Raw genomic sequence first — 140085 nt, 5'->3', positions numbered from 1 at the left:
TTTACATAAAGAAATTTGAATATTTCCCCCCCCTGCAGGGCAGAACTTTATCAGTTCTTGGTTTAAACCTTTTCCCCAACCGGGCTTCTTTCCCATCAGGGAAGTAAGCACCAACCAGGCTTCTTTCCCATCAGGAGTCTGCGGGTTCATTTCTTTTGAATGAGGTGCACCCATTTTCTAAGACTGACAAACTCTGAAAAGGGGAACCTAGAAAAACTCCTTAACTGGAAACATGGGTAAGCTCGAAAAGGGGTTGGACCTGGGCAAACTCCGAAGGGTCTGAAACAAGGGGAAACCTGGACAAACTCCGAAGGGAAAAGGACCTGGGGAAACCTGGGGAAACTCTGAAAAAGGGGGTCTGGGGAAACCTAGACAAACTCCGAAGGGTCTGAAAGGGAGAAATCTGGACAAACTCCGAAAGGGGAACCCTCCCTCTTTTAGTTTGTGTTCATCCCAACCCAATACCCGTGTTTCCTACTTATACTCACTTCCTCATGCACTGTCCTCGCAATCCTGGGATCTCTTGACTGGTTGTTTAAGGCTGGCCTGATCGAGCTTTGCTTCCTCCAGTTAACCCCGCTGGACCTCTAGTTATTTCCAGACCCTGGGATCACTGGAGGACTGGTTATTCCTCCTGCCAAACTGCCTGGTGCATGCTGGATCACCAGTCCTTCCTCGCTCCCAGAATCCGGGTAACCAAATGTGCCTTTGTGCGTTGCCATCTGTTGCAAACGAAAATCTGCCCTTTTCCCTTATGGGGTATCCAAGAGCCCATATAGAGTCCTCACGTAGGTTCCCTAGTGGTAGGAGAAAATAACAGAGGCCAACCAGAAATTCCTATCACAAGCACAAGATATGAACTTTCCTGTTATTTGTATGTATGTCTGTATGTATTATACATACATATTACATTCACAAGAGCCAAATAGGTATGATGACACTATGTTGGGATTGTAATATTTCCAAAAGTGAAAAGCCAGACACAAAAGTTGCTGAGCTTTTTTTGGCAAAGATTTTGACAAACTGCTTCCAGCTATGTCTGGGAAATTCTGGACGTATTTCCTACTATGTGGAGATTAGAACATACCTCCCATGAGTAGAAATGAGTACTTTTTCAAGGTATTTGATTGGTTATTAAAAGCCACCAAGATTAGAATGTTATGCACATACTTACATAGGTAAAATTCCTGTTGTGTTTAGTGGGACATTTCTGAGTATGCATATAATCGAGCTAAAGCACAGGAAAACTACAATCAATTTATATAGGTCAGAAATTTAATTACAGAAAGGTAGCCGTGTTGGTCTGCCATAGTCAAAACAAAAATTTTTTTTCCTTCCAGTAGCACCTTAAAGACCAACTAAGTTAGTTCTTGGTATGAGCTTTCGTGTGCATGCACACTTCTTCAGATACACTTGAAACAGAAGTTGCCAGATCCCTCTATAGAGTGAGAAGGTGGGGAGGGGTATTACTCAGAAGGGTGGTGGGAATGGGTGATTGGCAGATAGCTGTGATGAGCCTGTTGACGACTCTTAACGACTGCAATAGGTCTTACAGGAAAAAGCAAGGGGTGAGAAGGTGAAAAATGGCTTTGTCATGTATAATGAGATAAGAATCCAATGTCTTTGTTCAGACCAGGTCTCTCCATGGTTTTAAGTTTGGTAATGAGTTGCAATTCAGCAGCTTCTCTTTCCAGTCTATTTCTGAAATTCCTTTGTAGTAAAACAGCTACTTTGAGATCTTGTATAGAATGTCCTGGGAGATTGAAGTGTTCTCCTACTGGTTTCTCTGTCTTGTGATTCTTGATGTCCGATTTATGTCCGTTTATTCTTTGGCGTAAGGTTTGGCCTGTTTGTCCAATATAGAGAGCTGAAGGACACTGTTGGCATTTGATGGCATATACAATGTTAGACGATGAGCAATTAAATAGTCCCGAGATGGTATGTGTGATGTTGTTGGGGCCAGTAATGGTGTTGTCCGGGTGTATGTGGCAGCAAAGTTGGCATCTGGGTTTATTGCAGGCTCTGGTGCCAGTGTCCGTGTTACGTCTGGTTGTAGTATTATTGTGGGTTAGGAGTTGTTTAAGATTGGGTGGCTGTCTGTAGGCAATGAAAGGTCTTCCTCCCAGAGCTTGAGAAAGAGAACTATCATTGTCCAGGAGAGGTTGTAGATCTCTGATGATGCATTGTACTGTTTTAACTTGGGAGCTGTATGTGATGACTAGAGGTGTTCTGTTATTTTCTTTTTTGGGTCTGTCTTGCAGCAAGTTCTCTCTGGGTATCTGTCTGGCTCTGTTGATCTGTTGTCTAACTTCATCTGCTGGGTATTTTAGTTCTAAAAAGGTTTGCTGTAGATCTCTTAGGTGAGAGTCTCTGTCTGTAGAATTGGAACAGATACGGCTGTAACATAGTGCCTGGCTATATACAGTGGACTGTTTGGTATGTTTGGGATGGTAGCTAGAGGCATGTAGATATGTTTGTCGGTCAGTTGGTTTACGGTATAAGGTGGTGTCTATGCGCCCATCCTGTATTTTTATAGTAGTGTCCAAAAAATGTATTTCTTGCATAGATTGATTCATTGTTAGGTTGATTGTGGGGTGAAAATCATTGAATTTCTGGTGGAGGGTGTCTAGGGTCTGTTGACCATGTGTCCAGATGATAAAAATATCGTCAATGTATCGCAGGTACAAGAGAGGTTTGAGTGGGTAGGAGTTTAGGAAACGTTGTTCTAAATCTGCCATGAAGATGTTGGCATACTGTGGGGCCATGCGGGTGCCCATTGCTGTGCCGCTGATCTGAAGGAACAGGTCATCACCGAATTTGAAGTTGTTGTGGGTAAGGACAAATTGGCAGAGTTTGGTGGCAAAGTCCGCTGTGGTTTTATCTGAAATGGTGTTCCATTTAAATTTAATTGTAATCATGGCTTCAGGGGACCCCCAATAATCAAAGATTATTATTATTATTATTTAGTATGCAGTTGGACAGAAAATGTGGTTGGGGGAATAATGCAATTGGAAAGCTGATTATGTGCAGTCTGAAAAATGGAAGGGGGGTTACACATTAGGCAAATGTGTTTATTAAGATCTTAAATAACAGACAATTAAAGGAACAGCATGTACATAGATTATATAAGTGTAAAATGTTCTCAGTTTTCAGATTTAAAACCAACTGCCCAGGTCATATTAAAACACCACCTTTTTGGCCAGATCCTCATCTTCTTCACCTTCAAGCAGGTTGATATCATAGTTTGTTTTAGAGGCAACTGCTGAACTGATCGGACCAGTTTTTTTGTTAAGCTAATGGTCTTAGCTCGGGCTATAAGCAGCCCCCATGTGGATGGCCAAAGACCTGTTGGGTCTTCCTTCTATCCCACCTGGCTGAATGGCAAGTCATACTTGAAGTAGAAGAACACTAGCCAGGGCTTAGCCTTCTGTCCAAGTCTTGGGCTGGAAGCTGGGAAGAGACACAGAGGCTTGCCTTGCGCTGTGTGCTGAATCCAATGCTTATAGCTATGTGAAGGAAGAAGTTAGTGAGAGGAAGCAGGAAGGGGTGCAGCCCCTAGTCATAGATCAAAATAAAGAGATCAACGTAAGCAACTGAAAAATCATGTCTGTGGGGCAAAAAATCCTTTCCAGAAAGCAAACCAAACTTGTCTGAACCATAAAGCAGTTTAATGTAGCCTTTGTTAGTATGGACTGACCACTGTGCAATCAGTGTGATTACTAGCACAGCCGATGAGCATTCCTCTGTCAGTCTGCAAGGGCAACAGCAAATTCCTGTGTCTATAGAACTTCCCCAGCTTTGCTGTGTTTTTCTCTCCAGGGTTGCAATGGCAAAACCCCTCTGGGGATGTGCTGCAGAACACACTAAATGCTATTTGTAGCTCACATTTTGTGGCTTTTTGCCATTATTTAAGCAGCAACAGCAGTAGTTTGATGGCATCAGGAGCTCATGGGGGTTACAGGGAGGAAACCAGAGGCTTGATGGGAGACGGGGGCTAACAGCTAAGTATATGTATGCCATCTTGGGTTTAATGACAAAAGGAAGGAAGGATAGAATTGTAAGAAAAAAACAATCGGCAAGCAGTCACACCTCCAATGAAATTAAGCTTGTAGATGATTCCTCCCCTCTCATTATCTCCTCACAAACAAATGAACCAGGGTAGGCTGTGAGATGACTAGCTCAAGGGCTGTGTACACACCACACATTGAAAGCTCATTCCTGCCCCCTGAGAATCCTGGGAAGTATAATTACTTCTCACAGAACTGCAATTCCCAGCACTCTTAGCAAACTACAGATCCCCAGATTATTTGGGGGGTACTTTTTAATGTATGGCGTATACACAGCCAAGGTAACCCGGTGAGTTTCATGGCAGCGTGGGGATTTGAGCCCAAATATCCCCTTTTCCGATCCAGCACTCTAAAGCACTATAAAGTGCCTGCTGCTGATCACATCCCTATAAGCATTTTGAAATTCATGGCACTTAAAAATATTTTCATTGAACCAAAAAATTACATTGAAATGTATGTTTCAGTGAACAAAAATGTCTATAATGTTTTAAACTTGCATGAAGGAGAATTTACATATAGCCAGCTCTTATTTAGAGGCTGATCCAAGCCTTGTTAAAAACTGGAGGATGTGTCCCTTTGTGCTAGTTACAGGTAGGTAGCTGTGTTGGTTTGCCGTAGTCAACACAAAATTTAATCCCCCCCCTCCAGTAGCCCTTTAGAGACAAACTAAGTTTGTTATTGGTATGAGCTTTCATGTGCATAAACATTTCTTCAGACCCTTATATATAGTGAGAGGGTGGGGAGGGGTATTACTCAGAAGGGTGGTGGGAATGGGTGATTAGCTGATAGGTATGGTAAACCTCCCCTTCATGGATCACTGCCTTGCCGTGGCGAAGGGGCTTGAAGAACTCAAAGAAGCTATGAACTATGCCGAGAAGGGCCACCCAAGATTAACAGGTCATAGTGGAGAGTTTTGACCAAACGTGATCCACCTGGAGGAGGAACCGGCAAGCCACTCCAGTATCCCTGCCAAGAAAACTCCATGGACAAAGACAACAGGCATATAAAAGTTATGACGCTGGAAGATGAGCCCCTCAGGTCGGAAGGTGTCCAACATGCTACTGGGGAAGAGCGGAGGACAAGTACAAGTAGATCCAGAGCTGATGAAGCGACTGGGCTAAAGCCGAAAGGACGTTCAGTTGCGGATATGCCTGGAAGCGAAAGGAAAGTCCAATGCTGTAAAGAAAAATATTGCATAGGAACCTGGAATGTAAGAACCATGAACCTGGGTAAGTTGGATGTGGTCAAAAATGAGATGGCAAGAATAAATATTGACATCCTGGGCATCAGTGAACTAAAATGGACGAGAATGGGCGAATTCAGTTCGGATGACCATCATATCTACTACTGTGGGCAAGAAACCCACAAAAGAAATGGAGTGGCCCTCATAGTCAACAAAAGAGTGGCGAAAGCAGTACTGGGATGCAATCTCAAAAATGATAGAATGATCTCGATACGAATCCAAGGCAGACCTTTTAACATAACAGTAATCCAAGTTTATGCACCAACTACTGGTGCTGAAGAAACTGAAATTGACCAATTCTATGAGGACTTACAAGACCTTATAGAAGTGACACCAAAGAAGGATGTTCTTCTCATTATAGGGGATTGGAATGCTAAAGTAGGGAATCAAGAGATAAAAGGAACAACTGGCAAGTTTGGCCTTGAAGAGCAAAATGAAGCAGGGCAAAGGCTAATAGAGTTCTGTCAAGAGAACAACCTGGTCATCACAAACACGCTTTTCCAACAACACAAGAGACGACTCTACACGTGGACATCACCAGATGGGCAGCATCGAAATCAGATTGATTATATTCTCTGCAGCCAAAGATGGAGAAGCTCAATACAGTCAGCAAAAACAAGACCTGGAGCTGACTGTGGCTGAGATCATCAGCTTCTTATAGCAAAATTCAAGCTTAAACTGAAGAAAGTAGGAAAAACCACGGGGCCGGTAAGATACAATCTAAATCAAATGCCTTCTGAATACACAGTGGAAGTGAGGAACAGGTTTAAGGATTTAGATTTGCTAGACAGAGTGCCTGAAGAACTATGGATGGAGGCTCGCAACATTATACAGGAGGCAGCAACGAAAACCATCCCAATGAAAAGGAAATGCAAGAAAGCAAAGTGGCTGTCCAATGAGGCCTTACAAATAGCGGGGGAGAGAAGGCAAGCAAAATGCGAGGGAGATAATGAAAGATACAGGAAATTGAATGCAGATTTCCAAAAAATAGCAAGGAGAGACAAGAAGGCCTACTTAAACGAGCAATGCAAAGAAATAGAGGAAAACAACAGAATGGGAAGAACCAGAGATCTGTTCAAGAAAATTGGAGATATGAAAGGAACATTTTGTTCAAAGATTGCCATAATAAAGGGCAAAAGTGGTAAGGACCTAACAGAAGCAGAAGACATCAAGAAGAGGTGGCAAGAATACACAGAGGAATTATACCAGAAAGATATGGATGTCTCGTACACCCCAGGTAGTGGGGTTGCTGAGCTTGAGCCAGACATCCTGGAGAGTGAAGTCAAATGGGCCTTAGAAAGCACTGCAAATAACAAGGCCAGTGGAAGTGATGGTATTCCAGCTGAACTATTTAAAATTTTAAAAGATGATGCTGTTAAGGTGCTACACTCAATATGCCAGCAAGTTTGGAAAACTCAGCAGTGGCCAGAGGATTGGAGAAGATCAGTCTACATCCCAATCCCAAAGAAGGGCAGTGCTAAAGAATGCTCCAACTACCACACAATTGCACTCATTTCACATGCTAGCAAGGTTATGCTTAAAATTCTACAAGGAAGGCTCAAGCAGTATGTGGACCGAGAACTCCCAGAAGTGCAAGCTGGATTTAGAAGAGGCAGAGGAACCAGAGACCAAATTGCAAACATGCGCTGGATTATGGAGAAAGCTAGAGAGTTCCAGAAAGACATCTACTTCTGCTTCATTGACTATGCAAAAGCCTTTGACTGTGTCGACCACAGCAAACTATGGCAAGTTCTTAAAGAAATGGGAGTGCCTGACCACCTCATCTGTCTCCTGAGAAATCTCTATGTGGGACAAGAAGCTACAGTTAGAACTGGATATGGAACAACTGATTGGTTCAAAATTGGGAAAGGAGTACGACAAGGCTGTATATTGTCTCCCTGGTTATTTAAGTTATATGCAGAATTCATCATGCGAAAGGCTGGGCTGGATGAATCCCTAGCTGGAATTAAGATTGCTGGAAGAAATATCAACAACCTCAGATATGCAGATGACACAACCTTGATGGCAGAAAGTGAGGAGGAATTAAAGAACCTTTTATTGAGGGTGAAAGAGGAGAGCGCAAATTATGGTCTGAAGCTCAACATCAAAAAAACGAAGATCATGGCCACTGGTCCCATCACCTCCTGGCAAATAGAAGGAGAAGAAATGGAGGCAGTGAGAGATTTTACTTTCTTGGGCTCCATGATCACTGCAGATGGTGACAGCAGCCACGAAATTAAGAGACGCCTGCTTCTTGGGAGGAAAGCAATGACCAACCTAGACAGCATCTTAAAAAGTAGAGACATCACCTTGCCAACAAAGGTCCGTATAGTAAAAGCTATGGTTTTTCCAGTAGTGATGTATGGAAGTGAGAGCTGGACCATAAAGAAGGCTGATCGCCGAAGAATTGATGCTTTTGAATTATGGTGCTGGAGGAGACTCTTGAGAGTCCCATGGACTGCAAGAAGATCAAACCTCTCCATTCTGAAGGAAATCAGCCCTGAGTGCTCACTGGAAGGACAGATCGTGAAGCTGAGGCTCCAATACTTTGGCCACCTCATGAGAAGAAAAGACTCTCTGGAAAAGACCTTGATGTTGGGAAAGATGGAGGGCACAAGGAGAAGGGGACAACAGAAGACGAGATGGTTGGATAGTGTCTTCAAAGCTACAAACATGAGTCTGACCAAACTGCGGGAGGCAGTGGAGGACAGAAGTGCCTGGTGTGCTCTGGTCCATGGGGTCACGAAGAGTCGGACACGACTAAACAACAACAACAATGGTAAACCTGTTCACAACTGTTAATGACTGCAATTGGTCTTACAGGAAAAAGCAATGGGTGAGATGGCTAAAAATAGCTTTATCTTGTATAATGAGATAAGAATCCAATGTCTCTATTCAGACCAGGTCTCTCCATGGTTTTAAGTTTGATAATAAGTTGCAATTCAGCAACTTCTCTTTCCAGTCTATTTCTGAAATTGTTTGAAGAAGTTAAAACAGTTCAACGCATCATCAGAGATCTACAACCTCTCCTAGACAATGACAGTTCTCTTTCTCAAGCTCTGGGAGGAAGACCTTTCATTGCCTACAGACAGCCACCCAATCTTAAAGAACTCCTCACCCACAGTAGGAGAACACTTCAATCTCCCTGGACATTCTATACAAGATCTCAAAGTAGCTGTCCTATTACAAAGCAATTTCAGAAATAGATACATGATAAAGCTATTTTTAGCCATCTCACCCCTTGCTTTTTCCTGTAAGACCAATTGCAGTCGTTAACCCTCTCACTATATATAAGGGTCTGGTGACTTCTGTTTCAGTGTATCTGAAGAAGTGTGCATGCACGTGAAAGCTCATACCAATAACAAACTTAGTTGGTCTCTAAGGTGCTACTGGAAGGAATTTTAAAATTATTATTTTGTTCCCTTTGTGCTAGTTTCAGGAAGAGATTTTTAAAAGCTGCCTTTAATATGCACTTGAGCTTTTCCTTTAGGAAAATCAGACAGAAAAAGAACCTGCTTTTCCTGCTGCTGCAATGGTAGGTCGGCACTCCTCACTCTCATATGACAAAGGACATTGTGCAGCTGCCTCATCTCCACAGCATAATGATTTAAAATAAAAACAACCTCCTTTTACCTTCAGTTCACCCCTTTCCCCCATTGTTACCCAACAGGAACAACTGGGAAACTTATGTTGTCACTCAGTGCAACCCTATTATTAACAGAGTTTGCACATGAAAGGGGGAAAAAATACATCCCTTATCTCCTTTGTCAGATGTTCCCCTGACCAGTGTTCTGGGCAAAACCCATACACTGCTGTTCTTTCTAATGGATATGTTCGCATGAAACAGTAAAAATTAATTTCACTAAGAACTGTAATTTCATTGTGAAATACAGTCACTTGAAACTAGTATCTTATTGAATAATAAAACATGTAGAATCAGACTCAGAACACAGTGGGAGGGGGAAGGATTGCCATAAAACGCCCCACCCTCGTATAATAAACTATCTGTAATCATTTTTCTTTGAGTGTGAGGGGGGATGGAGAATAACAGCTTAATTACCTACTTGGAATGTGCAGTACCTTAACTACCGATTTCCAAAGTTCCAATGAAAATGTGCTGAGAAACACAGGGAAGCACTTTCATAATAAAAAATGGTGACTAAATATGCATTTACATCTTGATTTTAGATTTCATGCTTTAGAATGTGGACACTTTTGACCACAGTGGGAAACGTTACTGTTTGAGATGAGAAATGCTTTTCTTTCTTTCTTTTTTAAAAAGTAACCTTTTGTCTGGCTACTGTGGTAAGTGGAACCATTTCTTTGTAGCAAGAGGCTGTTTTCAGTGTTATCTGTAGTAGGACTTAAATAAGATACCTCTCAAGAACTTTCATGATTCTTTCTATATATGGAAGTGAATAGCTTCAGTACAAAAAATAAGGTCAAAGTGCTTTTCTGAATGTGAGCCCAAACCCAGGATAAAATATGTAGGAAATTTTGTAAACAGCTCAAATCAGTTTCCTTTGCTGCTAGGTGGGGAAGCATAGGTCTTCCTGTTACACAATGTTTGTGTCAACAGCAGGAAAATGTGAGTTTATTTGACAGCAGACAGCAATGAAGCAGCCAAAAAACGGAAGCTCTCTATTACCGTCAGTGGAGCTACAATTTCTGCCCAATTGCAATGTAGAAAGATTACTGGAGCCATAATGAGACTGAGTGACTCTCAGAACCAAGTATTTAAAAAGGGAGATAAGAATATCATCCTAGAAACTGAGTGCTGAATATTTTTCATCTTCTAATGTAGGGCCACCCCCACCACCCTATCCTGGTCTTTGAAGTTTGAACTGCAAAAATTAGCAGGAGGTTTTAATGCCATTGAGCTAAAAATGATCACACACTAAAAGGCTGAGGAGATAAGGAATCTATGGCCCTCCAGCTGTTGTGGGACTCCAAATCCCATCAGCCCCAGCCAGCATGGCCAGTTACCAGGGATGATGGGAGTTGTTATTCAGCAACATCTGGAGAGTTCCAGGTCCCCTATCCCTGGTTTAAAGTGAGGTCCTTCATCCAATATAAATGGTGAGAAGCAGACAAGTTGCAGAGACTGCTGAGAAATCTAGTCCTGATATTTTCAAGCTCCTGGGAGCAGCCCCAGGCGGAGGTCATAAATCAAGGATAGTTAAAGGACAAACAATTGTCAAGTAAGGAAGATGATGAAAGCAAAACTTGTGATTTAAGAGATTTGTTTATAGACAAAGGTATAGTAAACTACCGAACTGGGCACTATAGACAAGGAGATAGAAGACAAATCAGCCAGACACTGTGCCATTCTTGTATAATAATAATAATAATAATAATAATAATAATAATAATAATAATAATAATAGCTTTTTTTTAAGAACAGCAACAACATTTAAGTTACAGGTAGTTAGCCATGTTGGTCTGCCTTAGTCAAAACAAAACAAAAATCCTTCCAGTAGCACCTTAGAGACCAACTAAGTTAGTTATTAGTATGAGCTTTTCGTGTGCATGCACACTTCTTCAGTTACACTGAAAGTGGTGTATCTGAAGAAGTGTGCATGCACACGAAAGCTCATACCAAGAACTACCGTATTTTTCGCTCTATAAGACGCACCAGACCACAAGACGCACCTAGTTTTTGGAGGAGGAAAACAAGAAAAAAAATATTCTGAATCTCAGAAGGCAGAACAGCAAGAGGGATCGCTGCGCAGTGAAAGCAGCGATCCCTCTTGCTGTTCTGGCTTCTGTGATAGCTGCGCAGCCTGCATTCGCTCCATAAGACGCACACACATTTCCCCTTACTTTTTAGGAGGGAAAAAAGTGAGTCTTATAGAGCAAAATATACGGTAACTTAGTTGGTCTTTAAGGTGCTACTGGAAGGAAAAAAAAATTTTGTTTTGACTATGGCAGACCAACACGGCTACCTTTCTGTAACTGAAAGAGAAGTCACCAGACCCTTATATATAGTGAGAGGGTGGGGAGGGGTATTACTCAAAAGGGTGGTGGGAATGGGTGATTAGCTGATAGGTGTGGTAAACCTGTTGACGACTGTTAACGACTGCAATTGGTCTTACAGGAAAAAGCAAGGGGTGAGATGGCTAAAAATAGCTGTCTCATGGATTCTTATCTCATTATACAAGATAAAGCTATTTTTAGCCATCTCACCCCTTGCTTTTTCCTGTAAGACCAATTGCAGTCGTTAACAGTCGTCAACAGGTTTACCACACCTATCAAGGGGTGAGATGGGTGAGATGGCAAGGGGTGAGATGGCTAAAAATAGCTGTCTCATGGATTCTTATCTCATTATACATGAGAAAGCTATTTTTAGCCATCTCACCCCTTGCTTTTTCCTCTAAGACCAACTGCAGTCATTAACAGTCATTAACAGGTTTACCCACCACCCTTTTGAGTAATACTCCTCCCCACCCTCTCACTATATATAAGGGTCTGGTGACTTCTGTTTCAGTGTATCTGAATAAATGTTTATGAACACGAAAGCTCATACCAATAACTAACTTAGTTGGTCTCTAAGGTGCTACTGGAAGGTTTTTAAAAAAAATTTAAAAAATCAAAATATTTAAATCAGTCCAGCCCTTGTTTGTAGACTTAGCAGAATTGGAATAGCTCCTGAACTCTCTCTTGTCCTTTTAACAGCAGCTTGCTTGTATAATTCACCAGGTGAAACATTTCATGGCACATATATAACACCATCAGGGACTAATAATAGCAGGGTAAGAAGTAGGGACAGGCAGAAATTCAAGAGGTGCAGCTTTCCCTTCCACTGATGGGAAAAGTTGTATTGCCTGTCCTATAAGAGTACAGGAACCATGCTTGGCTGGGGTTAGGTAGTTAGGACAGGAGTGTCCAAACTGCTTTTGCTCAACTTACACCAAGCCCAAAGGAGACAGTTGATGGCCTTGTCAGAAAGAGCACACAACAGCAATTGAGGGTAGAAGTGTCGTTTGCTCTGTCGCATAGTGAAGGACTGAGCTGCCAGTGATAAGATTCAAATATAGAATCTGTGCTAAGAGCTCAGTGCAGACAACTTGACAGGAGAGGTTGATCTTGCTCCTGAGTTCCGAGTTGCCCAATTGAAAATGAGGGCTACAGCACTCAGAAACACTATGTAATATTTTCAGTCTTCCTGTAAGCCTTGCTTCTGGAAAACCATGTTCATTATATAATGCTGATTAAAGTGGCAGAGCCCAAACAGGTAGGGAATGGAGCTGCGTGCCAAGAAAATTCTCAACAGCATGCCTGAGCCAGCGCTTCTCGTGAATAGTGCTTATGTGGAAGGATATGAATGACCTTGTAAATTACCAGTCTTGGTAGCTATACTTGTGCTCCTCAAAGAAATGTGACATGTTCTTTTGCATTCAAAGAGCAGAGGATGAGGTGTCAATAGTCTAAGCCAGGGGTCAGCAACCTAAGGCCCATGGGCCGGAAGTAGCCCGCGGAGGTCATTTAACCGGCCCACGAGCCGCCCCCAAACTGAGCTGCCTGTGGCGCTGGAAATCAAGTCTGTGCAGACACAGACACCAAAAATCATGGGTGCACATGCACAGATGCTGAAAATCACGGGCGCAGGCGCTTATGCACATGCAAGATCTGGCCCACAGAGGGATCTCAGCAGGACCAATCCGGCCCAGGCAAGATAAACCTTGCTGACCCCTGACCTAAGCCATGGGTAGGCAAACTAAGGCCCGGGGGCCGGATCCGACCCAATCACCTAAATCTGGCCCGTGGACAGTCCGGGAATCAACGTGTTTTTACATGAGTAGAATGTGTCCTTTTATTTAAAATGCATCTCTGGGTTATTTGTGGGGCATAGGAATTTGTTCATTTTTTTCTTCAGAATATAGTCCAGCCCCCCACAAGGTCTGAGGGATAATGGACTGGCCCCCTGCTGAAAAAGTTTGCTGACCTCTGGCTAGGAAGCCTCAACCTGGAAATTTGCATACTCAGGCTGGCACGAAGTGGTTCATTGTTTGTATAAGGATTTGAGAAATAATTCCATGTTGATTGGCCCATACCTGGGGGAAGATTGCTGTTAGGGTTTTTAAGAAATAAAAGAAACAAGTAGGCATGCAAGTTAAAACAAACCAAAGGATTTTAAAAGCCGCAGTCATAACACAGATGCAAATTCTCGCCTTGCTGATGCAGCAAAGAAAGATAAAAGGGAACTCAAAGCTAGAGACTGTATCTTCTATGGAGGTCTCACTTTGCAGTATTTTGTGTTCCTGGCATCCCCACAGAAGGATTTCATAGGTTGAGTCTTTCTTGATCCAATTTTAGACAACTGGATAGCTCAGTCAATAGAGTATGAGACTCATAATCCCAGGGTTGTGAGTTTGAGCCCTGCGTTTGGTGAAAGATTCCGGCATTGCAATGGGTTGGAGTGGATGCCCCTCGTGGCCCCTTCCAACCAATTCTATGATGCTATGATTCTATATGCCATCTCCTTGGCTTCCAAGAGCATTGCAAGGACTATAGCTCAATGGTAGAGCATTTGCTTTGGATCCAGAAGATTCCAGGTTCAATCCCTGGCTTCTCCAGGCAGGGCTGGAAATATCTCTTCTGAAACTATGGAGAGCTGCTGCCAGTCAGTGCATGCAATGCTGAGCTATATGAACTAGTGGTTTGTGTAGGTATAAATAGCTTCCTATGTTGTTGTTGTTGTTTACCCATCCTTCATGGTAAGGTCCCAGGCCAGGTTCCTATTTCTTGACACACTTGAAACATCTTCACAACTCAGGTTGCTTCCTAGTAAAAGTGTTTGAAGATATCAGATGTGTATTCACATGATGGGGACGCGGGTGGCACTGTGGGTTAAACCACAGAGCCTAGGACTTGCTGATCAGAAGGTTGACGGTTCGAATCCCCGCGACGGGGTGAGCTCGTTGCTCGGCCCCTGCTCCTGCCAACCTAGCAGTTCAAAAGCACGTCAAAGTGCAAGTAGATAAATAGGTACCGCTCCAGCGGGAAGGTAAATGGCGTTTCTGTGCGCTGCTCTGGTTCACCAGAAGCAGCTTAGTCATGCTGGCCACATGACCCGGAAGCTGTACACCGGCTCCCTCGGCCAATAAAGCGAGATGAACGCTGCAATCCCAGAGTCGGCCACGACTGGACCTAATGGTCAGGGGTCCCTTTACCTTTATTCACATGATGCTTCAGTTCATGGCTGTCATTTATCACTTTGTTTTACAAACTCCTGCCTAATGGTTGTCACAACAGCTATGTGAGGTAAGACACTATTAATCCCATTGTACAGATGTGGGAACTAAGACTGGCAGCAACTTGCTCAACCCTCCCACATGGAATTAGATGCTAGAACATGTATATTGAATTCTTAACAATTTATTGTAATTCCCTCGCCCACAACCCAGATTGCTATTTGCCCCTGTCATCCACTGCTTCCAGTTCCGGATGATACATTTTAAGAAAGACGTTGACAAAGTGTGCGAACCAAAATGGTGAAGGGTCTGGAAACCAAGTTTAATTTCAATGGGTAGACTCAATGAAATTAATGAAGCTAAATAACTTGTGTGCATTGATTTCAATGGGTTTGTTGTTGTTTTTAAATGTATTTTTATTAAAGATTTTCTTGATTTACAAAGGCATGTGCAATGTCTCTCTCGTATTTTTTTCCACGTAGCACTTTTTAAAAAACAACAACACACAAATCAGTTTCATTTGTGAGACATTAGGAAGAATAGGGGTCAATGGGTTTGTTCTGAGTAGAACTAACATTGGCTACAACTCCAGGTCCTCTGAGTAATGGTTGAAAGAGCTGGACAAGTTTAGCCTAGACAGAAGAGAATATTAAGGCATGAGAATTTTATTTAAATATCGGAAGGTCTGTCATTCAGAAGGTGAAGCAGACTCAGTGGGTAAGAATTTAGTGGAAGCACGTTTCAGATAAACAGAGGAGTAGCAGGAGCAGGTAGAACAGACAGCTTCCAGGAGATGAAAGGCTCCTACAGATTTAAGCAGAGACTGGGAGTGGTGACCATCTGTTGTGAATGCTGAAGTGGCAAGTTTTCTTCACTGAGCAGAAGGTTGGACTAGATGATATCCAAAGTCCCTTCCAGTTATTCTATGGCTCTGTGTGAAATTGCTCTGGCCATGTCTTCTAGCTGGAAAGAGGTGAGTGACTCATACAGAGGCACACAGAGGGTGTGGGTTCCTCTAAAGAGGGGTTAATCTCTATTTCTACATTGGGAGCTGCTGAGCGATCTAAATAAATGCCTGGTTTAGAGTTGCGAACATAAATAGCTGCACCCAGCAGAGCTGAATGAATAGAAACATTTTCATGAATGCAATAACTCATAAAGAGACACAGTGGGCAGCCTCCCATGATTTAGCTGTACAGGAGCCCTCAATTGTTTCAAGAATCAATTTCTCATAGCATAGTAGCAGTTTTATCATGCCAGTTTGGGAATTAATTCCCGGCTGCAATAGTCATGTTCTGGTTACGTGTTGTTATTAGGCAAAGTTTTTGTTGGTGGTGAGAAACGCTCTGATTTGATTTGATTTTTCCTGGAAGGGGATGTTATCACAGTGCATCAATCCTATGCTCTGATATAGTGCTAAACCTCAGCTATTTGTTTTTAAAAGTGAGATCCAGAGTCACAGATGACTGCAGAAGAAGAGATGCGTTTCATTTGAAAATGATTGAGAATACAAATGAGTTCTGTCTACTCAAAGTCACCCAAGGCAACAGAGAGATTAAAAAACCCTAATAAAACTGATTACAGCATGAAGCAATTAAAATATAATATAATATAATCATAGAGGAGGAAGATCCAAACATGAAAAACTCTTGAATAATATTTATCAGTTGTCCAATAACAATAGATCTCTGAGCAATGTCCACAAATAATAAAAAAGCAAAGAACAAAATTACGAGCAGCAAAAAAACAGTAAGCACACCTTGCTGCTATTGTATTACTACTAGAATAATGCCAGGGTGACAGTACAGGGAAGTAAAGGTTAGTTTAAAAAACAGCCACACTGCTAAGAAGTTATTTGCATCACCTTTTCACAGATCAGAAAAGTGCTGGGTGCTCAGGCACATGCAAGTATGCTCGCACGCACATGTACATGATAAAAAAAAATTGTATCTGCTCAAGGCCGTTAATGAGGTTGAGTCTTCTTAAAGCAGTTAATGTTCTGGTGGGCAAAACTTGTGTCGCCTGAGGTTGGTTTTAGCAAGGGAGGAAGGATGTTGGTGGACCAAGGGGTCAACATCTAACTTCCAATATGTACAATCATCTGCTGTCAAGTCCCATTACTGCAGAAAAGGAACACATGCTCTTTACTTCAGCAGCTGGCAACTTTGGAACCAAGTGCCATTACTCTGGGGTTGGTTTGGCCAGGCACTACCAGTTTTTCACTTTGCTGCCAAAGTTTGGATATTTAATGAATACAGTTAAGGATATGCATAGGTTCTTAACTGTGGATCTGTTTAATTAAACAACTGGCAGATTTTTGAGATGGGCACACCAGAACTGCTATTTAATGTTAAATTCAGAGACATCACATTACTTATATAATCTGTGCCGCCCATTATTTTGTGAAAACCACTCTCTTTTGATGTCAGGGTTGGAGTCAGACATAGGCCAGCAACAAATCACCCAAGGCCAGTGAAGTTAACTCTTTATTCAAGGAAACATTCCACGGCTCTAGCCTCGTGGTCTCAGCAACTCTGTCTAGGTCTTGCCTGATGAAGCAGTTGAAAGGACTGCAAGGACTGAAGTTCCCTGCTTTCATAGTGCCCACTAGGGCTCCTTCTCTCCAGGGTGTTTCGCATGCAGTTTCAGGCTCTGCTGGTTTCATTTCTTGGCATGTTCTAGGAGACCAGGAGGGGAGGGGAGCTAGTTGCAGCAGGGGAGAGAGACTGAGACTCCTTGGCTTCTACAGCATCCTTCCTGTCTCCACCCTCTCCAGCCCTGGTCTCTGCCTTGGAGTCTGAACTGTGCTCTGCCGCAGCCTCTTCCTGGTCACGAAACCCTGTCACCTTTTCAGCTTCCAACACCACCTCCTCCCAATCTGCTCCTTCTCCCTCTGACCACTCATCATTGTCCCACCCCAGTCCCCTGGCTCTGTGCCTTCTCCCCCTGGGGTTTCTTCAGCTGGTGGCTCCTACCACTATGGCATTTGAGCAGCCTTCACCAACCTTGTGCCCTCCAGATGTTTCTTCTACAACTCACAACAGTCTCAGCCATACCAGAGAACGTCAGGTTGGTGAAGTCTGCGACCACACGTTTCTCAATAAACTTAGCTGTAGGCATACCTGTCTTCTCTAGCTTTTGGTGGCCAGTTTAGATTTTCAGCATTTCGTTTCTTTTTGCATTGCTGTATAGATTGCTGTTTTCATCTGATTGTAAACTCTCTTTGGAATCACTGCCTCTGAATGCCTGCTGCTGGGAACCACAAGTGGGGAAAGGGTGCTATTGTGCTGAGGTCCTAGGGTTATTAAACACCAGCCACCAAGCTGACATTTCCAATGAGTGTCCTACAGCCATAGTCAATTTAGTACAGTGGTACCTCGGGTTACATACGCTTCAGGTTAAAGACGCTTCAGACTTAACCCGAGGTACCACTGTACTCATCTGTAAAATTGGCATTTAGCTTACATTGAATATCATCAGACTCCTTGTTTGGAGAGACCCTTTTGGAAATCTTCAGAATGTGCCTAGGATTTTTGGATATGTAATTTGGTGTGATCTACAAACTTGTCCAGTTTATTGTTCAGCGCTGGCCCTGGTTAATATAGGAATTAGGTAAATAACTTCAGTTGCCACGCAGAACCTTTAGGGACTCTATTCCCCTGCACTGTGAAAACTGTCACTTTAAAAAACAGGAAACCAAAGGCAGGAATAAACAAATTTTCAGTCCGTAAATCGAAGATCTTTAGAAAATCCTATCTGTCCTTATGTTTGTTAACACATTTAAATAATTTTAAGACTTGTGTTATACTGCATACCTTCCAACCCTCTGGAAATAAGGCTTTTTGTGTGTGTGATAAATTAATAGTCCAGCAGTTGTGTTCTTTAAGAAAACGGGTTTATGCCATTACTTTTTAATTTGTCTAATATTTCTTCACATCTATTTGACATTTCTCCAGCTTCACTGCCTGGCAACTCTGGTTCAGAGGTATTTTCCCAGCATCTTCTCCAGCAAAAACTAGGCAAATAATTTGTTTTGTTTCCCTGCATTATTTCAGGATTCCCGTTTTCATTTTTCTAATGTATTTTCTACTGCATATGCAGCGTTCTGTGTCTGCTGCTTCTGGGTGAAAAAGAATCAAACTGATCTCAATTAGGTTCTCACCAATTATCTCCCACTCCTGCAAAACACTGTCTCTGATGCTGCTAACCCTCACCTATGACATACTCACCAGAGGTGCATTTACATAACCCACCCCACCTTCAGCTGCATTTTGCATGCTCTCCTATTTGTGGTTTTTGCATTCAGCTTGGAAAGCTTCCTCATTTGCTTTATTACAAAACTGGCTTTAAAACAAGAGTCAAGCTCTTGCAACAGATGCCCTGCTATGCCAAACCTTCAATGAACTGTGAGCAGTAGGGAGCAACCCACTAAAAACTGGTGAGAAACTCAGCAATGGAAAATGCTAGCAATAGGCAGGAAAACTCCTTCATAACCCTCAGGCTTCCCTCTCCCCAAGTGCCACAAGGCGTAATTAAAGAGGGCCCACCTGGGCTGGGATCGGAGGCTTTAATTTCTGAGCTGCCATTGCTTTGAAAGCAATGATTACTTTAATACCACTGCTGATTACATAAGGGATATCATACAGCAGGGTGTGGTGTTCTGGGAAAGAACTACAAGTACTAGGAAAGCAAGCAGCCACAAGCAACGCCAGACATACTACTATCTCCCAGCAACTCTCTTGCTGATCTTTTTCTCGTTCTAAAGCACACTGGTTTTGTGACAGAGAGGATGGTTTATACATACTGTTCTGTCCTGCTGTTGTAGCACACAGGTTTTAGTGTGCCAGATGGCTTCTGACCAGCAGCTATTTTGCAGCCATCGCAGTGACAAAACTCTGAAAAATTGTATTTTCAAGGGCATGGCAAAACACTAGGCATATCACCAGAAGATGGGATAGTTCTGGAAAGCAGGAGATAATGAACCCATCTGACTATCTGCTCCAACAGGCCTCCCCGTAATGGCGAACTCCTGGGAGGTTCTTCCATTTGCTAGTGAACAATCATGGCTGCACTCCATTTGACCAAACTCTGAAACAGAAACATTATAGAGCTGCTACAGAGCTCAGTTCCAGGGCCAAATAATTTCTTAGGCTATCAGTGCAAAGACTGTTGTTCTTCTACAGCATAATAAATTATCCCACGTGGAGACCGCGACAACTGATAACCCTGTCTGCTAGAAGTGAACATGAAAGGCAGCTCATTTATGCCTAAAAGAAGCAGCCACTTTTGTTATCAGCCTGACCCTATACAAGCTGACTTAGAAGTAAGTATCTCTGAGTTCAGTGGGACCAACTCCTAAGAAAGTCTGCAGAGGATTGCAATGCACAAGCCCCCTGAACAATCTGTGGCTTGTTGTAAGTCGTTTAAAATGTACTATAAGTAGTACTGCTATCAGGGGCATGGTAAGCAGGAGCCTTCTAAAGGACACAGTGAGACCAAAGAATAAAGCAAGTTTCATAAAATCGCTATTGGCCCTGTTATGGCAAGGATAACATCAAATGCAGAACCCCACTGTCACAAGGAGGTTAGAAAATATGGGGCTTTTTTTCTTTAAAAAGTAATAAATTGTTACTGATTTGTGAAAGGATTCACACAATGACCTTCAAGGAAACACTTTTGTTGTATGAAAATTCCTAGTAATTGTCTTTGGGAAAATGCAGTTCTTCCCCCCAGTAGGTGCACCATAGCTCTTGCAAATGCCTTCTGGAAAGAAACTCTAGCCTGCTTGCAAAGCCTGTTCACTGGCCATGATAACACATGGTGATAAACAATTTAACGTGTGTGTATGCCTATGTTGTTAAACCATCCTTTTAGAAGTGTTTTAATTTTACTTTTTACTTTCTTTAGAGGCTGAGTGCTCCTCCAAGGAACCACTCAACCATGGGAGTGTTCACCTAGCCCTCAAAAAGGAAGATGACAAGTCCCAGGAATACCCCACCATTTTCTAAATTTTATGAGTCGGATGTGCAACAAAATGATGTGGTACTGAGAGCCCCTGTTCAGTATTCCATACAATCATGTCTTCTTCTGGGGTATTCCATTCCCCTGCCCACCTAGTTTTCAGGATTCCACCCCCCTCCCACCCAAAAAGACACTCAGCATTCTGTTGTGATTTGAGTATGCTCAGTCCTCCAATGAACTGGAGGTGTTTGTAGAGGGGGGGTGTCCTGTTAGGCGCCCCCCCCCCCGAAATATTTTTTTGTACTTCTGTAAATCTTGGAGTTTCCCCAAATATTCTCTTTCGCATCGATTTTGCCTATAATTCTGGTCAGTGGCCTAGTTAGCCACTTGGGGGCCCAGGGCAGGGCACACACGAGATGGGGCAGGGCATGCCAGAATTCCAGTGCCCAGGCCCCGTTCCACTCTGGTGCTCTGCAGACCCACGTTGCATTTTCAAGCAACATGGAACCTGCTGGGAGTCCACCTGCCGCCTTCCCCTTGGCTGTAGAGCCTGCAGGTGCCCGAGCCACCACATCACTCTCAGGAGAGACGCATGGCTCAGGTGTAGTAAGTACTGCCCCCCACCCCCCAGATTCTGGTGGTACTCACCAGCTTTATTTACTATCAGAAGGAATGCTAGGGAAATGCTCTCCCCTCGCTAACACTGGTGTGTATCTTTCCTTTTAAAGCCCTAAATGGCCTCGGTCCAGTATACCTGAAGGAGTGTCTCCACCCCCATCGTTCTGCCCGGACACTGAGATCCAGCACCGAGGGCCTTCTGGCGGTTCCCTCATTGCGAGAAGCAAAGCTACAGGGAACCAGGCAGAGGGCCTTCTCAGTAGTGGCACCCATCCTGTTGAACGCCCTCCCACCAGATGTCAAAGAGAAAAACAACTACCAGACTTTTAGAAGACACCTGAAGGCAGCCCTGTTCAGGGAAGCTTTTAATGTTTAACAGACTATTGTATTTTAATATTCTGTTGGAAGCCACCCAGAGTGGCTGGGGAAACCCAGCCAGATGGGCGGGGTATAAATAATAAATTATTATTATTATTCCTGATATTTGTAAAAACCCATGGTTTGTTGGTAAAACCCAACAGGTTAACCCCCCCCCAACAACCACCATAAAGCATTTATACAATATTCTGCTGTTGCCAATGGATTTGGGCTAAGGTAAAGATAGAGCACATGCTGGCTTTGATCATTATGTTGATAACCCCCAAGAATTAACAAGCAAAGCCTCAAACTTGGATGCAGAAGTTTAACACTGATTTTACCAGTGTCTCTTATGGGCAATAAAACCTTTTATATAAAGTATGAGCACCACTTCCCCCAGCAGTGTTGAGGAGGATACAACTGTCCTATCTTGAAATTTATATACCAACCATACACTACTGGAGTTTTGCACAGTTCTCTTTTTTTTAATTCAGAAGAAAATAAACTTTACTAGAAAACAACAGTGGGTGGAATTCAAAGTAGTGTTAAGGAGATCGCTCCCATCACCACAAGCATTTCTGCTTCTCCCTCTCTGCCCCTGACCCACACACTGTTATGGGGGTTCTCCTCACCTCCCAGAGCCAATTTGGGGAGGGGATGAAGCTGAGAGAAGCCCTTTTGCACTGGCTGCTGCTAGTTCTGCTATTCCAACTGCAGATTGCCTTCCTCATTATTCCATTTTGTGTCTTTTCCTTTTTTCAAGTAGTTATCTACTTGCCAGTCAAACTGTTGGAGAGAAAGTTGCTTTGGGATGTTGAGCGGAGATAAATCATATTCCTGAAGGAGACCTTGGGAAGCCTGTTCATTGACAGGCTGGAATGTTACATCTGCTGGAGAGGCGAACGGGTCACGTGTATCAATCTGAGCAGCATGTGATGTTGAGGGAACATGGTTCTCCAAGGCCAGATTCCCCATACATTCACTGCCTACAGAGGAACAAAGCGTTCTTTCTGCATCCCTTTCAAACCAGGACAATGTATTTGTGTGTTTCAATGTCACAGTTGCCTGGCATTTTTGACACTGATTGACACCACTGCCATTCAGCTGATGTTTGGAAGATGTCGTAGATTCAGACGTTATTGCTCTCTGGCTCTCAACGTTTTCTTGTTTTGCCGTTATGTCTTTTTGGTCCTCCTCAACACAGCCAGATTGAGAGCAAGGCACAGCTTTCTCCATGGGCTCTGGGCAGCTTTGCTGGGAAATCTCTGCATCACAGCCATTTTCACTCTCACTGCTACATATTTCTGGGGGGTCAAAGCAAACCCCTTTGGGTACATGGTGAGAGATACTCAGTTTCAGCTGTTTTGAGGGCCTTTCCCACTTACTGTTTCCTTGCTGCATGAATACTTTCACTGATTCGGGGACTTTGGGCTCCAGTGGTGTGCAGTTTTTAGCTGTCAAATATTGTTGGAAATACATCTGAAATTCTTCTTTCTTTACCACTGGGATTATAGAGCAGGGCTTTAGCCAAGCTACAAATTCCAGCAACTCTTGGAAAGATGAGTGGTCTGAGTATGGAACAACGTGGATGTCAGGGTGCTGGAACTTCAGCGGCCGGCTGGTAGGGAGAACAGCTATGGTCGGATGGCTCTGGTTCCAGCAATTCATATTTGCTTGGCGGATTTCTGAAAAATCCACAGCATGAATCCTACCCATTCCTTCCTCAGAGGTGAACACATCCTCCATCTCCAGCAGTTTCATAAGTTCCAGTTTCTGGGGACTTACCACAATCCAGGTGCCAAATTCCTTGGCCAGTTCCACCAAAAGCGACTCTTTTCCTAAACTATAAGTACCTAGAAGAGGACAAAGAACTGTAAGCATTTCAAAGGCCAGACGGCATGAGGCACAGTGAAGTTTATTCAGCAGCTAATAGTACCTTAATCTCAGGGCTTCTGATACAGCAGCAGCTTAGCTGTTACTCTGGAGTTCAAGGCTGTGTATACACTATATCTTTAAAGCACATTTTGAACACAATATTTTCCTCAAGAATTCTAGGCACTATTGTTTACCTCTCAGAGAATAATCATTCCTAGCAACCCTTCAACTACAGTGCCCAGAATTCTTTGTGGGAATGTATGTGGATGCGAATGGGATCTGTTCCGGAGTGCTGTTCGCATCCTGAGCAGAACGCAACCTGCGTCCGCGTGTGCCGCGATTTGCCGCTTCTGCGCATGACGTCATTTTGAGTGCCTGTGCATGCGGCGAAACCCAGAAGTAACACATTCCGTTACTTCCGGGTTGCCGCGGAGCGCAACCTGAAAATGCTCAACCTGAGGCGACTTTAACCCGAGGTATGACTGTATAGTGTGTACATTTTCCAAGTAATTCTAGCCTGTCCCCAAGTGAGTGCCTGCCCCAGTGGTTAATGATCCTTGCGCTACTAAACTCAGCTATGAATTTATCACCCAGATTTTATGGATTCACATCCTTCAGAGTAATTCATTGTACAGGATCTATTTTCACATATGAATTTGGGGGAAATGTGCTTGTAAACCTCATTTGAAAAAGGTAAGATTTCTTTAATGCCCTAAGATTAAGGATTCCCAAACTGTGGCCCAAGGACCACCAGCAGTCCACAAATCCAGGTAGTCTGTGGTATGTCTGTAAAAATGAAAAATCTTTAATTGGTTCATAAAGACCCTCAGCAAATTTCAAGTGGTCTGTGGGGGAGAAAGTTTGGGAACCGCTGCATGAGGTCCATACTTGTGTTCCTTTCTGAACAGCCATTGAAAATTCCAGTGTGTTAGCCACCCTGTTCTTCTATTTTCTATTCAGTAGTTTTGAAACTGTGCCTTAACCAACATAGGGATGGAGAACCTGTTCCTGGACTCCAGCTCCCATCAGCCCCAGCTAGCATGGCCAAAGATCAGGGATGCGAATTAAAATTAAGCAACACCTGGAAGGCCTTGAGTTCCTCACCCAGTTTAAGAAACGTCTTCAAAACCTATTAGGACTGCTTACCAATCTTAACCTGGTGATGGGGGTGGGCTCTGATCACCTCTTTGATCTGTTCAGTGGCCTTTTGCCGGGATGGTATGACAATATTGGGGTGGCAGTTGGTATTGTCCAGGTAGAGGCTGCTGATAAGCTTTGAGTTCTTCAGAGCTGGTTCCTGTTGCAGGCTGGGAGTGTAGCGGAAATCACCTGGTGAGACACGGATGTTACATACCCGTCAGGGGAAAGCCACTTGAAGGGTTAAAATGGAAATTACGGTTAAAGTTCCAAAGGACTAAGCTAAGGACAAAGCCAGCTTCTTTGGTTACTGTGGAAGACATTGCTGCAGCAGAGTTTATTATTAACTGTTTCTATACAAATTTCAAGTCTAAAATTATTGCTTTGTTCCCCCTTGTGAAACAACCAGAGTGGAAACCCAACCAGATGGGTGGGGTATAAAAAAGAAAATAATAGTAATTATTATTAACCATGTGTGGCTAGTAGGCCTGGGCGATATATCAATATAGAGGAGGAGCAGGCAGAGCCAGAGCAGTAGCTGGCTGACACGTTGTCACTAGAAAGCATTCCAGACCCACCATCTCCCAGAACCCGGTGGTCCTTAAAAGTAGGAGAGCAAAGAGCTCAAAGACAGAGGGCACTTAGCAACACCTGTAGAGGTGGTGATGATGATGAATGAGGAAGTGGGAGAGAAGGGGGTGGTGGAGATTCACTCAGAACAACCCCATTATCCACAAGGCTGGGTTCTATAGCCTCTCTCTGTAAAGTGTGAAATAAAAAAAGGGCTGTAAGAAACTTTCTCCCTCATCTGCCTCTGAGCTGTGACCTGCCGCAAACCACTGTCGTAAATCTATACTGTCTTGCTCTTCCTCTTCCCTGGAAGGGTCAGGATGGGAGGCTGTCTCCACCACTCCTCCTCTTCTGTCCAGCCCCTGACTTCTCAACAGACTAACATGGCTACCGGTCCCAGGATATGGAAGGCACATGAGGCCAGCACCTTGCTGTAACTAAGGTCTGCTTGCTACCTAGCTGGAAACCATGTCTTGGTTCCATGTTCCATGACACAAGACAGGCAAGGGGTGTTTCTGTCTATCTATCTCTCTGTGTGTATTTCATATACAGTCATACCTCTTGTTACGTTCGGTTCAGGTTACATCTTTTCAGGTTGCGTCCTGCGGCGACCCGGAAGTACCAGAAAGTGTTACTTCCGGGTTTCACCACTTGCGCAGACATGCAAAATGACGTCACACGCATGCGCAGAAGTGGCAAATCACGACCCGCGCATGTGCAGACGTGGGTTGTGTTCCTCTCAGGTTGTGAATGGGGCTCTGGAACGGATTCCGTCCGCAACCAGAGGTACCACTGTACATATAAGCAAGTAATTTTAAAAATAACTTCTGGAAATAGGCAAGGTTTTGTGCTGAGAAACAAATTAAGAGATAGCAAAAAGCACAGAGGAAAATGTTAGATGTCTCTCCTCAACATACCTGTGTAAAGGATGACACCAAAGTAACCTTCAAAAAGGAACATGACAGATCCAGGACAGTGGTTGGCATCTATCAGGGTCACAGTCATGGTCTCTCTCTGCATCTCATCTAAGGCCAGGACATGGCTGTCTCCAACTTCCAGAGGGCGGATCCATTTTTCAGCCACCTAAAAAACAGAATGAAGGCATGGCAGAGTCAACTGTAGGCCTCCCCTAAGTTAAAGTGGTGGAAGATCGCACATGTGTGTGTAAAGATCTACCTTCAGTCTAAGATGCAGAATTCGACCAGTTACCGGAGAACAATAAATAGGCCGGTTCCACGTGCTGGAAAGCCCCACTGTATGGTCACTGTGCATGTGAGAAAGAAAGAACAAACGAGCCCTCCCAGCTTTTCTGATATTCCAAAAATCCACCGCAATGGGTGTCCCTGCGATGAGAGTTCCGTTCATCAGTCCAGCTCCTGTTAAAAGAAAGGGGGAAATTCTGAATACCAAAAACAAACAAACAATCACCTCAGGAAAGTCAAGGGTGGATGGGGGCATCAATAAAACTACTAATGGTCTTAGAACTGGATCAACAAGAAATAAAAACTGAGATACATGTTTTAACAGGAATGTAAAAATTCACAAATAGAGAGATAAAAAGAGAGACAGGGGTTGGGATAGTGGTGCTTACAACCTGATCCTTAAATGTATTCAGAAGTCCTACTAAATTTTAGCAGCTGGTAATTACTTAATTTTCTAAATTCAGGGGAGGTTAAAGCATAGTTTTATCACTGGCTCCTTCAAGCAGGCAGGGACTGCCCTCTCTCACAAGTAGGCATTTATCAACTGCCCCAGACAGGTGTGCTCCCTCTGCTAGTTTTTATCAGCCACAAGGGGCAAAAGGGCAAGGGGCCAAGTGGTTGCTCGGAATGAACCAAGCACCTTGTTCACATCCTCAAGCGTTAGCAACTAAAACTCATCCAACGCAACAGGATGCAAATGAGTCACAAACAGCTACCTTTGGTAGCTACCACATCCTTCAGGCCAGACTGTGAGAATGAGAAAGGGTGGGAAGAGGACTGGCAGATAAGATTATAAGAATATGAGCTCCATAGGATAGAACTTTGATACAAACTAGTGTGACGGCCTAACAATTTGGATTGAGAAGCAACAGCAGGTAAGATGAAGAAGCAGGATAGTTGCAAGGGGGACTCTAAAATTACAGGAAGGTACTATACTGGAGTGATTGTACAAAGGACACCTACTACCCTTTGGAACTCCCTGCCTAGTGATACCAGGCAGGCACCTTCACTGTACTCTTTACAGCGCCTGCTAAAAACATTTCTATTTATACAAGCCTACCCAGCTGTTAAGAAAGTTTTAATCTTTTTTTAGTCTCTTCTTGTAACTTTCCCAAAGTTTTAAATTATTGTTAATTTTATTGTTTTATGTTTGTAAACGGCTTTGAGGGTGCATACATTTTAATAAAATTATACACGTTTCACATCCGGTCCCAGAAACGCTTGCCCACTTCGCTCCGGCGCTCTCTCGGTCCTGTCTCCCACCCCCAAAACCAAAAATTGTAGCGAGGAGTAAAGGGAGCTTACTGTGCTACTTTGTAGGCCTTCGGCACAGAGAGCAGGGAAAGGGAACGGGCGTCTCCCTCCCGTTGCTAAAATGCTTTGCAGTCAGCGGGTTGAATCGGAGCGCCGGTACTGGAGGGCTGCTTTCATTTTTGCTTGCAGAGAAGATCGCCAGGCTCCCCGCCGTTCAGATCTCCCTCTGCACCGTCGGATCTTCCCGCCGAAGAAATCAAAACAACTCTCCCGCTCCCAAGGCGCTAAGGTATTCGTTGAAACACAGCGCTTCCTGCAAAACGGAAACAGGATTGCGCTACATGCTAGTGGAGACCGGCTTGCTAGGAAGCAAACGCCCCGTGTCCTACAGTTTGGAGAAGCGCGCCGGAGTAAGTGCGCATTTATTACCGAGCAGCCGTTTGTTCAGCTACTCGGTGCGTCAAAGAAATCTGGCTGGGAATTCCGCTGGCTGGAGGCGAACCCCCTTGGTTACTTTGGGGGACGGGTCCCCTCTGGGAGGGCAAGGAGGGAGCAGCTGCCTGTAAGGAACAATGGAGAAATTGCAGAGTTTTAGTATAGCTGTGGCTTTACTATCCTTGATGGTAACAACAACAAGGGAATATGCTTCTTTCTTGAAGCGTTAGTTTCCACCCGCCTAACGCGCCCAGAGTTTAGGCATCACTGTGCCGTTCCGCTCCCATTTATTTCCTAAAGCCTAGACCAACACAGGTAGGCATTTCACAAGGGAGAAGGCTTGCTTCTTCTTCGCCTTGAGGGCACTTCCGACACAGGAGCCTTTTTCAAAGCGTGAGAAGCCAGGAAGCCAGCGTGGTTTAAAGTGCGAGCGAGCTTTCCTCCGCTCGGCTTCGCGCTCGTTCCCGCCGACGCTTTAACCCGGCGCTCATGGAGGCCGAAACCCGGAAGGAGTCGGGCGAGAACCAGGAAGACGCCGGCCCCTTTTGTTGGTCGGTGCGAGACTGAGCGGCCGAGGGCGGGCGAGAGTCGCGCCAAGGTACGTGGGGAAATCGACCGACGACCCTGGCCGGAGCCGATGTCCCGACACCCGCCCCACCTGGCGGCTGCTTCCTTCCTTCCTTCTCCTCTCCGGCAAAGCCTAGGGACTTGCAAGTTGACTGCTGCGCTGGAACTTCTAGGCTTCCGAGCGCGGGGAAGGGCGCTAGCCCAAGGCGCACTTTACGCAAAAAAGGGTCCCATGGCGAACTCCTGAAATCCCTAGGTAGAGCTGGGACAGACCCTCTCCTGAAAGCCTGGGGCGCCACTGCGAATTATTGGGCGATGGAACTAGTAGCCATGCTTTGGCTGTATGGCATCTGCGGTACTTCTGAGTGCCAGTTGCAGGAGAACATTGTTTTGTTTCTTTATTATTGCATACTGCATTTACACCCCAGCTTTCCTCCAAGGAGCTCAGGGCAGCATACGCATTCTCCATTTTTTATTACATTTATATATCGCCCTCCATCCGAAAATCTTGGAGAGGTTCACAAGATAAAACTGCAGGGTAAAAGCACAAATCAAAAGAACAAAAACAACATTAACTCCCCCCAAAACACATTTAATCTTTGCATCCCTGCGAGGTAGGTTAGTCTGGGAGAGCGTGATTGTCCCAAGGTCACCCAATGAGCTTCCTGGATGAGTAGGGACTTGAACCTGGATCTGCCCAGTCCTGGTTTAGCACTCCCAACTGGCTCACGATTACTCCAACCTGTCTTACTTCTAAGACTGATTCCCAGAATGTGGAAGGATATTTCATGGACTAGAACCTAGGAGGCCGGGGTTAAAAACCACTCTGTGAAGGTCCCTGTGTGACTTTGTCTTGTTGAGAACCTAAGAGACTGCCTTCTACTGAGGCAGACAATTGGTCCATCTTTCTCAGTATCATCTACATACTGAGTGGCAGCAGCTCTCCAGAGTTTCAAACAGAGTTATCTACCAGGAGATGTTGGAGATTGAATCTGGCACCATTTGCATGTGCTCTACCATTAAGCCAGAGCCCTTCCCAATAGTAGGAGAGATCTGTTGTCCTTATCTTCTGCCACCGTGACAAACAGGTTGCTGTACCAAGTTAGGCCTCTTGTTTGATCTGGCAGGGTTCTTTCTCTGTTCTTACTACAGATTTCTCCACAGTCTTTTCTCCCTAGGTGTTTAGGAGCCCATCCGAGATGCCATACTTAGGCTCAGAGGATACAGTGAAGGAGCTGAAGAGAGCACTGTCTAACCCTCATGTGCAAACTGACCGTCTCCGCTACAGGAATGTTATCCAGCGAGTGATCAGGTCTGTGGCCTGGACTGCTACTTGGGCATTGTAGTTGGGGCTCCCAAAATGCTGGGTGCTTTTAGTTGTTCTGATGTGTATGAACTGAGTATCTTGTGACCCTAGTAAGGCTGTTGTTGTTGTTGCCTTATTGGTTAGTAGGCTCATGCTGACATACCATAAAGCCAATTAAAACAACCAAATGCAGACTACTAATTAAACGGAAATGGAAACGAAAGAATTGGTAGTATTAAGCAGTATTTTAAATTATTCAAATAAATAAAAAATGCAGCCCCAGCACAGAAATTAACCTCACCCATTGCTTGGAAATGAAACAGAAACCTGATCAGAGGGTGAAGACCTTGTACAAGGTAGCACAACTGCCCTTTTCTGTTTGTCTTCTAGTTCCCTATTCTTATCACTCTGTCATGGACTAAGATATATTGTCCATGCTCTAAAAAACAAATAAAAATTCTGCACGTATGTGCCTCAAAGTTCATGTGAAATATCACTGAACACAAGGATGATGATTTATTTATTGAATTTATATACTGCACTATACTCAGAGGTCTCAGGGCGGTTCACAGAATAAAATCTAAATATAAAACCACAAAATAAATAATCAAAACAACCCTCCAATAACCCCACATTTTAAAAGGGCATAGGATGTCAATCAAATCAACCAAAGGCCTGGTTAAAAAAGAATGTTTTTGCCTGGCACCTAAAGGTGTGTAATGAAGGCGGCAGGCAAACTTCCCTGGGGAGAGCATTCCACAGACTGGGAGCCACTGCAGAGAAGGCCCGTTCTGGTGTTGCCACTCTCCTGACCTCTCGAGGAGGAGGCACACGAAGAAGGGCCTCAGAAGATTATCTCAGGATCTGGGTAGGTTCATATGGGAAGAGGTGGTCCTTGAGGTATTGCGGTTCTGAACTGTTTAAGGCTTTAGAGGTCAAAACCAGCAGTTAGAATTGGCCCCGGAAACTAAATGGTAGCGAGTGCAGTTGGACCAGGATTGGTGTAATATGCTCAAACTGTCTTGCTCCGGTGAGCAACCTGGCCACTGAATTCTGCACTAGCTGAAGTTTACGAACTTTCAGAGGCAGCCCTACATATAACGCATTGCAGTAATCTAACCTTGAGGTTATACATTATATTTGCATATAATTCTTATTTTGCATAATTCTACTTCTCCTGTTCTTAAAAAGATTGAGATATGCACAGCCCTGAAACTCACCCCAACTACTGGAGATTCTGTTTGGGTCCCTTTCTGGCTTTTAAGATTTCATTATACCCTTTCAAACAGCATATTGCCAATTTCTTCAATTTGAAGAAACTGTCCTTTAATGGGTGCAGCCCTAGGCTGCAATCCTAATCACATTTACCTGGGAGTAAACTGCATTGAATTCAGTAGGATTTATTTTTGAACAGATATGCTTAGGATTGCACTATTAGTTTGGTTTTGTGATGCAGAGATCAAGACATGGATTGCAAATTGATTTATCGCATTAGGCCAAATGCAGGTAAACCTTTTCTCTCCTGGAATTTTATCTGCTAAACTTGCTGCTCTCTTGCGATTAAGAACTGGTTACAGTTTATATATTGTCTGTTGCCATTCTTGTTATATCTTATTGTCTCTTGCCATTCTTGTTATATCGTAGGAGTTTAAAGTAGTCTGATACTTTATGTAAACCACTTAGAAACTCTAACAATTAAGTGGTATACAAATGTTTTAAGTGATATTAAATACATAGATGCTGTACTTAAATACTTTATCTCTTACTTGCAGGCATATGACCCAAGGTGTAGATGTGTCCAGTGTGTTTATGGAGATGGTCAAAGCTAGTGCCACAGTGGATATTGTTCAGAAAAAGCTAGTGTACTTGTATATGTGCACATATGCTCCTCTGAAGCCCGATCTGGCTCTTTTAGCTATCAACACCCTTTGCAAAGACTGCTCAGACCCCAACCCCATGGTTAGGGGCCTCGCCTTGCGAAGCATGTGCAGTTTCAGGTAACATAACTATAAGTGGAGTGGTGGTGCTGCTTGTTTAGGCCTTCGCTACAGGCACTTATGGGGAATAGAACTTGTTTCATTCAGGAGTGGGAAACCTATTTCAACCCAAGGACCACATTTCCTTCTGGGAAACTTTCCTGGGGCCACATGCCCCAGACCAGAAGCAAAACTAGGCCGAGCAATGATTGTTAATTTTACCTCTGTACATAGCTTAGTTTCAACACCCACATCCCACTTTCCTATATCCAGACAAGCAAGAAGTCTTGTCTGTGTTCAAGGGCACATTCCAGCCAGGCAGAAACACTTGAGGATGGTGCAAAGTAGGGCTGCTGAAGGGTGTGGCTGGGGAGAGTCCTTAGGTCCAGATACAGAGGCCTGTGGGCCTGGGCTTCCCCATCCCTGTGGCTTAATGACATGAGCCCCTAAGCATGACCAGTCTTAAGTTTATGAGCATAAATATGGTCCTCTCACTAGTTCTGGGGTGCAGATCCAATGCTTGATGAATGGAAACGAGGTACATTCCCACACTGCGCTTTGTGTCATCACGAGGGAGGGGTTCTGCTGCCACAGTTCACTGCTCTGTTTGCCAGGGATTAGATGCCACTTTAATTACAAGGTTGGGCTGGTCTAGCTAAATCAGCCTTGTAGAATTGTACCGCCAGCTGCATCTTATTAAGCAACAAGGGGCTTCAGGATTATAAATGCTTACTATGCAATAAAGTGTGGAAAGACAAGGAATTAACATGAGAAGTCGTACTTTGGGGTGACTTTCCCCCCCAGCTGACTGAAGCCATTTTAAAGTGGTTTGTGCATAGAACAGAAGTCCATCTCCTTTTTTAAAAATGAAATTGTTTTTATTCACTACACATTTAAATTAAAACATTAGACATAATCATCAACATTTAGGATTTCCCAAATCCTTAAGACTTCCCTCCACCCTTCCATGGTTTCCATTTTCAATCTTTTTCAACTGCATCATATATTTTCCTCTATTTTTCTTAAACTAATCCATTTTTACCTTAGTTTTTAGTACATTACAAGCATTACCCAAATCCTGCCAAAGTTTTTAGCTGTCAGAAGTCCATTTCCTTGTCTTAGCTAACTACTGGAAGCCTGTCGCAAAGCAGCAGTGTCTGTTAATGTAATGAATGGCAGGTTGCGGAGTAACATAAAATACACAAACAAGGATTTAGGAGGAGTTGGAACATGATGACCCTTTAATATTCCTAGGATGCCCAGCATACAGGAGTATATCCAACAGCCAATCCTGAATGGTTTGCGAGACAAAGCCTCCTATGTAAGGAGAGTCGCTGTCCTCGGATGTGCAAAGATGCAGAAACTGCAAGGGGACTGCGAAGTGGGTAAATATGCATGCTTATTTTTCAGTCTATTTAATTTTTCCCAGATTCACACAAGAATAAAAACAGGAGCCTGTCATTTTGGTGCTGTAATGCAGAGACTGCAGCATGGCTGCTGTGGCATAGTTTCACTGAGCTCAAAGCCCTTGGAGGCGAGATACCACTTTAAGAATGTATTTGCCTTGCTGGTTGGAACTCTCCCTATCGCCAGACACTTGGCAGCAGTACTTTGCAAGAAGCTGGCATGTTATTGAGAGGGTTGAGTTATTTTGTTAAATGTGCATGCACATACCACCACCACTGCTTGCAAGAGGCACTCTCCTAGGCAGATGAGTATTGCATTAGAGTTGGGGAAATCTCTAACTTCCATGCTTGTTACAGATGGCGCACTAGTTAATGAGCTATATAGTTTGCTTCGTGACCAGGATCCTATTGTAGTGGTGAATTGTTTGAGGGCGCTAGAGGAGATCCTGGCACACGAAGGAGGAGTTGTCATCAACAAACCCATTGCCCACCATCTTCTCAACAGGTAAGTTCTTCCCCCAAACAGTTTGTGAAGTCCATTGTGCTTTGCTTGTAGATTCACAGAAGTCAAGTGCCCAGCAATAGGTGACGCTGATATGTCACTCAGCTATTGCCCTTCTCTTGCTGTGTGAAGTTGCGGAAATGTTTATGAATTTTGTTGTTGCTGTGCATTTGTGCTAGTGTATGTTGTTGTGTGTGAAGTAAGCCACCTTGTGGATCATTTAAAAAAGGGCATATGTATTTTACATAAGGGAAATGGGTGGTTAAGGGAAATGGATGGTTACCTTGCAAATTCTGATTCTGCTGAATAATACTCGGTTGGCAATCCAGTTTGGGAAATGGTAGGTACAGCACTGAGAACTTGCTTGTTGTGGGTCTTGCTAGGAATGAATGATTGGATATTAGCTGAGGGGGAGAAAGCATTATTTTGAATCTATGTTTGAATCTTGGGGGGATTTTGAGATGCCATTTATAATCTGATGCTGGTAATGTAACGATAAAATAATTTTAGAATTTCTTATGAAGGTTTTCTTCAAGCATGTGAGTCATTACTTTCTTAGGCCCTTCCCCACAGTTTCCTGCACTTAAATGTGTTGTGCAAGTATATGGGTGTGAAACTAACAAGTATCAGTATCGAAGGCTACTAAATCACTCTTACCTTTTTCTTAGTTCATCTCATGAGGGCATATAGGTATGGAATCTTAGTCTTCCGTCCAATTATTTTGCCTTCTGAAAACCCAAAACTTAATATTTTGGATTAATTATGTTATTTCTGTTAAATATTTGTGTGGTATTTGGGGGTTTTTTGTTTTGTTTTGCAAGAGAGTTCTCTGCAGTGGAGAAGGGGTTCTGTGAATGGATTTCTTCTCCCACTCACTCTGCTAGGCAAGACCAATCAGAGTTGAACATGTGGATGACTGAGCAGAAGAGCCAGCCTTGCCCTCAGTGCCTTCCTACTCAGTTCCAGCAGGCAACACTGGGATGGAGATCCCCTGCTTTTTATTAGCAGCAGTTATTTTGGTACCCACCAAACTCTTCAACCTATTTTACCCTCTCTTCTTTTCAGTTCCCTTTAGGGAAGGAAGAGTAGTTGTCACACCTGCTGCAGAAAACCTCTTGTTCTAATTAAAACATAACAAGTAGATAAGTTGAGACTCCTATTTTTGCACGCCTAAATTGTAAAGTAATGTGGAAGCGCAGAATTAGTTTTCCAGCAGGTCTCTCAGACTCTGCCTTATAAGTGGTGGGTAAAGATGCAAATCTAGGAAATAATTGGCCGGCAGATTATGGAAGCCAAGCGAAGGTATTGCAATTAGCAATTCCAATAGCCAGTGTACTGATTTGGGTTTCTTCCCTTGGTAGGATGCCTGACCTAGACCAGTGGGGACAGAGTGAAGTGTTGACTTTCCTCTTGCGCTACAATCCCCGCTCTGAAGAAGAGCTCTTTGACATCCTTAACTTGCTGGATGGCTATCTCAAGAGTAGCAGCTCCAGTGTGGTGATGGCTGCCACGAAACTTTTCTTAGTGCTGGCCAGAGACTTTCCGCACGTGCAGGAAGATGTGCTGGTGAGAGTGAAGGGCCCGCTCCTGTCTGCTTGCACCTCTGAGAGTCGGGAACTCTGTTTCACTGCCTTGTGTCATGTGCGCCAGATCTTAGACAGCCTCCCCGGCCATTTCAGTAGCCACTACAAGAAGTTCTTCTGCTCATATTCAGAACCGCATTATATCAAGTGCCAGAAAATGGAGGTTTTGTGCAAGCTGGTGAACGATGAAAATGTGCCACAGATACTGGAGGAACTAAGAGATTACTGCACTGACGTGTCAGCAGAGCTTGCACAAGGGGCAATCTTTGCCATTGGTAAGTGAGTTAGCAGGATTCCTCCATGCAAATCAATGTTCTCTAAGACTGGGTGACAGAAGGACATATGCTTTATTTGCCAACGCCTTAGAAACTGAGAAAAAGATTAAGACCCTCAGAATAGAAATAAGTGAAACAATCTGTTCCATAGTAGTTTCATGGTTGAAGTCTTGAAGCCATGTAGTCCAAAATAACTTGCTGAGGTTTACCAGTGATTTCAGCATTGCCGCTGAAAAGACAAACATTTATTGCTTCTCTTGATAAAGTTCATCTGAGATTCTTCTGATAATACATGGAATTGAATTCTCAACAGTATACAGGATAACATTACTCATGTTCAATGAGAACTCAACAGCACAGTCCTGTGCATGTCTACTCAGAAGCAAGTCAGTGTTCAGTGGAGCTAGTCTGAGGACTGCAGCTTTATTTAACTTTTTAGTTGTGATCTAAGTAGTTGGGAATTTGGGGGATTAGACACAACATTCAAGTCAAGGCTCATCTTGTTGGAATTTGCCCCATTGCTAACAGCAGCATTTCTCTGGCCTGTAGGGGATGTGTTATTCTTCTGAATTTTTAAAATTCTTGGCAATAACCCAATTTAGTGGTATCAGCTTCCTCTTTCTAAGTATTTATGCCCAGAAGTTCTTTGCTGAGTTTCCTGCATTTCAATTTTATTCAGTCTTCTCCCTTTCTTGCTTTTCTGTTTATGGCCAGGCTACTCTGTCCCTTCTTGGCTGCAATAGAAACCCTGCCCAGGGAGCAACCAAACTTAACAGTGGTGGGCCACCAACATCCACAGTTCTGCCACTCAGGCCTGGAAAAGGGGTGGGGTAGGCAAACAGTTTTCTTTACCAACTGAGCTGGTGCAACGATCAGGCCTGACTTGGGATTGATGATGCCATTGTGTGAGAGAAACAGGGCCAGCTCAGATACAGTGGATTTTGTACCCGCTCATTCTGCCCTGGCCCCAGAGATTAGCAGACCTGGCTAGAGGGACACCTCTGCCAATCAAACCGTCTCGCCCACATGTCCAGCATAAAGGCGATTTGGATTGCAGTGTTAATCTATGAAAAACAGCTTGTTCCCATTTCTTTGAGATGGTCTCTAACAACCTGCTTGTGCCTCTTTTATTGAATTGTTTTTCTTGTTCGTTGCACGCTCTGATCTTGGAGCTGACTCACTTGTGCTTATGTTGTCATATTTCTGTATTAAGACAGGTATTTAGAAATACCAGAACTTCTTGGTGATTCATTAAGTTAAGAAAATGCTTACGACCCCCCCCAAAAGAGTCTTTGCATTTTTTGTCTCCTAGAAATCTAGGTCCAGCCCCTCTAAAGAATATACTTCCAATATATCTACATACAAGCCTTCTTTTTTAGAAACATCTCGTTAGCAAAAAAAAATGAAATGAAAAGTGTTCTCTCCTTGGTAAATTGATATTTGGGATATGTGAAATTATTCTGTATGGTACTACAAAAGAGTTGGAACACATTGGATCACATTCATGATAGTAGTACTTTTTTTTTATTTCCTCCCCCCCCCCTTTATTTGTTTATTAAAGATTTTGTCAATTTAGAAAAGTGATAGTAGTACTGTTGATCCATTCCAGGCAGGGAGATAGAGCTTCATTCAGTGCTAGTCTATACATCACCGGCGGGGGTACTAATGGTACTAGTTTGGGCTACTGAGTCTGAATAGCCGGCTACTTTGTTTGGGCACAGCAGTGTTCCAGGGACACTTCCCATCTTCCTGGCTGACTGCTCAAGCACCAAACTGAAAACAAGGGCAGCTTGGGTTTGAGAAGTAATTTTGACTGAAGAAAGAAAGCTGCTTCTTGCTCCATCTCAACTCTCATAGAGGGAATATGTTGCAGTGGTGCTACTTGGATAAAAGCTTAAGTTGAAGCTGCCTAACCAAAGCTTGGGTTGTTTTGTGGACTTTACAGGCAACATTGCAAGGACCTACACCGAGCAGTGTGTGAAGATCCTAACAGAACTCCTTGAGCTGAAGCAGGAGCATATAACTTCAGGTAACTATCTCCACCCTTCTGATTGAGATTTGGTTTCCGCCTTACCATTCGGTGGTCTACGGAACACAACCGTGCTATCTCCATTGCAGTTTCTATCACTGTACCATTCCTTACTTGTGCCTCTTTCACGTGATCACTCTTTGCTTCCTTTTCTTCAAATTATCACGTGCTTACAGATGCTGGATAGATTAGACTTCAGCTGACATTGGCATTCTTGTAAACTGGAAAACAGTGTTTGCTGTACTGTATCTGGGTTGTGTGAAGAATTGTTTGCTTGAAACAAATACCCCAGACCATGCAGATGAAACATGAAAGTGTTCATAAAGCTAGAGCAGAATGCTATGGCCAGGATAATTTCCATACACCAGTGTTGTAGATTTGTAAAGTTTTTGTTTTTCAAGGAACTTACACGTCAAAGAGATCAACAACTATATGACTTTCCATAGACATCTGAAGGCAGCCCTGTAACGGGAAGTTTTTTAATGTGTTTTTATGTTCTGATGGAAGCTGCTTAGAGTGGCTGGGGCAACCCAGTCAGATGGGTGCGGTACAAGTAATGAATTGTTGTTGTTATCTTAGTGTGTATTAATCTTGCTTGCTATGGTTTTGTGTTTAACTGTTTCCTTCTGGTTTTTAATGTTGTCTGTTTTTTAAGTATTGAAATTGTTACTATTGCGAACTGCCTTGGAGGCCTCTGTTTGGGCCAAAAGCTCATATAAATTGTTCTCATAAATATTTTCCCCCCCACATTGTAGCTGTAGTTCAGGTGTTCCGGGACCTGGTGTGGTTGTGTCCGCAGTGTATAGAGAATGTGTCCCAGGCTTTGGGTGGCTGTGAGGAGACCATCCAGGACAGTGAGGTAAGGGGAGTGTCTTTTTGTGAGTGGCAGGGAATGGTACTGATGGAATGACTCAGTTGAGGGCCTATTAGAGTCTTACATGAGCCACGAGAGTTGTGAAATGCAACTTGGAATCTAGAATTGCCCATGAAAACCCCTTAAGATTATGCTTTCGAGAAATCAAAGTTCTAATTTTCAAAACATTCTGGGATCGTATCAGCCTGCCCTCTGTCTTGCAGGAGGTCTGCACTATCTCTTCCTTCTTAGGTGAACTGTGTATATGTGGTCTATTTGCAAAAAAAACTATGGCGCTTCGACTTGTATTGTAACGTTTCTGCTTTTCCAGTTCGGTCAAGGTAGGGCTCCTGATCGAACCATTCTAGAGTTATGCATTGATATGAAAGCAAAGGGCCAAAAGGGTATCCTTCCATCTTTTGTTCAAGTGAGAAAGCAGGGAAGAAAATATATAGCATTTGGCTAACTCAGAAGCTGTTGGCACAGCTAGGTGTGCAGGAGCAGGCAGGCAAAACAAACGCTTTATTGATTCAGTAGTGTGTAAACTTAAACTGGGTGAAGGGGTAACCATAGGACAGAGTTGCATTTTGCAACGTGGATACACTTCCAGAATCTTCAAATCAAAAGGGCTGCAGTATATGGGATTTGAATTATCAGGTGAGGCAGCCTCTGAACCCACTTCACTCTGTAGAGATCTGCTCAACCCACCACTCTCTGTGATGGTCTGTGAACATTTATGCCACTAGCTCTTGGTGGTATAAGTAAGGGGTTCTAAGTGAGATAGTGTGGCCCTGTCTGTGAAGTATTCTGGTTTTTTCTCAGGGCAAGCAAGCACTGATTTGGCTGCTGGGGGTACATGGAGAGAGAGTCCCCAGTGCCCCCTATATTTTGGAGGATTTTGTAGAGAATGTGAAATCAGAGACCTTCTCGGTTGTGAAGCTGGAACTGCTAACAGCTTTGGTGCGGCTCTTCATAGGACGTCCAGCTGAGTGCCAGGACATGTTGGGTCGATTGCTCTATTACTGCATAGGTAAGTACTAGCCTTCCAAGATGTCACCTGCATTATGAAATAGGCCAATGCATCTCTCGTGAGGATGAGATGTATTGAGAATGGTCTGACAAACTCTGCAGTTCTTTAAAAATTCATAGATTTCAATGTTAGACTGGTATACGTTGAATCATTTCTTTCCTTGCTTCCCTTACTGCCAGTATCATATACCCAGAGGTGGCAAGGGGAATCACACCCTGTATAGAGGCAGAGGCCTATGCAGCCCTTTGGCATGGAATCACTAGGGGCTGTGATGAATAAAAAGTCTGTGTCGTGGTGAACAATAAAAATAAAACAGCGCATCTTTATTTCATCCAGAGGAGGAGAGAGACATGGCAGTTCGGGATCGTGCGCTCTTCTACTATCGTCTTTTGCAAGCTGGCATGGAGGAAGCAAAAGGGATCCTTTGCAGCCCTACATCTGATCACTCTCTGAGGTTCTTGGAAGGGCAGGCTGAAGGCTCTGTGAATGCGTGGGCCTCTGACTTTAACTCACTGGTGCCTATATATGGCAAAGAGCAATGGGCAGCCATGACAGCCAGCCGGGTTACTGGCCTTCCCCATACAGATTCTCCCTCTGAAGATCCCACAACGGTGGGTGAAGGTAATGGATTCACTTGGCCATTTCTCTGGGCTTTACACACTCCGTTTTCCTGAATGAAAACCAGACCCTCTGTTGAAAGATGCTGCTTTAAGCATCTGACACTGCTTGCTTGATGCTTTTCTTTTGCCCTGCTCAGTATGGACTGTGAAGTGTCTTACAGTTCTGATGTTCCTGCTGGATGTAAAGTGATCTGTGTTGCCTAACTCTGGCTTTTGTTTCCTCTTTTTTTTCAGAGCCCCTGATACCGGAAAAGGAAGAGGAGGTTCCTTCTGTCGATACCAGTTCGAGCAGCCTGATTCTCAGACCAAGCATGTGCATGACTGCCGAGCAGTTTGAGAGGACATGGCTAAATCTGGGTTTGGGCTGCCAGCAAGCTGTTCCCTGGCAGGAAACTGTGCAGCCAGACACTGTGCAGGCTGCACTTCAGGTTGTCCATATCCAGACTATTGCTATGAGCAAGGCTGGTTCCCCGCTGTGGAAGGCCTACCTCGTTGCCCAGGATGATACAGGCTGCCTTTTCCTGACAGAGCTGCTACTTGAAGTGGGGGCTGCAGAGATGCAAATGTTGGTGAAGCAGAGTGAAAACAAGCCAGAGGCACTGCAGGCCTTCATCGCAGTCTTGAAGACTGTGTTGGGAACAGTGGCGGGATTGACATCCTGATTCTTTCAGACCACTGATACGGGTCATGAATAGGATGAGACTTAAGTCTGTTTGCGTATGGCATTCTTCAAATTATGCTGCAGCTCTTATGAACTGTTTGTACAGGAGAGGAACGCTTCCTCGCAGGCTGAGCGAGATCCAGATGCTCAGTCCCACTCCCTTATCTTGGAATATTTTGGTGGGAGCTGCTGCTTGGCTTGACACCAGAGAAGAACAAGCAAGAGGGCGGGGAATGCTGCTTGAAGAATGCTGGTTTTATGTTACTTTGGTTCCCGTAGTGGATTTGAGTGATTTTTGTTTTGAGAATCTTTTGTAATCTGCTTTGAGTCCCTTTCAGAGTGGATAGGGCCTACTTTGGATAGTTTAAAGGGGTCAGCACATTCCCAACAATGGGTTTGATGCATCTATCATCTTTAAAGTGCTGAAGGATCCTCTTTTAAGACCTCCTTTTCTCCTCATTCCCCCACCAGTCTCTACTCCCATGAATTCTATTCACGCATTAATGTTGCAGAGCCAGATGTTTCCCCAAAGGATTCAGAATTGATAGAAGGATGAGGAATATTTAATCAGAATGAAACGTGTACAGAAATGGTGCACTATGATAGATGCGTGGTCACAGCCCTATGGTATTGATTGTAGAACCTACCGCAAAGGTTATGCACATTTTTTAGTGGAAAGAATTGGTGGAACCGTTTAAATGGGAAGATTGAGTGGGAAAGAAATGGAAGGGGGAGGGGGAATCTTCAGACCAAATGTGAGGTACACACACTTTTGCACAAAAGTACAGCGGTCTAAATAGGAACTTGTATCTCTGGTACGGATTATCTATTCTAAGATACATATAGCCACTCTTGCAGTTTTACCTGCAAACTTCATGGCTATGGTTTGAGCACAGTTTACACACGTCTATTAAAAAACAAAAGGAAAAGACTAACCCACAAATGACTCTGGATAAAGCATTAAAATCTGATAATACAATAGAACATTACTGACTACATGGTCGGGGGGGTGGGGTGTTAAAACCTGGCCGTAGGTAATGCCAGGAAATACTGAACAACAAAAGTAATAAATGACTGATGAAAAATCTTTTCAGACATGGTGGTAAAATTTATTTGGGATCTTGAAAGCCTCCTCAGACTGTGCAATCATATACGTACCTAGGAGTAAGCCCTGTTGAACTCACTGAGGCTTACAACAGTGTAGACATGTATGGGATTGCATTGTTGTGACACAGAACAAATAGTACTAAACAGAGTTCTGCATTTGTATTTGCACTCCAAACTTAACTCATTATAGATGGAAATTGATATATAAAATGAAACATAAATATATTGTTTAGTGTACAGTGGTACCTCAGGTTACATACGCTTCAGGTTACAGACTCCGCTAACCCAGAAATAGTGCTTCAGGTTAAGAACTTTGCTTCAGGATGAGAACAGAAATCGTGCTCCGGCGGTGCGGCAGCAGCAGGAGGCCCCATTAGCTAAAGTGGTGCTTCAGGTTAAGAACAGTTTCAGGTTAAGTACGGACCTCCGGAACGAATTAAGTACTTAACCCGAGGTACCACTGTACTGTGCTAGTCTTTATCTGCTCCGTATGCACATTTTGTTCCTTCATGTCTAACATACTATTTCGTTTGGAAAAATCTCAGAGTTGAAAAGAGTGATATATTTAGGGATATTATATTATATCTAGGAAATACTTCTTTGTTTTGCAGGAAACAAGTAAAAATACTATAATGAATAGAATGTGAGAAGCTAATACATAGTTAGTTGCCATGCACATAACTATAGTTGCTCTTAGAGGAACTTGACTGAGGTTCTGGAAAAGAGGAAGAGAAAGCCGTACTAGACTTTGCTCCCTCATGACTTCCTTGTGGTGACTTTTACTGTTTAAAGCAGATAGCTATGCTAATACTGATATGGGTGTAGCTGCAGCTGCAACACAAGAACAAACTTCCTCTTGTAATGTAGCCTGGTCTGAGGAGAATCTAGCTTTAATATATTCTGGCCTGCTAGGAGGCTGGGTGCTAGAAACCTTACATGCGCAAACTTGTGCAGCCATAGGAAGAACAACTGGTGGAAAGCCGTGGCAGCGACTTGTGTTTCGAATAGAGAACAGCTAACATGAAGGACTCTATGACTTTTGAGGAACAGGTGGAACAGATTGCAGAAGCATTGCTTGCTGACTTCCCGGGGCAAAAATCAAAAACAGAATTTCGTGTCCTACATTACAATGGTGCAAGTGTGCTTTTTGAAGGTAAGATTATTTGTTCATAGAGAAGTATGAAGGTTTCTAACCACTTCCCCCTCTTCTAGAGCTGTGTAATCAGGAACTGCTGATTAAAATTACATGCAAGCAAAGAGGCTTGGTTTAAAAGTTCAGCACTTCCGTGTTAAGAGCATAAGGAAAGTTCTTAATAAATCCTTATGTTGTAGTGCATTGCAGCTAGAATTGCCCACTGGTTTTAAGACACTTTAGCTGATTAGCCATATGTTCATTGATTAATGCACTAAATACACTTTTATTTCCAAACTGTAATTTCAGTAAAGATCTCTTTCTAAGAGATTGAAACAAGTCTGTGATAACAGACTTCTAGTCAGAAGAAAAGGGCATATTAGATAAACATGTATTTTAGTTCCCCTTTTAGTAAATCGGGGGGGGGGGGGCGGGGGCGGGAATGGTCCAGGCTTGACTACTGTAATTCGCTCTAAGCGGGGCTGCCCTTGAAACTGTCCCACAAACTCCAGCAGGTGCAGAATGCTGCAGCGAGGCTCCTCACGGGGTCCCTGCCGTGGGAGCATATTAACCCAGTGCTTTACCAGTTGCATTGGCTCCCGGTAGAGTATAGGGTCAGGTTCAAGGTGCTGGTCTTGACCTTTAAAGCCCTTTGTGGCTTAGGGCCCTCGTATTTACGGGACCGCCTCTCCTGGTATGCCCCGCAGAGGACCTTAAGGTCCATGAATAACCATAGTTTAGAGGTCCCGGGCCCAAAGGAAGTCAGACTATCCACCACCAGAGCCTAGGCCTTTTCAGTGATGGCTACGACTTGGTGGACTAGGGCCCTTCAGGATTTAACCTCCTTCCATCGGGCCTGTAAAACAGCTATTTTGCCTGGCTTTTAATTTGAATTCAGCCTGATCTTTTATTTCCCTTCTCTTCCATCCCCCTCCCCTTTTATGAAGATTACCCGCTCTGAGACTCCACAGCTAATTCTCCCCTGGCCGCCTTGCTTGCCCAAGTAGGACTATTTCAGCCAGCTAGCCCTGGGGATTATCTAATGCTTATTAGATGGATTTCCCCTAAATTTATTTCTGAACTTTGAATTTTATTGTTATTCATGTTTTTATACTGTATTTTATGCTGCTTTTACAATTAAGTGTTTTAAATTTGTTGCTAGCCTCCTTGAGCCCAGTTTTTGAACCAGGAAGGGCGGGGTATAAATAAATGTTGTTGTTGTTGTTGTTGTTGTTGTTAAGTTCTGTCTGAACCTTTCAGTCCTACTGCTTTAGCTGTTAAAACTTTTAGCTGGTTAATAGTCTGCTAACACTTGCAGGTACAATAAGAGTTTGTTGCTTTGCTGCCACAATGCCTGCTACAAATGAGGCTTGGTTTTGCATTGCTGTAGTAGCAGTTTGATATTAAGTCAATGGTTAACACTGAAGTTTGTTTATAGTATTTATTCCTTGTTCTTCATTACAGATGGATTTTCTGAGCACCTTAAAATATGCCTGTGCCCATATGGGGGGGGGGGCTATTTCACACAGGTAACTGAGATTCAATTTTCCCATGTGTGCAATTATGCAGGGGTGTTCACAGAGAAGTAGTTTTTAAAAAATTGCCTCTGAGTTCTAAACCAATGTTTCGCATCCACACTAGTGGATAGTCTGTGATGGGGTATAGCCGCATGGTATGTACATGTCCTTATCACCTCAGTTATTACCCACCCTGCATTACAATTTTTTTCCAAATTGTATGCATTTACCGATGCATATAGTGTACTTTTCCGTGTATAAGACGAGGTTTTTTTATTTTAAAATTACGTTAAAAATTGGGGGTCATCATATACACAGATAGTGCATCGAGGCGATGTGGGATTGGTTGGTGCTGCGAGCAGAAGATTGTCAACTGCGATTGGGTGTGTTATTGGTGGCTGTGGCAAGGGCTGGTGTTGATTGGCTGTCACTGTGGTAATTCGGCGGGCAATTGGCGGCTATTGCCGGCGAGGGGACAGATGATAGGTCGCTTTCGCAACGCATGCAAGTGGCCGCATAGGTCAAGTGGGTGAGCGATTTTCAGCAATCCCCCATAAAAAAATCTCCACAACTGTGGGCCACCCCCCCCCCCCAGCTGAACAACTCTGGGCAATCTCTCCCCCCCCCCCATTTTCTTAATTTGGAGTCCCCCAAAACGGGGCGTGTTATACACGGGGGGGCTTGTTATACAACAGGAAAAATTCTCAGCAGGTGCACAAGAGCACATGTTAGCAGCGTATTTTACAATGGGCAAAATGAAGGCTTGTGAATTGGGGTGAGGAAAACGCACTCACAAACATTTATAACCTGTCACTGAAAGCAGATTCCTGCCGAAGACTGTTCCTGGATCTGTCACCAGAAAGCTGGCTAAGGAAGTCTGCCTGCTTTTCTGCTTCCTCTGATATTTCCCCACTTCCAGCAGAGGATGGCGCTTTAATTAACCCATGACAGGATGTAACACAAGTGTTTTGCAGGTAATTAAAACCTGTTAGGAGATGGCAGTTTATAACATTCTCCAAGTTGGAAACTGTCCAAGGCTGTTTCTCCTTGAAATTCAGTCAAAACCTATGTGCAAATACAAGATCATTTCATGTATTGCTCTTCTGTGTAATGACTGCAAAGATGACACCAAGTGAGTTGGGCGGTTGTCACGGTTGCTTCTTACTTTATTATGAGCAACCCAAAAAGGAAAGGCGTTGATAGTATAGAAAGTTACAATTGCCATGTCTTTTGCCAGGCCCACCTCCTTCCCTACTTGCCCGTGCTACCAGTGAGACAAGAGATGAAGTCGAGCAATGTCAAAGTCAGATCATACGCTTTCAGGGTAACGTACATATCATTTTTTAGGAACCTTATGCTGAAGTAACATAGTACAAAATAAGCTGATGCTACCAGAAGAGCAATGCTTTACATATTATGCAGCACAAATTCAGTTTTCAGCACATAACTTCCTGCGAAGCAGAGAGTTTTGTCTGAACATGCTCTTTGTCACTCTAAAGCTTAGCACAGTTCTAAATACAGTGGTACCTCAGGTTACATACGCTTCAGGTTACATACGCTTCAGGTTACAGACTCCGCTAACCCAGAAATAGTGTTTCAGGTTAAGAACTTTGCTTCAGGATGAGAACAGAAATCGTGCGGCAGCGGGAGGCCCCATTAGCTAAAGTGGTGCTTCAGGTTAAGAACAGTTTCAGGTTAAGAACGGACCTCCGAAACGAATTAAGTACTTAACCCGAGGTACCACTGTACTAACACTCTGTGCATTTGGACATGGCAGGACAGTCAGCCCAAGCTGGGCACTGGCAACTCACTTATTCAGTTTATATCTCTCCTTTCTTCTGAGAAGCTCAAGGCAGTAAACAGGGCTCCCTCACCCTCCAAATTTTATCCTCAAGGCAATGCTATGAGGTAGGGTTGGGTCGAGAAATGGCAGGTGTCCCAAAGTCAGCTAGTGGAAAATTGAACCTGGGTCTCCCCAGTCCCTGCTTCAGCACCCTGCTCAGTATTCCATACTGGCTCTTGAAATTGCCATGTAAGGCAAGGCCTTTATGCTCACTGGAATGCAGGAGTATTTTAATATAGGGGATGTGGTATCACCCCTCCTGATTGAAATGCACAGGGAGATCCTGAGATGAAGAATGAAGTCAAGGAAGCACCCGAAAGAGGAAATGTTGTGGTAATGGGTGACTTAAACTACCCTCACAGAGACTGGCCACATATATGTTAAGTCACGACAGATACATTAAATTCCTTGATACCTTATTGATCATGGAACCGTCAGGAGGTGTGGTGATGCTGGACCTAATCTTGATTGGTGCCCAGGACCTGGTGCAGGATATAATGGTTGAGCTATTTGGGAGCAGTTCTTATAGTGCTATTAAATTAAAATGCGTAGAAGACATTCGTAGAATTGTAGGGTTGGAAGGGACCACGAGGGTCGTCTTCTGCAACCCCTTACAATGCAGGAATCTTTTGCCCGGTGTGGGGTTTGAACTCATGACCCCAATATTAAGAGTGTCATGTCTACCAGCTTAGCTATGTATGTAGCCATATGTTGTCAATGGCCAGTTGCAAATAAAATCTGACATGGCCGCATCTGATTTCAGAAGAGGAAGCTTCCCCAAATGACAAGATTGCTAAGGCAAAGTCAAGAGGGTCAACTGTGAAATACTTGGGAAATAATGCCTGCCGAAGGAGGGGGGAAAGGATAGTTATGCCACCATGCATGCATAGGGGCCTTCTGGAGCTCACTACACCAAGGATGACGGTCCTTGATGTTATAAGGGCCAGAGCATGCGCATAGCCTTGTGTGGTCTGGTCTACAAGAAGAGGGAGCCTTTTGCCTTGGGATTCTCATGACAGCATGGCTAAGACTGGGCCAGAAGAAGTCACTGTCACCCTTAACACACAGTAGCAAACTAATGTGCATTTAAAGAGAAGCTGCAACATATAAGTGTTCATTGTTCCTCTCTAGCCTTGGATTTTTATTATTATTTGGGAACAGCATTGTAAAACTGGCTGGGCAAAAGGTAGGTAATAGGTCTCTGGGTGGTTTGCAGCAGATCACCAAGGATTTCTGACACTGAACTGTATAACAACACATGTTGTTGTTTAGTCGTTTAGTCGTGTCTGACTCTTCGTGACCGCATGGTCCAGAGCACGCCAGGCACTCCTGTCTTCCACTGCCTCTCGCAGTTTGGTCAAACTCATGCTGGTAGCTTCGAGAACACTATCCAACCATCTCGTCCTCTGTCATCCCCTTCTCCTTGTGCCCTCCATCTTTCCCAGCATCAGGGTCTTTTCCAGGGAGTCTTCTCTTTTCATGAGGTGGCCAAAGTATTGGAGCCTCAGCTTCAGGATCTGTCCTTCCAGTGAGCACTCAGGGCTGATTTCCTTCAGAATGGAGAGGTTTGATCTCCTTGCAGTCCATGGGACTCTCAAGAGTCTCCTCCAGAACCATAATTCAAAAGCATCAATTCTTCACCAATCAGCCTTTTTTTTGGTCCAGCTCTCACTTCCATACATCACTACTGGGAAAACCATAGCTTTAACTATCTTAATTCTGGCTTGGGATTCATCCTGCCCAGACTTTTGCATGATGAATAACAACACATAAACCACCCCAATCAGTTTGCTGGAACAAAGAGGGGAAACAGTAAACGGATTTTTGTGTGTTGGGACTATGACCTGAATTCTAATCCTGAAAGCTCTTTCGTGAGGCAAAATACACTTAGAGGTGCATTATCTCTTAATTCTAAGCGTATGTCTGCCCTTCTTTTGTATTTGGTGCCAGCTGGTAGACACCTGAGTTTGGGGGGTGAGGGTGGGGGGGAGTGGACCCACTCCTGTTACAAGAGGAGAGGAAGTTGGTGTCTGCTTGGAGATGCAGGAGCTAATGTTTCCTAACAGCCTGCATCCCTGCCAGAATATCAAAGCGAGGTGTGATGACCGAAGATATATGGGCTGGACAGCTGCAGGTTGAGTGGGAATTTCTCTCTAACTCATGTAAGATAAAATAAACCTTTTCCAGCCTCTCCACCTCACCTTCCATGCTTGCTCTGTTCTCTTTCCCCCTCTGTTCTGTGTAGTCTTGCCTTTTTCACTGTGTGTTCTTTGGGAAAGCAGCTTTGTGTAGCCCTCTCCATATGGTGCCTAAAGCTGTCTGGGTTAGGCCTAGATATAATTAATATTACTAGAATGTTACTAGGACTTAAAACATAAGTCTCTGTTTACTTTCTTCCAAGGTGGAGGTAGCGCTGCAAGCCCTTTTGACCCAGTTCCTATTGCCAATACACTGAGACGCCTAGGAGATCAGTTTAATGCAGACTTGGAGAGACCAGCGCGGGAGGTCATAGAGGCAGAGGTAATATACATTCTTACCTCTCCAACAAAAAAACACCACCTCAGTCTCTGCTCATAGGGAACTCCCCTGCTCTGAATAAAAGGGGGTGCATGCATGACACATGTGGGACATGATTATGTCTTGCGTGCTGGCCCCCTCAATCGTGGGGGCAAGCCGGCTCACCTGTGTGTGTGTGTAGCATATTACAGCTGCTTTCCCAGTGTATTGGCCCTTTATTTTGCAGTCTTGTGTGTACTGTATGTTAGAAATTTCCATTCTCTGTTTACAGGGAAGGAAATTCAAAGAAAACGTCGAGACTCTCAGCAAGACCTGGACAATTCAGAATCCTGAGCTGGCATATGAAAAAGCTTTCCTAGTTGTCGCTGTAAAGTTTTTTCGATACATTGCAAAGAAAGCTCCAGGTGTAGCCCAGCCGCGCTTACTCACAGAGGCAATCAACGCAGCTCCGGAAGTGAGACACTATATTGAAAGGCAAGGTGGCTGGGTGAGTTAAGTTAGCATTTGGGTCCAACTATCTCCATTCAGCAGTTCACCCAGTAAAGTGTAAAAACTCCAATACTTTCTCAATACAGTGATGTATTTTAGTTTGTTTTCAAGATTTATTTCCTGCCTTTCAGTCGGAAAACCTTTAAGGCAGCTTACAAGGATTAACAGGCCACCAGGGCTGACCTAAAATCTCCAGGTTTCCCTGGTTCACTCCAGGTGGCAGAGGGAAAGGTTTCAATCCCCAGGTGGGTGAAGGCGCCTTAAAAATAATAATAATGAAGACGACTATGCATGTAGCTTGTAAGCTTCAGTCCAGCTAGAGCTGGCTGCAAATTACTGCATACATTCTAAGGGGGTGGTCTGCTCTCCTCTCCCTCTGCCAATTAACCTCTGTCTCCAGGGCTCAGTGGTGGGAAGAGGAAAAACCAAGGGCTGCCTCCATGACATCATCTGGGGTTGCCTCTTGGTCTCAGGTTTGGGCCCTGAAATCTTAGGGTCTGGGATGCTCTTGACATGGCAACCCTACAACTTACAATTTATTTATTTATTTTTATTCACTAAATTTGTATATTGCCTGAAGATCACAGGGCAGTTCACAAGATAAAAATACAAAATGAAAACACAAAATACATTTTAAAAAAACCCAACCAATACCCCCTAACACATTTAAAAGGACATAGAATGTTAATCAGCCGTACGCCTGGTTGAAGAGAAACGTTTTTGTCTGGAGCCTAAAGATATGTGATGAAGGCGCCAGTCAAACCTCCTTGGGGAGAGCCTTCCACAAAATGGGGAGCCACCACAGAAAAGGCCCGACTTGGTGTTACCACCCTGCAGCCGTCTCATGGAGGAGGCACATGAAGAAGGGCCTCAGAGGATGATTGAAGGGTTCAGGTCAGTTCATCTGGAGAGAGGCGGTCCTTGAGATGTTGTGGTCTTGATTCATTTAAGGCTTTATAGGTCAAATTCAGCACTTTGAACTAGACCTGGAAACTGATATGCTGCTAGTGCGTTCAGGCCAGGAACAGTGTAATATGTTCCAGTGTGCAACCTGGCCACGGAATTGCGTACTAGCTGACGTTTCCAAGTCTCCATAGGAAGCCCGGTGTATAATAAGTTGACGTTATCTAACCTAGAGATTACCAGAGCATAGATGACAATAGTTTGCAATAGAACAGTGCCAAATTTAGGGCAGTGTGGGTGGTTCTCCCGCACAGGGTGCTGAGCTGAGGGGGCAAAAAATAACATTAATAACAATAGTAATTATATATTTATACAAGTACATACTGAGAAGATCCATTAAAAAGCATCTGTGCCAAAAGGAATTATTGTGAAAATAAATATTATGGGGTGCCACCAAATTTTGTCCTTGCTCAGGGTGTTGTTTTACGAAAATCTGCCCCTGCAACAGAATAGAACAACACGCACAAACACAGCTGATGGATGGTAACAGTATAATTCCAGGGCAACTGGCCATTGGAGCTGGGAGGAGGGGAAGCAAGATCCCTGCAACTGCTCCTTCTCTGTCTGATGTATGGAAACAGGATAGCCTATTCCTAAAAAGAAGAGGGTGCAGCCCCCCCAATGGATGGGTGCCGTTGTGTTTAGAGGCCTGGGACACAGAATATAGATGGAGATAATGTTTGCTAAATCAATAGCTTATTGTAGAGCACTTTCCCTGCTTATAGGAGTCCTTGCTTCCAGAATTGCCATACATCCTGGGATGGAGCAAGCTGTGTTTAGACCAGAGCATTCTGTTCTGAATCAGGAATGGATCTGCTCAAACTTCACAGGCACCCCACCCCCCATTTTGTCTGCATGCCCAAAGGGCCGGATTTAGGTTTGATGAGGCCCTAAGCTACTGAAGGTAATGGGGCCCTTTATATGTCCAGCTGTCCTTTGTCAACAACAAATTGTTGCTGTTTTTTGTGCTGAATATATGCTATATGGTAATTTAATAACACAAAACACTATTGCTGTATGCAGGTTTTATTTTATTTTATTTTTATTTTATTTTATTTTTTAATCTTATATTTTGGAAATGTACATCCAGGTTTTTTTCCTTTAAATTTTTTTGGGGGCCCAAGAGAGTGGGGCCCTAAGCTATAGCTTGTTTAGCTTATACGTAAATCTGGCACTGCATGCCTCCATTACTTCCAGTATTTCTTTCACACCTTGTCTCTGTGTGATGGGATCTTTACAAGGTGCTTCTAAGTTAGGTCTTTATTTCCATTTGCTGATTTTTCTTTGTTTTTCCAATTAATACCTTCTTTTTTCATTTTAGGAGAACCTTGAAAACAGAAGAGGACAAAATAATCCCTAATATATCACTTTTAATAAAATATGCCTAGCTCTGCTTTGCTACTCTAAGAGAAATGGAGCTGGAAAACTTTCCTGCACTAGAATTGCACTCGACCTGCCTTTATTTTGTTTTAATTTAAATCACCAAATAAAATAAAATGATGATGCCTAGGTGTTGTGTGCCTTCAGTGATGCCAAAAGTCACTCATGTGACCACACTTCCACACAACATTCCATCTTTCAATGGCTTGGATTAACTGATTGTATGTTCCTGTGACAACTATATAGTTTTGTTTTGAATACTTGGAAAATTGGGCCACATATTTCAGCTCAGCTCACTGGGTTTATCTCATTTTGCCATCTGCAAAAATAAGCCTAGTTTGTTTGTTTGTTTGTTTGTTTGTTTGTTTAAAAAAAGCTTTGTAAAGCACTTTAAAAGACAAAAAGAATAAAATGGGGGGGGGCACCCAACAGAACTTTAAACTTGCTCACTCTGGTCATCCTTTGTAACAGGGCTATGGAACTTGTGGTTCCTTAAGATGATGTTGGATTCGAATTCCTTATCAGGCCCAACCAGCAATGTCCAACAGTCAGGAATGATGCAACCCGTAGGCCAACAACCTATGGAGAACCACAGGTTTGCAATCCCTGCTGCATAAAACGGGAGACCATTTCCCCTCAGTTTCATCTAGTGCCATTTCCCCCTATAGCATGGAGAATAGCTCATTTTAGGATGTTTTACTAAATTTGATATCTCCGAAATTTGATACCACCTTTTTTAAAAATATTTTTTTTATTGATTTTCTTTTTTCTCATCACAAATATACTTATATCCATAATATACAGTTTGCATAACATCTCCCCCTCCCTCTCTTTGGACTTGCCTCAACTTCCATTTCTGATTTATTATCCTCATTATTATATTCTGCTGTTTCCCCCTCAATATATCATATTTTCCCTTTGTTACAATATTTGCAGAAACAAAGAAAGAATATCGACTCAATGGCAGGATTTAAATAAACATTCACAGTTTTATGGATAGGGAACAAATATTGATACCTCCTTAACTTGTTCATGCCGTTACTGCGCTCTGCATTCTAATCTCAGCAATAAGGTTGAATTGGTTATGGGGGATTAGTATAAAGGATTCTGGTTTTGCTGATGATTAGGCAGGTGAAAATCGCTTTCTCCCAGGGGTGGCCTGAGATGTTTTGGTGTGTGAGGCCTGAGGCACGCCCCCTTCTGCCCCACAATGAAGGGTGGGCATAAAGCCCTCGTCAAGCCTCTTCAGCCCACTGGGCTGAAAAGAGGGAGGAGCTTTGGAAAGTGGTTCTCCTCTACAGCTTCCTCCTCTACAGTTCTTTGCTTTCCTGGGTGGGCCAAAGATTTTCACTAATAAATCCAATATGCTCTTAAATAGACTGTAATAATCCTCAGGGGTAATAGTTGACAATAAATACACTCTTACATTATATAGATATGATGTTCCAATGAATCACAATGAAAGAAGCCACGAGAAGAACCATGAACATCCAGCGTAGAATACCCCATGGGCTATAATTCCAGTTTCTAAAACAGAGGAGGAAAGAGGGGGAAATCCTAAACAATTGCTCTTACTGATTTTGCAAGAAAGTAAATTACAAACTGGAGTTGTATCTCAACTAAAGGAAATTTAACCATTATGAGCACTGTATGTTGTGATGGGGAAAGACAAGCTTTTGCTCTCCTGGTGATGATACACACCACCACCCTGCCATTTGTATACATCTTGGCACCATAGGGAAATTGTAGTTATGCCTTAACTGTGGACCCCTCACCCCCACAATTGATTGCTGCAGAACAAAAGGTGAAAATGCTAGTTTTTGCCTCCAGCAAGAAAGCAGATAGCAATCATAAAACACATGGAGCAACTGCTTAACAGGGTGCCTGCCTTAGGCCCAGGGAAATACTAAGCACAACTTGCACAACTCATTTTATCAATGCAAATAGCAGGTGCATGAGTGGAGGAGATAAGGTTTGGAAGTGGGTGTTGGTGGCTGAACTTCCCAGTCCTTGAAAGTGATGCTTTGAAGTCACATAAAAGTGATGCATTTAAGACACATAAATAGTTATGTGTCTACGTTACAGCCGTATCTGTTCCAATTCTACAGACAGAGACTCTCACCTAAGAGATCTACAGCAAACCTTTTTAGAACTAAAATACCCAGCAGATGAAGTTAGACAACAGATCAAGAGAGCCAGACAGATACCCAGAGAGAACTTGCTGTAAGACAGACCCAAAAAAGAAAATAACAGAACACCTCTAGTCATCACATACAGCTCCCAAGTTAAAACAGTACAACGCATCATCAGAGATCTACAACCTCTCCTAGACAATGATAGTTCTCTTTCTCAAGCTCTGGGAGGAAGACCTTTCATTGCCTACAGACAGCCACCCAATCTTAAACAACTCCTAACCCACAATAATACTACAACCAGACGTAACATGGACACTGGCACCAGAGCCTGCAATAAACCCAGATGCCAACTTTGCTGCCACATACACCCAGACAACACCATTACTGGCCCCAACAACATCACACATACCATCTCGGGACTATTTAATTGCTCATCGTCTAACATTGTATATGCCATCAAATGCCAACAGTGTCCTTCAGCTCTCTATATTGGACAAACAGGCCAAACCTTACGCCAAAGAATAAACGGACATAAATCGGACATCAAGAATCACAAGACAGAGAAACCAGTAGGAGAACACTTCAATCTCCCAGGACATTCTATACAAGATTTCAAAGTAGCTGTTTTACTACAAAGGAATTTCAGAAATAGACTGGAAAGAGAAGCTGCTGAATTGCAACTCATTACCAAACTTAAAACCATGGAGAGACCTGGTCTGAACAAAGACATTGGATTCTTATCTCATTATACATGACAAAGCCATTTTTCACCTTCTCACCCCTTGCTTTTTCCTGCAAGACCTATTGCAGTCGTTAAGAGTCGTCAACAGGCTCATCACAGCTATCTGCCAATCACCCATTCCCACCACCCCTCTGAGTAATACCCCTCCCCACCTTCTCACTATATAGAAGGATCTGGCAACTTCTGTCTCAGTGTATCTGAAGAAGTGTGCATGCACATGAAAGCTCATACCAAGAACTAACTTAGTTGGTCTTTAAGGTGCTACTGGAAGGAAAAAATTTTTTTGTTTTTATAAATAGTTATGCTAATTATGGTCAGATGTTATTCTTCATGCAGTTTTAACCCTCACTGATTAAGTCAAAGGGAACTTACAAAATTTTGTGTTCAAACCCAATCAGAGTAGGTAAAATATATAAGGACAAAGTAGTAGGATATGAATTTGCTGAACTAATTGTTAAAAAGGGATATAAAAAAGGGAGGCGTGAGGAAGTCAGGAAAATAAGTTAAGTGAAGATGAATATTTAGAAAAAAGTGTTTTGTGTTTTTCTTATTTTATTTTATGTGTGACGATTGTTCTCTTTTTTCTTTTTCTAAATGTTTGTATTCTATGTATTATGAAAGTTTGTATTGTTGTCTTTTATATATTTTTTTGTGTTTCTCTGTGTTTTTATTGTTCTATTTTTCTATTGTTAAAACTAATAAAATATCATATTAAAAAACAAAAAAACAAACCCAATCAGAGTATCCCCACCCCCAAACTGGCAAGTACAACATTTTTTCATTGTCTCCTTTATTGGGAATGTGGCAGATAATGAACTGGGCTCATTGTTTCTAGTATGTACACCAGAGCAGAAATAAAAGGTTGATTTAGAAACAAAATGTGGATTCTGTTTATGCAAAGTTAGCCAGCAAATATAATCTTATGATTAGATGGCACTTACCTTTCTGTGACTTTATGATGACAAGTAGCATTGGAAGACAGAGATGCGTTTAAATTAAAATCGGAAATATCTGGGAAAGCTGTAGTAACCTCAGCTGTAGATGAGGGAGTGGAGGGAGGACTGGTTTGCACATGGTGACGTGTTGTAGGAGCTGAAAAATAGCAATGAAATATAATTTGTTATATTTACAGTCCTGGGCAAATTGCTTGTGCTATGAGAAAGGTAGCACACCCTTTACACTGAAAAATACTATAGAAATGATTTGTGGTTATTAGCTGTGCAAGCAATGAATAATGAAAAATAATTCTTGGTTTAGGGTGCGATCCTAGAGTCTCTGGAACTGCCATCAGAGTGGCCATAAGGTAAAGTGGATCTTTCTAACTGTCAGGGAGAGGCAGGCAGAAGAGGATTTTTGTTCTGGCAAGTCTCCCCATTGCAGGCATGGAAGCTCTGATACCTCGCTGTTCTGTCATCAGTGGTCTGTCATCAGCAACAAAAGAGGACAAGCCAGAGTAGACTTAGGTTACCAGATGTCCCTGTTTCCCGGGGACAATCCCTGGATTTACAAATCAATCCCCATACAAAATCCACTGAAGTTGAAAAGTGTCCCCAGATTCATTGAAAAAAATCTGGTAACCTTAGAATAGACCGGGGAAGACATTGGATTGCATGTCGTGGCCTGATAAGAGCTGGGATGTGGGTATAGTCCAGGGCCTAGCTACTCAGCCAGCAACCAAACAATACCAAACACTGCAATCAGCCCCACCTCACCCCCCAAAAAAACCCTCACCTGTGGTTAATATGAAGAACATGGCATGCGGGAAATTAAACACTTCCTCTCCCCATCAGTGGTCATGATTGCTCCTCCCCATACTGCAATGGGGGTGGGAGGGAAGAAAAATTATAAAGAACATGTTGTTTTTAAAAAATTAGTAGGATAACATGCCATAGAGAAGGAAATGGCTAGAGCAATCAATACAGGCCAGAGTAGCAGCATGACAGCCATTCCACAGCCATTCCATTAGCTTGTATTCCAGCCTGAGGCTGTTTTCTCCAGGAGAGACACATTTGCACATCTTTGTCTTTAGTTGCTTGAGAACAAAAGACAACTCCCACAAAATGGAGATTGAAACAAAATAAAAAATTCCTTCCAGTAGCACCTTAGAGACCAGCTAAGTTTGTTATTGGTATGAGCTTGGCAGATCAACACAGCTACCTACCTGTAAAATGGTGATTTGCAACTGAATACCTTACTCGTGTGATCTAAGGTTAGGTGTGTGACACTTTGTTATTAGCAGCATGAATGAGAACAGGCAAAGACTGCTTGTATAAGATTGCACTGTAAGTGCATAAACTACTGGGAAGTTCTATGCAATCTTTAATTGCTCCAGTTATATATGTAACTGGAATGTCAGTTTTGGGGTGAAACTATGCATACTTTTCTTGGCCTTCCTAATGTAACATGACTGGTGCCTACTGAGTAATCTAGCCTTGTATTTAACAACCCTCCTGGTAGCCCTAAGTGCTCAGAAATTCTATGCAGATGAGCACATGAAATTCTATGCTGGCAAGGGAGAAGGGTTACCAGTGGAAGGATACATTGTTCTGTCCTTTTTCTGCCAGCCCTCTTGGTTTCAATTCCAATTGTAGAGGAAGGAAAGTTTCTTTGTCCACAACCAAGCACAGAAATGGTGGAGACTTGCAGAGAGGGGAGAGATCACTTTGCCATTTTGTCCCTCCTCTACCAGTCTGCTTGGTAGAAGTCCTTTTTAAAACAACAACCAGGCTTTAATGCTTACCACAGAGGAAAGGACATCCCTTCCTCTTTGGCCAGCATGAAAATACAGGGTAGTATAAAAAAAAATGGAGGCTGGTAACTTTTGTGTAGTTACTGTATTTACGAGGCTGACTTACTCCATCAGAGCTGGCAACAAGAACTTTATTTCTATTTGCATTATAACAATAAAGGTGGTGATGAGACTCATATGACACCTAACCTTTATTTACCTTCAGTTTCACTGAAGTCATTATGTCAGCAAAAGGCCTTTCAATTCCACACCAATATGTTCCTGAATCATCTTCTGTCAGTTGGTGCATTGTCACCCAAAAGACGCCTTTCCTGTTATCAAGGAGTGTCAATCTGCTTTTATAGTTCCACTTTACAAACTTCTTTGTTTCTCCTAAAATATCACAAGATGTTCGGGAACTTCCTCGGCACCAATATTTATTGTCAAATCTGTATTCCATATCATAGAAGCAAGTTATTGTTGTGCTTCTCCCCTCTGTGGCTATCTCTTCTGTATTTTTCTGAATGAATGCTGTAAAACAATCTGTTGGGGGAAAAACATGGGGCGATATGTCAAAAATGTAACTGGGTAATTGCATCATACTAAATGTGAATCAGCTTCCATTCTCCTGCAGCTATATACTGTATTAGTCCTCTCATGTTATAATGTTTCTTAACGGCTCCTTACAGAAAAAACTGAAAATATATTTACAGTGTGTGTGTCCCATTTTGTCCTGCTCATTCAAGGTTGCTCAATTTTTTCCACTAGGAAAGCCTAGGTGGTCAGGTACCTGTGGTCCTTGCTGCTGGACTACAATGACCATCATTCTTGACCAAAGGCCATGCTGGCTGGAATCAAAGTCCAACTACAATTGGAGGGTCATTGGTTCCCCACCCTTGGGGTAAGCAGTAGAGTGGAACAGTCAGATTTTGGAACTAGAACCATTTTGAAATGCTCTGTATTTTCACAATTGCATTCTATAAATTGAAAAAAAATATGAAAATATATTGACCTGTGAGATATATATTTTCCCTTCTGCATTTTTATGTTGTGAAGCTGCTCTGAGTATGGGCCTTGACAGATATTGAATGGACTTTAAAATATAACAGTGTCCGATTCAATCTAGTCTGGTTTGAAGTATTACTCTGGGGGGGGGGCACCAGAAAACATGGTGTTTGTGCTTCAAAACACAGCAAAGCAATTGTAAAACATTGGCACAGGTTTGGAGTAAATCGGGCAATGTTGGATTTGGGGGGGAGTTAACTATGAACCCTGGTTTGATGCATAAATTTCTCAGCTTGGGGGCTCTGCAGAATGTGGTGTTTGCACCATAAAACGCTGCAAAATGGTTGCAGCACTTTGGCCTAAGTTTGGAGCAGATGCCAGATTTCGGGGTTCATATCCTGAAAAATTATATCTTCAAAAATACCATCAAAAGATAGGATGGAACAGAAAGTTGCTTAAAGCTAAATGCTGCCCCCCTCAATCCATACCCACCCTACCACAAATGTGCCCTTGCTTGTGCCACTGCGCCCTCTCTGCCTTGTTACTGCCACCACACCATAGGCATGGCAGGGAAAGCACAGTGGTAGGAGCACCGTAGCAGTGGGGGGGGGGCAGCCGCATTGGCCCAGGCACAGTGGCAGAGGAAGCAGCAGCAGCGATCGGCACATTCCTCTGGTCCGGATCTGCTTCTTGAGGTGACAGCCTCACCTCGCCTCATGGGCAAGGCAGCCCTGCCATTTTCCCCTATTCTATCAGTTCAATATTCCTTTGCTCAGGATTGCATATCCTTTCATAATTTGGTTGACTGCATCGACTACCCATCTGGAAATCAGAGTAAATGAAAACCTTTCTGGATAAGATCTGTTCCAAAATATTTTTCTTACCCACATACAAAGAAATCCAAAGGGTGAAACAGCGATTCATCTTGCGCACTGTCTATGAACAAACCCATAGAAGAATCATCCAGGCATTGAACTTTTTCTTGCTTTAGGAAGTAGACACTCTCTTGTGCTGCTCATCTAATGCCCCTCTGACTCTGACCAGATGAAGTTATACCTGATAATTCACAGAAGTATGATTCACAGACACACCAACCACAGAGCCACAGCATCTTCAGAAGGGAAGTGGGGCTATCAAGTCTTCCTCTCTGCCAAATTCTCCCTGCCAGACATTTAATGTCCCCTTAAGTTTGCACTAGCCACCAGGGCAAAGCCACTTCTATGTATTTTTTGCAAAACTTAAAATCAAACACACATACAAACACGTGCTTTTTTTCTTCTTCTTTCAAAATTGCACTCAGAAATGCAGATTGCAAACAAGGAAGGGGGGGAACTCTGGGAATAATTCTGGGTGATGGCTGTTACCCATGAATCCCTAAATGTATCTGACTATTTGGAAGACCTTCTTCTTCAGCTGCCCATTGTGTTCATCGTTGGAAGCTCTTGCTCCACTGCTCACTGACTGGGATGCATTATAGGTTTTCCTTGGTAGTTGGTGGAGCCAAGGTGAAGGAACTCCCTCACTGAAGAAGCTTACGTTGTTGCTTCTGTGTTTGATTGTTTTTCAGTTCTCTGTTTTAAACTACTTCTTTGCTGTGATTCTACAGTATATTGTCATTTTAAATTTGGAATAGGGAACCTGCAGTTTGTTCCTTCAGATGTTGTTGGATTATTGATGGCGTCTGTCCATCTGCTGCGCCTTTGGGGGTAAAGAAGAAGAGGAGAGTTTTGGATTTGATATCCCACTTTATCACTACCCGAAGGAGTCTCAAAGCGGCTAACAATCTCCTTTCCCTTCCTCCCCCACAACAAACACTCTGTGAGGTGAGTGGGGCTGAGAGACTTCAAAGAAGTGTGACTGGCCCAAGGTCACCCAGCAGCTGCATGTGGAGGAGCGGAGACGCGAACCCGGTTCACCAGATTACAAGTTTACTGCTCTTAACCACACTGGTGTATGTGTCAAAATGCTGGAGAATTACAGTGCTTGCTGTGGCTGTAGAGACTGATGTGGAAGAGACATGTTTATCAGTTTTCGTGCTACAAGTACACCATGGCATTTCTTCTCTCTGTGCTCCTCCCAGTAGTCATTCCACCTCTGGTCACTGCCTGCGGATACACAACCTGACTGTGTGTCTCCAGGCACTGCGATTGCCATACGGTGGGGACAGTGTTGCCAGCCTTCACTCCCCCTTTGCTTCTTACACAGAGGGCCCCACTCTGTGCTAACAGACTCTCACTTCGTGGCTTTTGAGCTCCATAACACCTTTTATGCTTGCTGTACACTCCAACCCATCTAGGTTCTCACCCACAGTGGTATGAACTGCTGAAAGACCTCTTGTTAATGTTTGCATGTCAATCTGACATTAAAGGCACAGTTGCAGTGCCTTGTTTAAACATGTCCCTACCCTACCCTTGTGGGGAAAAAGAGGTCCTGTCCTGTCAGGATTCATTTCCTGATATGAGGCCCATCTTACTCGTTAGGCTCCGCTGTATCATGTATATAGTTTCTTTAGCAGCCCTAAAGAATGAAACAGGATAAGTGACTTTTCTGACCCTGGAAGGTCAGCTATCCTTAGAAGGGCTGGTCCAATACATTTTGCTGCCCTTTCACAACACCCAGTATCAGCTGCCTGAGGCAGATGCCTCAGTGTCAAACATTAGGGCCGACCTAGACATTTTGCACTGGAAATGGGGAAAACATATCAAAATTATACCATTCCCCTCTTCATTTATAACTTTGTTTCGTGATATGCAGAGATGAAAGTTGGAAGAGCTGCTTTCCAATTAGAATCTGCTGCCCAAAGTGATGCCTCATCATAAAATCACTCCCCTTCCTTCTACCAAGTTATTTCAAATAGGACCAGCTCTGCAGTCCCCTGTAAGCTTCCTAAGCTCCACAGGACCTAAGGTAGCCTGCTGTTCACTGTGGTGGGCACTGTCTGAGGCCAGTGATGAAGTAACTGCAGATTCTGCATGTGGCATGAGAGGAGGGCACAGTCTTGTCCTTTGCCCCTGGCAACAAAATGTCTTGGGCTGGCCCTGGTTTCAAAGCATCCAGTAAAACCGGGTTTGACTCTCAGTCAACCCCTCGGCCTTTTCTGGTGCATCTGAGTTCTGTGAAGACTTTTTTTCTTGCTTCATGAGGTCTGCTCCTGCAAGGAAGCCCTGCACATAGCACTGAGAGAAAGCTTACTATTCAGTTGGTTAGAGCGTGGCGCTGATAGCACCAAGGTTTCAGGTTCCTGCATTGCATGGGATTGAACTAGATAGTCCTCAGCCTCTTCCAGCTCTATGATTCTATGAGATATCTATAAGAAGCGCACACTGAAAATCCACTTTGTAAGCTGCAATTTAAAACAATCTATCCTATAGTGGCTAAAATGCAAAATCTGGCAAAGGAAAACTGCAGTTATTAACTTGATTAGAAGCCATATTCCCAGTAACAGAGGAATGTGTCAAGCAAAAGTGCACTGCCAATTTTTATTAGTAGTTTATTTTTAGCCTAATAGCCCAGGATGGCAATACCTGCTCATTTCATCTTCCCAGTGCAGCCCTGAAAGGTAGTTTAAGGGTTCTTCAGAAAACTTTGCAGCTGTGGGGGGGGGGGGGGGACTTGAACATGAATATTTCTCCTCCCTCTCTTCAGCACAGGAGATTTGCTGTTTAGAAAAAGGAAAAACACACCAGGTCCAGAGTCTTGACTCCTTTATGGAGTGAAAGAAGTGAGGGTGGGGTTAGTGTTAAGTTGTGGGTGAACATATCAGACAACACAGTGATTCTTCAAACAGCTCTTGTTTATTCACAATCCAGGACAGAACTGAGCTGAAGGGTTCAGTCAGCCTGCTTATATAGAGCTCCAGTACCATGTAACTGTAACAAATTTCTAAAACTATCCAATCACTGAACGTTACTTTCGATCCCTTATTTGCATAACTATCTACAGTATCCCCCTGCTTGCCCAAGGTGAGAACTTCAGTACATAACAGTTAGAGTGATTAAATGTATGGGAAAAGTCTCTTGTTGTGGGCTATGCCAGGAAGGGCTGATGGGAGTTGTAGTTCAGCAACATTTGGAAGCCACACGTCAGGTGCGCCTGCCCTGTTTTGCTATTATTAGCTACCTTTGCTCTGTGCTAAGTGTTGCTACTATTTTTATTTTAGACAGTTACCTATGTAAATCTGATAATAAATATGGCACAAATATGCTGCTGGTCCCTAGCACATTGGGGCGAGGAACTGCCAGTTCACCACATCAGCTAGTTTGAGAAGCACTGCACTACTACCATAAAATGTTATGTTATTTTCATTAATATATTCATTTTTAAGCACATTTCCACAATGGTTTGGTTGGAGAACTGCATTTAAAAATCCAGGTAACTATGACTTTCAAAAGATGGCTGTGTTTTGGTTCTCATATTGTTTCAAAAAGTGCAACTGAATAGATTCACCTTTAAATGCTACCTGAATCAAATTTCTACCTCAGCCCTAGCTTCCAGGATTCTTTGGGGGAAAGTCATGTGGTTTGAATGTGCATTGAATGTATGGTGCTTTAAATGTATGGTGTGGATCTGCTTACTGTTGTGGCTGATAATATTGTTTCTCATGTGAACTGGAAGGGCATTCTTTATGTTAAAACAAAGGGCCAGTTTGTATTTTGGCCCTTCATCGGGTGAATTCAAAATATTTGGTTTGTTAAATTCTCTGCTGACAAGAATGTTATTGGAATTTCAGTATTGTCCAGCTATAGGTGAGATGTTGTTTCCCATTTTAATATGAAAATTTGAACTCAGTGCTGATGCTTGGGATCATTTCTAATCAATAGCGAATGGTGTTGGGTTGATATGTGCTTTCTTCCGTCAAAACCCCTTGTGGTGAAAGCCAAATTGGAGAGGAATAAACTTTGCCTTATTTAGATTCTATTTTGACTATCTGATTTTCTCCACAGCACATGGGAAATCACAATTATTAGTCATCCACATATGGAAGCCAATAAACAGCTGGGGGCCATGTTCCCCTTTGGCAGAAAAGCTCTGCATTTCTTGCATAGTATTTTTGTGAGTTAAGTAGGAAGGATAACCAGGATTCTGTTTTTAGTTAGTTTTCCAAAAGCAGTGATTGACTAAAGATATTCTGGACAGTGTATGGATGTTCACAGCACAGTCACTCAGACAGCATGCATTCCAGGAACTGGCTAGTCTCTTATTCATTGACCCCTGTGTAACTTCAACATTCTAACATAAATGTCTGATTCTGACGTGGCTTCACAAAGTTCATCCCAGGCCGTGTGAAAGGGCGGCGATGACTGAATGTTTTGGAGTTTTCCGGCAAAGTTTAGGGCTGAGGCATGACTAATGCATTTAGAAGTTAAGCCACCTCTCCAGGGGGAGATGGATGAATGAGAAGGCTGCTTATCTACACAGAGATATTTCAAAGTGGTGATTGAAGAGAGCCTTGGTAATGAACACTGATCCCTTTGGTGGCCTCTATCAGGGATCAGATGCAGCTTTTCTGGAGCTGATTTTTATAGGGAGATTTTTCCAGTTCATCAAGTGGAAATTGCTTCAGACCAAGGATGACCTGGTTCTCAAGAATCTAATCTGAGCGGCAAGTCCAGCAGAATCAATGCAAGCAAAGCAGAATGCCTTTTCTCTTTGAAAAACGATGTATTATTTCATTCTTGTAAAGGGAGGCACTAGGGCCCAGCGTGGAATAATTCTTTAATTTCCCCACAGTGGGTGCTACACACATACTAATTTCCTTTAGGTCTTGTGATGAAGTAAGTAAACCACAGACTTCGACAGGAACTTCCCCCCCCTCGTTGTAGTTTCCACTGAAGCATGACCTTGTCATGTCCATCTTTATCTCTAACAGTTCAGCTTCACCTGGTTTTACAGAATGGATCAAAGAGAAATTATCACGCAAAATCTGGAAACAGCCCAAAGCAGAAAGCTCAACAAAGAGGAGTTCACTAAAGAATTTTTGGTAAGTAAACAGCAGCGATATTTCTCAGTCTGAATTCATTCTAAGGGGAAGCCTTCAGCTACTGTGGAAAATGTGCGGCTTAACAATTGTTGAGTCTTCTAGCTTGTAAACAATTAGCTGCACCGTTGAAGCAGCATTGAAGGAGCGAAGGTGCAAAAGTATTTAACTGTTTGGCTCTTACGTGCTTTACCGTTTCAAAACTAGGTCCTTCCTGTTTCTTCTTGTGAGACTGCATTACTATCGCTTTTGGCTTGATTGCAAAATCATTTGCTGCTAATTTCCTACTAACACGGGGAGATAAAAAGAGTGTTTGGATTACAGGTGGCCAATGGGGGCTAGTGGGGATCCTGGCCCTTTCGCCTTTGTGATGGTCACATAGCCAGTGTTGACACCATGTTTGGGGGGCCCTTGGGCAAAATGCTTCCACCTCCATTCCCTTTGAGCCAAATGTGCACCACTGCCCAGGAGGAGAGGGCAGGAGCAAAGTCTGCCAATCTGCCTCCTCTGTCCAATGCTAAGACATCCAATGCTTTCTTAATGGTCATTATATTATGCATTAGCTTTTAATAGAATTGTCAGAGTCTGTATTCTTTTTCCATTTTATATCCCTCTGACCTCAGTATGTCCCCATTTCCCCAAATCATGCGCATATATGCTTGCCAATTTAGGATCATGTATCTGATGAAGGGGGACTGCAGTCCATGAAATATTATGCCATGATATGACAGCCTTTAAGGTGTCATAACTCTTCGTTGGTTTGCTACAACGAATTAATGTAGCTACCTCTCTGGAAATTACTCCTCCTTGCTTGTGTTCTTGAAGAGGGCAGGTGAACTGCAGGAACAGTAAGGAGGTGGAGCAGAGCAGGGTACTCTGGGGAACGCATAGCGGACCTCCATCTGGGGTGTGGGCAAGGTACCCCATGTTGCCAACATCAAAAGTCAGTCCTATCTTTAGAATCTATGTTTAGAAGGCTACCCAGAGTGGCGGAAGCATGATTTGGCTAAAACTGGAGGGGGGGGGAAGAGTGTCAGGGAGTGAGGCTTCTGGATTTCGTTAAACTATGAAATTCACTGCCACAAGTGTTGGCAGCAGGGGCTTCCCATAGATATTTGGGAAGATAGGCAGACAGGCCTTTAGTCTGACCCATCAAGGCTTATCAGAGGCCTCCCATGAGAAGACTACAAATGGTTTTTAAAACTGGTATTTTTTTACTGCTTAGAGGTTTTGTTACAAACAAGCAATATATGTGTTTTGTTGAAAGAAAGAAAGAAAGAAAGAAAGAAAGAAAGAAAGAAAGAAAGAAAGAAAGAAAGGTGGCAGGCATTATTTATTTGAAGGACAGCTTGTCCCCCACGGTTGTGCCCTGCAATGGACGTACAGCCACCTGGAAGTGTTTGGTGGGTTGCAGGATACATTGCATACCCCCCAAGTGTCTGGATATGTCCCGTTTTATGGTCCGGTGCTCTGGCATGAGTCCTCACGCTAGAGTGCCAGACTGAAAGACGCTCACTCTAGTACAACCCAGTATTTTATGAAGCCTACATGGGGTATCAGTGAAAAAAAGTGTTTAAGAATAGTGATTTTCTTCATTTTTGTGTTTGTGTTTTTTGGGGGAGAAGATTGTATTTCTCACTTTTAATGCAGATGAAAAATCTGTATTGCCTAGAATGCCAGTCCAATTTAAAGCAGTTTTATTCTGTACACCCACACACCAAACCTGCTGGATCACACCAATGGCCCATCTAGTCCAACAACCTGTTCTCACAGCAGCAGACCAGATCCCTGTGGGATGTCCACAAGCAGGACATGAGTACAATAGGACTCTGCTGACCTGCAATTCCCAGCAACAGCAGAGGTAGAACTTAGCCAGCGTGGCTAGTAGCCATTGATAGCTTTGTCCACTCTGAATTTCCCTAATCTTCTTTAAAGCCACCAAAGTTGGTGGCCATCACTGTCTCCTGGAGAAGTGACTTTACCTAATTGGGTGCACTCTTCCCACCTTGGATCAAATCTATGCTTCCAGGTGTCATAAGAAAGCTGCAGAGATAGTGCAGGATAGTACGCACCCCGGAAATGATCTCTTTCAGCTTCTGCCTTCTCGAAGAAGGTACAGGGTTATAAAGACTAGGACTAGCCGCCTGAGAAACAGTTTTTATCCAAATGCGATTTTGGTTTTAAAAGCAGTGTAAGGTAGTCTCTGTGGGAGTATATTGTATTTAATTATGGGGTATCAGAGTTTTTAGGGGGTTAACCAGGCTGGGATAGCAGGCTTGTTGGTTTTTGAATGTCTGGTGTAGATTTTTTTCAATTTCGTTGTTCTGTGTGGGACAATGACAATAAAGATTATCGTATCGTATTGTATCGAACCTATGCCCTGCACAGATAATAACTTTATTTTTCCTGTCTTGATTCTTCCAAATATTCAGCTTCATTCGATGTCCACAAGTTCTAATGTTATGAGAGGGAGAAAATCTTTTCTATATTAATTGCATAGAAAAAGTGGACTTTTTTGTGTGTGTGTCCTGCTTTTCCCTGGGAAAACCCATGTTTTACTGCTGAATCAGAACAAATGGCAATGGTGGTTTTCTGTGGGAAATGCCTGTGCCTGAAAAACATGGTACAAAGGGAATTCTGGGCAAGCCCTCTGTTTACAGTGGTCCTTTTGGAGTTATTCACAATCTCTCTTTTTTTAATGACCCTGAACCATTTCATGTCATCAGCAAACTTGGCCACCACAAAGCTCACCCCTAACTCTTGACCTCTCTTTGTATTCCATTACTGCAAAGTTTACTCAAGAACCTTTGGTGAGGTACTTTGTTAAAAGCTTTTTTTGAAAGCCTAAGTACACTGTATCAGTTTGACCACCTCTGTCTATATGCTTGTTGACTCTCTCAAATAACTCTAACAGGTTCATGAGACAGGACTTGCCCTTGAAATCCTGGAGCATGCATATCAATAACATTCACAAGTGACTCATTCCAGACTGAAAAGCATTCTTAGCATTGCTTGTGAAAATGCCCACAGAGCTTCTTGTGTGATACAACTTTCCCCCCTCCCTCCGCCAAGGCATGAAGTCCTGTGGGGCTGAGGGTGTACAGGCAACTGGAATGAAAGGGGAGCAAGGCTACCCAAAGAAATTTTGATGCTTGATGTGAAGGACAAGATGGTGCCCTCTTTCCATATTCAGAAGTTGACTGGACTACAGCTGAATCTTACACTGGCAACAGGACAGCATCTACCACCCCACCTAAGACCTGCCCCAGTTTTATAGTGGGAGGAAATTCCAAGCTCTTCCCTCATTTCCTTTTCTGCTAGGAAAGAGTGAGTCCATTCACACAGCCACGAGAAAACCTGAATTATTCCACACAGCACAATACTCAATACCCCTGCATTAGTGAATGTTGGCAGTGATTAATCGGCAAAGATAGCACTTCTTCCTCCTGGGAACTCTGTCTTTTAGGGTGACTACTTACGATTCATGAATAAAGAGTGACATCAGTTTGAAAAAAGATTTGCATGTGCTATACAGAGACACAAATTTAGAAATTATTATTATAAATTAAAAAGAAATACAGTGCTTTTCACCTTGATGGGGAAGACTGTGATCAGATGACCTGTGTGCCTGCTTGGTTGGTGGTCCAGATAACTAAATGTTGATGGGCAACTTCAGGACCCCTCCTCTTACTTTATGTGGTTCTTTTTCTTTAAACTAGACTATGAAATAGAGGACTGTCCTCTATAAAGTAGGACACATCCCCCTAATGTCATATGTGTGAAGCTTACTCAATGGCAAGGTAATGCTGAGAGGCACACACACTCTTGCTTCAAATGTTCCCTTCTTGAGGCCTGGCATTAAAAGCAACTTCCGTTGCTTAGGCCTTGCAGTAACAGAATCAGAGTTGAAAGGGAATTCAGAGTTCATCTAAACCAGTTCCCCTGCCAGTGCAGGAAATCCATCATTACATCATCCTGATAGATGGCTATCCAGCCTCTGCTTTAAAGCATCTAATGAAGGAGAAGCCACCATCTTCTGACGCCGTCAGTTCCATTGTCAAACAGCTCAATGCCATCAAGAAGTCCTTCCAAATGTTTAGCAGAAATCTCTTTTTTATTGAAATTTGAAACCATTGGGTTCAATGCTCCTATCTTCTGGAGCAAAAGAAAATAAATTTGCTCCATCATCTGTGTGATAGACCTTTGATACACAATCAGCCTGTTGATCCAAGCCAGTGATGCTTCCCTTTCTTCCCTTGTTGAGTGTTATTGACAGATTCACAGGGACAGAGGGGTAGAGGTTAGCAGAGCATCAGAATGGGCTCACCACCCTCCCTATCCTAGAACCTGTTGAATTTTGAGCCCCTTGAGATGCCAAAATGAGCAGCTATTAGAATTCATTCTGTTTATTGAGAGTGGGAAGAGCCCAAGGATAAGATCAGCTCAGGCAGTTCCTCCACCATTTCATTTCTATGGTAAATGTGACATGGATCATCCAGACTTCAACAACTTCAGAGCTACTATCCTGCCAGTTAGGATTTCATTCACTTGGTCATTTTTAAAATAGTTTTGTCTCAACCCATTTTGACTGTATGATGCAGGAATGATAGGTTTTGGACACCATTAAGACTGGGGGAGAAATGCATTTATACACCCACCCACCACATTTCACTATCAAATTCCAGGACAGTTTCCATATATTAAAGCAACAGTACACCATAGGAACACAGGGAGCTGCCTTATACTAATTTAGACCTATGAATCTTGCAATGAGGGTCCCATGGAATGAATCTAGGCTAATCTCTTAGGAATGTTTGGGTCGAAAGGCTTCTGTCTCAATTGAGGAGTTGGGCCAGATGACCTTTGCATCTCTTCCAGCTTTGTGATTCAATGATTCTCATAGTGGGGGTTGCTGAACTGTTTTGCAATGACTTTCTGACTCATCTGTTCCCCCACCCACAGCTCTTCATTCTGCATTTTGGTAGCATTATCTTGAATTACTTTCCTATGGCAAATGTAACACACAGGCCATCACCTCCTGGACAAATATAGTAGTTATATTTCTGCAACTTCCCTGTTGCTATGGATGAGAGTTGCCACCTTGGCTCTGGCAAAATATAGGACAGGGTGGGGTGGGGAGAGCAGTTGAGGGGGGCTCTTTCTTGTTTCATCTGATGCTGAAGTGACTACAGAGCAATCCATTACAATCTATTGCAGCCTAACAACATGCCCCTCTGGAATTTGACACACACACACACACAAATTTGTAAGTCTGTCTGTGCTTGGCTACCCAAAGCTTAAATACATGACCTTTCACACCATTTCAAATACATGCATTTGGAGAGGATCCCTCAAATACATGCATTTGGGGACAGACAGACAGACAGACAAGGAGGAGGAGGAGGAGGAGGAGGAGGAGGAGGAGACCTGAAATATAGGACAGAACTGCTTCAATACAGGACATAGCGTTTTACACTGAAATATGGGACAATCCTGTAATAGGTGGCAATGGATCGTGGGCACAGGGGCTAAGGTGTGTTGGGAGTGTGCATTATATTTATCTTGTGCGTTGTGCTCTTGTCCACTGTTAACTTGTCAGTTGAAAGCTGTGAATTTTGTTGAAGCTGTACACATGTAGATTCTATCTGCATGACTGGCGATTCTCTTCCCCTCCTGCTCCATTGATTTGCTTATTTTTTTATTTTTTTAAATGTGCCCCTTTTTTCATATGAATTTCTAAAAGCAGTTCAACAACTAATAAAACATCTTGTATGTAAACTGAGGTTCTTGCACCCCCGCTATAAAATAACAGAGGGGGCCGGGTCCTGCAAAATTGATGGGCACTGCCATCCAAATAGTGTGCATGCACCGTGCCTTGTAATCGATTATGTGGGGCAGGACTTACCTGTGCTCCCCCATATTTTATCCAAGTTGGAACCCCTGGCCAAAAGTAAGAGCGCTCTCTCTCTCTCTCTCTCTCTCTCTCTCTCTCTGTGTGTGTGTGTGTGAAGCCAGGGAACATGGAGATAGTCATGGCTATGGAACAAGCAAGGAGAGTCATAAGGTGCAAGATTATTCACCAGTTTGGTCCTGGTATTTGCACTTAAATAATTTATTTTTATGTCGCAATGAGACCGTAGAGTGGCTAGGATTTTAACTCTTTTGAACAATATAAATGCAAACGCATACATATAAATTTGGATAAATGACTTTTGTAGTATATTGGTGGCTGTGCAGCCCTTGTATAGTGTGGCTGTATGAGACAATGGGAAGGAGAATTACAGAGAGCAGTCCTGATGCCGGTGTTCAGAAGTGAGATGGTTTTCTGATCTCATGAAAAACAGTGTGATAACATAACTCTTCAAGCACTGCCTATCTTGCAGGGGAAATATGTTTGTGTCGCAGGGGCTGCAATTTGAAGAGAAATGGTTGTTAAAGAAAATTCCTCTAAAGTTTTCTGGCAGGCATGTAACATCACTGCAGCAATAAAGAAAAATGTACGCTGCTTCCTTGTGTAAATGTTGGAGATGTAATTGTAAAGATTATGGTTTTCTTCATACTTACAAAAGGTTTATGGAAAGGCATTTTAAAAGTCATATTATAGATAATTAGAGATATGCTAATTCCACAGGTAGAACTGCTAAACAATTTGTGAAGTGGTGTAAAAGAAGAAACACAGGATATCAGTTAGCAATCTTATAGCAGTTGCTAGAATGCTGACTGAAAGAAAGAAAGAAAGAAAGAAAGAAAGAAAGAACATGGAAGCATGCAATCTGTAGAAAAATGGAATAGCGATATATGGAAATTATTAACAGCTTTTATTACTAATATAAGGTTGGGCAATGACGGAGCTATGATTAATTTCATGAATAACTAGGAAAGTGTATACTGTTCTGGAAGAGAAATAAATATTGAGAAAACAATTCCCCCATGGATGTTAACAAAGCTGTGCAGGTGCATTATTATTTTTATGTTGGTTAGTTGCTTTATGCAAAAAGTCTCGAAGTGACAACAAGATAAAAAACAACAACAAACAGTTAAAATAATTAAAAAATGGAAAATTTAAAAATTGGCTTCCTGCAGCCAATCGGAAACTGCGCCTTGGTTTCCAAACATTTTGGAAGTCAAACGGACTTCTGAAAAGGATTCCGTTCGACTTCCAAGGTACCACTGTAGTTTCTAACCAAGCAAAGGTGCTATGTACATATATTCTAGGATTGCCCACATCGGAAGATTAAGGCCACAATGAGATTCCAATATTTAGTACTTGCCAGTAGGCAAGCATAGTGATATAATTCCAAATTTGGGCTCCTGAAACCGCCTCCTTTAATTTGTAGCTGCATTCTCTGCAAGGATATTCTTGGTGTTGCTGAGCTCCAAAGGCATTTCCTAAATAATGAATTTACCTTTGATCCTGATGTAGAAACTGGGAGTCTTCTCAGGATATAAATGAATCTGGGAATAATATTCATTTTGAGAGCATTCACCCTTCCCCAAAGGGTAAGCTTCAATGACTTCAACCTATCTGAAGAAAACTCTTTTATTAATTTATTCATATTAAATGTAACTAACTGTATTATATCTCTTGATACTAACATACCTAGATATTAAATAGATTGGGGGGGCAAAATTGATATTTCTTGAATGAGTGTATAAATATATTTTGACCTATTGGCATCAATTCTGATTTGAACCAATTAACAGAATAACCTGATATTTTACCAAAAACGCCTGTCATTTGGATCAAGATGAGTATGCTAGTCTGAGGTTCCAAAATGAACAAAAGTATATCTTCCGCAAATAAAACTAACTTATGTTCAACTGAATTATGAACTGCTCTGTGAATCTCACGATGTTGTCTAATAGTGCTAGCCAGAAGGAGAGTCCACAACCTCCCAAGGCAGTCCATTCCACTGTCGATCAGCTCTTACTATCAGAAAGTTATTCCTGATGCCTAGTCGGAATCTCCTTTCTTATAACTTGAAGCCACTGGATTGAGTCCTAACTTTTGGAGCAAGAGAAAACAAGCTTGCTCCATCTTCCATGTGACAGCCCTTTAAATATTTGAAGATGGCTTTCATATCTCCTCTTAGTCTCCTCTTCTCCAGGCTAAACATACTCAACTCCCTCAACCGCTCCTCATAAGGCTTGGTTTCCAGCCCTGAGTTTTGCACTGAACAGATGTTTTGTGTCATGATTTGTTATGAAATGTTAACTTTTTTTGGATTGGTTGTTGTGCTGGGCAATATTATGGAAAGTGGTAGAGAGCAGGACAAGGTAAAGCAGCTGAAAACCATAAATAAAATGTATGTAAATAGACACTATGCCAGTTACCATCACACACCGTAGTTCCTCACTCTCTGTAACAGTGGTCAGGATGAGATGGGAAACCAGTGGCAATTATAAAACGCTTTGAGGATTGCCAAATTGTGCCAAAATTGGCTAAATTTAGCTCAGTGGTAGAGCATCTGATTTGGATGCTGAAGGTCTCTCCAGGTATGGCTGGGAGAGAAGCTAGTCTAAAATCCGGAGAGCCATTGCATGTCAGCCTAGACAATACTGAGCAAGATGAACCAATGGTCTGACTCCATATAAGGCAGTTTCCTGTACTCCAATTCTACTAATATTCCTGCCACCTCAGATTTTTTAAATCCTCAGAACTCTGTTTTATGTATATATTTGCTTGTTTTGTTTAAAGAACTTCTAAGCTGCTCTTCATCGAAGAGGATCCCAGGGTGGTATATGACAATAACAACCATGACAAAAGATTATTTTATTGTGTCATGGGAATTGGGTTTCCAGACAATTCAAAAGCAGGAAGAATGGACCTGTATTTCTGTGGGGAAAATGTAGCAACAGAGCTATAGTTGAGCTTCTTCTCTTTTGTCAATAGAAGCATTTTCATATTTTCCACATGTGTCTGAAGAGTGTATTATTCCACCACATTACACCTGTGCAACGCCTGCGGAGCGAATATTTTTCTATGAAGCCACATCAGAAACATATGTGCCTGAGCTGTGCATGGTTCCTGCTTGGTTCACAAACTTTCCACTTCTCAGAAGCCTCACACTGCAAAGTAATGACGACTGTTTGGTTCTCTGTGTGGTTGTCTCAAGAGAGGCTAGTCAGGAAATAATGGGAGATGCAGGCCTGTGACACTGTCTATATGTTCTTTGTAATCTCTCTTTATGATTTAACAACAGAAACTGAAAAGGCAATCGGCAACCTACAGAGCTGACAAAATCTACCCAACGGCTACATCTGAGCAGCCGGAAAATATCAGCAAGAACCGGTATAAGGACATCTTGCCATGTAAGCTAGGAATTAAATATTTATCACTGTAGTTTTTAATCTTTCCAGCCACTGTATGAATGAGGTGATGTGTATTTGGGATGTGTACACCCTCTACTTTTAAAGCACATTATTTCCCCCAAAGCCCTGTAGTTTACCCCTCTCAAAGTTCCAGTTCCCAGCAACTCTTAACAAATGTCAGTGGTCAGAATTCTTTGAAGGAAAGAATGTGCTTTAAAATGTAGAGTGTGTACACAGCCTTGGAGTGTGAATAGCCCCTGTGCTTGTTATAATTAATATCATGTATACAGCTTGGATCCTAAATTAACCTAAGGACATTATTGCCTCTCTGCATCTCAGGTAAAGTGTTTGTTCTAGTGAGGTCTTCAGGGGTGGGAGGCGGAGAAGAGTAACAGGTTCTATCATGTTGAGGGCAATTTCCCCCTTCTCAGCAGCCCATTATGTCTTTTCCTATATTGTTCAGGAGATAAACTTCAGAGACTTTTTGGGGTGTGTATAGGGAGAGGAATCTTTCCTTTCATGAACTTTCCTTTCATTAACTTGCCTTTGGACCCAAGGCAAGTTGTATGCAAACATGCTATTCACACACACCACACAAATGCACAGTGGGGTGCAAATAAGAATGAGTATATGGTTCACACTCAATACACATCAACAGGTTGGTACAAGGATACATGTTTTCTGATACATCTTAGAAAAATGATCAAACAAGTTTAGAAGGGCTTTTAAAAGAACACTTGTTTACCTTCCTGTCAATAGCAATAGCTAGAGGAGGGGAGATATCACAGGGATTAATCAGTGGGTGCCTGTGAGACATTAGTCAAAGCAGCAATTATGGAAGCACTAGCTGGGTTGAAATCTCTTTTCCCCAGCAACTGAATGTTTTCATTCTGAGAACTGGGAAAATGCTATTTCCTTGGTTTGGATATAATACCTTAGTGATGGTTATGTACATTGAGCATAACAAATGTGTCACCTTGACACATTCTGACCACAAAAAACAATACCCATTCTCTGAAAAAGGCTCTTAATATGTATAGGTTCCATGACTCATGTTCACCTTTGCATGCTGATAGACTTCTTAGGTCAGTCATTCCTTTTTCCTCTCTTTCTTTACTGTTTCATTCACTTGTGATTGTCGTCTGATCAGGGTACAACTACCCACTAGTTAGGAACGTGGGTGGAGCTGTGGGTTAAACCACAGAGCCTAGGACTTGCCGATCAGAAGGTCGGTGGTTCAAATCCCCGCGACGGGGTGAGCTCCCATTGCTCAGTCCCTGCTCCTGCCAACCTAGCAGTTTGAAAGCACGTCAAAGTGCAAGTAGATAAATAGGTACCACTCTGGTAGGAAGGTAAACGGCATTTCCGTGCGCTGCTCTGGTTAGCCAGAAGCGGCTTAGTCATGCTGGCCACATGATGTGGAAGCTGTACGCCGGCTCCCTCGGCCAATAAAGCGAGATGAGCGCCGCAACCCCAGAGTTGGTCATGACTGGACCTAATGGTCACGGGTCCCTTTACCTTTACCCACTACTTAGCTGACACAGTTTCCTAACCTCATATTTTACTTGTAATGCTATTACAGAGGTAGGGAACATTTAGAGGGGAACATCAGTTGGCTTAATCCTTCTCCTCCCACAATTCTTCATCTAGTTCCTCTCTCCCCCTCCTCACTGTGGAACAGCTGGGGAGGGGTTGTTTGGTACTATTGTCACTGGCAGATCAAGGAAGAGTCAAGCACATTCACTGTCCACTCACCACCCCTGCATTATCAGTAGCTGGCAAATATGTTTGCTGAAATAATTTGCAGTTCTTCCCTTAATTAAACAACATAGACTCCTCTCTGAGATCTCAGCCGTAACAACTTTGGCGATACATAAGTTATATTTTGCCATTCTGGAAGCTGCAACTTGAGTTCTCCAAACTCCTGGGCATTAAAGCTGCTCACATGAGTAGATGCTTCCTGTGAAGGAATAAAATGGGGATCAGAGTGGCTTGTGACCTTTTGCCAGATGAAAATGTTCTTGGATATACTGAGTTGTATCCAGTACTGTGGAAGCAGAGCTCCTCTCACACAATGGGACTTCCATTTCCTCTCTTTCCACTATGCTCTCTCAAAATCTGCTCGCTCTCTTTCTCTCTCTCTCTCTCTCTCTCTCTGTGTGTGTGTGTGTGTGTGTATGTCCTCCAATACTTTGGAGTTGATTTTGAGAGCTGCAGAGGAACAGAAGAGGAAGTTCCATGACAGGCACAGAAGTCTGTTGTATGAACAGAACTGCAGCATTGGATGCAGCACACTTAAACAAAACCTGGCTTTCAAAGGCTTGGATCCAAAAATCCTCCTTCCCATAGCAGCCTCTCAAAACTCCACTTCTGAGGGCTGCATGGGGTTGCAGCTGTGTATGTTTGAATCAGCTACTTGACCCATTCATGAGTAGAAGAGCCTTTCATTTGGGTGAGAAGATATTTGGACCCAACCCCAAGTTTATTAGATACAATTTATCAACACCATTTAATTTAATATCAAATATAGATATTCTGTGGAAGAAATGGAAATAGACTTGGTTGAGGGATGGATTGGTGTGTGGCAGGAGATGAAAACACTCTGGGAGCAGGAAACAGAGAAGGAAATATACCCAGTGGTGCATATACTTAGGCAGGAACAACCTTTTGCTCCAATACAATGCAAAACAAGCTATTTTGATCCTTGTTGGTGCAGCACAGAAGAGGCTAAGGTCACGCACAACCCCCCCCCGAACATTCTGTGATGCAAATGAGCATGAACTGTGCTGCTAGTTACGTATTTCTTTCTCTCTTTCTGTTCAGGCCAGGAAATATTATGGGGAGCAGCACTAAAAAAAAAGTGCATCCTTGTGAAAGTGCTTGGAATGTGCCTGTGCAGTTGGGTGACAAAAGGGTTTAAGGGTGACCTCTCACAAAGCAACTGTCACAGTGAAACTTGACTTGGATTTGCTGTTCTAGGATCAGTTATATAAAGTTGTTTCATTTGCTCTTCCCTATAGATGACCACAGCAGAGTGAAGCTCTCCCTTATCACGTCTGACAAAGACTCTCATTACATCAATGCCAATTTTATCAAGGTAGTACCTCATTTGGTGGCCTGTCGCACATGATTCGCATGGACAGTAGGCTCTGCTGAGTGAAAAATACAGGCATATGCTAATAATCTAAAGCGGTCATTGAGCCCCTGGAGACATTTAAAAACTGGAAAAAACTGTTGTGGGTACTGCACACACACACATAATATATGCATGTACACAATGCAATCAGTCAGTAATGGGAATGACAGACCACAACTGCATATAACCTCCAATAATTTGCCCCCCATCCTGCAGTTAGGCTTGAAAAAAGCCTCTTATTGGCTACAATGGAAGGCTTCTTTCAAGCCTAATTTCAGTAGAATGGGTGGCTGTGGGACAACTAGAAAGGCCTATGTGATGCCTGGAACAGCACTCATGATTGCTGCTTTGGTGACCCACAATCCTTAGTCAGGTTTATATGAGAATGCAAATGGTTTAATGGAGAAAGTGCTCCTCACATTGAAGAGATCCCAGGAGTGGCAAATTAATTAAAATATATTTGAAAAGTTATAGGGCCTTTGAAATATCTTACGTTTGGGCTTCTAATTTAATCCTAGGCTACGTGAGTTCCTTCCACTGCCTTTCTCACTAAGGAAGCACTCTAAGGAAGTTGTCTCCTCTCAGTAGTTCTCTGTCCCATTTAACAGCAGGAAGTCACACAACCTCCTTTTTTTTAGCAGTCCTTCTGAAGTTAATGACACAACCAATTTCAGGATATTGTTACGAGTTTTTGGGTGCCCAGGTCCCCCAAAATTCCTGGGTCTAAAAAAAAGTTAGAATTCTGTGTCTGTTTTGCAAGCTGGAGGGGGGTGGGCAGAAAATGGGTGGCCTGTTTTATGCTGCAGTGAGGGTCAGTCACAATGTTTGGGGTATCTTAGAATCTGGAGCTGCAGCAATAGAGGGGGCAGGGCCTTCTTGGGATGTGAATGCTCTGCATTCTATCCATCTAGGCTTGTGTTGTATATATGTGTAAATAAATTATATATAATAAAGACACCACAGTCTCTGCTGTGCCTCATTGTTCCAAAAGGAAACACAGACGCTGATCAGTGTGCCTTGGAATCTCACACTGTTCAGAGATTGGGGTGGCATATAACAGTATAATGGGAAAATACAAAATACTCCAGAGTGGATTGCACCTAGATGCTTTTTAACAAAAACTTGTATTTTATTTATTTCCTTTTTAGGGTGTGTATGAGCCAAAGACTTACATAGCTACTCAGGGCCCCCTTCCCACAACTGTTGTTGACTTCTGGAGGATGATTTGGGAATATAAAGTCCTGGTAAGCTCCAGATCAGTGCTACTTACAAGTCACTCCTACAGTTTTACATTCAAACATTGCTTGCTTTTTCCAGGGGAGGGATGGAGTCCCATGAAATGAATTAAGCCAAGGGGATGGTTGCACTAAGTCTGGAGTTTACAGACCTTGGTTACAGCTTGTGTTTAGTCAGGAGAGAACTAAGCCACAAGCCCAGTTTCAGATGGTACACTAATCCAAACTATGGCTTAGCTCAGTGTGGTGCAGTAACAAATCAGCTTGGGAGAAGTGGTCTGGACACACATGCACGTATATTAAGCCATTGTTTTGTGATGTGCAAACCAGGCCAGATTGTGGTTTGTTTGGAGTTAAACAAGCCACAATTCCTGGTTCAAATATAATTCTAAGCCAGAGATCATGGTTTGTTTCCTTCCCTCACTAGTGATGAGGTTATGACTTATTGTGATATGCAAATATGTATTCTGATTCATACCTATTGCTTTCTGCTTTGCTCCTCATGTTTCAACCTGCTTTTAGCCTGCTTTATCATGGGTTTTCTTTTCAACATTTTGCATTCATGCACATGTGCAGTTGTACAGTGAGCATTTTCACATAAACTCTCCCTGGTGATGCTTACATTCAACAGCCCATCCCATTACACTAACAGCAGATGCTGAGACTTGGCAACCGTGGAAGGAGCCTAAAGTCAACAGCTACAACAGCTGCTGGATAATTTCTGGACAAGGTGGTAGAGTTTAAAAGTGCCTAAACATTGAATCCCTTGTTTTTCCAAAACCCACTAATCCTACATAAGCAACTAAAGGTTGCAGCTCATACAAATTAGGGAAACAAATCAAATATGTACAGCTTATTCCATTCCCAGGATTTGAGACTTCTAGCTATATAAAAAGGAGGAGTTCTTACTTTAAAAAAAAATCTAAGCCATCCTACTGCACACAGCCATTTTCTATAAGTGACAATTCTGCTCAAAGGCATCACCAGCCACTTGCTGCATATTTGCATGTCCCATGCACACACTGGAGGGCAGGGGCAGCCATATGGCACCATGTGTCACTTGTATGCATCCCAATTTCCCTCCTGGTTAATGCACTTGTTCCCTTATTGTGAAAAAATCTGATTAGTACTGTCAAGGGAGGTATAGCCGTGGGAAATCCAAGGGTGTGGTGGAGCTGTTCTATTTTGGAAGAGTTCCTCAACCCCCACCCCCCATGTGTTACATGGCATTTCTTTGGAGGGGGTGCTCTACTGCCACACCTCCTCAATGCTTGTTTGACTGTTAGTGCTTGTAGGCAACCCTGAGCCATTTTATCTCCAGGAACTGCAATGCAGAAGTTGGTGCTTTTGCTTCAACTAGTGACCCCGTGGGAAGAGAAGGGAGATGGAAATAGTGCTGGGCATGGAAATTTGTTTTATTTTTCTTCGTTGCAAAGTGGGACTTTACACCTGGTGTAAGCCTAGTTTAGAATTTTGTCGCTAGACTTCTTTTGGTGAACAAATTCCAAAGCTATAAAGAAAAAAGAAAAACCTTCCCATTTCACACATACCACAATCATTTGAGAAGCTTGCAAAAAAACAAAGCAAAACCAAACCAAACCCAGATGATGCATCAAAGGCCCTTGGAGTGAAATGGGATGTCCCAGCAACTCCCCCCCTCCCTCCGTCCCTCCCTCCTTCCTTCCTTCTTCTCTCTCTGTCTTGCTGAATCAAAGGCTGGCTTATTGCACTTCTCTCATGCAAGTGCAGGAGATGTGCAACAAATGCAGGAGCAACTGTACACCAAACATTGCATGTTGCTGGACAATTACAAAATTCACACCCTGCTTGATTCTTGATGTGGCTGCTTGCTGAGGTGAAGCAAGCAGGGGGTGGAGAGTATGGAGAAAGAAAAGGGTCTATGCAGGAACAAAATAGGCACTATCAGATATGCACCGTCCACTGGTTTGGAACGGAAGACACAGTGAAAATATAAAACTAGCAAAGGGGTGAATGGAAACGTGCTATCTCATATTATGATAAAAATGGAATGAGAAGGAAAAGAAATTGGCAGAGGTCTACCTTGTGGAAGTGCCCAGTATTGAAAATTTTCCTATTTCATTTGTGTAGCTGAATGGTACTCAAGTGTCTTTTTATTTTGATCTCTCCAGGTTGTGGTCATGGCTTGCATGGAATTTGAAATGGGGAAGGTAAGCTCTGTGCCAATGGACAGCACGCATACACACACACACACACACACACACACACACACACACACACACACAGAGAGAGAGAGCTTAATATAATAAAAAAACCTCTAAGAGGTTTGCATTTTAAAAAATCATTCAACAATTTTCCTAAAAGCTAAATAAAGATAAAGTGAAAACCAAATAATATATCACAAGTAAAACTGAGCACTTTGCAAAAAAGAAAAGAAAAGAAAGAAGGTCATCTGGCAGAGCAGCCAAGGATGATTTGTATTCTGTCCCAAAACTGGACTTGACCTGAAAGGTCAATATAATCAAAATATTGCAGGAGAATCTGTGTTTTCCTCAAGTGGTGTCTGTATAAGATAGTGCTAACTCTCCTGGCCATCATTCCATTCTCCTTTCTGAATTATCAGAATCTTTAAAAGTCTCTTTGGACTGTGTGTGTGCCCTTGTGTCTTTTCTTGGTGGAACTACTTTTTGTACAAGCTAAATCAGACTGTTTAATGATCCCAGATCTGGAATTTGACTTTTTCAGACTCTTGCCTCAAAATACACACACACACAAACACACACACCCTCCCGCAACCCTGTATTAATTTTAAAATTCAGACAATGAAGGAGAAAAGGTAAAAGCACCAAGAGTACATGTCTGGATACAACTTTGGCACCAAACCTATGATGTGGGAATTCCGTGACTGAAGAGCCCAACATTTTTTATTTTCCTTTATAATCAGGATGAGTGCTATGGCATGGCGGGAAAGTGGGGTGGTGGTGGTGGTTAACCTTTCGTTCCATGCTTTGTTCCCTGGTATAAATTGCGCCCTCAGCCTCAGAGCTGCTTTTAGTCATGGAGAGAGAAATTTAGAGTCATTTGTACTTGTCAGTGGTTGTTGAGACAATTATGACTTCAGTAAGTTTTATAGGGCCGTAGTTGAGCAGTTTAAAGTTGTCCTTTATGGTTTATCAACGGATACACCCATTATCTCTGTGTGCAGATTGCTTCTCATAATGGGTTCACAGTTGTGCCAGGCTGTGTATATGCCAGATCTGTTACGAAAAAGGAGCAATGCAGAAGCAGGCACCAGGTGGCTGGAATGGTAAACAGGATGTGGGTGATATTGGATTGTACCGTGGGAACCAGGCACAGTTTGTAAAGTGCTCTGAGAGCCGGATGTTACCTCAGAGCAGCACATGACCCTGTACTGGAAGTACATGGGAGGAGTTTATTCTCTCTCTGCAGTGGGAAGCAGAGTGTGCAGACATGTTTTCTCTGTACTGGTGAACGACAGGAATAAAGACATGTAGATATATTTCTGTCTGTCTCTTTCCCCCTCCCTGGGAGAGGAGTGGGAGGACTGGTGTGTTCTCCTTCACGTTGAGGAGGATCGCCGATTGGAGACCTCCTTTGATCTTGCCGGGAGTCGCAGACGGGAGGTCATAAGGAATCAAGCCGGGCACCTGGAGGGTGGCCAAATTCCTCTGGACTAAGAGCTAAGCTGGGGGCTCTGCTCTTTTGGCTTGGATTCCGACAACTGGTAGCAGACCGATGGATATCTGATCTATGGGAATCTGCATGAGAGGTGAGAGGTCGATGAATCGTTGCCATCCTCTGCACCTAAGGAGATAAAGAAATGCGTCTGCCTGCAGCCAGAGGCTAAACAGAACAGACAGCTGGACACCGAGAGGAGTGTGTTTCAAGGCAACGGAGCCTGAAAAAAAGGTATGCTGCATTTCGGGCAAGAGAGAATGAACGCAGAAAGATTTATTTTCTGGTTCACAAGCTGCGTAAGAAAAACAGCTCTGAAAGAGCAAGCTTGCATACCAGGAATTCCTGTGGTTTAGATAAGGAGTTCCGTCCTGAGCAGGTTGCTAGGCAACGTCTGCCAGTTACTGAATGGCTAAAAAGAGCCTGGGAAATCGAAAGTGTATCTGCGCAGCTGTGCAAGGGTTTTGAAAAAACAGCCCAACAGTTTGCCTGCCTGTATGAAAGCAGTAAACAAGCCGAGAGACTTTTGGAGTTTTACTGGCTTGAAAAGTGAAAGCTGGCTTGAGATTGAGTGTAAAGCTGACTCTTGGATTCAGCATGGATGCCAAGAAGGGGGGAGTGCCCCTGAGTGCCGTGGTTCTAGATGAACACAGCCGGCATGCTGCACTGGAAGAAAAGGACAGGGGGAGGGAGGAACGGAGTTCTAATTCCCCCACCGATGAGGCTACTGGAAAGGATGCTGTAGCTTTGAATGTTGTCCAGTGTTACAGTTGTGGACAGGCTGGGCATCTTCAGCGGAGCTGCAAGAAGCCACGTCAGCCAAAAGGAGCGAAGGGCCGCTCAGCAAAGCCTGAGGCGTCAGGCAAAGGTCGTACCAAGCCTATGGTGGAACCTGCAAAGGCTTTGATGGCGAAGGGAACCACGCCAGATGTTGGGAACGCGTTTATTATCGACACTGCAGCGACCGTTCATATGTCTCCACACAAAGAACTCTTTTCATCATTTAAGAAGCAAAGCTTCACTGTGACACAGGCCAATGGTCAGGAGCTGGAAGCGGCCGGCGTGGGGACTGTCTATCTTAAGAGTCTGGACTTGACAATAAACAATATTTACTTGGTTCCTGAATTGAAGTTCAATCTGCTGAGTGTTTCGCAGATTGCAAAGAAAGGACTGAAACTGTCCTACGATGCTGAGAGCTGCAAGATCTACAAAGATGGAGAGTTATATCTTTCTGCCAAACAGAAGGATGGACTATATTTGTTGACTTTTGCACAAAGTGATTACATGGAATGTAATTCATCTGTGTCTAACCTAGTTTCTCTTGCAGGTGTGAGCAAGAAGGTGACCGGAGTCAACAGAGCATTTCAGCGGGTGTATGCTGATGTGATTGGTCCTCTAGAACCATCTAGAGGCAATGCAATATATTATCTTGTGTGTGTGGATCATTTCTCTAACTATGTCTGGGTTTATGTGTTGAGAAAGCCAAAGGAAGCCTTGGAGAGGTTTCAGAAGTTTTGTGACAAAGTTAAGAGTATGCATGATGCTAACATTGATTGTCTATTCACAGATGAGAAGCAGATTTTTCTTTTACAGGATTTCCAAAGGTTCCTGCAGAAGAAGGGGATCAGACACAAGATTTCTGTTTCAGCGGAAGCGTGGAACAGGGGTGTCTGTGTACGGGTGAACAGAGAATTGCAAAAGGGGATGGAAGCGCAATTGCTTAGTTCACATCTGCCACATGAGTACTGGGCCGAGTCTCTAATGTCGTTCTGTTATACGAAAGTGAGAAAGGTTTCAAAAGAGTTGGGAAGTTCTCCTTTTGAGAAACTGTTCCACAGAAAACCTTCTGTTGCCCATTTCAAGGTTTTTGGGTCTCATGTGAGAACAGAAGCTCCAGGTGGAGTAAAGAATGCCAGAGGCATTTTTGTGGGGTATGAAAAGGGTCTCTACAGAGTAATTTTGTCTGAATCTGGTCAGGTGATTCTCACAAAATTTCTAGAGAGTGTTCCTGAACAGGAGCGAGTGATAGTACACACATTTCCCACTGAGGACGATTCAGATGATGATGATTTTACTGATTACAGCTGTAATGAAAGTGATGGCACTGATAGCTCGGAGAGCTCAGTTGTCACAGTCATTGAGAGGAAGTCTCACACAATAGATAGGCCTTCACAACTGAAGGATGAACCACTGTTTACCATTGGAACTAGTTCTCCAAAGAGTCCTGAGACTGGACCAGTGAGCAGAGAGGATCAGCACCTCATACGTAGGTCTGAGAGAGTTACAAAGGGTCAACCACCCAAGAGGTACTCAAAAGAGTTTGCTAACTTAGCTGTTGCATGTGTTGCTGTTGTAAACAACCGAGAACAGGTTGGAGCTGTGTCTAGGTCAGAGACAAAGACACAACAGAGAGTTGCTAGCCAAGGTAATGCAGATGCACTCATTCCTTGGAAACCAGACAACCAGAGAGGTACACTGGGGAAACCAGTGGCGGGGAGTTCCAAGAGTGGAACTGAAACAACAGGGGAGTGTTATGTGTATAACAACTGTTTGTTTTCTTCTCTGGATCATGCTTTGCTTGCTGCAACACGCATTGATTCTTTTGGGGGAGGATGTTACGAAAAAGGAGCAATGCAGAAGCAGGCACCAGGTGGCTGGAATGGTAAACAGGATGTGGGTGATATTGGATTGTACCGTGGGAACCAGGCACAGTTTGTAAAGTGCTCTGAGAGCCGGATGTTACCTCAGAGCAGCACATGACCCTGTACTGGAAGTACATGGGAGGAGTTTATTCTCTCTCTGCAGTGGGAAGCAGAGTGTGCAGACATGTTTTCTCTGTACTGGTGAACGACAGGAATAAAGACATGTAGATATATTTCTGTCTGTCTCTTTCCCCCTCCCTGGGAGAGGAGTGGGAGGACTGGTGTGTTCTCTTTCACGTTGAGGAGGATCGCCGATTGGAGACCTCCTTTGATCTTGCCGGGAGTCGCAGACGGGAGGTCATAAGGAATCAAGCCGGGCACCTGGAGGGTGGCCAAATTCCTCTGGACTAAGAGCTAAGCTGGGGGCTCTGCTCTTTTGGCTTGGATTCCGAATTTGACTTTTTCAGACTCTTGCCTCAAAATACACACACACACAAACACACACACCCTCCCGCAACCCTGTATTAATTTTAAAATTCAGACAATGAAGGAGAAAAGGTAAAAGCACCAAGAGTACATGTCTGGATACAACTTTGGCACCAAACCTATGATGTGGGAATTCCGTGACTGAAGAGCCCAACATTTTTTATTTTCCTTTATAATCAGGATGAGTGCTATGGCATGGCGGGAAAGTGGGGTGGTGGTGGTGGTTAACCTTTCGTTCCATGCTTTGTTCCCTGGTATAAATTGCGCCCTCAGCCTCAGAGCTGCTTTTAGTCATGGAGAGAGAAATTTAGAGTCATTTGTACTTGTCAGTGGTTGTTGAGACAATTATGACTTCAGTAAGTTTTATAGGGCCGTAGTTGAGCAGTTTAAAGTTGTCCTTTATGGTTTATCAACGGATACACCCATTATCTCTGTGTGCAGATTGCTTCTCATAATGGGTTCACAGTTGTGCCAGGCTGTGTATATGCCAGATCTTCCTTAAGCTCCCATTAAAAAAATAGGTTTATGGCTCCCTGTTTCTGTTTCTTTATTAGCACCAGCCCCTTGTCCTTGGACTTTTCCCAGTATTTCTAGTCAGTAGTTCTCTTATTGCAAGCGTTTTGATTCCCCTCCTCCCATTCAGTATATCACCTGCTTCAACAAGAAGCCACAGAATACAGTGGTTGTTGAGCATCCTGCCCAAGGTGTGCCCTTCACTGGGCCATAGCTCAGTGGTAAATCTGCCTTGCATGCAGGAGGTCCCAGATTCAATCCCCAGCATCTTCAAGTAGGACTGGAGGAGATTCCTGTCTAAAACCATGGAGTGCTGGTGTAGATGATACTAAACTAGATGGACCAATGACCAGACTCAGCATAAGGCAGCCTCCTACATTCCCATGGCTGGGCTTAGAAACCAAGCCAATTCTATAAACAATTAAGGCAGCCTGCGAATGTCTTTTAAAAAAAAAGTGTTGTGTTTGAGAGCTCCCAGCTTGGCCAAACAGCTGGACACATCACTTGTGTGGCTGAAACTTTCCCTGACTGGAAACCAGTTTTTGTGGTGGGGGCAGGGAAAGGAAGATATGAGAGTTGACAAGGCAAGAGACAGATAAACACAGTCTCCTTCTACTTCTTTTCCAACAGAAGAAATGTGAGCGATATTGGGTTGATGCGGATGAGTCTCCAATCAATACAGGCCCTTTCTGCATATCCTGTGTGAGTATAACCATGCTTATCCCCTGGCCTGTTTTAATTCATAGTCTGCATTCTGATTTATGCAAGTTGTTGCTGTTTACCAGCAGAAAATGTCATCCTGGTTTGTTTTCCTATAGGAGGCCGAAGAGAGGAGAAATGAGTATGTGATTCGCACTCTGAAAGTGAAGCTGAATAACAGTGTAAGTCTGGGAACATATGGTAGGAATGCTTGGGGAAGTAGTCTGTGCTGGTGCCACCGATCAACCCATTTATGTGAGTCCTTTTGTGGTTACAATACACCACTTATGGTGGTGGCAATAGAGTCCGATGCTTCATAACTGCAGGAGCTTGCATCCAGCAGAAACTTGAGGAAGTAATCTTTGCCTAAGAAGAGTTTGAGTCTACAACTTGTACGTAGGTATAAATGCTTAAGCTCCATTAAGTTCAATGGGACTCATCTGTCACACTGATGCATTCATAGCATGTAGAACTGTGAATAGGGATATTGGCATGGAAATCTGAACAGCCACAATCTGAATATGCTCAATGGAAAGGTGTAGGTATGGCGTCTTTGCAGATATGTAGGGTGTTCAGTTCAGCCTAACTTTGCATCCTCAAATGGCTACAGTGGCATGTGTACCCACAACAGTCAAATTACCCACCCACTACTTCCACCACCTTCAAATGAGGATGAGATCAATCAGAGTCACTTCTTCTCCTTTGGTGCCTTTACAGGATAGCCGAACTGTCTACCACTTCCATTATAAAAACTGGCCAGACCATGATGTACCGTCCTCAATCGACCCTATTCTTCAACTCATAGAGGAGATGCGCTGCTATCAAGCACACAATGATGTACCTATCTGTGTACACTGCAGGTGAGGCTATTTGGCAGTAGAGATTTATTCTTTTTTTACGCCAAGGGAGAATGCTCAATCTCTGTATTAATGCTCAAAGGGAAATATACACTCAACTATAATCTTGGAGGCTCACAATCATTTTAGTTTTGCATCTTCTCCTTTATCTCCCCTCTCTGTGGATTCTATATTCTGATTATTTTCATGTAATGTTTCCTCCACCAAGTCAATATGTTTTCTTAGTTTTGCTGTCCAAAAATACCTAATCCTGTAGTGAGGTTAAAAGATGCATACCGCTTAGTTCAGAGCAAGAAATTAAGTGAGTTCAGCAAATAGATCAGAAATATAAATTGGGGGTTGATATCAACCTCAATTTGAATGGATGACATTATCTGCCCCCAATACAGCTCCTGGGAAAGCACATAAAAATCCGTTCAGGAGCTATTTTAGGACCAGTTCAGGGGAAGGACAAAATTTTCTTAGGTTTTTCTGCAGATTGACACTTGTTCCAATTCAGCAATAAAAAGCGGGTTTTCCCAGGGCAAGTAGCAGGACAAAAAACCCAAAACTTTCTCAGGCCTGTGATAATAGATTTATACAAAGTACTAGTAATCACAGGACAAACAAATGTGTGGATGGGCCCTAAGAGATTTTCAGGGAAGGTTGAATGTTCTTTTATTAAAATACTGGAGGAAAAAAGAGAGCTGGATGCTGGATGAAAATGAGAGCTGTACTTGCCCTTCCTCCAACAATCCCTTGTGTCTTTTTTTCTTTTAGTGCGGGCTGTGGAAGAACAGGAGTCATCTGTGCCATTGACTATACGTGGACTTTGCTAAAAGACGGGGTGAGTTTTTGTTTCCCTGTTAAACATCTTTGTACTGTTCATGTGCTGCTATGTCAGGCAAGGAAGTTCCCACCAATGGTAGTATAACTGTCACGAGATGGGAAATTTTGCTGTCTGTTATGCTTACTGGAAATGGGAACTTTTTCACCAGCTGATGTGTATAACCATCCAGAGTATAGTGTAAATTTCCAGAGGATATTATTGACTGGGTAATGTATGGATGCCATCAATCAATCAATAGGAATTACTGAAACTCTTTGGTAAGACTCTGAAATATGAATTCAATTATAAGGTGTGTTGCGACACAGAGTGGATGGTTGGATCTGGGCATTCCATATCACCAACAGTTCTTTGTTTTTCCTCTCCCCTTCATCTTCTTAAGATTCTGCCAATGAACTTCAGCCTTTTTAATACGATCCAGGAAATGCGAACACAGAGGCCTTTATTAGTGCAAACACTGGTACGTTCAAAAAATATTTTTTCTATCATGCAAAGTATATATGAAATTGTAGAAAGCATGTTTGCCTTCTAGAGAGACACTGCTGTGCTCTAACGAGGAAATCCTTGTGTGTGTGGCAATAATGTACAAGAGCCCTCTTTGCATGAAAGCCTCCTGCAGAGACATCAAAGGAAAAGGTGCAGTTATTATCAAAAGAAGGGAGATCAAAGTTTAAAATGCTAAGGCATTCTGTGGATAATGTGCCAAATAAACTGGCTGGCAAAAGGGCACGCACAATCTTTCAAATGCTTATTGCCACCAGGAAATGATCTGTTATCAAAATGATGTGCAATCATTGCATGAAATCTTTAACCTATTTAAAAGGTACTGTCCCAGAAAACGGAACAGTGCCAGAACTTCAGTTTCCTCTTATACATCAGCAAAGCTCAGCATGAAGCATAGTCACACCCACTGATTAAATGAATCTCCCCAACTTTGGGGATAACCACTGCTCCTTAGCTTGTATGCCAGAAAATATCAGTATAGCTTTCAAAGTCTAAGATGAAGTAGAGAAATGAATGAACAAAAGTGGCATATCTCCATGTGATTTATTGGCATCATTTTACAGGAGCAGTATAAGTTGGTCTATGATGCTGTGATTGAGCTCTTTAAAAGGCAAATTGAGGCACTCACTCATCATTCCGATAACTTTGCTATGGAGGTAAGTGTACAGTGTCTGGTTACAAATACAGAGCATTTCCCCCCAAAATACAGCATTCCTACCAATGCTAGCACCAAACAGGAACTGGAACAGGAAGTACTTCAAACGTTGCATTTATCCTTTGTAGAGAAATTCAGGTCTCAGGTATTGCATTCACCCAACCCTCGTTTCTTGCATGCAAACTCTCCCCTGTTGGTTTTTGTGTGATCAGTTATACACCCAATGTTCCACCCATCCATTTGGTTTCTGAAAGCTAAGTCAGAAGGAGTGAGCAGGGGTTAAACAGAAAATCATCCTGTGCTCAGTTCTCTAAGGATTAGTTCATTGATGATGATGTCAATATCCTGCAATGTTGTGATTCCACAGCATGGAATTTCCAAAATGTACATTCCACCCTCTCTTATTCACAGAACTGCAACCTACTCATTTGCAATTGCACATTAAATGAGTGTTCACATTATTGCCTTAGAGTGTTGTGAAGTTGCTTTTCCCCTGCTGCATTTCACAGCTCTATCTTCCCTAGCCATTCACTTTGGCAAGGCTTCACTACACTCCTGTTTGTGTTCACATTGTGGAGCATTTATGGGGTGGAGAGCAATTCTTTGTCCTATGCAAAGTTGTCCATACCTTGGCCAGAGGTGAATGAGGAATGGCATGTGAAACTGGTTGAGAAACAACACATCCAGCAGCAGTATTCTATAACAAAGTACAGGATACATAGGCTTTTTGAATAACATCATGTGAACACGGATTAAAAATGCAGCACTAGAAACACAGTGAGTGCACAGTAAAGAGAAGTGTGAGCACAACCTTTGCTACTAAGTGATAAAGGAAAACCTAAGATAAATTCAAATGCCATTACTCCGATTCTTTAAGTCCCAACTGAATCTTACCCACACCAATCCCCCCCCCCCGTGTGCTTATTGTTGTGTTTGCGGAGACCTTCTGCTCAAGCTGAGAGAGTCATTTTCTTTCTCATCTGCTGTGGGCAGTTATGTGGTCTAGCAGAGGCATAGGCTAGGGTGACAGAGGCAGCATTTCAACCAGGATGTGGTTTCACAGATACTGGCTGTTTTTCACAGCTTTTAGGACCTTCAAAAAGGACCTTTGAAAAAGCAGTTTACCAAAAATGGATTTCGGGCTGAGACTGACTTAAAATATCAAGACAAGAGCAAACCCACCTCTGCGGAGTCTGTCTGAATGATTAACCCGAGGGCCTAGATAGAGAGCTTCCTTGAGAGAAATTTGGGGGCATATCTCTTCACAGAAGCTGTGCATGCATGTTTAGGTTGCAGTACTAGAAGAAAGTGATCATATAGCCCTGTCATTCCCACCCCCCGTGGTAGGCTGGAGACAAGTGTGGGCTGGGAATTACAGCCCAATACAGTTGAACCCTTATTTGAAACAGCTTGAATCAGAGGGCATGTCCGGACAAGGTTGTTCCACACTTGTTCTGTGTGCGCAACTGGTACATGAGGATCCACACACTCCTATTTCTTTCAGTCGCCATATTAATTGTTATTCCGTTCCTTGCAATCCACACCAGTCAGCAGAGGTTGACAGACAATATCCCAGGAGCGGGTTTTTATCCCTCCCCTCAAGCACACTTCCTTCCTCCCTCCCCCAGTTCACTTAGGCTGTGTACACATTACCATTTCTTCCGACTCCAGTGGGCTCCTGCCGCTGATGTATGAAGCAGAGTGCACATGGCATTAGCCACAATCCATATGTATCCTGTAGATTCTTGAGGATTGTTCCTGTTTGATGTACTTCCCCTCAAATCAGCTTCCATCTGATTTGAAAAGGCAAGATGCCGTTAAGCTGAGGTGTGCACAGTTCAGATAGTTGTTGTGCATGCGCAGATGGGAGCACATGTGCAGGTGACAGCTTCATTCAGTTCAGGGGTGGTGGTGTAGGCACAGAGAAACAAATCAGGTAATGTGCATTGAATGAAGACACCCCTGCCCCCTCTCTGGTGTACCCAGCAAGTGCAAACATAAAGAGGGGACATGCCCATACTTTAAGCCACTGATGTGTACATAGGCTTAAACTTCATTTTACTTGCACTTAAAAAAATAAAAATAAACTGCACAATTCTGATTCTCATCAAAGTTACAGCAGAGAACACTTCAGGGCCCTTCAAAACTGGAGTCAGTCATGATGGAAGACAGAAGCAATTTGCTTTCAGGGGTGTTATGTTTGCACCAGTCCTAAGCAAAGTCTGATCTTTATGTTACCAGTTTTTATATGGAAGACGCTGGAGATGCTTCTGTCTCACAGTAGCACCAACAGCTGTTCACCATGTGGAGCGCTGCAATAGTATGCAGTGTGGAAGCATTTCCAATAACTCATGAGGTAGCTAAAATGTAAGACTTGGTGCTGAGTACTACGCAGAAGCCAAATACACTGAAGTAAGATGGGTGATGAAAGAGGGACATACCACATTAATTATAAGCAATAAAAGTGAATCAGCATTTCCTGGAGAGCTTAGAGAGAGGTACCCTACTTGGTAGATTCCGTACTAGTCTAATATTTATCAAGCCACTGAACTCCAAAAATGTATTTAGAGAGCAGGGATGTCCTAGATAAAGGAGTAACTAGATAAAGGAGTTCAGTGATTATCTGTTGCAATGGCAAATATCAATTCCAGATTCAACAGTGTAGCCCACTCTTTCCGCTATGAAAGGTGTGGACACATGACTATAGCCAAGGGAGGGGCAGCTGCCCCACACCAATCAAGTAAAACAATAGAAATACTTAATTAACTGACCAATCAAAATGGTTCTGCCCCCCCAAACAAACGTCCTGCCCCCCCCCAACAAAAATCTTGGCTACGCCCATGTGTGGACCTCACAGAATACAGATCTTTTAGTCCAGACCTGGGCATGATTTAGCCCAAACATGCATTTGGCAACCAATTTCTTAAATATTTTGTCCTATATTTATATGGTGGTAGTGCTGCTGTTGTTACCCACCTTGCATTGGGCTGTAAGCCAGTACTACGTCCACCTGTTGAAAACCAATGTTCTGGTTCTGTGAGTCTACAAAACCTATATATTTTTTGTAACTTTTGTAGTCTGAAGCAAGCCATACAACAGCCACAGCACTCCAGGCTCCACATATGGAAACTTCTTCTTTGATACAATTGAACAGGTAAGAAAAGATGTAATTCTTAAGTATAGCACACAATTCGGGAAAGATTATGCACTTTAAAAAGGCTGTAATCCAATGCACACTTATCTAGGAGGAAGCCCCATTGATCTCAAAGGACATGCACAGGATTGCACTGTGGAGCCCACTAATCTCAGTGGGACAGTTAAATATTTATTCTCTCTTTCACTGAAATAAAGTAGCCTTAGCTCAACTTTGGTTGGTTTATACCCATAGTCTCAACCTAGCTATGGACCAGGATTGGGGATGCTGTGTTTTACCCATAAGTCCCAGCCACCATGGCCAGTGGTTAGAGATGGTGGGAGTTGTAGTTCAACAACATCTGGAGGGCCACAGGTTTCCCATCCTTGCTACAAAGAAAACAAGGTTACGAAAGTAAAACAATTCCTACCTGCCTCTCCTCTCTACTGACTTTGCATCAAGGAAATGTATGGAGGTCATCTTGTCTATCAGCAGCTACTGTCTATGGTAGCTAGTTGGAACCTTTAAACACAGAGGAACTCTGAATGCTACCAGTTGCTGTGTGAGAACATTGAGAGAGGGTTATTGCCTTTATGCGCTCCTGGTAGACTTTCCAGAAGCATCTGGCTGAATACCAAGGTAAATAAAATCTTGGCAGTCCCTAGGGTGTCAAAAAGAGTATACCTTCATTTTTAAGAAGCTAGTCTGGGTTCCTTTGGTTGATGTGCTTTTTTCATAGGTGGAAGTGAAGTTTCTGAGTTTTCACTTAACCCTAGCCATTTTGCAATGTAGTGGAGCTTTGTCTGCATTGAGAAGGGCCTTCCCGAATACGGTAGTTATACCTTTGACAATCATGTTCCCTTCGTTTCAGTTCAGTGCAAGAGGAACAGGAGAAATCTCGGAGCCTGGGCACTTGTGACAGATATAGAGATGGTGCTTCTCTGGTCAGACAAGCAATTTCAATTGGATCCTTGAGCTTCAGCGCCACCAGAAACATGGATGCTGCAGCAGGCTTGAACTCTTGGTTGCCAAGACAGCCACTCCATAAGCATCACAGTTTGGACTTCAACCATCTCCTTTGGGCAGAGCTTCCTGTCACTATAAAATCAGGAAGTGAGGCTGGGATCAGCTTAGATTCAAAGTTGCCTCTAACACGGACCAAATCGACCCCTTTTGAGTTAGCATCACAGAGAGCGTCCCAAACGTTGACAAGAAAGGACCCTGACTCCTGTGAGGGCCTGCAGCCTGGAGGATTTACAGCTGACTCTAGCCTTTCAAATAAACTATCAAGCAACACCAAGCGTTGTCTATTTGCGAAGTTACGCCATCAGTCCTGTACTTGGTCATCAGAAGATCCTTACTTTTCTTCCCTGTCATCGGACGAACCATGCTCCCCAGCGCTTCCTGACCCTGCTGCGAATCCATCTGAAACAATTCCCCGGCTTGCTTCTGCTGCAGATGCCAGAGGTCAGCCCTTGGAAAGTCCAGCAAGGGCCAGCTACCCACCATGCAGCTCTGTGGCTCAGAATAGCCAACCAGTGGGTGCAGTGGAATCTGCCTGCCAGAGTAAGTCCTTGAGAGGTTGTGGGTTCCTCCTGCAGGGGGATTTGCATTATAAAGGAAAGTTGTACAAGGAGGCTGTTTTGTTGCCCTAACAGATCAAGGGGTGATAACATTTTAAGTTTGCACATGGCCAGAATTGGACTTTGCTAGTGCATGGATGAGGAATCAAGATGGACAACTAACAGCTTTTTCATATGTGGAGATTAAATGGCCTTTGAGCGTTTATGTGAACATCTAACAAATATTAACAGAAGAGATGTATATGGGTTATCATAATGTTTTAATATCTAGAATTCAAACTCCTTGCCTGGCCCAGTGCTGGGAAGGGAAGGAGGAGGAATGCTGCACAACAACCCAACACTTTTGGGTGATGGGATACCACAGTTGTAAAAATCTAAAATCTGAAAAAGTATGAATAGTACTGTGCTACTTTGTATTCTGATAAATGAGGAATGAGAAGGAAAATAAATTAGCAGAAGGTTTCCATGTGGACTTTGGATACACAGGATTTATGGTTGATGGGGGAAGGAAGTGTAGTTGCCAGTGCTACCACTTCCAGTGCCATCTGGTGGTCACTTTGTTTATTTTTTGAAAGTAAATGCTTTCGTGCTTCTGCACTTCAAGATTTTGCAACAGCGATTGCAACCTGGTGGTGTTTCCCTATTATACATTTGGAAGTTTGTTCATGTTTCCAGTGTTCCTGATATGCTTCATTTAAATCAACAGAGAAGCTTGTTGCAAGACACTTTCTGCCCACACTTATGGCCTGAAAAGTGCTATAGACTTGGATTTTAAGATGCGCATGGTTTTCCTACATAATGGCAAAGATTTTTGTCCATAAAATGATAGTGCACAACTGAAGCAGGGAAGGTTCTGTAGCGCACATGTTGCAAGCAGAAGTTCCCATGTCCAATCACGGATTTTTCTAGCTAAAAGGATTTCAGCTAGCAGTGTTTGCCTAATATATATATCTTGAAGAGGTATTGCTGATCACAATAAACTGTTTGGATCTGAATGGGCCAACAGTCTGACTCAGAATAAGGCTGTGTCCTTTATTTCATGTCTAGTTTTCATAAACTAACATTGCGTAACGAGTAGCTATGCAATGCAACCAAGGTCAAGGAAGACCATGAGAGGTCTTGGTTATTATCTTGCATGTCTGCAATAGATATTTGTGTATATAACCCAAGTCCACTAACTTCAGCATTTTGGCTTAACAGGTTCTTCCCAGGTGGATGAAGACCTTCCTCCCCCATTGCCTAAAAGAACCCCTGAGTCCTTTATTGTACCTGGAGAAGATGGTGAGTTCAAGTATCATCTAAGTGAATACAGTTTTGTTGATGGCAGAACACCATATGCAAGATGAAGTCATCATCTCTTTCAAGGGTGGAGAACCATTTTGGCCCAGATGGCCAGATAGTTTTCTGTCATCCTCACCCCACAAGCCAACTTCGCCATCCAATGATTGACACTGAGCATAGGGCTGGCAAAACACCTTTCCATAGATTTGAACTCACTGCCTATCACCTGATGGATGGTGAATTCAAGCTGCTTTCTACAGGGAGTGGCTGCATAATTGAATTCCCCATGGGGAAACTAGTCACACAGTTGTTCAAGCTTGCTTCCTGCAGGGATCAGTGGCATGAAGCAATCTGCATGGAAACTGCTGCTGAAATGGTGGGGGAAGCTCCCTTTTAGCAGCACTTTCAATGTAAACTGCTTCATGTTATGATTAAATGGGCTCAGGACATTGGTCATAACATTATGTTTGCCGATTGGGAAAAGTTGTGGACCACCGGGTTAAAGTTTACGGCGTGTAACGCCTTAAGAGAAAATATAATGAAAATGATTTATAGGTGGTACATAACCCCAGTCAAGCTTGCAAAGATCTACCACTTGCCTGATAATAAATGTTGGAAATGTAAAGAAAAGGAAGGTACATTCTTTCACCTCTGGTGGACGTGCCCGAAGATTAAGGCATTCTGGGAAATGATTTACAATGAACTGAAAAAGGTATTTAAATATACTTTCCCCAAGAAACCAGAGGCCTTTCTCTTGGGTATTGTCGGCCAGGGGGTGTTAAAGACAGATACAATTTTTTTTATGTATGCTACAACAGCAGCTAGAATACTTATTGCAAAGTACTGGAAGACACAGGATCTACCCACACTGGAAGAATGGCAGATGAAGGTGATGGACTATATGGGTTTGGCAGAAATGACGAGCAGAATCCGAAACCAGGGAAGAGAAGCGGCGGAAGAGGAATGGAAGAAGTTTAAGGACTACTTAAAGAAATACTATAAAATTAATGACAGCTAGAATGATGTTGGGTTTAAAATAAATGGTTACTATTAGTAATGGTTAAGACAAAGAGAATAAGGATGATTAACATAAATTTATAGTAAAATAAGGGAAGATTCGCTGAATAATTGTAAGAACTTGGAATACAGAAACGGGAAGCAAGAGGAAGTCGAGGAAGTAAGGTTTAAGAAATTAGGACATGAAATGGTACTTGTTTTTTGTTCTGTTATTGTTTGTTGCTTGTTTATGTATGTTTTGTTTGTGTTAATATAAAAATTGTTTAATAAAAAATATTATAAAAAAAAAAAACAATGTAAACTGCTTCATGCTATTGGAGCCAAGGATGCTCCCATTGCCCATCAGCTGCCCATTGCCTGCCATGCCTCGCTCCAGCACAGAAATGATCAGGAGCTCACTTTAAGCTCCCTTTGTAGCCATTTGGTACCTGACACATATGACATTAGGTGTGGAGCAGGTTGCTGTGGTTTGTGAGTTGTGACCCCTGTAAGGCCAAATCTGAGCTGAAGGTTCCCCATCCCCGATCTACAACTTAGACTAAGATAGTGATGATCTTCAGAAAGTTTTAAAAGATCCATTATGTTTTCTAATTTTATCCATTGCCGATGACTCTGTGTTGCCAGATTCAAACCACCAATCACTGTTCAAAAATGAGAAAATTGGAATCTCTAAGGAATGGAGCGGCGTGTCTCAGCTGAAATTTTCTGATGACTCTGTGAGACTGAGGCCAAGTAAGGTAACGCATTAGAGATTTTATACATCTCCACCAGTAATATTGCTATATAGTTCTCCTGACTTCTGCAGAAACAAAGGCTGCTACTTTATATAACTAAATTGCAGCAGATATTCAGTTCATAGTCCAACAGCTGAGGCTAGGACAATACTTCTGAAAAAACAAGTTGTATTACCGGTAAGTCTGAGTAAGTCAACTGGCAGTAGAGATGTCCAGCAAATTCCAGTGAAGATGGGAACACCTGCTAACGAACATTCTTCTTCCTAAAATCTATTGGGAGCTGATGTGACTAACTAGGAAGATGCCACAAAACAGGGGAAATGAATAAAGGGCTTTGGCTTTTAGCATGAGCAAGTGGGACCTGAGACAAAATGTTGCAAGGTTCTGTTCAGGCTTCCAGACAGCTAGGCCTTCTGCAGGATACTCCATTCTGTCCATTCTTTTCCTCCAGTTTTCCACCCCACCCTTGTTAGTCAGTGTACCATGTCCACAGAGCATTCTCAGTTCTCACTGGGCTGTTACTGCAATTTCCTGAGCTGGTAAGGGCCCGGTAACAAATTTACAACCTGTGCTGATCTCTGAGTAGATGTGTTATATGCTGACAGAGTAGCATTCCGTCTAATGCAGCTACTACCGTGTTGCTGAAACACTGTTCTGCGGGTAGGGCTTTTGTAATTGTTATCATTCGCAGCACTGCTAAATTTGCTTCAAGCTGTTATTCTTATTTGTTCAGTTCAGTACAACAGTTTTTCAGGAGTGGGAAGTAAATAACACTTTCTGAACCTGAAGGCAGAAAAAAGACAGAAAGGAAGGGCATACTGATATTAGTAGAAACAGGACCAGGGCGCTCTGGTTCTTGCTAACACCACAGTTAAAAATCCCTTCAGCAATTTAATGGGGAGAACTCTTCTGAGTAAAGACAAGTGGCTTGCTTGAGTGTCACTTTCAGTGGTCACATTTTAAAAATGAGTAGAATGCCCTTTTTTCTGATTTAGTTTTGAAAAATTGAAATAAGATTTTTGCAAATGCATGGTTCACAAACGGCATGTGGATCCACCTTCCACTACAATTGTACGCAGCATGTAATTCTTTAAGAACATTGAGTATGATGCTGTTTGGGGGCATTGTCAAACCTTTAGAGAGTTACAGCTGTCCATCACCTACTTACTAAAAGTTAAATGCAGTTATACAGAGTTGAGGGACGATAAAGTATTCTCCTTTTGTTTGTTTTCAGAATGCAAAGCTGCAGAGACCCAGATCAGGTAAACATTCTCCTGACATTTCTATGAATTAGTCTGTGCTACTACTACACCTGCTTGCTTCATGTTCCATCATTCTAGCAATGCCTTGCTTTTATTGTCAATGGAAAACTTCTGTTGTATAGATGGTACACTAGATGGTACACTTACCAAATCCTGTTCCTCATTGTCATCTTGTTCTGTTAGTATTACTGCAAAATACTGAAGAGCCAGTGATATTAACACACGTTTTAAGAATTCTCCCTATGTATGTGGGAGCTTAAGGTGCATACATGTTTTCTTGGGATGAATTGTGCTTAACACTGATAGCAGATAGCAGAACTGAAGACATTGCAGACAATGTTCGCCTGATGCTGGAGAGGCTCAGGGTTTTTTTTGAAAGCAAGCTAATGAAAATGTTTTCTTTAAATTATTTTGTACTGCTTGTTGTTACAGAGATTCCCCGGGATCGGTCTCCTTCCCCTCCCCCCCTTCCTGAAAGAACTCCTGAGTCCTTTATTCTTGCAGATGAGGAATGTAAGTACAATAGCTGTGGCTGTCTTGTAACAACATTATTGGGTGGTGATTTTAGTTAATGCATTTTCATTTGAGGAGGTAGCAAATACAAAGTCAGGTTTGAAAAGGTCTGGGTGAAAAGTGCTGGAGGAGAATCTTGTTGTTGGCATCTGTCTGTCTTGGGAGACAATGGAGGAGTGTGCCTTTGGGGGTAAAGTCAAATTTTTTGAGAGTTACAGTACCTGCTGTGGCTGTAGAGACTGATATGGGAAAGAAATGTTTTGTTGCAGCTGGAGCAGATGGAGGAAAATCACAGCAACAAGAAAGGAAGATAACAATGAGTCTCCATATAATCACATTCAGAACCCACCTTTTGCCAGTAATTCCTATTAATACATACTTGTGGCATACTGAGAAACAATACCGAATGTCTATAAATCAAGTGATGCAGCCAGAGAACCTCAGAAGGACAAAAAAAAATCTCCAATGTGGTTTACAGTCTAGTATTAATTATACATTTAATTATATTGAAAGAATATATTGAAAGAATTGCTATATTTTGGGGGGAAGAATTGGTTTGTTTTCTTTTTCTTCTCAAATGATGCCTTCCATATATAGCAGGGGTAGGTAACCTTTGACCCTCCAGATGTTGTTGGACTACAACTCCCATAATCCATGAACATTAGCCATGCTGACTGCTAGGGCTGTTGGGAATTGGAGTCCAGCAACATTTGGAGGTCTACAGGTTTTCCCATGTATATGGAAGCGTCGATACAGTTATTGTTTTGCTAAGTGTGTTTTTGTTTTTCTAGCTCAACCATCTGTTACGAACAATGCTGTGAGTTTTGGAGAATCTGTGATTAGATCAACAGACAAGTCATCAAAGGAAGCAAAATGCTTCAGGAGGAGTAAGGTAAAGGAGCATAGAGAATGCATAAGAAGTGGAGGGAGAGACGGCTGTAACATTTCTATTAGCAGAGAAGCAGGGCTTCCCCCATTCCATGCTAATTATATAAGTTTCAGCTGTGCAGAAGTTCTTTATCTTTAAATAGAGAACTGTCTTCTGATGGAGGGCTGCCTTCTGTTAGGTAGAATACATGACTACCCAACTTTCCAGTTTTAGCCCACATTATGCTGCTTAAAAACACAACCTAACAATTGTTAGGTGTCTCTCTCCCCCACTGACTCCATCCATAATATGGAGAAGAAATAAGTTTTTAACTGGTAGATCCTCTGGTAAAAATCAGAGCTTGGAACATTTCTCATTCACAACACTAGGGAGTGCTCTAAGCAAGAAAGAGAAGCAAATACAGTATATATGAAACCAGAAACTGCAGTTTTGCTACCTGTGCAGTTAAGCTGTAATAATCAAATATGTAAATTAACAGTGATTCACTCTTTTCAGAAGGAAATATACCCAAGGACCTTAATTTCAAATTAATGGCCCATTGTGATGCAACTCGAGGCTGCCTTTGTTTCACCTTTAAAGGGTTACTAGAGCCTCAAGGCAAAGGTGAACAAACCTCTTCCTCTTCTAACTGGAAGAGAATTCCATTCTGCTGTCCCAGAAAGTGAATGGGCTGCTTGTGTTAATCTAGGGTGCTTTCACACAGCAACTGATTGTACACTCAGTGCTTCTCAAATGTCACCCTATATCCCCCCATCCAATTTGATCCATGTTTACCATTTCCATTTTATTTTTACTTATTGGACTTCCTGCAGAAACAGTCAATCCAGATTAAATGAGTTGGGTGGGTAGAATATGGGACAGCCTTTTGACAGGTACTCATGACAGTTGCTCCCTGTAGTTTATTTTTCAAATAGATCTGTTCTTAATAAGCAGGGTTTTTGCAACACCGTAATTTTTCTGTGTTTCCCCCCCTAGAGCTTGAAAATTTTACGAAATGTGAAGAACAGTAAGTCTTTTGAATTTATAGACTGTCTATATTTTGCATATTCACTGTGGCGGTGCTGTGTTGTAGTCTGAGCCGAGGAACCATAACCCCGGACAACTCTATTGGGAGATGAAGGCACTCAGTAGTTTTGCTGGATTAATAAAGACCTATCACGTAGCTCCACTGTTTTTCACTGTGCATCTCAGAGGGTTTCAGAACCAGGAATTAATTAAAGATCTACGTTTATCTGCAGAGGTCTCATTGTGAATACTAAACAGAGAAGGCAATTTCTAAAATGTGAAATCTTTCTACACCTTTGTGTATACTGCTTACCAAGCCTCTCCCACATCTTTTCAGTATCTCTTCTGTATAAGAGGTGGGTGAACTAGACATTATGATCACTGTGGGTCAACAAGATCCTAATGCTATTATTCCCATGAAGCAACATTCATTATCTGAACTGGGGCATTATTTTATTCCACACACGATAGATGACAGGCCTTTTAGATTAGACCTACTTGGGATGGTACCTCTAGCACAAAACATTTATTTTTTAAAATGCTGGTTTATAAATCTTTGCTCCATGCACCTGTTGATGCAGGTTCCTGCCTTCAAACATTTTCCAGGAAACCTTGATAAATCTTTACGGTGCTCTTCCTGTGTGTCCTTCTTTGGATTAACAAAAGCAGGAAATATCGCTGCCAACGTTGCTGATTTGGAAGCACGGCACCTTCTAAGATGTGCGTTGTAACAAAATCCAGGCAGTATCAGCAGCTAGTGGTCACATTGTGGGTGGGATATTTTTTATGTATTTCTTGTTCCTCTTGTCTTTAATGTATCTATGTAGGGTTTATTGCCTCTTCGTTTGGTTGTAAGTCACTTTGGGTTGCCCTGGGCAAGATAAAGCAACTGACAAATTTAATAAAGAAATTTTATAGAGAGCGATATAGAGATACGCAATATATGCTGTATTGTTTTCTTGTTTTTGCAATAAAAACAAAATTTATTTTAAAAATCTGAGGGGGGCAGGATGGAGAGTATTGTTTTAGCCAGTTGGGCCTGAGATGGAGAGAGAGGTGGAAGCCACTTAGGTATTGGAGGAGGAGAGTGTCAGCGCTAGACTGGTGAAGAGAAAAACAGTCAAGAATTGGGATCCATGGACAGCTCTCCTCTGTAGTGAGCTACTAAAGTGCAGGTGGCAGCTTCTCAATGAAGAACCCTGGACTGGCTGTGCCCACCCAGGCTGGCTACAGGATCCTTCTGGACAAGAATAAGTATGGGAGGACTTCCTGTTCCAACTGAACCTCGCTTGAGCAACAAAGTCTTCCTAAACTCTGATGTGTTCCAGTATCATTGGTTGGTCTTTGGTCTTGGCCTCTGGATTGCTCTTCAGCCTTGCCTCCTAACTTGTCCTTTTGGATTCTGACCTTTACTCTGGCCTTTGTCCTGTGGCTTCTGGCACACATCCGGCTACTGCCAACAGTCCAGCCCCGACAATGCAGTTGGATCTCCGTGTTCACAGAAGGCATGTATAGATCTAGGCCTTAATCACAGGCACCAACAAAGGTGTTGGCCCTGGTCCCAGGGTTAAATAGAGCAGGATGTCAAGGTGCGGCAGAGGAACAAAAGTAATGTGAAGGTCGTAGAATGTTGCCCCAGACACAGCATAATATTCTGTGCCTCCTGGAAAGATCCTTCAAGTTCTGTGGTGCCTATTAAACATTTTTCCAGCTCTATGCAGGCAGCTCATCTATGTGCAGCTCCTGCACAGCTAAGAGAGTGTTTAAATGACCCAATAATATGGCCATAGGTCTTTGTCACTTAATAAGCACTCCTCCCCCTCCTGCAGAACAGTACTTGTGGGGAAGACCCGTGCGATTTATCCCTATTGTTGGGTCATGTGAACCACTTAGCAGATGCACAGGAACTTGCTGACAGATCAGTAATTCCTATGTGACTAGAAAAACATCTCAGGAGCAGAGCAACCAATAGACAATGCAGAATACAGTGGTCTTTAAAATTCTGTGTTATTGTTATTCACACTTGTGCCCAGCCTGAGTACCACAGCCTCCCCAGCAGGAATCATGTTTCAAGAAGCCTGTGATGTTTACATGGGCCATCAGCTCAATCTTAACAATGTCTACTGAGACATTGCACTCAACATGACTTGCTCTAAAATAAGTAGGGTTAGGATAGCAGCCTATCAGTTCCTAAGATCTTCCTTTCTATTTCTAGGTATTTGTGGTTCACCTTCAGTTTTAAAAGTTCCAGAGGCTGATCAATCAAATCACTCCAGCTCTGTTTTGAGGTTTGGTATGTTGTTGTTGTTGTTGTTGTTGTTTTAAAAAGCGATGCTTCCTTATTTGACTAACCTTGAAAAAACTTAAGGGTGGTGTAGTTGTTGTTTTGCCACTGACAATGGTTATTGTTACACATTGTTTTAGTTTATAGATATTAGAGGAATGCACTCTATAGTCTTGGGTCTGATGAAACAGTCAACTTGGAATCATAGAATTGTAGAGCTGGATGAGACCACGAGAGTCATCTTGTCCAACCCCTGCAATGCAGGAATCTTTCACCCAATGTAGGACTCGAATCTACAACCCTGAGATGCTGAGTCTCATGCTCTACCAACTGAGCTAAACCAGCACCATGCTTGATGGCAACATATTATGAAACTACAGTATTACAGTAGTTTTCAAAATACTTGCTTCTGGGGTTGTTGCACTCTCTTCCCCAAGCCCACTCCCAAAGTAAATAATTTCAGCAATGTGATATACAGTATGAATGCCAATATATCAGACTCACTTGTCATTAGTTGAATCAGACAGCTGGCCTCTTTTATTATTCTTGCGAGAGAATCACATGCTAATCTCTTAGAACCATAGAATTGAAGAGTTGAACACAAGGGTCCTCTAGCGAAAGGGTCAGCAAACCTTTTCAGCAGGGGGCCGGTCCACTGTCCCTCAGACCTTGGGGGGGGGCGGACTATATTTTTTTGGGGGGGGGAAATGAACAAATTCCTATGCCCCACAAATAACCCAGAGATGTGTTTTAAATAAAAGCACACATTCTACTCATGTAAAAACACACTGATTCCTGCACTGTCCATGGGCCGGATTTAGAAGGCAATTGGGCCGAATCCTGCCCCCGGGCTTTAGTTTGCCTACCCATGCTCTACCATATGTAACATGTTATTGGTTTTGTTTTCTAGGCTTTGCAAACCGGTTTTCAAAACCCAAGGGACCAAGAGATCCACCACCAAGTTGGAACATTTAGTAGAACTTTGCTGATGCCCTTTGTCTCTGCAGGAGCCTTACCTTCTTCTGTCATCAGTTCAGCAATTGGAGTCTGCGGCAAGACCATCATTTGGAACATAATGGCTTTTGTTGTCGTGCTACTAGAAAGATAGTATATGTGACCACTATAGACAAAATATAATACTGAACTGTGAAAGTTCCTGGCTTCTGTTCACGTTTCCAATGAAGTACTATTTGTCAAAACAATACACTGCCGAACAAAGAGAAGTGCTGGGGCTCACACCTTTCCTGAAGCAACAGCATCTTTCCTGGGGTGTGTCCTCCATTCCAGGAGGCATTAGCAAAGATGTGGCTCAGCAGGGGGAAATGCTGAAGATGAGAGGCACTGTTATTTATTAGTAATTATTGTGTTCCAAGAATTGAGTGATATTCAGTTGTGGATTTTTCAAGCTCAGACCTTTCTTTTGAAATATATCTGGTAGGGAATTTCTCTGTTGTATTCTCACGCAGAGAACATTTATTTGCATGAATGTAATGGACACCAGGTAATCATTGGTGGACACAGAAGCAATAGTTGTATCCTGTGATTTCCAGTATGTAACTGAAGTAGGAGGTCAGCCATCCACAGGTGCCCTATCTCTAAAAAATCAACAAGTAAGCAAGCAGTTTTGGCTGCCTACATTTAAAATAAAACCAATCATCCTTCAAGCAGCCATTGGGGTGTCTCCAAACCAACTGCTTGGTTTTGATCCTGAGTCTTGTTGAAATTTTAAGGAATAATTCCTGACCATTTTAATACTCTGCCATGTGCCGCCTCAACACCTGTGACAAGATTTTCTCCAGCCGGGATCTGTTTCCCCAAACGTTCAAAATTAGGAGTTTTTTATTTGCCCTTTCACTCCTATCTTTTGCAATCAGAACTTGAATTTCTCTCTCACAAGTTTGTGGGCTAGAATTTTGGGATTGCAAAGGTTTTATACTTTGCACTGAAGCAGTATTCTCCATGCTCAAACGTTCAAAGTACTGGTGTATAAACACATAAGGTGCATTATGCAAGGGGCACCTACAGGATAAGGTATTTGCATTGTGGAAACACTCCCAGATGGCTGGAGCAAGTGAGATGTGGTACACTCTAGAGAAAAGAGAAAAGATGGGGGTGGGGGATCAGGCACAACTGACAGACTTTATTTCTGTAAAAAAAATGACTTGAAAAACCAAAAGAAACCCTAAAGCATTTAATGGAATGTTTATATGGGAGATGCAATATAATAAAATAAAATGTTTTATTTATTTAGTATGCTGGTTACTGCTTCTGCAGATTGCATTTCTACAAAATTCAATAGTGGTGCATATTTCAGATTTATCTCAAAAGTGTACAGCACTACCATTGGCACTGTCAAAAAGAAGTTACTTAACTTTTAATGACATACTTATTGAGTTGCCAACAGCTACATTCAGAGTACTAATATTCAGAACTCTGATAGATAAGGGACTGGCTTCCACTTAAAAGCAAAAATTTAAGTCAGCCATGTAGGTCAAGGACTCATTTGAATTACAAACACAAATGAGTCAGAGAATGCAAATTGGGTTGCGTGTATGAAAATCTTAAGGCAGGTTATTCAATTTTTGATATATTTGCATGGCTCTTTTACCGTGGGATTCATTGTGTGTCTAATACAAAGAGTGCTCCTCTCACTGTCAGGTTAGCATCTGTTCTAGTTGCATCTAGTTGCTGCCTTGGAGATGAGGAAAGGGACATATTCAACCTCCCTGGATCTCCCTGACAAATGCATGGATGGACTCCAACTGCGTACTGTACAATAATGTCTATATCTTATTTGTGCTAGTGGAATCTATTTTGCTGCAGGGGTGTGGATTATTTCATTTTCTATTTAAAAGCATTTATAGAGCGCTTAATATTTTTAAACATATCTAAGAGGTGTACAACGTAAAAACAATAAACAATATTGCTATGACGGCTTTGGGGGGTGGGCTGAATGTCTGCCCCCCTTCTAATTCTTGGAATACCCAGGCTAGCATCCTGGTGAGGTGATAGCCTGGGTGATTGGTCATTAAGGGGAACAGCAATAATGGGTGGGGGAGCATCCCCTAATACACAGATAGTTAGAAAGGCAAAACCAGAGTTCAGAGCAGAGAGTTGGAGGGATGCTGGAAATTGTAGGTCTGTGGGAATCGGTACCCTTCTCAGGATGTTGATGTGGGCGTGACCTGTTGGTTTTAAGAGATGTAAGAAAGGATGTATACAGGTTTGATGGAAGACAACAAATTTTATGGGAGCTGCTGCATTTAAAGAGGGAGAAAAACGGAATTACACATGGGTCTTCCTAATGCTAAAAAAAGTTGAATCTGCAAATGGAATGAGGCAAAATATTCCTGCCTGCCATATCTGCACCTCCATGCAACAATAGAACTTCATTAATTCTCAGATCTACAAGGACGTTCTTGTGTCGTGTCTCCTCTGCCAGTGTAGAATGAGTGAAAAGAAGAACTGGCCTTACACTGGATAAGCCAGCTGTGTTTCCTCTTCTTCAGACAGCAACAAGAGTGCAGCACACAGCAAGACTGTTGCTGGGCAATCTGTTTCTAGACGGACTGGGCTGCTTACTTCCTCTCTTTCAGTCAGCCTCTTCCTGATTTTGGAAAAGCAATAGAATATCCTGTGGCAATCAAGGCCTAATTTATGCTTCATCTATTTCAGAATAATCTTTTAATTAGGCGAATGCTAATAGGAACCATTGTAGCCAAACATTCGAACAACAGAGCACTTGCCAACTGTTTTAGTACTCTGTGTGCAAATCTCGATTTTCCTAATTACTCAGTTCACAGATGTGTTGAATTTCTAATTTTGCCATGAAGGATTTAATTAAAAATAAACATGCTTAGCTCAGATCTTTTTTTAAAAGAAAGAAACCTGGAGTTAAGTGCAGATTTGGGAGTAATCAAATCTATTTTCTTTCCTTCTTTTTGTGGCTGTGTGAGATTGTACCAGTTTGTATTCTTTTAAGTATGTTTTCAGCTAAACAGATTAAGAAGAAAAGGTGCTGTTTCCTGTGGGTGTCCAGTACGTTCTATCGGTTCAGTATATTCCTCATTGACTAGAGGCATAAAAAGGTCTGCTGGATCAGGCCAGGGGCTCAACAGGTCCAGCACTCAGACATAGGGATGGAAGGATCTGTCAGTTTCGGTTCCCTCAGTTTCTCTCCAGTCTTAAATTCAGTTCTCCACATTTTGCATCATTTTGAGGTTTTAAGAAACCCTCATGAAAATTCACCAGCATTTTAGTGCAAATTTCTCCGAGTAATTCCAATGCTATAAGGAGAAAAATATTTCTCCACCTCCTTTCTCCATCCATAATTTTAAACATTGCTGTCATTTCTATTTGCTCTTTCCTCTAAACTAAAAAGTCCCAAGCACCATAACCTTTCTTCAGAGGAGAGTTGCTTCATCACATCATTTGAGTTGCCTTTGTCTGAACTTTTTCCAACGCTACAATATCTTTTTTGAGGTGAGGCAACCAGAACAGCACATAATATATCAAGAGTTGTCACACCATTGATTTGTATAACAGTATTATGTCACCAGCAATTTTATTTTCAGTACCTTTGTTAATGATGCCTAGCATGGAATTTGCTTTTTCCACAGCTGCCACCCACTGCGTAAATGGGTTATCATCTTAATTGAGCTATCCACTCTGACCTCAAGGTATTGTTCCTAGTCAGTCACTACCAGTTCAGACTCCATGAATGTATATATTTGACACTAAGGTTGTTTTGTTCCAATGTGCACTGAAAGGTTTTTTTTTAAGTTGTGGTACACTATGTAAACTGGATTACTTATATATGTTTGTTGACCCTCTCAGAGTACTCTAATAGATTAGTGAAATAGGTCTAATTGTCATGGAAGCCGTGCTGGTTCTGGCTCAAGACTTGTTCTTCTATATCAGGTGTGGGGATCCTTTGGCCCTCCAGATGTTTCTGAACTACATCTCCCATCAGCCCCAGCAAGCATGGCCAATGGCAAGGGATTATGAGAGTTATACTTCAGCAACATCTGGCAGGCCAAAGTTTCCCCACACCTGTTCTATCTGCTTGGTTATTTTATATTTAACAATACTTTCCACCAGTTTTCTCAGAACAGACATAAAACTAACAAGATTCTTTTTTAAACATTAGTGTTACATTGGCCACTTTCCAGTGAGGTATGGAGACTGATCTTAGACACAAGTTACATAGTTTGGCTAGAATATTGCAATTTCACATTTGAATTCTTTAAAGACTCTTGGGTGGATGCCAACTGGACTGCATGATTTGCTAAGTTTTCATTTTATCAATAAGGACTAGAACGTCATCTCTCACTGCAGACACTGAAGCACTATGCTTCAGATGAGCAGGGAGGTGGCAATTTGCACACCTATACTAAATGATGAAAATCTAAACTTGAAAGGGAGAGAGAGAATGCCAAAGCCAAGTAGCAACTTTATATCAGTTCCTTGTCTTTCAATGTGCATTTCCTGTTCAGAATACTTTTGTATTTCGTTTAGAAGGTGGGAAAGATTTTAGAAGTGGCTGCTTGTCAGCCTGGGGCTGCTACAGTTTGCATATGTACATCAAATAGCAATTAGTGGGCTTGTTTGCTTTGAAGAATTATCTCCTCTTAACACAAAAGTATTTGGGTTCATATTTGCAATATATGGAACACCTCAAACTAAATGCCTCTAAAAACCAATCCTTATGTAAAATGCAGTATGCCGAGCAACTGTATTCCATGAATAGTGCAGTCCTAAAGATGTTTATTGAGAGGCAAGTCCCTCTCAAAAGGTGCTTGTTGAAAGCACCTTTGTTGAAAGGTGCTTAATCCCAGTTAAGCATGCACCACAGCACACCCTAACCAACTGAGCATAGGGTTGTTTCAAATTTGTCATTTGGAAAGTTTGTCTATTTGTCAGCTACTCAAGTATTTTATACGTTTGACATTCAAGATGCATGTCTTCAATTTTTGATAGTTGACATGCTATAGTATTTGTTAAATTGTACTTTAATGTGTTTTGAATTGTTTTAATCCATGGGGTTAACTGCCTTTGATATTTAGGTTGGAAGGCAGGATAGACATATTTAAAACAAACATTATGGCAGTACTGGTAATAGATATATCATTGTGTCTTGCTGTAGTTTCTAAAACTTTCCACCTGCTGGGAACACCTTCTGAATTCTCAACTCAAATAATTTTTGCTTTCTGGAGTTCATTTTTTCTCTCCACAAATTCTTGAAGTATATATTATATTGGGATGGTGAACCTTCAACCTGTGGTCCAAATGCACTTTGTGGAGGGCTCCCACCCAGTTTAAAGTTTTGCTTCTCCTTTCTTTTCCTCCCCACCCAGCAAGTTCCTGGAGGGGAAGAACAGATAGCTCTATTCCTCCATTGGAGCCTGATGCAGTTTTGTGAGAGCTGCTGAAAAAGGAAAGCCAGAGAGAGGAAGAGATTTGCTCTGAGCCGTGGTGAAGTGTGGCTACCAGTCCTGCTGATCAGCAGCACACAGCTCCTTCTTTCCCACTGCTCAGCTACTGCCTTCAGATCAACCCAGAAGGAAGCTTACCCGGGAGAAATGGTTTTAAACCCTTCTAGTTTTGATGTCAAATGTTTTTTGGATATGTGAATGCATACAAATGGGTCATCCTCACCTACTTTTGGCTCTGGTCTACTCACCATCACCATACACAAATGATTCCCCACCTATACTTTAGATCTAGGATTATTTGAGGAACTGTTCAACTGTTAAGTGCTTTTTCAAGAGATTTTGCTTATGTAGTTTAAGTTATTTATGCAATTTATTTTGTGTATTACTACTACTACTACTTTGGGTAAGACATGTTTTAAGTCAGATGTCACAATTCACTTTGTTTTCGATTATTTTGTTTTACAAGAAGAACCATGATATCTCATCAACTGGAGACGGGTGCAAGGTATATACTAAGAGGACAAAGGTTTGTTTTGCATTCTAGAATGGATCTAAGCTCACAGTCTGTTCCTAGTTACCCTAGACTTCCCTCATTTTGGCTGTCCAATTTAATGTGTGTGTCATTTTGTTGTTGATATTATTAGAACAACAGTGAGTCTGAAATGCTGAGGCACTGAAAAACACTTGAAGATATACTAGTAGAATGGGCTCAGTCTTCTGCTCACCCTTGCCTAGGATGCATATCCAGTTCATCCGGGGCACCATTGGCCCTCACTACCACTCACTGTGATCTGAAAGTATGTCTCAGAATATACACAGCACCTTGGATGTGCCACAGCTCAGTACTTTGCATGAAGGAAGTCTCAGTTGAATCCCTGGCATCTCTAGGTAGGGATAGTAATATCCCTTGTCTGAAACCATGGAGAGCTACTGCCAGTCAGAACAGACAATACTGTGGTAGATGGACCAATGGTCTCGCTGTGTATAAGGCAGCTTCCTATACTGTATTCTACTTTGTTTGGCTTAAGTAATGCAAATTTTTTTCCTGTATGATACCGAGAGAGTAATGTGTCTAAAGAAGCATATATCCTATAAGCAGATGTACAGTTGAGTTGAATTCTATCTGCCAGACTCTCATCCTTGTACATACTGTACTGTACTCAAGTTAACAACTTTGATCTTCTATAAAATACAAAACAACAGAGCTCCCTCTAGCAGTGATTAACTGAAATATTTGAGTGACCTAGTTTATCATTCTGAATGCTGCTGCTGCTTCTTCATTAAGTAAGTATGAGCTGTCCAAGTTCAAATGCTTTTTGGAGTTCTCTGAAAAAGAGCTGAACTTTTTATGCTTTAAGCTGGCAGAACAAATATCTGCCATGAGGGGATTGCTAGTTAGGCAAAATAATACACCTGAGCAGAGTATTGACAGCTTCAGGATGAAGGACCTAGATTGCAGCACTTGCAGAGATAACTAGGCCAGAACTTAAAATGTGCACCAAATGCACTATTTGTTGAAACACAGCTTCCTAAACATGTGTTACCAGACACCTATACGCAGTACTAATTGAGGAGGGAAAACATTTATCTTTGCATCAAAGAGCACTTTCAAAACTCACTGGACCAATTTATATTCTACAGGATCAGGAAGAAAAGGAAGTCTGTTAGTAATTACAGACAACACAAATCCTGGTTCTTTGCAAGTGCAGCTAACAGCTTAACCTTTGTGTTTTACATGGCTCTTCCAAAGTTATACCTCTTGTCTATGAAGATGAGATTGTGAAGTTGGTTTTCTTTTCAAACTTTTTAAGATTATTTTTTCAGTTTTAACAGCAGGCCCATGAGCTTCTCTACACTGCTGCTACTAGGACAAAGACATACCTCTTTTCCTGAGCAATTAATATGTGCAGGATTGGGGGGAGGTGTGTTTGTGTGTGGCCGCTGACTTATTGGACAAATCAGTTTTCTTTTACTGACACAAAGATCCATTTGTCCCTATCAACACTATCACCATAAAGTATCATGACTAAACCCAAAATAAACAGTATGTAGTCTGTTTACTCCAAGGTAAATTCCAACGAATTCAGTAGGATTTACTCCTTTCTAAATTTTATGCACGCCGCTTAAGTTCAGATAATTAAAATAGTCTAATGTACCTTTTATTTCCTCTAGAAATTTCACAAGCTACACTTTCAAGGGCAACTTTGCCATTGTGAACACGGTAAAAATTAGTAATTAGATCTAGAATTCCGTGCTCCCGAAGCTGGCTTAAAAAACCGGTAACATAAACGTACAGAAAATAATCATGACCGCTAAAATGGACCCTGCTGAAATAGAAGTCCTCTCTCTTCTTACTAAAGTGCGGGTTAGCTGTTTACTTAACAATGATGAAAGGCACTCTGTATGTGCTCAGAGACTTTGTCGCCAAATGCTGTTTTTTTATTTTCCGGGATTCAAACTTGCAACTAAAAATAGGTTCCAAAATAACCCCTAAGCCACAGCAAAAAGCTGAACGACGACTGTCTCCCGTCCCTGGCGGCAGCTACCCCACCGCCGCCGCCTCCTCTCAGAAGTACGTAAACGGACAGTCCACGTGATTAGGCCGCACTGCGTGACTCTTCGCACGCTCCTCTCCTTCAAGAACTACCCGGAGCCAAAACGAAAACTTGCTTTCCCAGCAAGCTGTGCGCAGCCGAGCATGCGCTTAGTCCCCGAAAACTACAGCTCCCGGCGTGCCCGCCCGGACCACAATTCCCAGGGGGTACCAGGCGGCGCCTGCGCGGTGGCAGCTGGCGCTCGGGCCATTTAAATGTGTGTGAGGGAGACGGTGAAATGGCTGCGCAGGTCGCTGCAGTGCGCGCCGTGTCCCGGGGCGCGGAAGAGACGCCTTCGCTCCCACTTGGCGACCGGCCGGGCAGACCCAGGGGAGGGGGGAGGAAGCGGAAAGGCCCGCCGGGGGAGCTCGGAGGGTGCAAGAGGGCCAAGCTGAGCCAGCAGCCGCTCGTGGTGGGGCCCGCTCAGGCGGAGCCGCCGCCGCCGGCCGCTGTCCCCGGCCTGTCGGCGGCGCCCTCCGTAGCGTCCACGGCAGCGGGGCTCTTCACTTTCTCCCCCCTCAGCCTCCCCGCGCAGGCCCCGCGCTGCGAGCGGCGGCATCACCACCGGCACCGGCACCGCCCGGACAGCGCCGACTGCGAGCCCGGCCGCTCCTCCGGGGGGAAGCTGCACAAGGGGAGGCGGGGAAGCTCCGGCGACGGCGCCGTCGGGCGGCCCAGCAAGCGAGGTGAGCAGCGGTGGGGGGCGGGCGCCCGTCGGTCCCCCTGGGTCGAGTCTCCCTTCTGGGTCGGGGTCCTTGCCCGGCAGGTAGTCGCGCGCCCCACGCCCCTCGGTCTGTGGCGCCCCACGCCGGAGGTTAGCGACACCCCCCTGCTGCCTTTCAGCGCATCTGCCAGGTCCGGTTCCTGGAGGCCAGAGCGGGGAAAATGCATCTCTGTGCGTCGCTTGGATATTAGATTCTGCATGCTGAAATCCGCGGCGGGATAGTGGGCCCAGTCAAAGGCAGAGGTCGCTGCATTTGGTTCTGGCGACGGAGGGTGCCCGTTCGAGCTGCCAGGTGGGGTGGCGGAGTTTGCTTCTTATATACCTGTTGGAGGACTTCACCTTCGTTTGTCAGTTGGCTAGCGACAGGCTGGCTTGCTAATGCGCGCCTGGCCCTGTCAGAGTTCCTTCTTGCCTTTTAAATGCTTGTGCTTGTCATTCCTCAGCTGCATTTCTTCACTACGTATTTAAGTTAATCTCTTGCTTTCCTCCAGATGTTGCATAGTGATATGTTTAGTTAGTTGCCCGTTTTGTTAAGGGTTAAAGGGTGAGCTAAAGTTCATTCTCTCTTGACAGTGTCTTATCTGTCTATCTTTATGCTTGCTCCTGATTTCAATTATGCAGTGGGATAGTAGTAGTGGGATTGCTCTATGCAGTGTGTTTCTTGAAACCTCACTCTTGTGGCAATAGAACTTAAACAAAGATAAAAGTGAACTTTTTAAAAAGAGCTGGTGTGGTGTAATGGTTAGAGTGTTGGACTATGATCTGGGAGACCAGGGTTTGAATCCCACTCAGCCATGAAGCTCACTGGGTGACCTTGGGCCGATCATCATCTCTTAGCCTAAGCTACCTCACAGGGTAAGGAGGATGAAATGGGGAGGATGAGAACCATGTACACCACATTGAGCTCTTTGGAAGAAAAGCTGGTATGTAAACACACACACACTTAAGAAACATGGTTCTTAAGAGGACTAACACTCCTTAACTCAAGAAGTCCAACAAGTATATATATTGGTACAAAATGGCTGTTTTTGGACTAGTGTTAGTGGGGTAGGTGTCCAGAACATAATATTGCAATATTATTTTTACACTTACAAAAAGTCTTGATCTGAACATTTTGTTTTTGATTCATTGAACAGTTTTTCTAGTTTTGCAACTTTTAAAAAAGTCAGTAGCTAAATTGTTTAGTTAGGGGTGCTGCATATTAAAGTCTTACATGCTTATTGGGAGCATAAACATGTTATTGTGCAGACTTCTGAAACTTTCATGTGAGCATACCTGAGTCTTTTGGAATGCTTAAAGTGTATATATTTAATGTCTCTAATTATTACAATATTTTTCCTTTTAAAAAAGAGATGAGTGGGTTTTTAAACTGCCCTGCTTCTAGATAGCTTGCCCTCTTTTAGACAGTTGGCTATTCTTCAGAAGTTTGTGGTACTAACAGTTGCATATCTAGTTTTGAAATTGCTTTAGTAGAAACTTTTGATCTCTTCAGTACATGTGATCTGCTTGTGACATGTTTGTGAGTATCTCTGAAAAATCCCTGTGTATCTAATAGAATAGTGGGGCCTAATGCTAGTAGTACAATTCTAGCGACTGAAGGTAGCCATGGTGCTGTATCACTTTAGGCAGAATTTGTTTTAACACTCCTATAAATGTTTACTCAGATGTATGATCCAGTTGTTCAGTAGGATTTACTTTTGTGCTTAGTATTGCAGTCTAAGGATAGCTACCAAATTTCAAACAGAAACTTGAGATTTTTAGTTTGGAATACAGCGTGGTAGTTACTAACCATATTATGACACTAATGACATATTGATAAATGAAACAGTAGCAGACCTATTATTATAGGACACTATAGTATTGTAGTGTAATGATGACTTTTAACCTAGGCAGTTGTCAGCTATGCTGTGACATTTATTATAGACATGGAGGCAAAAACCTTCTTTGTTCTTTTTCCTTGCTAATGAAGCAACACCATATTTAAGCATATAAGATTTGGATAAATAAACACTTGAACAGTAAGTCTGTTAAATATCACAATGGCAGAAGAACAATTTCACTTGATGCCTATCAGTGCTGGTATCAAGAAAATTTATTGTAGGCCTGTTCTTCAGGAGAATATTTGAGTGACCAAGATTCTTGCTATGTTAAGAACATATTATGAAGAAGATTTTGAAACTTGAAACACTTGTGTACAGTGAACAGTAAAAGAAAGTCAGTACTAGTGTAAGGTAAGGCTCTTTCCATTTATTTTTCCTGTAGTGAACAGGATATAATCCACAAATTTTGCTTGCTGTATACTAGACTGAGAATATTTTAATTATTGCTCTCCTGTGATTTATTTAGTAGGACAAACCAATGTGGAATAACATCAGTAGTGAAATCCCACTTGTGGCTTGCAAGTAGTATTTGGGTAACTGTATAAGTGCACGATTAGACCTCTTAGTTTATGTGTCAAAAGTAGCGGGGGGGGGGGAGGAGATGAAATTCATCACATTAGTTCATTAGAACTCTGCTTAATGTGTTTAGAATTACCTTTCAGTGAAAAATTAGAATCCCTCATATTCACTGTGGTTAGAATGCACTTACTATGAAAAAGAAGCATTGTAATGCCTACTGAACTTAGTTGAAACTGTTATTCAGAGGACACTCTTCAGTGAAAAAGAGAGAGAAGAGCCTAATATTTTGCTCTATTGATGTGTGTTACTTAGGCCTTTGGCTGAAGAAAAACACTTCCACTTCCTTGATGACAGAGTTATATAATAAGACCTTTTTATTTTTGTACCATCACTTTGAATGCTACACACAGTCTCGCCTTTGTTTGCTAAAGATTTTTAAAGCACAGGCTCTTTTCATGCAAAGGTAATTGAGCTGTAGTAGGGGCTACCTTGTCCTAGTTCTGCATTTACTGATAATTATGGCTCATTCTATAATACATGGCAGCAAGCCCAAGTTGGGTGTCATGTACATTCAACAGTCCTGGCTCTTGTGTGTACCTGCATAACACACTACTTTTTATATAACCACTCAGAAACGCTTGTGGCCAATCGTAAGAATGACAAGAACTGGATTATACCAGAGGTGCAGATAGTTTCTCATTGGAGAAGGCTAAGAAGCAGCTGTTCCTGAGCAAACAGCAGATGAAGTAGCTGGGTGCCAGAAATAATAGTGATTTCATGGCAGTACATAAGCCTTCCAAACCAATAGCTATAGTTAATGAACATGGAAAAAGTGCTGTCAACTTCACCAGTGCAACCTTCTGTTACCTCAAAGACCAGAATATCCCCTGATGCAGGGTTTTATGAAAGTACTAGTGGTTTAGTCTTCTCTAATTTGGTGGAAATATATACCATAGTTGGAAACCTTTTTGAGAACAGAAAAACCAGGACACTTATGTTAAGAATCAAGATGAAAGATGAGTCTGTATAGAATCCTTTCTCAAAGAGTTTGGGGTGTGGGTGTGTGCCATTTATTTGTGGAATTCTAAGGTGGTGGACCTTTTTGAGAGCAGAGGGAAGAGTGGGCATGTATCAAAACTATTTGCTGTTACCTGATGCATTACTTGCAGATCACTTTTACACATAGTATGAGTCACCATATGACCAATGAGCCACCAGATAAGGTTTCTACCATATAGTTGCCTAGTTCTGTATTACTAAAATGACAGTATAATTTTAAATGCAGTACAGTGGTGAACATATTCCTGCCACACATTCTTACATGTAGTAAAAGTTCAGTAATTTTCTAAATGGAAAGGTTTTCCTACATGGTTGCTTGGATGCCTATATTCATGCAACTTCATACAGTTTCCTGGAACTGGAAAAGCTTGGGCACTATGGAATTGGTGTCTCCATGGAAGCCTGTACCAAGATTATAGTAGTTTGTAGTCAGTTACAGGCAGTAAAGTAGTAATGTATCAAGCACCCCTACACCTGGCGTTTTGTGATATGGGGAATAAATATAAGATACGTGCCAAATATGGCAAACTTTGGCTGTGTATGAAATAGCTGCCATGAAGTTTGTAAAGATCAACACACTAGTGGAGCTGTAGCTCAGTGGGTAGAACATATGCTTTGCATGCAAAAGGTTCCAGGTGCAAGCTCTGGCTTCTTCAAGGAAATGTTCCCTGTCTAAAAACTTAAGGAGCTGCTACTAATCAGTGTAGACAATATGGAGAGCTGAATGGACCAATAGTTTGACTTTGTGTGAGGCAGATTCTAATGTCCCATAATCCTGTGACTTCAAATGCAATAGACAATATGTTCTATGGGACTAGTGAAATCCTAGATGTCTGGATTTCCTAAAACAAGTAGTAACTCCTAGTAAGGTTGAAAAACTTTTCCAGTAATGTCAGAACAGTGTGTGAACACTTTTTGAAAATGTCAGTAGTAGAGGTCTAAGTTGAAACTGGTTTACATGTAATGCTAAACCATAACGTAGTGCTACATGAATGAGTGACCCTGAGTGAAGCATCAAGTTTATGCTCACCCTCCCCTCCTGCAAGACTAGGAAGACAATTTATGCTAAGTTTACTTTCAATTTTAAATATTGGCATAGCATTATCTGCTAACATGGCTTACTACAAACAAATTGTTTGCCAGCTTCAAACCATGGACAGCACAGGAAGGGGTGGAGTGTGGGCTGAAAACTGTTCAGAAACACTTCAGCCTTGTTCACATATTGCTAAACATGGTTTAGTGTTATGGTGAATCAGTCAATTGTTCAATAAAGTTCCATTTAGTTTTCTTTAAAGCAATACTTCATTAATAATACATGACATACGAGCAGCTAGGATGTTTAAAATGGGATTTCAGTTGTGTAAGGCATAAGGCATCCTACTTAGAAGCAAACTCGTTTAAATAAATTGGACCAACTTTCAAGCAACCATGGGATTTCAGTTGTGTAAGGCATAAGGCGAGACACAGGTGGCGCTGTGGTCTAAACCACAGAGGCTAGGGCTTGCCGATCAGAAGGTAGGCAGTTTGAATCCCCACGATGGGGTGAGCTCCCATTGTTTGGTCCCAGCTCCTACTCACCAAGCAGTTTGAAAGCACGTCAAAGTGCAAGTAGATAAATAGGCACCGCTTCTGTGGGAAGGTAAATGGCATTTCCATGCACTGCTCTGGTTCGCTAGAAGCAGCTTAGTCATGCTGGCCATATGACCCAGAAGCTGTCTGCGGACAAATGCCGGCTCCCTTGGCCTATAGAGCGAGATGAGTGTGCAACCCCAGAGTCATCCGCGACTGGACCTAATGGTCAGGGGTACCTTTACCTTTAAGGCATAAGGCATATCAGAGTCCTCCATTCTGTGCTAGCATTGGGAGAGCCCCACCAGTGATATTTAATGTGAAGTTTTCCATTGCTGTACTTTCTATAGAAAGCTTTCAGTTGCTAAAAATTCAGTTTGATAAGATTAGTAATGTAAGATGGATATATTTTGACACTCTAAGAAGACTCAGGCCTTTGAAAACCTTAGTGTAATTTTAATTTGTATCCTGTGTATATCCACTGCCATGCTGTTGTAAATGTTTTGTTAAAAACATTTGTATTTTCATTGTATTTTTTTGTGTGAGCTGACCTTAGAGCATTTGAAGAAGGCTGGGGTAGAAAAGTAATAAATATATACAATGTCAGTCTGAGTAGTCTCAAAAGTGTAACTTTTTCAGGTGACTGTTTCTAGGATGTACCGGTATGTATATAATTATGTCCACATTCAGATAACTCTTCAGATGTCCTATAATTAGCATGTTTTAATTTTTAGGAAAAAAGGAAGGCATTAAAAACAAATTACTATAGGTTGTATCTAGTACTAGTGCTAATCCTATTTGGAGCAGATGTATTGAAATTAATCGACATTCCTAACTTAGGCCCATTAATTTCAGTGGGTCTACTATGAGTAGAACTTAGTTGGATATAATAGCTCAGTTGGGAGAGCACAAGATACTTAATTTCAGGGTTGTGGTTTGGGCAAAAAATTCCTGCATTGCAGGGGGTTGGACTAGATGACTCTCATGGTCTCTTCCAATGCTACAATTCTATGATTTCTATTTCACCATTTTTCCCTCATAGAACTCAAAGTGGTATACATGGGTTTCCCATGTGGTCTTCTATCTAGACACTGATCAGACTCAGACATGTGTTGCTTCAGTATGGTAGTTGCCTCATGTGCAGTGCTAGAAATTCCTCAGGCAGCAAGTGAGTTTTGTGACTGGTGTGGTGGTGTGGGTTCAGTTGCGATCACGTGGAGATCTTTGGATGCCAGGTTGGCAACTGACATCTCTATTTGGCTTCACCCTCCAGCTTTCTTAAGCAGGTAAGCAGAAGGGCTTATTTATTGAATTTATATCTCATCTTTTTCTCCAAGGGGTACAAGGTTCACCCCCTCCTACAATGACCCTGTCAGCTAAGTTAAGACGCTGTGACTGGCCCAAGGTTACTCAGTGATCTTTATGACCAAGTGGAGATTTGAACCCTGATCTCCCAGGTCCAAGTCTCATGCTCTTACCACTACACCACACTGGCTTCCTAGAGTACTTCTGCTATGGGGCAACTGCATAAATTAGGTAGGTAAATAATATGGAGAAAACAAAATGTAACTTACAGAATGATCTGAAATATTTTCCTTGAAGTTTGAATTTGTTTTATTCTGGATTGTTTTATTTGATTTCTTAATGTGTTGTAAACTGCTTTGAGATTTTTTCTTTAAAATATAAAGCAGAATAGAAATGAAATGAATAAAAATAATAAAAATATTCATCTCCCCCCCATGGTGCCTAGACATTCCGTTTTGTTGACTTTAACCAAGGTTTAAGGTGCCTTTTGATGCCTAGCTTATATACCTTGAATTTCTAACACTGTCAGTGAGGCTATACATTTAATGGGAATAGGTGTGTTTATAGGTTGGAAAAGTGTTAGATGCTTGCTTAAACCTAAGGAACATAATACAGCCTTAGGTTAAACCACAAGCTTGGGTTTGAATGACGTGTCAATTCAGACTGTGACGTAGTTTAGTGCAGCAGCAGAATGAATGACCAGTGGAGAGGAGCAAAGCAGCTACAGCCTCCTTTCCAAGGCCTGCATATTTGGTGGTTTGTGCTATAGTTTAGTTTAGTGCTATTTGTGAACCAAGCCTTGGTGCTTGGTCCTCACAGGAATCCTGTAGTCAGACAGTAAGGGTAATTTATGTACTGAGCATAATGCCAAGACCATTACGAACATAGGCACACTTGTAAATCAGCCACACAATAGCTTTGTTTGCAAATAACTACCATGTGAAGCTATGGTTTGCAGTTCCCTTATAAGCCAATAATTGTTTTTAAAATACAGTATGTTGGTGTTACGTTGGAATCCAACAGCCTTGATTAAGTTGCAGGGGCTTGTGGCAAGAGCTGATGAAAAACAAACTGAATTCTGGAGAAACAAGACATGGCTTGTGCATGAGATGATATGTTGAACAAACCATAGGTTGGCACTATGTATGAATGCAGCCAATAAGTCCACACACATGGTAATCACAGTCTGAAATAAGTAAAAAAAGCATTTGTTTACATTTTTTCTGAAAATCCTTTTTTCTAGGGATGATTTTGACTTGCTATATTCAACTGGTAGTTAACAAGTCCTAGTAAAAGAATCCACTGGTAAAATAGGTCAGGTTTTGTGGAAAGCTTCCTATTGATAACCATTGAAGCTTACCATCAAAGGGGAAACTTGGGGATGAAGCAAAGCACAGAATCTGGGTGAGAAAATTCAGCCTACACTGTGTAGCTTCAGCAAGCTGGCATGGCTTACTGCTGGTGAAAGGGGCCAGAGACAGTCTAATTTGATGATACATTGGTGCTGATGTAGTTGGGAGTAGCAAATAAGTAGAATGCAGGTTCTGAGTCTGCATGAGATCCAGAATCTTGGCATCTCTTGTCTTAATTGCATGGGCCCTAGGATATTGCTGGGCTCCAACCTCCACCAACAATTACCATTGGCATGCTGGTGGTGTTCACAGGAGTTGGAAGCCAACAACAATTGGACAGCTACATGAATACTTTCAGAAATAATGCCACTCAGTGCTTCTGAGTTCCATCCTGAGCCATTGTCTCTGTGACTTTAAAACATGGGAGTCTGCCAGTTGCTAGTCAGCTTCACTGATCAATGCTGATACAAAAATATCTACCTGGATAAGCCACTACTTTTGATACCTTTTGTGTGGACCAGATGGGCTTTGAAATTGTTGAGGTTTGCTGTATACCCAAAGGCTATAATTTCAGTAGGCATCTTGAAACTTACTAGAATGATTAGTTCACATTAATATCTAGATACAATCGCTTGTTAGCCATTTTTGATATTCTTATGATAGCACTGGGCAGTACATTTCACTTTAATATAAAATCTCCAAGGAGAGAGCTTAAGAGTTAAAATTCTACAATATGATGGTCTGCCTCAATTTTTAATACCTTAATTTTTCATATCTCTTGGTGAGGTAGGGGACTTCTCAATCCATTGCTGCTCAGTTGTTTAAATCTTCAGATGTCTGAATCCTAGACATTTGATCCCTTGGGTGCAGTATGACACTGTCAGTATATTTTGCTTGCCCAATTTTGTTGAAAATCCATCAGGTTACCTCCCCCCCCCCCAAAAAAAAAAATATTGAGGGTTTTTTTTCTAACTGGTATCACTTTTCTGGATCTCTTCTTTATAATTGTCTATTATATTGCAACATGTTACTTTACAAACAGTAACACCAACAAAGTAACATTACAGAGCTGCCTTTTTTCTTATAAGAGTCCTTCCTCTTAAAGCAGAATAGCCTTTTGAAGGGTCTTTAAAATGCTCACTCAGCTATGAAGCATGATTTGATTTTTTGTTGTTGTTATAAGGATCCAGAATAAGCAATTTATAGGTGTGTTACAAAATAAGACATTGTTAGCTGCTGGGGCATTAAGTTGTTAGGAGTATATAATTATGGCTTCCTTTTTACTCAGCATTTCTGAAACCTGTCATAGCAACTTATTGAGCTTTGATCTCAGCGAGATGAATTCAGGAGGCTATTTGAGTGGTACTTGCTGTATTCAGGGACTCGTTGTGACTGATGATAAATCATTCTGACTTAAGGCAGTGCAACAAATAATTAGTGGTGCCTAAAATAACTATTGTAGTTGTGTATGGTGTCTTTCTTGGTTGTGCTGGCGCTCTATATTCCCTAGCTGCTTCCTCTTGCTTACTTGCTCTCTTTCTGTCTAGCAGCTTCTCCAAATGAATCTGCACGCACACTGCACAGGGATTTGGGAATTTTATTTATTTATGAATTGACTTCAACATGGATCAAGGCAATTTACAAACATATCACAAAAAAAAGAAAAAAAATAGTTTGTTATTTTAAAAGTACAAAAATAATTGATAGGTATAGAAACAATACAAAATGAACATCCAAGGCAGAGACTTTCTCATCCAGCTGGAAAAGCCTGTTGAAAAATAGGAATAGTGGGTGCCTGTCATATCTACAGGAATGAGGTTCCACAAATCAGGAGCAGCCTTAATGAAAGCCCTGCTCTCGGTTGCTGTGGAGCAAACGTCTAATATTTTGGGAACTGAGGGAGAAACTCTTCCATAGAATCCAGTGACTTACTGATTGTATAAAGGATAAGATGATTTCTAAAGTAAATTGATCCTGAGTAGTATAGGGCCTTTTACATTAGTACCAGTACCTTGAACTTGGTGTGGTATCAGGCAGCCACTGCAAATCATGTAAATAAAGTACGTTATGCTGGTGGTAGTTTGCCCCCTCAAGCAACCTTGCTACTGTGATCTACATTAGCTGCACTCAGGGGTGTCCAAACCTTTTTGAATGAGGATCAGATTTGATGAAGTGAGCATGAGCTTTTTTTAGGATTGAAGTTGTTGAGCTTTTTTTTAAGATTTTACCCCAGGAGACCAGCGGGCCGCATTAAGCCCAGTTAAGCTTTAGACCAACTTCAAGTATATTCCTACATACACTATTCCAATCTAATGACAACCACAGTTGTCTTACCAGCCGAAGCTGATAAAAACGTACTTCTACTCACAGGTGACAGTTGTGGCACTAGTGACAGAGCTAGAACTAGGGACACCCCCAAAGCATGCCCTTGCTCCTTCAGGGAAACATGACCCAATCCAGAACAGGAACTTACCCGCTCCTGGGGCTCAGGAACCACTCTCCCATAGAGCCTCTATCTTGCCAGGATTTGGACTTAGTTCTCATCTAGCCCACCATTGCATCCAAGGCCTGCTCAGCCATTCTCAGTTCAGGTACTACGGAGAAATAGTTTGGTATCATCAGTATACTGGTGACACTTCAATCCTAATGACTGCTCCCAGAAGCTTCATAAAGACATTAAATAACATTGGAGACAATGCCCTGCAGCATCCCATAGCTCAAGAACAAGGGGGTGAGAAGAATTCATCTAATGGCATCTTCTGGAACTGTGCCCAGATGCCCATCTTCCATAAATGCTATTCTTAATAATGTCAAAAGCTGCTGGGGGATTGAACACTAGCAGCAGAGTCATGGTTTCCCTCTCCTCTTGATTAGGGTAATTAATGAAGACTTCCAAAACTGATTCAGTCCCAAACCTGGGCTTGAATCCGGATTAGAATGGGTTTAGATAATCCGTTTTCTCCAAGAATTCTGCAGTTGCGCTGCTACAACTCTCTCAAGTGCCTTGGCAAAAAAGCGGGTGTTTGCAACTGAACAGTAGTTGTTGAATACCATTCAAGCCAGGTTGTTTTTTTTCTAGAGCGGACATACTACGATCTATGCAGGGTTGCCATCTTTTGCCACTAGAAAATTCCCCAGAGTGATCATATCCTCTAACTGGCATATGTAGTACCGTATTTTGTGCATATGAATTACCGTATTTTTCGCTCTATAACACGTACCCGACCATAACACGCACGTAGTTTTTAGAGGAGGAAAATCCGTAGGCATGCCACCCGTAGGCATTCCCTCCATAACACGCACAGACATTTCCCCTTACTTTTTAGAAGGAAAAAAGTGAGTGTTATGATGCAAAAAATACGGTAACTTGTAGTATCTGGCTTGTCACACTGCTTTTCATTATTGGTGCCAATTGCTTGCATGCATTCATAGTTTCTGTTGGCGGCACATTTGATCATGTTGCCTGTGAGGCCACACCACTGGCTTTTTCTTCCCCATTAATGCACAGGATTTCCCCCATTCGTATCTGTATAGTACTGGAGGGTGTGTAAACTAAATTTCCCAGGATCATTCCATCCCATTGAGAATATAATGCATGATCCTATAGATGGCTGTTTACACAGAAGTAATGACCATTAAATTCATTCAGGCTTACTTTAGTGTACATAGGATTGTAGCATTGGTTTTATAGGTCTTATTTTCTAGTAAATGGATGTTGGATTGCCACCTGGATTCACCTAATATTCTCTGGATTGTGTTCTATTTTTGAATTGTGTTTATTTAAAGAATAGGATTATGAGTACCTGTCTCTTAAGGTCCAAACTAGACATGACAAGAGGTTTCTTATCTAGCTTGGCAGTAAGCTCCTAATGTAGCTGCAACAGTCTATTCCTAACCACTTCTGCTCAACAATATGCCCCTTTGTAATAAACTAGACTTAATTTCAAGTAAATACATTTAGGACTGCAGCCTAAGGCTCTGATTGTCCCTCCCACAAACTTTCTAGTACTTTGTTCCAAGTTCCACCAGTGCTGAGGTATGTGTAATGCTTGCATTCACATGCTGCTGAAAAAACTAGCTGTTTGAATATTGGGTTAAAAGGTTCTCACTGTCATATTCCCTGTATATGTTTCTGAGCTTGTGAAAGTTCTTCAGAGTAGTGTTGAATAGAAAAAGCTTTCTTTATTTGTTGTCTTCTATTTTACCTGATGGCCCACAATCTGATTATGTCTGTAAAGTACTCTTCTGTAAAACAAACAAACAAAACAACCCTTTCTAGCAGTTTAAGGCAGGAAATGAGCAGACCTTGTAGAAGTACCTATTACACACACACACCGCCCACTACTTGAGATCTACCAGCTAAGACCAGGTGCAAAATAGTGGCTTGTGAGGGACAGACATCCATTTAAAATTAAGGAAGTGGTGCCTCTGAGTATATGCTTAGTCCAAAGTTTTGTTTTCAGTACCAGAACTGACCACACAGCAATCCATTCCCAGTTGTCCCTCAATCTTTTTTCTTTTTCAGCAACTTAACGTGCGGGATGGGGAGCCCCTTTGTTACTGTTTGACTTACAGTATTTCTAGACCACTCTTCTGCCTACTTAGTAACTTTAGTTCGTTGCTGGAAGCTCCAGCAACTTTTTAAAATCTTGGGCAAGTTAAACTTCAGAAGCATGCAGCTTCAAGTGTTCAAACTAAATACAATACTAATTCATTCCAGGATGAACTCTACCAATCAGTGTTATAGATAGTCTGTCAAATTACAAATAGAGTTATTTGCCTCTTGTATTTGTCTCTGTAATCCTTCTAGTGATGTATTTTGGTTTTGCATAATGCCTCCACAGAATTCTGCTTCTCTATCCTTTCTTCCTTTTTTTCAGGACTTGGAGGGAACAATCAATTAATAATGGTCAATGGTGTGGGCTTTCTAGAAAATTTGAAGTGCAAAAACTTCAAACATGAGAAATAGTGACAATGTCCTTTTATGTTCTGTCTTCTGTTTCTGTCCAAGCCTTGCATAAAGAAACATTCTGCACGCCTGGGCTGCCTTGGCCTGTTTTATGTGAAGGAGTAAAAGTGGATTGTGCAAATGCACTTTTCCTATCCTGTCTGCCAGGGTACATATATACAAGATGCACAGGCTGATTCCTTGTACTGATAATAAGGACTGCTTGTATTTTCTGCATCCAGTCCAGCTCTGGTTACAAAAACTAACAAAACAAGATTATAAAGCACCACAATATCAAGGAGCAGCATAAAAGTAGCTAGCAGGATTAAGAACCAACTCTAGGCAGTAGAAACAATATTTTTTTGAAAATTATAAAAATTATAAAAATTTGGCAATGTAAGTATTAAGGGACATGCTAAGTGAAGCAGGAAGAGCTTTCCACAGTTAAGATGTCACCACTTATTAATCTCTTTCTCATGTAGCCTACCATGCCTCAGATATGGGGGCCATGGGCATAGCCATGATTTTTTTGGTGAGGCAGGCCTTTTGTTGGGGGGCAAAACCTTAGTTTACTATGTATTTTTATTGAATTTTATTGATTTGGGGAGGGGAAGCTGCCCCTCCCTGCCCCCCAGCTGTGCCTATGATGGGGGCACCCAAAGAAGGGTCCTTGTTGAAGATCTCTATCTGTGTAGAAGATCTCTATCTGTGTAGCCCCTAAGGTATAATATTATTATTATTAATATTATTAATAATAATAATAATATATATTATTTGTACCCCGCCCATCTGGCTGGGTTTCCCCAGCCACTCTGGGCGGCTTCCAGCAAAGATTAAAAATACATTAAAATGTCACACATTAAAAATTTCCCTAAACAGGGCTGTCTTCTAAATGTGGGATAGTTGTTTATCTCTTTGACATCTGATGGGAGAGCGTTCCACAGGGTGGGCGCCACTATCAAGAAGACCCTCTGCCTGGTTTCCTGAAGCTTTACTTCTCGCAGTCAGGGAACCGCCAGAAGGCCCTCAGTGCTGGACCTCAGTGTCCAGGGAGAACGATGGGGGTGGAGACGCTCCTTCAGGTATCCCGATCCCAGGCTGTGAAGTGAGTTAAATGGCAAATCCATTATTTTTAATTGAGTCCACCACACTATAATAAATAATAAGCTAATCTGGAGACTTCCAGGATAGATCACTGAGCCATTGTGCTTAATTAATTGTTTACTATTGTGCTTAGTTCTGGGTTTGCTGGTCATAGGAGGGATGAGATGCTATATAAAGTACTGAAGCACTACCCCCAGGCACTAGAAATCTTTTAGCACCACTCTACCTTTTGAAGGTTTACCAATAATTGCCCATCACTTCTCAAGCTCAGCTTATTTTATCTGAATTTTACATTATAGAACAGGCATAGGCAAACTTGGCCCTCCAGATGTTTTGGGACAACAATTCCCATCATCCCTGACCACTGGTCCTGTTAGCTAGGGATTGTGGGAGTTGTAGTCCCAGAACATCTGGAGGGCCGAGTTTGCCTATGCCTGTTATAGAATTACAGCATCAAAACAGCACTGCTCACAATTCTCAAATAGGCTTGACATACTACTGTATAACTAACAGATAAATGTGTAAACAAATCCTTTTTGAACTGCTATGTGTTGTATAAATCACGTACAGGAGCACTTAATAATGCAGAAAGTAGCTCATTTTTTTCCTGTAAACCTACTGTCTTGATTTTCAAAGGTAAAGCAATGCAGTAACTCTCCCCCCCCCCCTATAACTTACTGAAAATCTTTTCAGAGGTTAGTCTATTCCAGCAAAAAAAGTCTCACGGTACCTTACACTTAGGACATATTAAGTTTGCTAGTCTTGAAGGTGTCATAATATGTTCTCTTTCTGAGACCCAAATTCCTAACCTGATATATCCAAGCACTGAAAACTGAAGATTTTCACACTGAGTGTCCGGGAGGTGGGTCAGGGCTTTTCTTCCTAATGTTCTTGACTATTTTTATGGTGCAACAATAGAATTCTAATTTTCTTATTATTTCTAGAAAGCCGAGATGAAAATGGCAAGACCCAGAGAGCTGACAGTCTTATTGTAAAGAAAATAAAGAAAAAGAAGAAAAAGAAACACAGAGAAGATATGAGGGGGAGGCATCTGAAAATGTATAATAAAGAAGTGCAGACTGTGTGTGCTGGTCTTACCCGTATCAACAAAGAGATTTTGACTCCAGGGGAGAGTGATAACTTGGAAGAAAACAAGGAATCTTTTAGGTACCTAAAAGATGAGCAGCTGTGTCAGTTGAATTTGGGCATGCAGGAATATAGGATACCCCAAGGGGTGCAGTCTCCATTTACTACACACCAGGAGCATTCTGTTCGCAGCAGCTTCTTAAAAACAGGCACTAAATTTAGTAACTTTATTCATGAAGAACATCAGTCAAATGGAGGAGCTCTGGTTCTTCATGCCTACATGGATGAACTCTCATTTTTGTCTCCAGTGGAGATGGAGAGATTTGCAGAAGAGTTTCTTGCTTTGACATTCAGTGAAAATGAGAAAAATGCAGCATACTATGCTCTAGCTATAGTTCATGGGGCAGCTGCCTACTTGCCAGACTTCTTGGATTACTTTGCTTTTAATTTTCCTAACACTCCAGTGAAAATGGAAATCCTTGGCAAGAAGGATATTGAAACAACAACCATTTCAAACTTTCATGCTCAGGTAAGAGATGTCATACTAAAGACCCAAGAGTATTGGAAACTAAGCATATCATTCACCTGAGAAACTCACAAAGGAGTGCTAGGGCAGAAACGCAAACCAAAATCTAGACAATTCTGTTAGCTACTGCCTTCCAACTACCTTTCCTTCAATAACAAACCTATAACTTTGTCTGTATATAGGATGATAGTCCCTGCAATTTAAAGCCATGTACCGTATTTTTTGCCCTATAGGACACACTTTTCCCCCTCCGAAAATGAAGGGGAAATGTGTGTGCGTCCTATGGGGCGAATGCAGGCTTTCGCTGAAGCCTGGAGAGCGAGAGGCGTCGGTGTGCCCCGGGCTTTGGGCAGATATCCGCGAGCCTGGGGAGCCTGGCGGGAGTTCCCACAGGCTCCCAAGGCTTGCGGATAGCAGCCTGTTCTGGGGGCTGGGGTCGGGGGAAGCTCGGGCTTCCCCCGCCCCAGCCCCGCGCCTGGGGGGGAAATAATTTTTCTTTTCTTTATCCCCCCCTCGCCTCCAAAACTAGGTGCACCCTATAGGGCAAAAAATACGGTAGATTCTGTGCTATCTAGGCTGCTTCTGAATGCCTTCCCACTCCAACTAGTACACAGCCTTTTTGAACCATAGTTCCCTACTTTCCCATTTCCAGCCTGTCATTGAACAAACATGAGTTGTTGTTATTATTATTACTGAGAATATTTCAATTGAACAAAATATACTGGAAATTAAATGTGAATCAAAAATAATAAAAAAGAAGTAAAGGTGGGTGAACGTATATTATATCACTATATATTCAAGCAGCTATAACTCCATATATGCTTGTCTAGTATATAGGTATATAAATGTAATTACTATCCATATATATATATATATATATATATATATATATATATATATGGTTATTTATAACCTATGTTTTTTATAAACATGTTCCAAATATCTTTATACTTGCCCATACAAAGTCTATATCTATAAGCAATCCATAAGTTGCAAGTGTTGCCATATCCTTAATCCATTGACTTTTAGTCAATGAGGCCATAGATTTATCCTTCCAGTGCATCAGTATCAGTCTCTTGGCCATAGTAAGGGCGAGAGACGCAGGTGGCACTGGTCTAAACCACTGAGCCTCTTGGGCTTGCTGGTCGGAAGGTTGGCAGTTCGAATCCGCATGACGATGGTGAGCTCCTGTTGCTCTGTTCAAAAGCACACTAGTGCAAGTAGATAAATAGGTACTGCTGCAGCGGGAAGGTAAACGGCGTTTCTGTGCATTCTGGATTCTGTCACGGTGTTCCATTGCGCCAGAAGTGGTTTAGTCATGCTGGTGACACGACCTGGAAAGCCAGCTGTGGACAAATGCTGGCTCCCTCGGCCTGAAGCAAGTTGAGTGCCGCACCCCATAGTTACCTTTGACTGGACTTAACTGTCCAGGGTTCCTTTACTTTTTTAGTAAGGGCACAAAAAATCCATTTATATTGTCTACTTGTCAAATTCCATATAGTAGGTACATAATTCAATAGAATATTTACCTCTGAAAATTCTAACCAATTCTGCACAGTCATGTTTATATAATCCAATACTTTCTCTGAAAACTTAGTAAGTGAAGGACAATGTGTTTTAAAGAAGCATTATGTTTATTACATATCAAACAACATGTTGGTTTAGACAGTCTTTTTCTATATAAACATAATGGAGTCCAGTAGATGGTAAACATTTTCTGTTGCATAAGTCATAATTTCAGATCCATAGACACCTTTACTAAGGAAGCTGAAACACTTTCCCACTGTCTAGGTAATACAGGAACATCCAATTCTTTGTTCCACTCATTTCTTAAAATCTGTGTTTCGAATTTATTCATTGATAGCAAATATTTATAAAAAGTAATTGCAGGCTTTTTAGTTTCAAAGTATTTGATATTTCTAATATCTCTGGTACCTCAGAAGCTGTAAAAGCTGCTGGTCCAAACAAAGTTGTTACCATGTGTTGCAGCTGCAAATATTTCCATTGGGCTGATAGAGTTGTCTCTTAAAAGAATGTGTAAAATTCATCTTTCTCATCTGTCAGTTGGTTCAGAGTTAGTATGCTCGCTTCTGTGCAATTTTTCCATATTACCATCTTTCCCTCAATTTTTAAAATTGGGTTTCCCCACAAAGTCAATTTAGCCATGAGAAAATTGATCAATTTTATTTTTATTAGACATTATATTCCATATTTTTCTAACTGACATTAATTGTTTTGAGAGACTCCCTAGCTCTAATGTACTTTGATCCTAATGCTATATATGTATATTCTAAAATTGCCCAAGTCAGAAAATTATTATTATGGGAGCTGTAGTTCAGCAGCATATGAAGCGCCACAGGTTAACCAGCTCTGTTTTGACATTTCATTGGTTTCAGTGGAAAGTGCATATTGATCTTTTGGCACCGAAACATACAGGTTTTTAAAGTGCTTTCTAGACTGTTCAATTGCAGTTGAGACAACAGGTGGTCTGGGGGGACGGCCATGTGTCCCCAAATTTTCATGTTCTTTTAGGTGTGCTGGTCTAAAAGTCATGTGATATGCACCTATTTTGAACTGTCAGAAGGAGGTTTTCAGCTCAACACTTTTTTTTTTACTTTGTAACTCAGTTAAGTAAACTTGTTCAAATTTCTGCAAATGCAATTAAGAAAAAGGAACAATAGGTGCATTTACTGCAATTGTTGCTGTGTGTGCATATCCATCCTGTACTGGTCATTTATTGTCCACAGCCTTGTTCAGCATCATATTCCAACTTCCATGTGTTCCTTCCAACAGTTCCTTCCACACTAGTACGTTTCCTGGCTTAGCTTCAAGGTTTCTCTTCCCTTTCTGAAGCTATAACCTTGGTAATATAGGACATAGCCTAAGGCTACGCCCTCTTAGGTGAGTCTAGAAGGATGTTTGCCAAGTACAGTAGTACCTCTGGATGTGAACGGGATCTGTTCCAGAGCCCCATTCGCATCCTGAGCAGAACGCAACCTGCATCTGCGCATGCGCGGGTCACGATTCACCGCTTTTGCGCATGCATGTGACATCATTTTAAGTGTTTGCACATGCGCAAGCGTCAAAACCCAGAAGTAACCCGTTCAGTTACTTGCGGGTCGCCGGGGGACGCAACCTGAAAAGATTTAACCTGAAGCTACTTTAACCTGAGGTATGACTGTAAAGTTTTGTTTGGAGCATGTATTGCAGTCAATATCTTCTCTGCAAGTTTCTTGTTTTGGTTTTTTTCAAATGAAAGCTGATGTTCAGGACATTGCTTAAGTATCTTGGAATCCCAGATCAGCCTTATTCGGTGGTAGGATTCCTCTACTTGTTTTAAGCTTGCCTTTTGTTTTGTTGGTTGTACACTGCCTCTGTGACTGTCTGATAAAGAATGATTAATGAATATTTATTTATTTTAAAAATGCTACTTGCACTCTGGTATCAATATCAGAATACAGAATGTTCAGTCTTGAGATCAATTGTGAAGGGTACATAGACGGTTAAATTATCCATATCGGCAAAACACATGGTTGTATGCAGAGGAAAGATCCATTCTTTATTATTGCCTTTGTTCTGGGATAAACTTCAGTTAAAATGTGCATGTTCCCTTCACAACAGGTGAAAAATGTATGTGCATTGTATTTAAACATTTGAACCCAAGTGCAAAATATTACCGTATTGGCCTGAATATAAGCCTCACTTTTTTCCCAAATTCCAACCATGAAAAGTTAAAGTGCAGCTTAAATTTGTGATCTTACAAAAACTGGCTTTTATGATATCGCTGCTGAAACAGACATATGGTAAAACGGAACAGGTGTGAGTGCCTGTGGAATTTTAAGGGAGCGGCTTATATTTGGGTATTGTCTTTTTTTCTCCCCCCCCCCCCCTGAATTTTAAAAGTGCGGCTTATGTCTGGGTGCGGCTCATATTCGGGCCAATACGGTATATAAGGCATCCCTTCCAACTCTATGATTCTGTGATTCTATATGCTTCTGAAAGAAATCCAGTTCAGACTTCAGAGCTGCTTAAATGCCACTTGAAAGGGCACTGAGCTTTCACACAGCTTCTTCCTTCCTTTCCCTTTAACACTATGCACAGTTAGAACAGCATACCTTTGGTGTTTACAATGAACTGTTAATTTATTCTACATAAAAATCTTCGGAAGATGGTGGCAGAAGAACCCATAGTGGGGAAACTTTGCAATGTGGAGGTGTCTGGAGTGGACCTCCCTTTCTGCTCATGTGGTGGCGGTGGGGAGGAGACAGCAGGGGAATCCCACAATAGCCTGTACACCGAGATGCATAGGATTGCTCCCAAAGTAGCTTAAATGTTTATTTACTGCTATGCTTCATCAACCTTGTCTCTTAGGATGCCAATTGGGTAGCTATCTTTCTCCACCACAGGAAAATTTAAGAAAGCCACTTTTTAGTATTTGGATACACAATTACTACTACTAATAATAATAATAAATATGTTTCCTTGACAAGGGATGACTATAGGAAATTATTTGCTTATATGGCTTACACTAGTTTTCCACTTAGAATCCTTTTTGTTACAGCATTTTGGATGAAATACAAAAACTTGGATGTACAGATGTGTTTCAACTTTTATTTCCTTTTCGGTATTGTTCAGGGTGGTATAATGTCAGTTCAGGGCACCTACCTAATCAACTTGTTTTGATACCTACCAGGGGAATTTTTTTCTTCAGTTCTTCTCCATTTGATTGTCACCTTTAGTTCAAATTGTTTGCATTCTTTAAGACTGTCCACAGTTCTTCAGTTTTCTCTAGATGTTTTGGTGGTTCCCTCATGCAGGGTGGTAATGGCTCTTCCCTGCAGATGATTGCTGTATGATCTATGCTCAGAAGGGCCCAACCTGCTTTGTAACCAATTGCCTACAAAAAGAAGAAATTCACTCGCACAGCCAAATGTTTGTTTCTTCACTATATTCAGTCAATTCCAGTACTCATTTAGACTTCACAATAACATAGTACACTGTATATGCAATGGTATGGAATAAAAACACATTTTTGCTTTATTTGTACAGGTCAGTCGAACATACTGCTGTGGAACCTACAGAGCAGGTCCGATGAGGCAGATCAGTCTTGTTGGAGCAGTAGATGAAGAAGTTGGAGACTATTTCCCAGAATTTCTTGATATGTTGGAAGAATCTCCATTTCTTCGTGTAAGAATTAACTTTATTGCATATGAGAACCTGTAACATTATTAATCACAGAATAGTTAAGCATAATAATGAATACATGAGTCTTCCTACTACAGGACCTGGGAACTTTCCTCAGCCTGAGGCATTCCATAATGGGGCTTCTTTTGTGGGGAGGGGGTGCACATGACACAGTGGTGGACATGACCGGGGGTGAAAGGATGTGGTTCCTATCTTTTATACAGTAGGCTTCATTCCATGTATCAAAATTCAGAGTTGCTTTACCCCCACAAATCCAACTAAGCAAGAGATGTTACCACAGCCCAATGACACATTCTAACCAGGCAAGATCATTTGAGGAGGACTCAAAGCAGAGCTGGTGAAGGTGTGTCTTGCATTCGGCCCCCACGCCTGAGGTTTCCCACTCCACCCCACTGTTTTCACATGACTGAGTGGTATATATATATGACATATTTTGTGTATATATGATTATATCCATGTAGTATAATCCTGGTTTTGTAAACATCTCTCTCTCTCTCTCTCTGTGTGTGTGTGTAGGTTTCTTTTCAATAAGGAAGCTGTGCCTCTGTTCAGTAGCATTTTGTCTTGCTGACCACCTGATTTGGATTTCTTTTGCTTTATACAGATGACTTTACCTTGGGGTACTCTTTCTAGCCTCAGACTTCAGTGCAGGTCACAAAGTGATGATGGCCCCATAATGTGGGTAAGACCAGGAGAACAGATGATCCCAACAGCTGATATGCCAAAGTCACCATTCAAACGGCGGAGGTAATACTCCTTAAATTTATTTTACAGGAAAGTTTTAATGCTTGCCGTAGAGTTGAGTTCACAAAACTCTTTACTGATTCTGATCTCTCAGCTGATCATATAATTAGTACCAGCTTTTCCCATACTGAAATTTAACTGTGCATTGCAGAACTGTAGTCATGTTCTTTTCTCTTAGTCACCTCAGTGCCATGTATTCTTAACTCCTTCAGGCAGGGATTTGCCTCTGTTTGGTAAAATGCCATGTATACTGATGGTGCCATTGTTTTGAAGTTCAAACTGTATACATTGCAGAGTATGTGGAGCTTTTAAAAACCTTTTCTTCCTCCAGGAAATGAGTAGCAGTATATTCCAGCTTAAGCACCTATGTACAAATTATGACATGTAATGTCCCTGAATAGCAATACAGCTGGACACACCAGCATAATATTTGTGTAGAGGTAGAACATTACATTTCTGTATCTTATTAAATGGTTGACTTTTTAAAGTGCCACCATATTAATGACCTTCTAAGCTTCTTTGGGTACTGTTAAATTGAAATATTATTAGAGGCATTTGGCTATGTTCACTGACCCCTGACCTTGCTTCACTTAAGGGTGAGGTTTGATTGGGGCTTGTAAGTGTCTTCACTTGAACACATTTTAGAAGTCTTCCTGTAATCAGGATTCCATTTTATATTTGAGTTATTAAAATCGTGAAGTGCTACAGAGGTTATGCAGAGCCCTTGATTTAAAAAACTTCAGATTTGTTGCTATCATGTGTTTTTAGTCTAGGTAAAACTGTAGCTAAATTTCTGAATATGACATGACTGCCTCTATAGTAGAGCTGGGGAAGCTTTTTTTGTTTTAAGATGTCAATATCCCCACTGCATAGTTCTAACAGCCTTCTTTCTCTTCTCCCCACTTCATAGATCAATGAATGAAATAAAAAACCTCCAGTATCTACCTCGGACCAGTGAACCCCGTGAAGTTCTCTTTGAAGACAGAACAAGAGCCCATGCTGATCATGTTGGGCAAGGATTTGACTGGCAGAGTACAGCTGCTGTTGGAGTGTTGAAAGCTGTACAGTTTGGTGAATGGTAAGTGTGGTGTAGCAAGTCAGAATATGCTTGGAATTCTTTTGAGCAGATCATTCGGAAAGCTGTCTAGTATGCTGCACTACAATATTCAGGAAAACAGAACATTTAAAAACCAACAAACCAATATTTGTCAGGAATATTTCATTTGTACTAAGCAAATTGTTATAGACCAGGGGCTCTCCGGTCTTGTCATAATAAACTACCCTGAGTTAAACTTTGAACCACCATAGAAACAAAGTGAAACTGAGTTTTTGTTTTCTGTTGACCTCTGGGGAAAATGGAGAATTCCCAGTCTACCCAGAGCCCTGCTGATCATAGCTTAGTTCGTTATAGAATTAGGGGGATTTGGGAGTGGGTCCCTGACCCGGTCATGCATTTAGATGGAGCAGGTCTAAATTCACTGACCCTTGCCGATCAGAAGGTTGGTGGTTTGAATCCATGCAATTGGGTGAGCTCCCGTTGCTCTTTCCCAGCTTCTGCCAACCTAGCAATTCAAAAGCATACCAGTGCAAGTAGATAAATAGGTACCGCTGTGGCAGGAAATTAAATGGCTTTTCCGTGTGCTCTGGCACTCATCACGGTGTCCCATTGCACCAGAAGTGGTTTAGTCATGCTGACCATATGACCCAGAAAGCTGTCTGTGGACAAACACTGGTTCCCTTGGCCTGAAGTGAGATGAGCGCCACACCCCATAGTCACCTTTGATTGAACTTAACATCCAGAGGTCCTTTACTTTACCTTTACCATACATTTAGAATACAAATGGGCCCCATGTATAATTCTCAAGATGTCTACTAGCACATTCTCACTGGAAAAGTCTTCATTTTTCTAGGAGTGACCAGCCTCGTATAACCAAAGATGTAGTTTGTTTTCATGCTGAGGATTTCACAGATGTAGTTCAGAGGCTTCAGTTGGATCTACATGAACCTCCAGTGTCGCAGGTAGTCGGCTCATTTGTTGAAATGTATACTTTGCATGTTGCTTCAAAGCATGATGTTAGTTGCCTATCCCCCCTTACTGCTTGTATTTTCCCTGTGAAATCACATTTCCAGAATATAGCATACAGATTTGAAAAACAAACATGCCCTTTTTTAACCAGATAATGTTACGTTTTGACAAACATTTAATTGGATTGCAAGTGGAAGCACCTTAGATTGTAGTTCATTCTCCTGCCACAAGCAGGATCGTACAATTACCCAAGCCACATTGACCAGAGTGTGTTGAACAGTATTGGGGACATTGCCTCAACAGTGCCTCATACCAGTGCTTCATAGAGATACCTTACCATTACATGCGGCCTTTCTTTCCACATGAAATTCCCACATATGAAATACATATTCAGGCACTTGTTCCAAAATTTCTGTTCCACAACACTGGCCAAACCTTGACTATCATCTGGATTTTGCAGAAGTGATGATACTGGATTCCTTTCCCTTAAGTGCAGTTTAAACTTCTGTTATAGGTTCTACCCTGTTAGTGGACGGACATACTTTGTGTGTGTGTGTGTATGTGTGTGTCCTTGGTTCCTGCAGGTTTTCACTGACTGTAATGAGACATTGTGGGAATAGAACTATATGAATTTGCCCAAGCCTTAAGACTGGTATCAGAGGTCCTGCACTAGCAAAAATGCAATTGGTGATTACTAGGGGCAGGGTCTGCTCACTCGTGGCACCATAGTTTTCATAACTCACACAGGAGAGAATTCTACAAGTTCCCTCTCTCCCCCACTTTTATATTTTGAATACTTTAAAATTACCTAAGGTATTTTAAAATTTTAAAATTGGTTTTAATATTGTTGCATTTTTATAATTTGATTTTGTCTGTATGTGTGTTCTCTTCAGAGTAAAGCACTTTGAAAAATAATTTTGAAAAGTGGGGTACAGTTTTTAAATAGTGTTGAGAACAGAAAACCCTTAAGCTAATCAGGAAGTTGTTTTGATCAGTCAAGTAAGATTATTTGTGGGAAGTTTGCATTTCCTTTTGTTTCACAGCTTCCCTGTGACTGAAAGGCTGAAGCTCTGGTGTGGCTGTCACAAACTTATGAGTTGGAAGTTTTAACAGTTCACTATTTGCTTGAACCTAGTATAAAGTATAGATATACCAGCCATGATTAAATGCTGCATGTTTTTGAGTAGCTTTTCTCTGACAGTCATGGGGATTTCACTGTTTGCTTTTGCTACCTGAATATGTAAGCACATCTTTTAAGTTGCACCAAATGTTGTACTTGACTCATTAGTTTAGCAGCAGCAGCTCCAATTCCAGACTGTTGGTATTTGTGCCATTATTGTGGCTAATAAATAACTAAAGGCTGGAGGGCAGAATATGTGCACTGCACACTAAATGCCCACTTTGGGCCTGGCATCTGGTTTACCTCTAACTTCTTTTCTCCTTCAGTGTGTTCAATGGGTCGATGAAGCTAAGCTAAACCAAATGAGGCGAGAAGGGATTCGCTATGCTAGAATCCAGCTATGTGACAATGACATCTACTTCATCCCTAGAAATGTCATTCATCAGTTCAAGACAGTGTCAGCTGTCTGCAGCTTAGCTTGGCATATAAGACTCAAACAATACCATCCTTCAGGGGAGAATTCTCAAAGTACAGAAAGCATTTCAAATATGGACACTAGCATCTGTGATGAGACTAAATCAGAAGGTGCAGATCGATGTGTGCTTGTGAAAAAGGAGTCTGAAGAAGTAGGAACAGAAGTACAGACAGCAACAGTGGCGTCACCATCATTGTTTTCATCTCTGTCGTGACTTGTTCTGCAACAAGATAAGCTGGCTCAGCCCCTTCCAGTTTTTAAACTAGAATCCGATCAGCAACACAAGCCACAGGATGGTCATATGTGCTCTCTTGTGTGATATGTACATAATCATATACATTTTTAAACAGCTTTTTAAAATTTTGATGTGAAGTTATAGTTTTATAACTGGGTTATGTTTTATTGGAGAAATCTTGCCTATAATTCTATAAAGAAAGGTGACATTCCAAAATGTCAAGCATATCTTTTTTACACAGATTATGCAAAGTTAGAGTTGTATTTTACTTCCTTAGTACAGCATGTAGTAGTGGACTACATTTTTCTTTGTCATTCAACATCTCCACAAATGTTTTTCCCCTCCTTCAGGAACATTAAGTATTTAACATTTGGTAAATCTGATACCCCTCCGTCTATTTTATCTTTAGCTTTCAGCATAAAAGTGTTGGTTTCTGTGGAGGAGTCACGAAGTGACTCTCCCATTTGATTAGTGGCTTGAATGAAAGAGAAAGCACAGCACTTTTAATGATCAATGACATTTGTGTGAGAGAGACTTTGAAAGCCTAGAGAAAGCTCAAGTTACCAGCAGTGTAGATTAATCCTAATTGCTTATCAGCACCTTCACAAAGAAGCTGATATCTGAGATTAGTTGCAGAGTGTGATCTTGTTGAATTGTAATACCTGACGTAACACTTCCCATACCTCTGCTTTTAATGTTTGTGGGAATATTACTTTTTATATCTTCCCTGACTGCAAAATGTAATACTAGTGTCAAATGAAAGTAACTGTTGGCAGTCTCCCTGAGGAAATTGCCATCTTAGAGCACTTTAAGGCTTTACAATATTCGAACCAACTTGGTGGCTTGTTCAATTCACAGCAAGCACCTGAGGTGGAAACCATATGTTCCTTTTCATTGATGCACTTAATCCAGTAGAGTAGGCTTCACAGTATAAATTGGTTGCCTTTATTCTCAAGAATTCTATATTGCTGTTTCACAGGAAATCTCATGTGTACTGCTATTTCCACATGTAACTCTTGGGTACCCTAGTGCTATGTTGAAAGGTTAAATGACACTCACTAGTATGTTCAGTATCGTTAGCAAGATTGTTTAGCACTCATACAATATTTCCCAATGTTAACTATAGTCAACTTTCATTCATTATTTGTATGCTGAATTACATTTATTTCTGGTACTAGAAGAGATGGGCCCTTCACATGTAGGATATAACCTTTGTTAAGGTGTAATCATAGTTGTTAATAAGCAACTCCGTACTTGTGAGGTAGGAGAGAGATCTGCAGCACTACACAAATGCAAGTAAGAAAGCAGCTGTGTTTATTTCAACACATCTTTATCAATCTTTTTGAAAAGAACTGCAAATATTAATCTGTTTCTAATAGCAATTACTTTGTGCAATATTATTTTGTGTAGATTATATGCATATTAGTACCTCTGCACAGAGGACAGTTTTAAACCAATAGCAAAATGATCAGAAAATATTGCAGTGATTTAGATAGAACTTGTATTACTCCTGATATATACATGTATATGTATTGTCTTCGGTGCAGACTGAAGACAAATAGAAAATATTTCAACTTAAAATGAATTTTCAGATTGGAGTGGTGATGAATTGTTAAGTAATCTGTGTAAATAAGGTGTTAGGATGAAAACCTTTTTACAAAAGGTAATTTTTTTAATGCAGGAGTGTCGCTTTTAACAAAATTCTAGATTGACCAATACTGGTTCAGATGATAACCCCTGTGTACTCTGGCTTTTTCCACTTTTTTACTCTTGTCCAGAAGAATTTTCATAAGCTTTAATAGGCTCTGCAAAGTAAAATTCTTCACAGGCAATACAAGTTTCAGTGCATGATTTATATTTGACCAAGTCCATCTTTATTTTTGCATTTCTCTTCCATCCATTTTACTAGTCTTCCAAGCACTGATTTCCCTTTACCCATGCATTGCACATAGCTATATCAACAAATATAACACTGGTCTTTACAACTTAGCATGAAAACAGCACTGTGTATAATCACTCAGGAACTGGAATTTTAAAAAAAAAGTTCTTACAGTTGAAGGGAAAACTGTTATCTCTTTGTCCCAAAATAAAAATTTGACAGAATTTAAACAAACAAATTCTAACAATGTGTACTCACAGAAACTCCATTCCCACGTAACAAAAAATAATACATGGACAAACTTCTGTGACCCTTTCTAAGCTTCTAGATTGTATTCTGCCCTCTATGCAGCCAGGAGAATTTCTGCTAAGTTTGCTTTTTGTTTTTTAAAAATAAGAGTTTAGCATCCTATGCTAACCAGGAATTCCAACATACAACCATGCTTAGTTGTTGAACAGTGGTATCTAGTTCATACATGCTGATATAAGAGGAAAATGAAACTAAATGCCAGTGAAGTCTTTCTCCTGGACATCAGGGAGGTTAAAGTGCATGAGTCTAACTTCTGCGTAGGCTTTTTCCAGTACATGCACTTTGTGCATTATGCACTTATAAGCATTATGTGTGAAAGTGGCTTAAGTGGTAGTTTAGGACCAGACAGAATTAAAATGGAAACGTAAGGTGGAATTCAATGTCACATGCACTATTGCAAATGTTCTGTCTGATCAAGCTATTTAGCTTGTCAGATAGAATGACTCCCCTTATCTTCCCTATCTCCTGTTCTGGGGGTATTCCAGATCTCTGAGC

General features: G+C 42.2%; 5 protein-coding genes across 11 annotated transcripts; 4 read left to right on the top strand and 1 right to left on the bottom strand.

The window, feature by feature from the left end:
* Window positions 1-22124: 22124 nt before the first annotated feature.
* Window positions 22125-27633, bottom strand: DCLRE1B (DNA cross-link repair 1B). Its single transcript, XM_053393539.1, has 5 exons — window positions 27530-27633; window positions 26199-26398; window positions 25940-26105; window positions 24462-24644; window positions 22125-23293 (listed from the first exon to the last, which is right to left on the bottom strand). Exons 2-5 carry the CDS (start codon window positions 26385-26387, stop codon window positions 22143-22145), a joined length of 1689 nt encoding a protein of 562 aa, XP_053249514.1. The 5' UTR covers window positions 26388-26398; window positions 27530-27633; the 3' UTR covers window positions 22125-22142.
* Window positions 27634-27683: 50 nt separating this feature from the next.
* Window positions 27684-42065, top strand: AP4B1 (adaptor related protein complex 4 subunit beta 1). Of its 5 annotated transcripts, none has more exons than XM_053393535.1 (11): window positions 27684-27767; window positions 29645-29792; window positions 31559-31783; window positions 33017-33147; window positions 33526-33673; window positions 35032-35528; window positions 37474-37557; window positions 38313-38416; window positions 39233-39440; window positions 39777-40061; window positions 40295-42065. In XM_053393535.1, the coding sequence occupies exons 2-11, from the start codon at window positions 29680-29682 to the stop codon at window positions 40720-40722; spliced, it is 2223 nt and encodes a 740-aa protein (XP_053249510.1). In that variant the 5' UTR covers window positions 27684-27767; window positions 29645-29679; the 3' UTR covers window positions 40723-42065. The 5 variants fall into 5 exon arrangements, with proteins under 5 accessions (XP_053249510.1, XP_053249509.1, XP_053249508.1 ...); XM_053393534.1 differs by lacking the exon at window positions 27684-27767 and adding an exon at window positions 27834-27933; XM_053393533.1 differs by lacking the exon at window positions 27684-27767 and adding an exon at window positions 28424-28511.
* A 235-nt stretch (window positions 42066-42300) lies between these two features.
* Window positions 42301-51793, top strand: BCL2L15 (BCL2 like 15). 2 transcript variants are annotated; one of them, XM_053393543.1, is made up of 5 exons: window positions 42301-42981; window positions 45715-45801; window positions 48722-48840; window positions 49109-49324; window positions 51611-51793. In XM_053393543.1, exons 1-5 carry the CDS (start codon window positions 42849-42851, stop codon window positions 51647-51649), a joined length of 594 nt encoding a protein of 197 aa, XP_053249518.1. In that variant the 5' UTR covers window positions 42301-42848; the 3' UTR covers window positions 51650-51793. The 2 variants fall into 2 exon arrangements, with proteins under 2 accessions (XP_053249518.1, XP_053249517.1); XM_053393542.1 differs by lacking the exon at window positions 45715-45801 and having other exon boundaries at window positions 42306-42981.
* An 11879-nt stretch (window positions 51794-63672) lies between these two features.
* PTPN22 (protein tyrosine phosphatase non-receptor type 22) lies at window positions 63673-105360 on the top strand. 2 transcript variants are annotated; one of them, XM_053393531.1, is made up of 22 exons: window positions 63673-64053; window positions 64149-64259; window positions 73460-73568; window positions 76589-76665; window positions 77853-77948; window positions 80090-80128; window positions 85886-85957; window positions 86074-86136; window positions 86672-86814; window positions 87571-87637; window positions 88020-88097; window positions 88705-88797; window positions 91874-91950; window positions 92801-93495; window positions 94713-94793; window positions 96417-96547; window positions 97779-97806; window positions 98239-98319; window positions 99111-99211; window positions 100184-100214; window positions 102429-102501; window positions 103408-105360. In XM_053393531.1, exons 2-22 carry the CDS (start codon window positions 64173-64175, stop codon window positions 103484-103486), a joined length of 2301 nt encoding a protein of 766 aa, XP_053249506.1. In that variant the 5' UTR covers window positions 63673-64053; window positions 64149-64172; the 3' UTR covers window positions 103487-105360. The 2 variants fall into 2 exon arrangements, with proteins under 2 accessions (XP_053249506.1, XP_053249507.1); XM_053393532.1 differs by having other exon boundaries at window positions 102429-102506.
* Window positions 105361-111713: 6353 nt separating this feature from the next.
* Window positions 111714-139662, top strand: RSBN1 (round spermatid basic protein 1). The gene is made up of 7 exons (XM_053393538.1): window positions 111714-112211; window positions 126930-127600; window positions 132647-132784; window positions 133407-133549; window positions 134457-134624; window positions 135457-135565; window positions 137019-139662. Exons 1-7 carry the CDS (start codon window positions 111764-111766, stop codon window positions 137379-137381), a joined length of 2040 nt encoding a protein of 679 aa, XP_053249513.1. The 5' UTR covers window positions 111714-111763; the 3' UTR covers window positions 137382-139662.
* Window positions 139663-140085: the final 423 nt, after the last annotated feature.

The sequence above is a fragment of the Podarcis raffonei genome, chromosome 6, assembly GCF_027172205.1.
Source record: "Podarcis raffonei isolate rPodRaf1 chromosome 6, rPodRaf1.pri, whole genome shotgun sequence".
Classification (NCBI taxonomy): Eukaryota; Metazoa; Chordata; class Lepidosauria; order Squamata; family Lacertidae; genus Podarcis; species Podarcis raffonei.
Note: the sequence above shows the minus strand (reverse complement) of the source record. Positions and strands in the feature narration are given on the sequence as shown.

What these genes read in the sequence shown, in the direction of transcription:
- DCLRE1B (XM_053393539.1), bottom strand. Translation starts at nt 26,387, where the DNA reads ATGAACGGAACTCTCATCGCAGGGACACCCATTGCGGTGGATTTTTGG. An exon ending in TTCTGCATCTTAGACTGAAG is followed by an intron (nt 26,106 to 26,198) that starts GTAGATCTTTAC and finishes TCTGTTTTTTAG; the next exon opens with GTGGCTGAAAAATGGATCCG. An exon ending in TGGTGTCATCCTTTACACAG is followed by an intron (nt 24,645 to 25,939) that starts GTATGTTGAGGA and finishes GTGTCTCACCAG; the next exon opens with GTGATTTCCGCTACACTCCC.
- AP4B1 (XM_053393535.1), top strand. Translation starts at nt 29,680, where the DNA reads ATGCCATACTTAGGCTCAGAGGATACAGTGAAGGAGCTGAAGAGAGCA. An exon ending in GTTATCCAGCGAGTGATCAG is followed by an intron (nt 29,793 to 31,558) that starts GTCTGTGGCCTG and finishes TCTTACTTGCAG; the next exon opens with GCATATGACCCAAGGTGTAG. An exon ending in CGAAGCATGTGCAGTTTCAG is followed by an intron (nt 31,784 to 33,016) that starts GTAACATAACTA and finishes TAATATTCCTAG; the next exon opens with GATGCCCAGCATACAGGAGT.
- BCL2L15 (XM_053393543.1), top strand. Translation starts at nt 42,849, where the DNA reads ATGAAGGACTCTATGACTTTTGAGGAACAGGTGGAACAGATTGCAGAA. An exon ending in TCAGATCATACGCTTTCAGG is followed by an intron (nt 45,802 to 48,721) that starts GTAACGTACATA and finishes CTTTCTTCCAAG; the next exon opens with GTGGAGGTAGCGCTGCAAGC. An exon ending in TTGAAAGGCAAGGTGGCTGG is followed by an intron (nt 49,325 to 51,610) that starts GTGAGTTAAGTT and finishes TTTTCATTTTAG; the next exon opens with GAGAACCTTGAAAACAGAAG.
- PTPN22 (XM_053393531.1), top strand. Translation starts at nt 64,173, where the DNA reads ATGGATCAAAGAGAAATTATCACGCAAAATCTGGAAACAGCCCAAAGC. An exon ending in GCCCTTTCTGCATATCCTGT is followed by an intron (nt 85,958 to 86,073) that starts GTGAGTATAACC and finishes GTTTTCCTATAG; the next exon opens with GAGGCCGAAGAGAGGAGAAA. An exon ending in CACTCCAGCTCTGTTTTGAG is followed by an intron (nt 102,502 to 103,407) that starts GTTTGGTATGTT and finishes TTTGTTTTCTAG; the next exon opens with GCTTTGCAAACCGGTTTTCA.
- RSBN1 (XM_053393538.1), top strand. Translation starts at nt 111,764, where the DNA reads ATGGCTGCGCAGGTCGCTGCAGTGCGCGCCGTGTCCCGGGGCGCGGAA. An exon ending in TCACCATTCAAACGGCGGAG is followed by an intron (nt 133,550 to 134,456) that starts GTAATACTCCTT and finishes CCCACTTCATAG; the next exon opens with ATCAATGAATGAAATAAAAA. An exon ending in ATGAACCTCCAGTGTCGCAG is followed by an intron (nt 135,566 to 137,018) that starts GTAGTCGGCTCA and finishes TTTCTCCTTCAG; the next exon opens with TGTGTTCAATGGGTCGATGA.